The sequence below is a fragment of the Podarcis filfolensis genome (assembly GCF_964270895.1).
Source record: "Podarcis filfolensis genome assembly, chromosome: 2".
NCBI classification, from domain to species: domain Eukaryota; kingdom Metazoa; phylum Chordata; class Lepidosauria; order Squamata; family Lacertidae; genus Podarcis; species Podarcis filfolensis.
Genome location: NC_139605.1, coordinates 51,189,256 through 51,311,151, shown reverse-complemented (window position 1 = coordinate 51,311,151; position 121,896 = coordinate 51,189,256). Strand labels below are relative to the sequence as shown.

Here is a 121,896-nt window from a genome sequence, read left to right as displayed (position 1 = left end):
TTTTGTCATGTTGGAAGTTTTTCTAGTTTGGAAGACCAGAAGTATAATATTGTGAGAGTCTTCTGGGCTATTTTTGGGACAGAGGGGACGACAACACCCCTGAGCAGCCATTCCCATTTATTATTATTCTTTCCACAGTAGCTACGTTGTACAGCTCATCCCTGTTACTATGACCAGCTGTTAGCAATGAGTGGTACAGCTATGGCACAGGGATCACAGTGGTTATTGAGAGCATTCCACAGCATGTTAATGGCAGTGAACATCTATAGTGGCAGAACAGCTCCATTACTACAGATATTATTTCTCTTGTAGTTTGGTTCTTGCAACATGATGTTGAATTTCATGTGCATGGTGCTTTCTGCTCAGTGGGAGTCCCACCATCCACCCCCAGGATTTCCCTCAAGCAGAACCCACAATCCACGCATCTGCCAGGAAAGTACATCAACTAATCTGTGAAAGACTTTGCAATCTTGCTTTTTTCTTTCCACCTCTACCCCAGCCCTGTATCCTCCCCCCCCCCATTCTAGCTGCTTGTTTGTTCATCTAAATTATTTTTAGCCCTGCTTTTCATTGTTCAACAATCTCAGAGAGAGGAAAAACATTAAAATAGAAGAAAAAAACCAAATTTAATTTAGATTCAACTTAAAAAACAAAATCAGACAGTATATCAACACCACCAGCCAGGTAATGACAAAACTCTGGCAAATGCTAGGGTGAATAGCCATACATTGTTTCTTATTGTTGAAATGACTCCCTAAAAATTGGTGCCATTCACACTTGAGAGGGGAGGGCATTCTAGACATAGGACTCAGCTACATTAGTAAAGAAAAAGCATTTTATATGTGTTATAACCCTGTGACATCAGATGGCGCTGTGGAGTTTCATCTTTCGCCAACGTGATTCCTGACTTTGCGGTTTACAACGCGTTTTCCTGAAACGCGTTTTTGATGTGTCTAGATCCAGCCTTAGTGTACTTTTGCATGCCATTCTTTCCCTGATCTGGTTATTCCTGTGTCTGTTTCAGTAGCCTGTTGATCACTATTTGTTTAGTTGCTTTTAGTTGTTTTATTAGTGATAACTTTTAGTTTGCGTTATGAGTGTAGTTACTAGGATAGACCATTTGGCAGCTGCATTCTAGTTTGAAAGGAATAAGCATTTCCTGATTATTTCCTCAAATACTGCACACACCTACAGTGAGTGGATAGTGGCAGGAAAAGATATAGAATGAAGCAGGAATAGCTAACCTGTGTGCCCTCTAGGTATTGCTGGACTCCAGCCCCTATCATCCATGCTGGTTGGGTCTGAAAGGAGTTACAAACCAGCATGATCTGCCGGGCTGCAGGTTCCCCATCACATTTCTCAGCCATCTCTACTCACCACTGACCTAGCAGAAACGAAGGCCCTGCAATTTATATCCAGGCAAGTACCAAACAGTTCCAGCAGGGGATGGTTGCCTTCTTCTGGCAATAGGCAGTTTTTGCAAGCTCTGATCCACCCATAAAAACGCAGTATTCCTCTATAGCAGCAGCGTGCGACACTATCATTTCGCTCTGTCGGTTACACATGTCTGCAGCTGGCCCCGTGAGCCCAACATGCTGGCAAGTGAACACCCCTTCTGCGGTTGCTGTGGCAATGGAGAGCATAAGGCAAGGGAGGGTTCCCATGTCTCTCATCCACATAGCAACAGGCTGCCCTCACTGAAGATGGCCTGGCTTAGGGCGCACTAGACACTGGCCTCTATGCCAAATGCTCTCCCAATAAGGCAGCTGCCATTCCTCCCTTTTGCCACCTCTCCTCTCCTCCTGCTCCCACATTTCCTTTGGCACATCCATCATGGGCAAGTTATTGAGACGGTCTAAGACAGGTGGCGTGGTGCTGAAATGAGAGGAAGGTGGCACTGGCGTACGTTGGCAGAGGCTCCATAGGCAGCCTTAAGAACATGGCAGCAACCTTGGAAGTGGTGGCCCCAGCTCCCGCACCACTACAGAACTGTTTCAAGGGGCCAGTGCAGCTTTGTGGACAGAATGTCAGACTGAGAAGACGAGGCTCAAATCCCCATTCAGCTGCTGATGTCGCTGGATCACTCTGGGGCAGTCCACTGCCTAACTTAAGTCTGTGGATCCTAAATCTACTAAACAAGGGAGGAAATCCCATTGAACACAGTGGGACTCACATCCAAAGGAACACATGGAGGATTGCAGTGAGAATAACATGCGGGAACCTCCCTGCATGCGCCCACAAGGTTCTTTGAGGGAGGGAAGCAGGGAGTGATAGTAATATGATAAATAACCAGGCCCTGTTCTTTAACCGTGGCATACTGGGGTTTGTGTCTATAGAGTCCTGATACGTGGATGATCCTGCTATGCTTGATCCAGCACCATTTGTTCACAGTCGTAATGGTGAGAGCCAGTGGAAGTTGGTCCATTAGGGCGAATGGGACACCTCCCCACCAACACATCAGCCTGCCTTCAACCAGCCCCAGCTGTCTGCCTTCTTAGAACCAGGCTGCGCACACACCACACATTTAAAGCACATGACTTTCCCCAAAAGAATCCTAGGAAGCATGGTTTGCCACTCTCAAGAGCTACAGTCCCCAGCACCCTCAACCAACTACAGTTCCCAGGATACTCTGGGGGAAGTCATGCACTTTAAATGTATGATGTGCGCACAGTGTTAGGTCTCAGCGTTGCCCTTGTGGAATCCAGAAGGGAGGAGGACAAAATGTGAATTGGCCGACTATGGGCTCATTCAGACTTCTGTTTGTGCTGCAATTTCTAGGCACAGGTTTGGGACTTCCAGGCATGAGGCTGAAGAGGATTCTTTTTGTCCCACTGCTTTCCCTGGGAAAACCCGCAATTCACCGCTAAATCGTTGCAAATGTCAGTCCACAGAAAATTGTTGGGAAATGTCCACTGGGTGGTAATTATTCCAAATCAATTAAAAAGTAGGAATCTGAATCATACTCCACAGTTGCTTCCCCCCTTCCCCCCCCCAAAAAAAATTCCTTCCAGTAGCACCTTAAAGACCAACTAAGTTAGTTCTTGGTATGAGCTTTCGTGTGCATGCACACTTCTTCAGATACACTGAAACAGAAGTTGCCAGATCCTTCTATATAGTGAGAAGGTGGGGGGGTATTACTCAGAAGGGTGGTGGGAATGGGTGATTGGCAGATAGCTGTGATGAGCCTGTTGACGACTCTTAACGACTGCAATAGGTCTTACAGGAAAAAGCAAGGGGTGAGAAGGTGAAAATCCTTCCCCAAATAAGGATTCTGACTTCTCCACAACAAACATAAATTCAGTAAGTGAAGTTTTCTTCAGCATTCAGTGTTAAGAGCAGAACAAGTTTCACCTGCCCTTTTCCCCCTTGCTGTCTTGCATCTGGTTGAAAGGCCAGGTGCCCAGCCACCAGGTGGGATGGGTGGGCAAGAATCTAGCTGCTGCTGCTTCTTAGGCAAAACACTGAATAAGCCTTCTTTCCCTTTTTATTCAGTCATGTAAACAGCCGGAGGGGTGCGTGTGCATTTGCTTTGCCTAATTCAAATGTATACAAAATCCTAATCACATTACCCTCTGAGTTGACAAAGTTTGCATTTTTATTAAATCAATCATAAGTTACAAAGGAGGAAAAAATATAGAATTATATGTACAGCATTTTCAAAGACAAGCCAAAGAGGATCATGGGATAGGAGGTGGGACATTCCTTGGAGCAGCCAAAAATAAAAAGGGTTAAAAAGAGATAGCTTTTTTTTTTTTTTTTTTGCCAGCGAGTGATGCAGGGAAGTGAGAGAGATTGGGACCAGCCAGGGAACAAGGCGAAATGGACAACTGGTTAGATTGGTTTGTAGGAATAGGAAATTTTGGCTCCATTCCCCTGTGTTTTTGTGGAATCCAAATACTGGGATGCCTCAGTGCTGAATTACACCACCTGAGAATTTGACGCATTCGATGAGCATTCCCCAGCTTCGTTGCCTCTGGCCAGAACTCCTGTCAGCCCCAGCCATGATGGGAACTGTAGTTCAAAGCACCCGGAGGGCACCAGCTTGAGGAAAGGCCGCAATAAATACATGAATCTGCTTAAACTATTTAATCAGAAGTGATCAGTGCCTAAACAGGCGTAGGTAGACTACTCTATGCTACCAAATCAATGTGTAACGGAGGGCAAATCTGAGATGCTGTTGCTTCTTGAGATTGTAAAGGTACTACTACACCAAATCAACCTCAATTGTCTCCTTTTTGCAGCCTGTTTGGCTTCTTCTTCTTTTTTCCCTGACAGCTTTGGTTCAGTAAACCAGTCCCAACATAATCAGGGCTGAGTGTAGCCTGTGATTCCTGAAGGAGCACAGAGAAAGCATTGGCTATGCTGCAAAGATGTGCTTCTCAGTGACTGAGATGAGCCCCCTGCACAAGATTCCCAGGCAGTGGGGTTTGGGTGAGGCTTCCGTGCTTTTGCCCCTGCCATGTTTAGCAAATCCAGTATTATTTATTTACTCATTCATACCATTTATACCCTGCCCTTCCTCCCAAAGGAGGATTTATTTTATTGCCAAATAGCAAACAATATTATACACAAATAGGAGAAGTATATGCACATTTGTATGATTTATGCTGGTCATAGAAAAGAGCTTTCCAGGATTTGCATCGACTGCATGCAGAATTTCAATGTTTCGTTTTTGGTATGCATTTCCTCCACACAGGCCTGTGACTACTACCCTTTGCTTATCATGTGCCAACTAGTTCATGGCTACAAGCAGGGCCAGAGCCAAGTTGAGTTTTTGCTGTGTTCTTTTCATCCGTCTTCTCCAGGTCTGTTCAACAATCACCTTCCGCTTAATGCCTTATAAAGTGTTGACAGTGAATTGTGCAGTCTTTTGACAACCTGTCAATTAGCCAACAATCCGACCCACTTTGATGAAGCCACGCCAATTTGCAAACCAACTAAGAAATTAGCCATGGAATCCTTGGCTATATGGTACATTTAATCCATGGGGATAATTTTTTGGGGTGCGGTTTGGATGAATTATATGCTGTTGTGATGGCCGTCTGTTTAGGACGCAAGTGTTAAGTGCCAGACATACATGTTGGTAACTTTAACCAGAAATCACCAAGATGGGCATCTGCTTCAACCTGAGGTCTCAGGGCGCCACCTCTTGACTCTCCTGGGCATGTTCTGACTAGACAAGTGCCCTTACAATACTGATACAAAGAGAGAAGGGCTGACAAGAGAACAAAATGTGGCAGAATTTACTAAGACTGCAGTCCTATATTCACTAATGAGTGACGGAAGGGGTAGGGGCTTATTTCTGGAGCAAACATGCTAAGGATTAGACTGCAAGAGATGAGAGCAAAATTAAAAAGCACTTATTGGAGATGTCATCCCACGACAGCAAGAGATAAACCCAAAGATGAGTGGCGTGGCAAGATACTGCACATCCTGCCAGATATATATGACGGATTTCTACCATAAAGTTAAATGAGGGGAGATGTCGCCCACATACAATAAGGTGACCAGCTGGGGTTGCCAGTGCTGGAAGCTCTTACCTTGTAACAGATAGGGAATATTTATAAAGAACTGCTCTGTTTCTCAGTGAGGAAAGACTATATGCCTCTGGTCTTCCCATGGGCATCTGAGTTGGCCAATGGGTGAACATAATGTTGGGGTGGATGGGGCTCTGGTCTGATCCAGCAAATTCTTGCATACGCTGTGCCAGTTCATGCTAAATATTAGAGGGATGTCTGGTGAAAACTAATTCCCTTCAATCACTTGTAGGAGGTCAGGGGCTAAGCTGAACAGTCATGAAAACCCTATCCTGTATTCTAATCCAGCTAAAATGGAACTCACAGCCAGCTTCATATATTAGGAGAGAAGTGCTAGACAAAAAAACAAAACAAAACAAAAAAACAAAAAAACACACTGAAGAATTTCCTTTTTGGTACATTCTGTGATTTCTAGGACATGCTTCCAGTTCTATAGAAATCAGAACCCTTTTCCAGTTCTGCTCTTGGAAATGCAACCCATGAGAGATAGTAGCATAGCATGTTCTCTGTTAGGATCACCCAAGGTCTAACAAGCTCTAGCCAGTGCCACAGTTGAGATGGGACCTTTCCCAAGACCTCCAGCTCTATCAATACAGTACAAAGAATTTGAGTGGGGTTCCAATTGTCTTTAAGTAACGTGTTCTCCTTAAAAAAGAAAACATGTCAAGAAACCAGATGGAGAGAGAACCTCTTCATCTTCATTGCTGAAAGCGATCAGGAAGGTTTATGGAAGGTAAAGGATAATAACACTTTATAGCGTGGGGCAGAGATTTGTTCCACGGAGGCTTGATTGCTCTTACCCATGATAGACATATCTTTAGCCAGGTTCGGGTGGGAGCTCTGCAGAAGCACCACTTCCCTGTCTCATGGCCAGCACTGCTTTCAAGAGCTGTCTCAGTTATCCTCTCCCACATACACTTCCTTTCCTGCACATGCGGCTCCCCCCCCCTCACCTCTTTCCCCAGGTAGTCTCGCTTTGGAGCGGCCCAACCCTGATGCCATCTAACAAAGCGTGTGAGGGTTCTCCTAAGGTTTCCCCTCCCTGCCCCACCTTCCTGTTTCAGTATGGGGAGAACTTCTGCCTCTCAGCCTTCTTGCTGGCATTGGCTGTCGAGATCTTGGTCGTGTAGGTGGCAAGGCTGCCATTGTGCCCCGTGGCTGAGGAAGGCAGCGTCAAGAAGGGGACGGGTTTCAGGCCAATGAAGTTGGAGAGGGAGATGGCATAGGGGGCACCAAGCAAGGCTGGGGGAGGCGCGGCCACTGCTGTCAGCGTTGGGGCTGGCGAAGGGGTGAGGGGCTGGGAGAAAGTCATGCCGAGGTCAACGGGGGGCGTCTGGGAGGTAGATTTGGCCGTCTCTAAACTGAAGAACAAGAAGGGAGAAAGAATGAGACTAGTGCCTGCATGCACAATTTACACATACAAATGCAGCGTGTGAGGACATATACTTGGACGTATATGTGCCGTTATATGCATGTACAAGCTTGCACATGGAAAAATATGCATAGGTGTGGGCAGATATGTGCAGTTTGTATAATACATACATACAAGTATGGATATGCACACACATGCGCGCGCACACACACACAGGCAAGTGTTTGAGCTGACATGTGCAAAGGAATAGGTACACACAAAGAACGGAGCTAGTGAACAAGGTACTCTACATCGCTTTTGCTTCCAGATAATGTCTTCTCCAGAGTCCTCTCCCTCTGGGACTACATTCTTGTGGAGAACCTCCAGTATGACACACAGGGCTTGTTTAGAACTCAGAAGTGGCTATGTTAAGGATGTTATACCTTGTCATGGTCCCTATTTAAACAATCATGGAATTGCAAAGCATCCCATCCACATATCCTTCTTGGCTTTCTCAGGTCATTGACAGACCACTGTGTTTTTCTGGGGAAATGAGAACCTCTCCCACGTGAGATGCATGGGAATGTTTATCTATTAACTTGTCCCAGGAGGAAAAGAAGGGAGATGGAGGCTGTTAATTCTCCTTCAACACGCAAATGCAACAAAAGTTGAAATGAGTTCTGGGGTCATCACCACAGGGAAAACTGATTACGAAAACACTTACATGCATCCGTCAATGACGGGCTCCACACCTTGAAAGCTTGCACCCTGTAGTGGTGGTGATCCCTGAACTGTGAATGGCTATTTCCTGCTCTAAATCTTGAAGCATCCCAAATGCCAGGTCACAACAGCGACCAATGACAAATGTTGCTCTGTTAAAGTGAGGTTATCTTTTGGGCAGGACGGGAGAGTTCTCCGCTGCAACACAGCAGTTCTTCCTGCACAGAACTAAGGTCACATCCACACTTGACATTTAAAGCACTCTTATGTTACTTTTAAGCATCATGGCTTCCCCTGAAGAATTCTGGGAACTGTAGTTTGTTAAGGGTGCCGGGAGTTGTTAGGAGACTCTTAACATACCACTGTTCCCAGGATTCTTTGGGGGAAGCCATGATGCTTAAAGTGGTATAAGAGTGCTTTGCAGCTGCAAAGGGAACATTGATGCCCAACATATTGTAGGCAAGGATACTAGAAATCACGGCGGCTCCTGAGAAACTCAAGGCCTGGTTACTCTCATGTGCGTCAGAGACAGGCAGGCATTAGTGTGAAAGACAGACAACAAAGCAATGAGAACACTTTGTGGTGCTATGCTTAGCACTCCTGTCTCTTGAGCAGAGGGCTGAGTGTTTGCAAACCGGCAAATTCAGCCAAGACAGCAAGGCACTGTCGCTTGCTCTCCGCAAAGCTGTCCATCTAAGAGGCCACAGGCTTGGGCACAGCAGGAAGAAGCTGCAACGAGACGGCTGCGCAAGTGCTGCGTTACTCCCCGCTTGACCTGCCCAGCAGTCCTAATGGCTCTTACCAGGCTGTGATGAGGTACTGAGCCAAAGTGATGCTGACTGGGGTGCCGGTGATGGTCACGTGACGCTCAGCAGAGCCCTCGGTCTGGTTCCCAATCTTGATGTGTGCTCCGGACATCTGCCGGATCTCGCTGATCTTGCTGCCCTGGCGGCCAATGATGCAGCCAATGAGCTAGGAGGGGAAAGGAGGGATCAGTCTTTGGAGTGGAACCGCGCTAGAAACCTCATCGCCTAAGAACTGGACAGGACTGGACAAAGTGAACAGAGAGCGTTTACTCATTTTAGGCAACTCTTGAGTGAGGGAATGAGTGAACCTTCCCAAGCCTGACCTATAGTACACAATGGTCTGCTTGTTTATTGTTGTTCAGTATTGGATGAGTCTGAGCCAGAACCCATCAAGGCTTCAGGCTTATCTACACTTTACTTTTCCAAGCCTGAGATTTAGCCATTTTTATTCACTCTCAAGGGAGTGGAAAACACGAACTGAGCCATGTAGTTCAGGGTTCCTACCACACTGTGGCAGGAATTGGCCTATTTAAAAAATAAAACAGTCCAGATAGTTTCATGAGGCTTGTTCCATAAACAAAAACTTCAGAAAGAGCTACTTTTCCCCACGCAGGGTCGGGGGGCAGAAGTAAAGGTCAGCGTTGCCCTCCTGCCCACTCGTTTCCTGCCTTCTGAGACGCTACAACGGCCTGCTGTGTGCCCAGCAACACATGCTGGCATCTGCAGAGCAGGCCTGGTACACTGGCAGCCGGGCTGGCAAGTGGGTGGGCACAAGAAATGCTGGCACATTCCTCTCTTATCATATTCACCCCTTCTGGGCTTCAGCTTCCACAGATACACACAGAGAGAGCGAAGGACAGCTCACATGGGAGTGGTGGCGAAGAAGTCGGAGGAAGTTAACCTTTCCCACGGCTGATGCTCCTCTCTCTCAGAGGACTGTTTATCGCTGCCCCTTCTTTTCCCACCATTTATCTCTGGGCCACGATAAGCTTCACCTGCTTAATGTCTTTCCATGCCAGGCTGCTGTTAAAGCACAGGAGCATAAACACATCTGTGTACATACTAATAATCTTGGGAACTGTTCTCGGGAATCATAGCTCTGATAGTTCCCAGGATTCTCTTGGGGAAGACTTTTCCTTTAATGTGTTTTGAAGGTACAATGGCAATTGTGTGGAGGAGAGAAGGCTTGTGAGGGATGAACTTGAGACAGTAGCCCTTGATTCTGGAGTTTGTGTGAGAGTGAGGATAGATAAAACAACCTGGGACTTTGCTGAACTTATCTTCCTTTCAAGGACCATGGCTGAGCGGCAGATCACATGCTTTGATGAAACACTGAACTTTTGCAAGCTAGGCAACAGTACTGTCAGGAGGGTTCACAGCTTGCTAGGAAACTGTACTCCAAGACTGTTCCTAAATGGTCTCTCACCAAATGAGGGAGCTTCATGGAGGGTGCCCTGATGCAAAAGTTCAAGAGTTGTACAGTGGTACCTCGGGTTAAGAACTTAATTCGTTCTGGAGGTCCGTTCTTCACCTGAAACTGTTCTTAACCTGAAGCACCACTTTAGCTAATGGGGCCTCCCACTGCCACCACTGTGTGATTTATGTTCTCATTCTGAAGCAAAGTTCTTAACCCAAGGTACTATTTCTGGGTTAGCGGAGTCTGAAGGGTCTGTAACCTGAAGCATCTGTAACCTGAGGTACCACTGTAGTTTGCATGACAAGCTACACCTGGTGAAATTTCCTCTTCTACACAACAGTTGAAACTGCAAGAGCCCTGTTCCCTTTTCCAACCTAGTTTTGACTGAGAAAGAAGCCAAAGGACTCTGCAGCAAAATATTTAGGGCTGTTCTACTTTTGTTTGAATGGAATCACTCTCTGAAGATCTCCATAAAGAGTGGAATGGGTTTGGCTCTGATTATAACTTTTTGGGGCCCATGCACATATTTGCAAACCGGGGAAACTATAATGGGCACAATGCACACAACTCAACACACACCACAACCTATTCCCTTTGGCTGCGATACAAAGCTTCTTTCAAGCACCAAGTGGGATGGGGAGGACCCTGTGAGCACCAAGGAAGACCTCTGTGGACACAGGCGTAAGCTTACTAAATGTACACCGTACATTTAAAGCACACGACTACCCCCAAAATATATTTGGGAACTGTAGTTCGTAGAGGCAAACTTACATCGTTAGGAACCAGGAACTCCTGAGAGCTATTCTGAGCGTTCGTGTCCAGGGCTGAAAAGGGAGAAAAGAAGCACAACGTTACTGGGGCTGTTCTGTCCTGGCTCTTTCTTGCCTTCCTAAAAGGAGGACCACATCACAAGGCTACAGAAGAAGTGAAACCCAAAGAACCCTTTCCAGGCACCGCACGGTGCAAAGAGCAGGAGGCACGCAAACAGGACTGGACCGTTTCCCAGCTACTGCAAAGCCATCAGAAGCTCCAAGAAGAGGCTTTTGTTTTATGCCACTTTGCTTGGGTCACATTACACCGGACTAATTTTAGACTGAGGGAGACTGCCCTGCCCTCCTCCTGTCTGATGCAGACTCCCATTGGTTAATGCTGTTCTTTTAACGTAATAAGAAAAAATCCTAGGTGGAAAATCCTTGGATTACTTTTCATAATGAATTAAAAAAAAATCCTGTTGACAAGTATGGTGGGGTGAGAGAGAGAGAGAGAGAGAGAGAGAGAGAGAGAGAGAGAGAGAGAGAATGTCTACATCTTTCCCCTGGCAACCATAAGTACGTATGCATGAATCCACATTCCCTTATACGAAAAAGTACACTTGCCTTCAGACTCTTTTGTTGTTTTTGTAACCAAGAGTTCAAGATTCTCAGAAAAAAATGATAGCCACCTCCCTTATTTATGTGTGTGCACATGCCAGAGAGTGCACTCCTGTTTTTAGTTTTGTATTTATCCAGTGTTGTGCTTTAAAAAAATAAAATACAGAGCAGGGATGCAGAACATGTGACCTTCCAGATACCTTTCTTTGAAAGTCCTGCCTTCCCCATTTCTAGGGCCAATTATTCGTGCACCATGTTCTTTCCATGGAGACCTATTGCCTAAATGCAGCTGGAGCACAGGCTCACTGTTCATCTGAGTAAGCCCCTAGGGCCATAGTCTGCCACAGAGGATTGTGGGAGTTTAAGTGGCTTCATAGCTCTTTGGGGTTCCTCACCTGCTACTATGGATGGAGATTGTCCCAAGGAAGCAAATGAGACAGGCTGCCCAGAAAGCTGCTGCAACTTCGACACCTAGATGAGAGGAAGAAGTCAGTGGAATGACAGCAAGTCCTGCGTTCCCATCTACCTGCTCACATTAGGAAGTAGTTGGGTCAGCCATACACCTAGAATACAAGCGTTGGCTACTCCTGAGGTATAGTACTAACTGAGCATGTGAAATTTAATTACCGTTTATTTCCATATATAAGACACCCCCATGTATATGATGACCCCTATTTTTTTTAACCCAAAATTAAGAAATTAAGTTTAGCTTTTTTGGGGGGTGGGGGGAGGTCACTTCCGCCAATCGCTCACCCGCCTGCCCGCCACTGCCAATTGCTTGCCACAGCCACTTCCGATCGCACACCTCGCCACAGCAACCAATCACCTGCCCAATTGCCGCAGCCACAGCCAATCGCCAGCAGACCTTACTGCAGCCACCAATCACCCGCCCAATCACCGCTGCCAATCTTGCTTGCTGCTGCCATTAATCACATGTCCCCCCTCTGCATTCACTATACGTGTATAAGATGACACCAAATTTTTGCCTTTTTTTTTTTTTTTTTTAGCAAAAGGCATCATTTTATACATGGAAAAATACGGTATATGAAATGGAGTGAGTGAAAGTTACCGGCGGTGCTGCCTGCTGTCATAAATTATTGTATAGCCTTACCCAACAAGGTACTCTCCAAACATTGCTGGATTACAGCTCCCATCATCCATAGCCTAGCCATTGGCCATGCCTGTTGGGGCTGATGGGAGTTGGAGCCCAGCTATGTCTGGAAGCAAAGATCACCAGTGTCAAAGCAATGATTCTTCAACATCAATTTCGTTGGACTGGTCGTATTGTGTGGATGTCTGATTATTTTCGTCTTCTAATGGAACTACTCTATTCCGAACTTTAAAATGGTAAGCGTAATGCTGGTGGTCAACAAAAGAGTTTCAAAGACTCTCTTAAGGCAAATCCAAAAAATGTAGTATAAACACTGACAATTGGGAAACACCGGCCTGCGAGCGCTCCAATTGGAGAACAGCCTTTACCAAAGGTGTCATGAACTTTGAAGACGCTCGAATTCAGGAGCGTGCTAAGACGAAGGCACGCTTGGAAAACCCTCACTGTGATCAACTCCCGCCAAGAAACCTATGTCCCCCACTGTGGAAGGACGTGTTGATCCAGAATTGGCCTCCACTGTCACTTACGGACTCACTGTTAAAACAGTGTTCATTGAAGACAATCTTACTTGGCTACGAGTGATCGCCAAAGAAAGATGTCTGGAGGCACCAGGATTTGCCATTTGGATGCCAGGAGGGAGAGAACGGGGAGGCAGAATGGCAAGTCTGGAACTGGTAAGCAGGACAAGAAGACATGGGGAACGATGGAAGGCGAAGGCTTGAAGAAGCTGGTCCTAGCTATACATTGAACTACTTGGAAGTGTGAATTCAAAATGGAGCCTCCTTTTAGTCTTGACTTACCTCTGCTTGAGACATACTACTGTACTGTCCTTGCATGGAGAATCCCTGAAAAAAGGATGACAAAGGAGAACAGCGCTATCAAAAATGTAAGAGAATAGGCCCAGTTCCAGATTTTGGAAGGGGGCTGGGGAAACTACCCTTGCTACCTGCCAGTGCTTGCCACCACTCTGACCCTCTGGCAAAGGTAGCACTGTTAGTAGCCACCAGCCATCCACTCCCCCTTGTGCAGGCTCATGAGGCATCGCTGCCAGGTAAGAGCGCATGTTTGTGAGCACTAGGCAGCTGCCAGATTCCCCCTTGTGCTTGCCCATGAGGGTGGGCTTACCCTCACAGTGCTGGTGCTGAAATGAACCGGAAGAGGAGCCATGTGGCTCCTGGCTCATTACAGGATAAGTCAGCTCACAAGTTAGCAAGCAAGAGAGTGGGGTTGCAGGGACACTGGTGCTGCCAGGAGCTTAAGGGCCAGCAAGCGCTCAGGGAGCCAAGGCAAGGCATCAGCCCCAGGGGGCCTTGCTGCTGTAAATGATCCTTGGCAAATGCCTACTACACTGGGTGCTGGTGCCAGAACTGAGAATAAGAATGGATGGGCTTACTTGTCATTTGTATTTTGTTGATGGTAAATCTCAAAGGACTTAAATAAATAAGAAATGGGGAGCGGGGGAAGAGAAGATTGCAAGAACGTAGACTTCCTGGTAACTACTGTGCTTACTGAAATGTCAGTTTTAAGGTGAGGAAAGGACTAGGACCAGTCAGAAAGAGGCTGTAGAAATTCCACAAGCAGTTTCATCATCCTACCCAGAAACAAATGAATAAGCATTATGGGAGGAGTGAATCTCATTCATTTTGCTCACCAAAAGCTTAAAGTTAAACTTTTAGAACATGCACAAACAAAACCTTAGAAAATGATTGTAGAATAAAACATAGATGATAATTATAATCATAGAATTGTAGAGTTGGGATCCTGAGGGTCATCTGGCCCAACCCCCTGTGATGCAGGAATCTCAACACACAATTCCCCATCTAATTTGAAACCATACTGGACCCTGCTTAGCTTTGCAAATGTGCAAGCAGTTTTATTGCTGCACCACCAGGAGGACACTAGTAAATAATGAAGTCAGATGTATCTGTGCAATTCTCCCTCTTATCTTTAATATACCGTATTTTTCGCCCTATAGGACGCACCAGCCCATAGGATGCACCTAGATTTGGGGGGGGGAATAAAGGGGGGGAATTATTTCCCCACCCCAGGCGCGGGGCTGGGGCGCGAGCTTCCCCCGACCCCAGCCCCCAGAACAGGCAGCTCTCCGCAAGCCGTGGGAGCCCAGCGAGAAGTCCCGCTGGGCTCCCGCAGCTTGTGGAGAGCTCTGCGAAGCCCGCTCTGGGAGCATGCGGGGCTGGGGGAGGGGGAAGCCCGAGCTTCCCCCAACCCCAGCCCCCAGAGCGGGTCCCAGAGCGATGCCGAAGCTGCGCACAGTTTCGGCACCGCTCTGGGAGCTTGCGGGGCTGGGGGAGGGGGACGCCCGCTGCCTGCCTCCAAACCACGTCAGGAGACAGCGGGATGGCGCGCTGCGCCTCCCCGCTGTCCCCCAAGCTTGCGGGGCTGGCTGCAGGGAGAAACGGGCTTCTCCCCGCCTCCAGCCTCCAAACGACGTCGGGAGACATCGGGATGGCGCGCTGCGCCTCCCCGCTGTCCCCCGAACTTGTGGGGCTGGCGGTGGGGCTCTCCGGAAGCCTGGAGAGCGAGAGGGGTCGGTACGCACCGACCCCTCTCGCTCTCCAGGCTTCAGCGAAAGCCTGCATTCGCCCCATAGGATGCACACACATTTCCCCTTCCTTTTTGGAGGGGAAAAGGTGTGTCCTATAGGGCGAAAAATACGGTATGTGGTATTCCCAAACTCAGTGTGTTGGGTCTTCTGTTTCACTTAAATTCAGAATAGTTTATTCTATTGACCCCAAATTATGATGATTTCATCTGGCTGAAATGCAAATGAGTAATTGTTCCTCCTAATATAAAATTCAAACCAGTTATGCATCATTTCATAGTAAATGAAAGCTTAAAGTAGATTTGAAATGGGGCAGCACATTACAGATTTACACCTAATATAATCTGTTTGCTGATACCAATAAGCTTTAAGCTTATTGTCTAGTGCCATTGTGTGGGAACTGGGTCACCATCTCACTGAGATAACAATTTACAATTTATTTACGGCTATTAGCCCATAAAATATGTACAAACATAAAAACACAGGGACATAAAAACAGAAATATCCGACAACAGAAGGTGAACACCACGATGCAAGGGTGGGTCATTGAGCAGAGCCAAGTGACAGCTTGGGGCCAGGAGAGCTCCAAGGGACAGATCACAGAAAAGGAAAACTGAAGACGAACTCCGACATGCACTCTCATCATAACAGTTCGATTAGTTTTGATGTTGTTGTTGGTTTTTGGTGGTTTTTGAGTGTGAGATAACCGCATTCAGAAATCTCGCCACCTGCAGAGTTACAGAAGGATCTGTATCCTGCAAAAGCAGTGCGGCGTGTGACTCAACAGGCCTGCCAACCAAGCGCAGTAAAGCAGGACCCAGGAATTTAGCCCTGGCTATGCTATGTAGGGGACAGTTGAACATTATATGTGAAAGAGATTCAACAGTTTCCCCGTCACACACACATAGCGGAGATACCAAACCCTTGGAAAATCTGTGGTTCAGCAGGTTCGATGGAAAGACATTGAACCTTGCACGAATAAATGCATGTCGGTGTGGTACTGATGAAAGAGATGACATGTATGATGGAAGGCCAAGTGGTGGGGTTATTCCGTGATACCTGGGGGAGCAGACCCCCCCACCCCTGGCGAGGTTGTGTTGATTTTCAATGTCCGCTAATCTTTGCTCAATAAGGCTTTTGGCTGAGCGTAAGTTCATCTTTAAGGAGTCCGCTGGGGATCTCACTGAGATAAATTATTCTTATACAGTTGTCATTTTATTTTATTCAGCCAATCAACACTTTTCAGCCTCAATTTTTGGTCATCTGGTAAATAAGTTTTGATTTTTTACTGGCAGTCAATCCTCAGATGTGCTTGAGTGGCAACATTTGTTAAACCTGACTGTGTGCATCGCAGCAGGGCAGAATTTTGCAAGGATAAACAACTTTTAACAAAATAGCAGATTTTCTTTAGGCATATAGCAAAATATCCATGTTAAATCCCCACGTCCTATAAACTGGTTCACCGTAACGTAGATTCTCCTTTTTCTCTGTAAACTTTAGAAGATTCCATTGCGCTATTGTTGGTTTAAGCATACAAAAAATTAACAGCAACAACAGCAACACCTCCCCCCTCCCAGCCCACAAAACCCCCTATCAATACCAAGAGTCTGTTCAGCAGCCTCAGCTTTTGCAGCTGGAGTCAGTCAGGGCCCCGCCCTCCCAGGCCTGATGGGAAAAGGCCTGCAAGGCAGGGAGCAAGTTTCCTAGGACTCACAGCCAAGATGGTCCTTGTATATATGGTCTCTGAGGGATCTGACAGCAAGCGCTTGGTCACATGACACAGAAGAAGCCAGAAGTCAAGGTGGAAAGGTAAAATCGATACCCATTAAGTCATTCTGATACTTTCTAATCTGGCTTGATATTTGATGTGGTGGTGAATGTAGGCGTGGGGGAAACCAGTGGCTCTCCAGATGTTGTTGAACTCCAACTCTCATCGGCCTCAGCCAGCATGGCCAATGGGCAGTGAAGAAAGGCGTTGTCACAGCACAACAACATCTGGCAGGCCGCAGTCTTACCCACCCTTTGATTACAGAGTAACAAGAGAACCAAAGCCTAACGGTTCTCTCTCGTTTTAACCTCAACAGAAAAATGGTCTCCTGAGAATTTATGAGTCCCTTACCTGATTGGCTGAAAGAAGAACTGATCCCAAGGACAGGCTGGGGTGGTAGGGAATAGTGGCGCCTTTTGGTGGAGACTGAAGGAAACCAAAGGAGGAATCACTGTACCATATACACAATGCCACTTCCATCCAATCCCATCAGTATCCCCCCACCCATGACATCCTAATGGTACCCTTGCTACTTCCTGTATTTCTTTGAGTTGCAAAATAGGCACCGGCTGGGAATATCTTTAACTAACTCCTGTTTGGTATGATATGCTACGAGTAGTGCCTAGGGATGCCTGGTTCAGAGGAGAACAATAAAGGTGGCCTGCAATTTTAAAAAAAACAGTCCCATGAGGAAAAGGTTGAAGGGACTAGGTATGTTCTTTCAGTCTTTCCTCATGAGCTGGTTATGTTTATTTTGGAGAAGACTGAGAGGGGGACATGATGGCGCTCCTCAAATTCTTGGAAGGGCTGCCACACAGAAGGCAAAATCTGGTTCTCAGTTCCTCCAGAGAGCAGTACTATATCTAATAAGTTTCAGTTTCAGGAAGGGAGATTTCAGATGGAGAAACATCTTGATGGTAACAGCAGCACCAGATTTAAGTTGGTGTGGGTGGTTCCCCAGCATAGGGCGCTGAGCCAAGGGGGAACAAAATACTACTACTACTACTACTACTACTACTACTACTACTGCTACTACTAATACCTATATTTATACAGGTACCTACTAAGAAGATCTATTAAAAAGCAACTGTACCAAAATGAATAATTGTGAAAATAGGAAATATTGGGGGAGGGGGGAGTGCCAAATTTTGTCCTTGCTCAGGACACCATATTACCAAAATCTGGCCCTGATAACAGCAATTCTGCCATGGAACCAGTGACCTCGAGGGATGGTGCACCCTCCCTTTGCTGGAGATTTTCAGAGGATATTATCTGATTCTGTGATTTCACATGCATTGTGTTAAGGAGTAATGTGTGACTTCTTGACACTGGCAACAAGGAAAGGGTGATATATATTCCACTGATGGAACTAACTTTTGACAGGGCTGTCAAGATTTATTGCAGGTGCCATTCATGCGGACTGAAGCTACCATGAAACATCTAAGACAGAATTCATCTTCAGCTCTGCAAACAGTGTTCACTATGGGCCAAACTAGATCTGACATGTGCGCAGCCACTAAAGGAAAGGACTATAGCTAAGTGGCAGAGCATCTGTTCTGCATGTAGAAGGTCCCAAGTTTGATTCTCCAGGCATCTCCAGGCAGGGCCAGGAAAGATCCCAATCTGAAGTGCTGGAGAGTTGCTGGCAGCCAGTGAAGACAACAGAGCTAGATGGAGCAAAGTTCAGACTTGGTGCAAGGTAGCTTCCTATGTCCCACCTCCTTCCTTCCTTCCTTCCTTCCTTCCTTCCTTCCTTCCTTCCTCTTTCTTTCTTTCTTTCTTTCTTTCTTTCTTTCTTTCTGATTCAAAAGTAGAATGGTAGGGAAAGTATGTTTAACCCTTTCCCCATGGACACATTTTTGTGATCAAAACACCCACCCAGCTGTTCTTCTCCTTACAGGGGAAAAGATACAGGGATCCGGTACATTTTCCCCTTAGAGTAGAAAGGCAGATAGGTAGGAGGATATTGACGAGGGGAACTGCCTGCAGGTATACACCCCTGCTGCTGCTTCTTTGGTCAGATTTACAATGATATAAATGAATTATATTGGGCAATATCCAGCTGTTAAGGATTTACACTAGCAAAAGGGAACTCCCCCCCCACACCATATGCACCCCTCCCCAAATTTGCTCTGGAGGGTTGAGAAAATCAAAAGGGAATATCACTGATTTCTTCTGCTTTAAGCCAATGTGACTTATGTTTGTGACATCAGCACCCATAGCACCAATCCCCATTCTCAACTATGTCCTAACAAAGGGGGCAATGATAGCTGAGAGTGCTGATTGGTGCAATGGCAGCCGATGTCACAAAGGCAGTACTGTTCCTTACGCTAGATATGGCTGATAACCCTGGTGAGTGTCTCTGAACAAAGCCACAGTGATGGGCTCCAGCTGAAAGAGAAGTGCAGGAAAAGGAAAAGGAAGCAGGGACCCAAGATACAGAAGCATCAGATTCGTGGAAAGAAAGGTACAGCAAAACCAGCTGGGAAGGGATGCAGCCAGCTTATACGTATTATCACCAGCGGGGTGGCATTTTCTAACAATTCTCCATGCATGTTTGGAAGGAAATGTAGGACAGTCTAATTTGGAGATGTAGATACCCAGCCTAGCGGTACCACTTCTACACGATGGAAGTGAGGGTCACACATTGAAGAATGTTGTCCTTGCCTGATGAGGTGGAAGGAAAATAACCCATACCTCCAAGATGACAGCGCAAATCTGTCGCACGCATTGGATGATGGCATCTGGTACTCCAGAGACTGTCACAGCCCTCTCGGTGGAGTTGGGGAGGAGGTCTCCAGCCACTTGGACTTGTGCTCCTGTGGTCTGCATTAGGGGCCAAAAGCAAATTCTCAGTCTTTCTGGGCATTCTGATGAACCCTGCCCACCCAGAGAACAGCCAGGTCAGAAACAGCACATGGATCACTAGAAGGGAAGTATTTCAGAGTCTTCTTCTAATGGTATGATTTCCTAAGCAGAGATTAATCCACATGCAATTAAAAGAATGCATGAGACCCTCTCAAAGAAATGTTTGTAGTTTAGCTCAAAATTTTGTTTATTACTATTATTTCTTATTTATTAAATTTTTAAACCACCTCTTCTATTTCTCCTTACTGAAACTGTTTTTTTTTAAAAAACAACTCCTCAATGTCTCTCTATCCCTGCTTTCCTTAAACCTCTGCTGTTTTTTAAAACCAGTTTTCGTTTCTGTGACCCTCCATCTCTGCTTTACTCAAATTTCTGCCGCTGTTTGAGTACAGTGAGAAAGGACAGTCAGTGAAAGGGAAAAAATGGCAGTTTTAGATTTTTTCCTCTTTCATTTGTGCCTCACGAGGGGCACCAAACCCCATTAATCAGTCTCCCCTGGGTCAGTCTCCAACCCTCCACCACACACTCATTAAGAGTCCTGACAATATGTTATTAACAACCAACCAACCACATACACACACACACACCCCATCCATCCATTAAATTCTCCCTAACTGAGCAAGCCAAATGACAGCTTTGCTCTTAAAGATGCAGTAACATATATCAGCTTTGAACACACACTGCATGCTGATAGGAGATTGCAGAACAGGAGAGAGGAAAAGGCATGAAAATGTGGGAGGTCTGTGGGGAAGGGAGATTTGTAAGTAGGAAGTAGGAAAAGGGGGATGAAGGTGATAATGTTGTGTGTGTGCAAAAGCGGCTGCACAATAGGAGAACGCATAAGGTAAGGGCCAGCAAACTATGGCCCAGGGGGCCGGATGCGGCCCCCAGGCTCATAAATCTGGCCTGCGGACCCTGCTGCCCGCTTGGTCACTCCCCGCGCACTGCGGATGCCTCGCCATGTGGGGACTGACTTCCACGACGCTGGCATGGCTTCTGGGCAGGCGGCGACGCTGGTGTAGCTTCAGATTGGCTGCAGGAAGTTCCTGCAGCCAATCTGAAATCTTGCCACCCGCGGCTGAGGTAAACCTGGTGTGGCCATCGATGGAGGGGCCAGCTGGCCAGCGGTGAGTCTGGGCCGCGCCATGGGCATCATGACAGGTGTGTTGCAGGACCCCTGGCATAAGGCATGGAAATTCAGGGGGATGATCTATGTGCAAGAAAGAATTGAGAAAAGTAAGGAGGCAGGTGGAGGGGGGAAAGGAGTAAAGGTGAGAAGGAGGCAAGGAAATGGGATTGAAGAGGAAAGCATGAGCATGCAAGACTGCAGAATAGGCAGAGATGGTGGCTTCAGAACTGGGCAGAAGGTAAAAAGGGTGCTTCATATTTGCAATGTGTGGGTGGAGGAAGAAGCAGGGGGTTCCCATGGGGGTGGTTTGTGTGCAAGGGGGGGTTGCACAAAAGGAGGGGGAGGCATGGACATGGGGGTGGAGGTGCAAACAGGTGTAAAGTGGAGCTGCAGAACAGATGAGAGAAGCCCAGAAATGGGGTTGGGAAGGTGAAAAGTGAGCTTAGTAGCTGCATGGGGTGGGAAGGGGAAGCTCTAGGGAGTTAATGCAAGGGAATGGCAGCCCCGAGTTTTATAAAAAGTTCGCTCAGGTAGCTTAGGATGAGTAGCAAGTATGAAAACTAGGAAGAAAAATGGTTCAGGTACAGAAAACAAACGTAGAAAAAACAGGTGTTCTTGTCCATGGAATGGAAATGAATGAAGCAATAGGAGAAGAACTCAGATAACTGATTTCCAAAGCTTTTACCTCTCGGATCTCCTTTATTTTGGCTCCTGCTTTGCCAATGAGTGAGCCACATTGGCTGGCTGGAATGACCAGCCTCAGTGTGACAGGTGGCCTGGAGACAGTTCCTCCATTGGCAGCTCCTGTTCCCAGATCCTGAAACAAAACCAACGGGATGAGGTTCAAGATTCAATGGGTTCCTTCAGAATCACCTTTTTGGTAGTAGTGTGCATAAGACCATTCCAGATACGCCACTGCTGTTGTGACACTCAGATGGTCTGGTTCTTTTCCCCAGCATTCATAGGATCCATATGATGATATTCAGATTTTAGAAACCCTGGAACAACCAGCCTATAACATTCCACACTGATTTCCAGGCATAAAATGGCCTGATCTCCTAACCTGGGTCATGATTGGGAGCATGATTTAACTCCCCGCCCCCAACTCCTGGACTCTACATGCCAGTATCATTAAAAAGATAACTCCTACATGCAAAGATAAATATATTAGAACCCTTTCCATGTTTAGTCATAATCTTTCAATGAGGTATGTGGTTGAACATTCTCATGCATCTTGTTGCCCCATACACAAGCAGTAAAACCAATTTTTCTCCAAATCAGATTGTCCAATTGTCTTCTTTCTTGGGTGTGTATTAAGTTTATCAACTGGATCACAGAAACACTATATCTCCCAGACCATAAGAAACTAGGCTCCCTTATAGAAAGTGGGTTGCTTTCTCCTGCTATCTAGGATGTGATTGCTGTGCCAATGCCTTTTTGTTTCTCTGTGTGTGTTTTAAACTGATATGTGGAGAAAAAACATATTTCTTTTGCTACAGCATCCTCCAGTTTCATCTGTACAAGGCAATGAAACTCTGTGAGGAGGAGACTCCGCTGTGTGGAGGCAGAACTGAGTGACCACCTTACCTCTTCCAGCTTGAAAGCAATCATGGAAACAGCTCTAAAAACTGCATCAGTGGATCCTGTGATAGTGGTGATCCGTTCTGGACACGATCCCTCTGAAATTGTGATCCTGGCTGTACTCTAAGAAAGCAAACCATGAGTAATGTCATTAATAATAATTTAACATTGCTACCAAGTGCTTAGAATGCTTTGTTGATATAAGAATCCTGTAAGATGGGCTTCATATTACAGACACGCAGCTAAGAGAGAGAGAGAGGGAGGGAGAGAGAGAGAGAGAGAGAGAGATACTTGTCTCTCTAGGGAACATAGGAAGCTGTGCACACATGACCATTGAGATAGCTGTTGCACATGCACAGATACTTCACTGAATAGGTGTTCAGGGGATTAAAAGCACAGAGAAACAAATCAGGTAATTTGCACCTGGCGAAGACATCCCTGCCCCCTCTCTGGTGTGTACAGCAATGTAAAAATGTGACTTGAAATACGGGGGGGGGGGGGGAATCTCTCTGCATCTCAAGTCATTGATTTGCATCTCACCTTTGCCAGATAACAAATCTATCTAGCTCTATTGTTGACAATAGTTCGCAGTGGCTCCCTCTCCAGGGTTTCAGAGGAAAAAAGCCTTTTCCAAATCACAGTCCTCCCTGGAGAACCCCAGGAACTGAACCTGGGGTTTTCTGCATCCACAAAAAGTTATCTACCATTGAGCTATGGTATTTCCCCTCTGTAGAATAATCATGTAACTTTAAACTTCATTTGAATTTTAAAGAAATGCTGACAAACAAGGCTTGTGCAGGCTGCTCCCCTGCCTTGCGCCTCTTCACATTTCTCCGCATACTCTTCTCAATTCTCATTCAGGATACCCACTTTCCTCACAAAAAAACCTTTTTCCAGACAAAATGTCCAGAATCGTATAGGCATTCTACATCATTCCATGTTTGACCGGCAGCCAATTCCAATCTAGAATGGAATTACTTCCACACTTACTTGTTCCCGTATCCTCTTCACAGTCTCTCCTTTCTGTTGGATTAATGACAAAAAAGTTCGTCAGACTTCCGCAGCTTCACAGATGCAACAAAGAAACAGCCGCCACACACAAGAGCCTACATCAATCTTACCTTGCCTATGATACTGCCAACTTCCTGCAGAAACACAAAAGACATGAGAGGTTGAATTAAGGGAGATTTACAAATCAGCAGGAGTTTGGCAATGTCTGTATACTTTCTGCCAGAAAATGAGAAGGCAGCACTTTTCTTCTCCCCCCCCCCCCCAATGGAAAACATGGGTCATTCAGGATTTGACAGCTTAAATGAGAGGGATATCTCTCTTCCCAGACATTGGCAATCTCACGACCTTCCTTATTGGAGCCTTTACAAATAAAAAAATGTTATGGTGAATTTACATGTTAATCCAGACACCTTGGCAACATCTTCTGCTGAGTCTATTTTGTAATTCCAGCTCGAGATTCCCCACACAGAAAAGGTATTGTGTGTAGGAAAGAATCACATCCACACAATACATTTAAAGCACATGGCTTCCCCCAAAGAATCCTGGGAACTGTAGTTTACCTATAAAAGAACTACAACTCCCAGCACCCTTAACTAAATTGAAGGAAGAATTGTGTACATTAAATATATGGTGTGTATGTGACTAGTATTTCAAGACGCCCTCCTGATTTAGAAGTAGGGTAGTGGCTCACTGAGTTTGGGGACTTAGGTTTGCATCATAGCCAATGTTCCCCACCAAGGCAAACAGCAAATCTGATCCAATGAGAGGTCTGCTATGGACCCTAACGAAATCAGGATCACAACCTAATATGGGAGTCTCTGTTTACTTACCTTCCCATGCATAAGCATTCGAAGGGTGAGAGTGATGCTGAGTTCTGCTTCGTCTAGTCCATTATCTGAGCCACTCATCCTATCTGGTGATGCCATGATGTAGGAATGCATGGGTCTGCTCCTAAGGAAACCAACACCCAGGGTCTAGCAGGAGCGGAAGGCGCCAAATCTGTAGACACAGAGAGAGAAATAAAAGAGCCTCAGAAGGAACCTTGCTTGTAAATCAGCCCAGCGAGTTGGCAGGGCTGCAGTGATGAGGAAGCAGTGGTTGAGTTTCATGCAACGTCCTTTGATGCTTCTTGTCTCAGAGTCAGGGCGCCCTGGAGGATAATGATTACAACGATGAAGAGAAGCATCACATAAGGAAACACAGCAGCCTTTCCAGATGCAATTCACTGAAAACCCTTCAGAGAAACTCAGTCAAACATTATGATTTATTAATCAGATTTATATCCCAAACTCCCTCCAAAAGGAGAACATACAACGATGATATACATATGCAATCTGGGCAAAAAGGTAGGTGACATTTAAGAATATCCTGCCTCTCGACAAGTTTATTTCGATAGTCTATTTGCAGAGATCTTGGATGGTATGAAGTGGGGATCCCTGGGTGAGAGCCACAGTACCATGTCCTGCTGGACACTTGATCTCCATTTTGTTCAGATATGTGATGGAAATGACCAGCTGTGTAATCCCTCCCTCACCTCCAGTGTATTGCATGGCTGGCTGCTGTTCAAGTGAGCGAAATTCTTGAATATCATAGATACCATATATATGGGGTGGGCGGGTGAGGGGTGGAATATGAATCCCTGTGACCCACATGTGTGGGATAAATAGCAAAATAATAGGCTGGGTGCCTGGATTCAAAACACAGGGCTAAACTCACCCGCCAGCAAGAGAGAGTCCCCAGTAGTAGAACTTACACAAAAGTCAAGCAGTAGTATAGTCCTAAGAATATAGGTTGATAGACCCTTTTATCCCATCTAGTCCACTTGCAAACAGTGCTGCTCTCTTTCCACCTTTCTTACAATGAACAGACCACACCCTGTTAAGTAAGTTTAAAACACTTTACTTACAAAACATTCCAAAGGTCAGATTCATGCATTTATCCAAGCAGCAGCAAGGAGAACATAGGCAGAATACTTTTGGGTAGTAAACACAGAAATATAGCTTCAAACATGTGCTCTAAGCTTAGAGCTTGCTTAGAAACATTTTCCTTTGTCAGTTACATGGAGTGGAACGAGTGGGAACAGGAAAAGAAGGCTTCACTTTCTCATCGGAGAAGGGGGGACATAGCAGAGTCTAGGAATCCAGCTCTACTTTCTTAACCCTTTGTGCGGTAACTAGCACTTATGCGTAGTTATGTTTGACTGCAATTTCCCTACTATATCTCTCTTTTCTGAATGTTTGGTAATCTGTTCTAGAAAGGCATCAGCCATGTCTTCAGTATGGCTTTGTGGTCTATAGAAGACTCGCACAGAAAAGTTGCTGTTGTTTCCCTCTCCTACAATTTTTACCCAAATACTCTCAACCTCTCTTCCACCATCACTTGTCGCAGTCCTCAAGACTTTTGGACTGGGCTGAGGATCTTCAGCCCCTTCCCCCTGTTGTTATTAACTTTTAAAAAGTTTGGTTTTATTTACTTTGCTTACAGGGTGGCTCTCCCTCTAAAAAAATGCCTAAATGCACAACTATATCTATAAATTAGCATGTGCAAATTTGCACCATGGAATTTTAAGGATCTAGCAACACCCCCAACCCTATTTTGATATCTATTTCTTTGTAAAGGGAGAATCTTTGAATTAATGTAGCTGCCTCAGAGATTCTTTGGATCATCTGGCTTTAATTCCTGGGTTTTCTGCAGAGTCCCCTCTCAATGTTTAGACTAGTTGCTCCATTATAGGCTTTTTTGTGAATCCAAGAACTACAGCTATAAAATAGGAGCAAGATTATTAACTTTCTGCAAACGATGTGGACCAGAGGTGTTCCTCCTCCTGTGTTTTATCTTGCAACACAGAGTGGAAGCCATGTTAGCCTGTTGCAGCAAAAAATGCAATTAGTCTTACGGCACCTTGAAGGCAACTGTATTATGTCATAAGCTTTCGTGGACTCAGGCCCACTTCAGCTTGCAAGGTAACTTCAGTTCACTTGAGAGGGTTAGAAATCGCAACTGACACAGAAGGGGAATTATGACACAGTTAACGCATTTTACACGTTCAGCTGGCTCGTTCACGAAGCCTCTCAAAAGGAAGATAATACTTTATTCAAGAAAGATAATACTTTAAAATTAAAATCAACACGTTCATTACAGAATGCGAGGCCTTCTGTAGATGCACAGCTCTTTTTATCAGAACAATCTACTGCCAGCAATTTACTGTAATCCTAACTAATTCTGGGCTAGGCAATAAATATAAATAAAAGCCTGCACACACATCCTCACTGCCAAGGTGAGGCATGTAAAGGAGGGCACTCAAATGATCCAGCGCAGGCATTTAGAGACATGCCACATGCTGGATGAAAGCACAATTTGGAATTCAGATACTACTGTACTGGGCAAGTATCAGGCAAAGTCTGAAATATTCATCAAAGCTTCTGATTCTATATCTCACCTGCTATTAAAGGTACAGCCAGACCATCACTCTTGTCACAGTTTGTTTCACTTTTTCCTTTAGGGCACAGCAAAACTCAATCTGCCACAACCAACCAACCAGTCCTAGTATTTTCCCCAGGTCTCTCTCCTTGGTCCTAGTCCAACATTCTCTCCACTGTGCTATGGGCCCCTGCAGATTAGTGTTTTATTGCGGGTTTCTTCTGCAACATGTTATTGAGACAATAATACTGCATTAGTGGGTGGATTTATTCTGCTTTACAGTGGTACCTCTGTTGTGAACAGGTTGCGATTTGCTGCTTCTGCGCATGACGTCATTTTGCACATCTGTGCATGCGCAAGTGGTGAAACCCGGAAGTAACGCTTTCCAGTACTTCTGGGTCGCCACAGGACGCAACCTGAAAACGCTCAACCTGAAGCAAACATAAGGTATGACTGTAGTTTGTTCTTCAGTGCTTCCCCAATGTTACCACATTATGCTGGCCTGAGAGGCTATAGCGCAACAAATGAAGGACGAAAATAAACCAGAGCATTTAAAAATAAACCAGGCATTAAATAAAAGTTTCAGGATATCAGCAGAAGATTGCAGGATATGCATTGACTGGAAATGAAGCAATATTACAACCTCAAAGCTTTTTCCACGGTATTGAAAGCAGGGTCATGTGTCACTGCACCAAAAGCATCATGAACACAAATTATCACAAATGTACCCCCCCCCCAAAAAAAAGTCTGAACAGGCTCTACAACACACTGTAACTACATCCCATTCATTCTATTTTGGTTTGGGTCTTTTCATATTTGAGGAAGCTAGACAATAACTTTTTTGTTTCATTTTTATTTTAAAAACTTGCATTCCACCTACTTTCCAAGGAATTCAAGGCAGCTAACAAATCCAAATACCAAAAACAATATTTCAGATATAAAACAATCACTTTTTCTGAACCCAGCCATTAACATCACAAAAGTCATGGTACTAATTCGGACACAGCCAAGCACCAGGCAGAAAAATAATCAGCTGAAGGAGTTTTTTAAACAGCAACATCCTTACCACTTGCCTGAAACCAAGCAGTGAAGGGGCCTGGTGCACTTTGCCTGCCAAACTATTTGGCAGAATGGGCACCACCACACAGAAGGTCGTAGCCCAGATTGCAATCAGCCATGCCTCGTGAAGATAAAGAATCTGCATCAGAGCAGCAAATGATGAACAGAGCATGTGGTGAGGAAAAAGCTAACCATTAAGAGGTGCACTTAAAATGCCGGAGTGGGTTTGGATATAGTTTTTGTTTTATTTTTACTTAATAAGAAATTGCTGAATTATAAATATGTGTGCATATAATAATAAGTTATTGCAGCTTGCTGGAAAATTTAGTTTTTGCGACAAGGAAAATTGAGAACGGATCATGAAGTTGCTTCTAAGTAGATTTGGTTTTGGCTAAAAGAGCTCAACACACATAATTCAGTAGGTGCATGAGTACAATAATGTATATTCGCTGTCATTTAAGATATTTTAAAAAACGCTTTGATGAGGAAAGATGAGGAGCAGAGCTGCTCCACACACAATAAAAAAGCACACTGAAAATTCTGTCCCTTTAATAAGCATTTCTGTGGCAGCGATGGCGGGTGCTGGGGGGGGGGGACTCAAGAAGTAGCATGCAGGGAAAAGGAACGGGATGCAGACTGTACAAGCTCATACAATTTTCAGCAGTTGTGTGAAAAACTGCCAGTTTGGATGTGCCCAAAGTGTATTGATGACAGGTTTCCCATGTCTGCTTTTTGTGCCATGAATCTGTCACTTTGCTCAGTGGTCGCACAGCAAACCTTTGTACAGACGTCACCTTTTACCCTTTTGCTTCTGGTGGAGCAGAAGTGAGCACAGCAGCTGTCAAAGGCCTTCGCTCCCTTTCTTTGTGGAGCAGCCTCATTCAGGCTGTCAAGTGGATTCAGAGATAGGAGAACAAACTGCAGCCCCAGCAATGGAGCCTTGTCTATCCTTCAAACGTAGGAAAGGGGCAAGCATTCCAAGCTCACTTACTCAGTATTAAAACTGTTGGACAGAAACGTCCTCTGGAGCCATTATTGCAAGCTAGGAAGTTCAGCAGGCAAGACACTCTCACCTCCATCACACTGGCAACAATAACAAGTTAATGCTCAATACCCAGGGAGCAGCCAGTATTGATTGACTGTTTCAGTGAAGACATCAGGGCTCTCATGTTCCTGGAGTACCATCCAGATCAAAGAATCATTCTAGTCTTTATAAGCACTAGGAAGGATGGGGAACATCTATCCACGTCTCACAGAACGTGCTTTCAAATGAATTTTGAAGTGAACAGATTATATGTTCTTTGCATTTGCGTGTCGTCAAACCATCTGATGATGCAATGTATATTCAAGAGGAGGCATGTGAGGGTGCCTGCTGCCACATGCACCGGAAACAGCAATGCTCCCATGTGAGATACGTCCCACCACAAAATCTCAACTGAAAGTTTCCAAAACTCCTCAGCAAGGAAGCCTAAGTTATGGGGATACCATAATTTGATGGGACCAACATATTTTAAAAACCTTGTAGTTAAGGGCCAAACGAGACCAAGTTTCTTTTTGTGTGTCCCCCCAATCTCCATATACAAAGAGGGTCGGTCTTAGTTGAGCAGAAAAAGGAGAACATAGGTAGGTGCTGCTGCTGAACTTCCTTTGCTTCTGTGCCTTACTTCCCCTCAGGCCATTGCCCCTCGCTTTTCTCTGACTGCAGTTCTACGATTCCTAAGAGCAGCTCTGCCCCATCCTTGGCAGTCCTCAGAAACAATAATAATTCACTTTGCTTAAGATTAATCAACCTGAGCTTTCTGCTTCTTTCCTCATCTTGGAAACAAGACCTTTCCAAGAGACTCCTCTCCGTGCTCTGCCTGTGTTGATTTGCCTGTTGGATCTATGTTTGGTCTAGCATTGCCCTCTGCGCAACCTCCACCATGCTGCCTCAAACCCAACCTTCCTGCTAATAATGTGTGTGGCTCTCTGCGTCAGGCGCATCATCGGAGGCATCTGTGGAATGCAAACCCACACAGTGATGTGCCAGCCCATGTGCTTCCCCTCCCCCAACCAGAGTCCCTAATCACCCTCTTCTGAGGGAAGCGAGGAGACACAGAAGCAGCAGCAGCAGCGGAGGGCATGGGCTGCCCCCCTCCCCTTTTGTTTCTTCAATAACCCAAGCCAAAATGGTCTTAGGTCCCTTCTGAAAATCCATAAGGAAAACAGGCTGAAAATGCTAGTTAACCCAGTGATGAGGCGAGAAGGCGACAGCTGTGTAAATGCAGACACTGGACACCCACCCCCCTTTCTGATCTTTCTCAGCTGTCCCAGGCGGCAACTGTCCCTATCAAAGAGTCCTCAGGGGGCTTATTTAGACTCCAGCGCCTTTTATTCTTGCCTGAGAGACTGAGTGCCAGGAAAACCTGGGGCTTTGTTTGGGACAACAACAAGTTATGGCAGGCGAGACAACAGAAGAGAAGCCATCAGGCCTCTGCTTTCATTTGCTGGGCTTGGAGGGCTCCTCTTTCCTGTCAGACAAAGGCTCCAGAAAAAGACCCCTCTGAGGCAGAGAACAGAAGACCGTGTGTGTGTGTGTGTGTGTGTGTGTGTGTGTGTGTGAGAGAGAGAGAGAGAGAGAGAGAGAGAGAGAGAGAGAAAGAGAGAGAGAGAGAGAGAGAGAGAGAGAGAGAGAGAGAGAGTACCACAGACTTCAATTATGTAGTAATTATTGGTTGTGGGTATTAGGCTGTGTGCACAACAAACATATTACCAGGGGAAAACATATCAAAACACTGTACAGTGGTACCTCGGGTTAAGTACTTAATTCGTTCCGGAGGTCCATTCTTAACCTGAAACTGTTCTTAACCTGAAGCACCACTTTAGCTAATGGGGCCTCCTGCTGCTGCTGCGCCGCCAGAGCACGATTTCTGTTCTCATCCTGAAGCAAGGTTCTTAACCTGAAGCACTATTTCTGGGTTAGCAGAGTCTGTAACCTGAAGCGTATGTAACCTGAAGCATATGTAACCTGAGGTACCACTGTATTCAATTTAAAAAATGCTAGGATGCACATGGATTTTGTGGCTAACACTGTGTGCATACCTCTTTGCAAACCAGCTGTGGGGGTGCACTGGATGCAGAGTAAACAGGACTACATACACAGCCTAAGATTGGTCCTAGACACACAGGGCTTGGCTTTGCCGCTTTAATACAAAGCAAAAAGTGGGGAAGTCCCAAATATTGCAAACCAATATTTATGAAAGGACTTTTATTCTGAACCTCAGCTATTCCTTGGAAATCATACAGAAAAGGAAAGAAACAAAACCATAGGCATTCATGCAATAGCAAAAGCCATTACATTTTGCCACAAACTCCAGTTTACACGCATAGCATATACATCGTTGCCTCGTTAGTACTGAAATAAGCATTCATTTTTTAAAAAAAATCATGGAAGGAAAAAAATACGTTGTCCTGTTTATTCAGGACATTTGGTCAATTGATAACTTTTTTAAAAGTCAGGCCTCCTAGTGCTAAAGGTCAAGTGAGACAAATGTGACACTCTGATGTGTTGAGGAATAATTCAAACCCACCCTTTTAATCATTATACTTCTCAGGTATTTTCAGGTCAACTGAATATTATGGGAAACTTGTGTCTTCCTCCAGTCCCAAACCTACTTCCTGTCTCCCAGCTAGGGATATTTATGTGAAATTATGTCATCATTGCATCACTCCTGTTTTATATACAGGAGTTTTATATACAGTTTTATATACAGGAAGAGAGGTTTGTTTTTTGTATAGATACTATCATTAAAAAATTGTCGGTTTTGAGCTAATCAAAAGCATTTTGATAATTTCAATTATGATCATCAAAATATTTGTTATTGGCTCACAAACACCTAATTTTTGATGATACTTCCTGAACCTGAACCTGAACCAGAACTCTGGGTGAGATTTGTTGTTGTTTAGTCGTTTGGTCGTGTCCGACTCTTCGTGACCCCATGGACCAGAGCACACCAGGCACTCCTGTCTTCCACTGCCTCCCGTAATTTGGTTAAACACATTTTAGTAGCTTCGAGAACACTGTCCAACCATCTCGTCCTCTGTCATCCCCTTCTCCTTGTGCCCTCAATCTTTCCCAACATCAGGGTCTTTTCCAGGGAGTCTTCTCTTCTCATGAGGTGGCCAAAGTATTGGAGCCTCAGCTTCATGATCTGTCCTTCCAGTGAGCACTCAGGACTGATTTCCTTAAGAATGGATAGGTTTGATCTTCTTGCAGTCCATGGGACTCTCAAGAGTCTCCTCCAGCACCATAATTCAAAAGCATCAATTCTTCGGTGATCAGCCTTCTTTATGGTCCAGCTCTCACTTCCATACATCACTCCTGGGAAAGCCATAGCTTTAACTATACGGACCTTTGTCGGCAAGGTGATGTCTCTGCTTTTTATGATGCTGTCTAGGTTTGTCATTGCTTTTCTCCCAAGAAGCAGGTGTCTTTTAATTTCGTGACTGCTGTCACCATCTGCAGTGATCATGCAACCCAAGAAAGTAAAATCTCTCACTGCCTCCATTTCTTCCCCTTCTATTTGCCAGGAGGTGATGGGCCCAGTGGCCATGATCTTCGTTTTTTTGATGTTGAGCTTCAGACCAAGCTTTAGACTCATTCAGACTGGATGAGATAGATATATTCAAATCTATGTTTGCTGAAGGGCAGCAATATGGTAGGAAGTAGAGATACGGATAGAAATCGTTCTTGTTTTGTGCTCTGACTGAGAAGAGCAAATGTATCTCCAAACATACTGGAAACATGTTAAGATTTCTCATAACTTTCAGCATTTTGGCCTTGATTTCTAACATGTACTGTCTTCAGCTAAAGTTGCAAATTGGGCATAAGTACCATTGAATTTAATGGGACTTACTTCTGAATGCACATGCGTAGTGTTGGGCTTTATTCGGGAATTTTGCAAAGGTAGCTTTATAAATCTGAAATTATGTTCTGCTGTTTTCCCTAAGATAAACCTTTTTATGGTTTAAGATTTAACTCATTTTGCCCTGGGTTATTCTTACATCTCATGACAAATACCAAGCTGTATACTGCATGGCACTTTTGTTACCTGAAAATTACATTTCAGAGCAGAATGAATAGTGAGATTAGAAAGCTCCTGGATTAAAATAGGAAATGGTGCATCTATGCTATGGTTCTCCAAGAATAATAAAGTTGGGCGGTGCCTCAGATATCATCTAGCCTATTCCCTGACAATGCAGAAATCTACTGCTGGAGCATCCTTGATATGTGGCCACCCAACCGGCTTAGAAACCTCTAATGAAAGAAAGTCCACCACCTTCCAATATAATTTCTGCCATTGCCAAACAGCTTTTAGCACCAGGAAGTAATTACTCTTTTTAAGGCAAAACTTCTTTTCTGATCATTTGTACTTGTTAGTTCACATCCTACCGTCTGGAGTAACAGAAAACAAATTTGCTCCATCATCCGTGCAACAGCCTTTCAAGTATTTGAAGACAGCTATCATATTTTCTCTTAAATGTTTTCATCTTCAGGCTAAACATACCCAGTGCCTTCAGCCTTTCCCCATAGGACTTGGTCTCCAGATTCTCACCATCTTTGTTGCCATTGTCTCTGAACACATTCCAGTTTGTCAATATGCTGTGCAGCCCAGAACATTATCTCACATCAAAGCTGACCAAAGCAAAAAGTAATGGCGCCATTAGTTCTTGTGGAGCCAAACACTACATTTCTGTTGATAGAATTGCATTAGCTTTTTAGCGGCTACATTGCACTGCCAACTCCTGTTTTGACTTGTGGCCAACTAAAACCCCAACAATCATCTTTTTTTACACGTGCTTCTGTCTAGTTCTGGCTACCTCAAGATCATTGGATGGAAGTATGGTTTTAAACTGTAATTGCTTTTAAAATGTTTTCAACTGCAACTGCTTCTAGATGTTTTTAATTCTAATTGTTTTAAGAGTGTTTTAATCTGTTTCAGAAAGTTTTTGCTTTGTTTTTGTTTTTAAATTGTGTATCTATTTGCTGCCCTGGCCTCCTTAGCAAGGAAGGGTGTGATATAGATTCAACAAACAAGTCACGTGCCACCCATTCCATGTGCATTTGGTTTTTCCAACTGGAATGCAGAATGTTACATTTATCTCTGTTGAAATTCATCTTGTTTTGACCCAGTCAACCTGAATCCTGTTTTTATTTCTAAGGGATTAGCTACCGCTCCTAGCTTCATGTCATCTACAAAATGGATGTGTATTCCCTCTAATCCTTTGTCCATGTTATTTGTAAAGATGTTTAACAACACTGGACCCGTGACAGAACCCTGGGGTACCCCACCTGTTGCTATGATGTTTTGTTTTTTTAAACCTGTCTTGTGTGATCATTCTAGTGGCAGGCCATGTCTAACTGATTTTAACTAAAATGAAAACAAATAAACATTAGGAAGCAATTAATCTGGTGCTGAAGATTTGAATTCGTTTATTGCCTCTTCACTTATCTTGGGCTGCAACTTCCCTCTCTCTCTCATTTGGTCTATCTTTGCAAGGTTGAGCAGAGTATCGCTTGTGGGAGAAGAGAGGGCTGGGGCAAAGGAAGAGTTAATCAGTTCATTCTCCTTTGTTACCCACTAACATATCTCCATCTTCTCCATGCAGTAGATCTACCATTTCCCTCTTCTTCCTCTTGCTCTTGCTCTTAACATAGAAATAACCATCATCCCCTTTGTTATTTTCAACATCTTTCAAGCCTACACTCATTCTGAGCTTTAGCCCTTCTGACACACCTCTCCCTACAAGATCTGGACATTCATCCTTGGTGGTTTGCCTCTCCCTGCATTTTATGCACATGTCCCTTTCAAATCTAAGTGCTCCTTGAACAACCAACCTAGATTTCAAAGCTTATTTCTGCCCTTATTTCCCTGCCCCTAAGTTCACAAATTAGTTCCATTTTGCTAATTCTTCCACTGAGATTGGTTTTCTAATACATTCATTAATAGACTGTTTTCAATACTCTTTTTTTTACCTACAAGCCAATGGGCAGTGGGGCACACCCTTTGCCAAAATGGTGCCATAAACAACTGCTGCCAAATAACATTGTCTCCCCCTTTTGTCCTAACCAAATATTACTAAAAATAAATAAATTCTGCCAGCATTAGCATTCTCCTGGTAGAGAGGTTTCAGCCCTTGACCTGAAGCAAGCATTTATAGTAATTACTGTGGAATGAGGACTGTACAAATAAATCAGCATTGAAATATATATTTCTTATTCCCTGGGAACAACAAATCAGCTACTACCTATGCCACACACTGGCATGCCGCCACAGCCACGGCCTCTCGCCTGATCTACCACAGCAACATGTTTTGAGGAGAAAATTCCTCCCTTAATTTTTCCAGAGCAGGTGATCAATATAACCCCCTGCATGTGATTGAAACACAACCTCCTTAAGCATTTAATCCCACTTATACCCTGATCCTTTGTTAGTGACCACAGGGACTCGTTCAGAACTGGCTTAGTTTGGAAGTTTCTACAGCGAAGTCAATGGTGTAACAGCAGTGGGAGTCCATTTGGAATCTGGATCTATTGCTCATACAATCCTAGTAGTTATTTTTGCCCTGCCAGGGAATCCTGTTACGGCAAAGTCCACTCTGTAGATTACTGTAGGCATTTTACAGCCCCTTTCAGATTTCTGCTATAAAGCAGTAGGACTGAATTTTTGAGGTGGAACGGATGGGTGTTTCACAGGAGGAGAAGGAACCTGAGGTGTCCTGCCTTATCTCTCAAGGGATGCAGGTTGGATAAAATTTCAAAAAGGACATTAGAGAAAACTATGAAAGCACTGCTATTGAATTTTGGGGGAATGGTAATAAATAAACAGTCTTTTTTTTTTAAGGGATACATGGCAACCCCAAGACCTCCACCCTATGAAGTTCACAGTCCATGCCTCTGTAAATATCACAAATAAAAAATCCTGAACCGAAATCACCTGTGAGTTATCTGACTCCGTCCAAAATCCCAAGCCTAAGGCTACAATCCTAAACATACTTACTGACTAAGGAGTAAATCCGATTGAGCCCACTGAGATCTACTTCTGGGTAAGCATGCTTAGGATTGTGCTGCACAAATGAAAAAGTGGCCTGATTTGGCTTTCGTTTTGACGCTTAGTTGCCCTTTCGAACGACTTCTCCCACCCCTTGAAAATTAGGGCAAAGGATGGTAAACGCAGCAAGCTAGATGGGAAATCCCAGCTCTGGCTGTTGCTGGGTTCTCAGAGGACGAGGAGAGCAAAGATGATACGGATCGTATGAGCAACTGGCAGCTTGAAAAGGGAGCAGATGGCATGAGTGACAATATCTGCCAATGGAAGGGATCATCAGCCCACGCCTCTTATTAGTGCCTGATCCATTGACAGCACTTCGGCTCCCAGGGCTCAGCGCAGCTCTCCATCAAAGCACCCAGATTACTTGGCAGAGGCTTGGAAGCATGAGGAGAGGGCTATATTTTATCCAGCTGAAGAAACAAGCAGGACATACTGTGTACCCTTCCCCCAAAGCCCCCATTGAGCATACTGAAGCCTTGGGCCAGAAGCCACAAGGAACAGCTCCTGTTTACCATCATAAAGACACTAAACTCTTCTAGTTGATGTTTTTCTGCTTCACACATTACTGGTTGAGTGTTTGCAGGCGCAGGGGTCATTTCCAGACTGTTGCTATTTTCGGATGGGATTCCGTCGTGGAAATTCAGGTTGCACAATTAGAACTGATTTGGTGCTTTTGCGCAACACACATGTTACTTGCACCCCACCCAAAAAATCAGTCTTTTGTGATAGGGAATGTGATGGGGGGAAATGCATCAGAAAATATGGGATAACAATTGCTTCATGCAACATTATATTATGTCCCCGGCAAATAAATCAGAATGAATGCTCAGTAAATAGCTGACATGGTACAATCTCCCCACAAACTGTGCAAACAAATCAGGACGAATGCTTACCCAAAAAAAAAAAAGCAGTCATGGAAGACCAGTGTGATCATCCATCATATATACAGTATACCATAAAGAAATGCAATGCAATGCACACACACATTTACTCCATAAAGTATGGAGCAGCCCTTAGATATTCCTATGAGCTGATATAAAGCTAGAGTGACTAGAATATCCCCAAAGGAGTGACAGACTAGGATCCAAGCAATTCTTGCAGTATCACCAAATATTAGGGTAATTACTGTTCAGATAGTAGCAGTATGCAATGACATAGTACCATTTGTGTTACATTCACAGGAAGAATCCATAAGCACTGAATCACAAAGGGATAGGGTGCAGATTCCTATATGTTGAAGGGAGCAATACCCTTTCAGATCACCACCACCATATGGACCCTTCTTTTGAGGCCAAACACTGCAGGACTAGACATATTGAGGCCTACAGGAGATGGATGCACACATGCCACATTAATCCTAGCCCCAAAATCGAATATATCTAGCCCTCCTCCTTCATGGAGCTATACAGAAACCATACAAGACTCTACCCAATACTTGCTAGATAGGGCTGGGAGACAACTCAGTCTAAAAGCCTGCCAGTCTGTGTGGACAATACTGAGCTAAATGGAGCAATGGCCGGGCTTGGTACAAGGCAGCTTCCACTCCAAAGTCCTGCCCTGAATGTACCTCTGCCCTGTGAGAGAAAAGTGAGTGAGGTTCAAGGAGGGGAGAGGCAGAGGCTGTATCCCTTTTATTTATCAACCTCAAGTTGCTTTCAGATTGGGGTGCTGCTCATGCAGATGTTTTTCACAGCATCCGCACAACTCAATCATCATCATCAAAACGCCACCCTGTAGTTTTTAAACATTTGGTGTGTATTTTCAGTAAGTAAAAAGAGCCTATTCTATACCCATTGCCACGGCTGATGCAGAAACTTAATAGCGCATTTCGGGGGTGGGTAGTTTTTGTCACTCATGTGCATTGATATTTGCATCTCCATCTCACACCTCTACTCTGCTTCATCCTCATCTAGGGCACAAGCTGAGCATTTTGTTTCCAGCATCCCAAACAATACAGGCATGCCTATTTCCATCGCTTGCTTCATGCTGAAGGCATCTACAAATTTTACAACTGGTCCAGAGGGACTCTTCTTTCAAGATCTCCACACTGTACATGCAGGGGTTTGCCTTGGAGAATGTAGTTGCAGGATATACCAATCAGGCTTTTAAAAAGACCTCTTTGTCACTCTTCTACAAGACAGGCAAATTTACGAAATTAAATTTACACTCCACTCTTTCTCAGGGAGGCTTAAAGCATAAAAGTAAAACAAAGAGGGGTGAAACTTAAAATATTTAAAAACTGCAACTTTCACAGCCAGGTTTAAAATAGGAGCCGTTAAATTCCGCGGTGCAACAAAGGTCTGACCAAATAAATGTTTTGGTCTTCTATCTAAAAATGGCCAAAGCTGGGGCAGGGGCCTAATTCTGCCTGGGAGTTTCATACATGGGGTTCTGCCACAGAAACGCCTTGTCCAGTGTCACTGCTCTTTGCCCCCTTAGCCAATGGGACCTGCTGATCATAGCATGTAGCCGGCAGGCGTTGAAAAAGGTGTTTCGTAAAGAACTTAGTTCCCAGACCACTTAGAACTTTGCACACATGTTCTGACCACTTGAGTTGAGACAGGTAGCTCATAGACAACAAGCGCAGTGCTTTGAGGATCAGCGTGATATGAACCTCTCTCACTGCTCCAAACAACTATCAGGAAGCAGCATTCTGGGCTGGGTGCAGCTTCTGGGTCATCTTCAATGTGGCCCCATGTAATGCACATTACAGTGATCTATACAGGGTTACTCTACCATGTCTCACTCTAGAGCAAGACCCCCAGCGTATTAACCTATAAAATTATCAACTTCAAGTTTGGGGGGGGTTGCCCTTCCTGAAACATAATAAGGCAGCAAAAGATCATTTAAAAATACAGCTTCTGAGCCAATTCTACCTCTAAGCCCTATTAAGGCCTTGGGCTGAAAATGCTGAGCCCAACACTTTCTATCCATAATCCTTCAAGTAAGAGAAACCTCTGAATAAAACAGCTGTCTTCTCAAAAGCTCACACTGAGCGTTTTGTAAGAGTTATAAATGTTGGCTTTTGTAACTAATGCTGAAAGTCGAAAGGATACCAGCTCTGTCTTGTCCTGGTGCTCCCTTCTAAATGGATTCTGGAGGAAGAAAACGAAGCCCCCTTTGTAATCTGATATCTGAAGCAAGTGGTTCATTCATGTGGTTTTGTGGTAAAGAGGAGTCTGCAGCACGGCTAGACCTGATCTTGGTATACTGCAACTTCATTTGTTATTTCATTCTGCAATCCTGAGAAAACAACTCCCAGTTTCACTACATCATCCACCTTTGACTAGGGGTGCATGGGGTGTTAGGGAAGGGGTATTATGGTGGGGGACACGTTGTGCTCCTTCTGGGGTAGTTTGTCCACCTTTGGTCCCCAAACCCTGCACTCAGCTCTCACCTGTGACTCCTGGAAGCTGTCAGCTTGCGACAGCGGCCACACCCTGGGAATGGCTCCGACTGACTGGCTAAACCACGTGAGGGTATCTGACAGGTCTCAAACCCTCAGTGAGTTAGGGGCTTTCTCTGAATGTGAAGACAGGCTCCAGAAGATGAAGTGGACAAGACTAATAGTGGGTCCAACCGTCAAGAAGGTGGTATCTGCATATGCGGAAGAGGGAAGTGAGGGGCAGGTGGGGCTTGTCCACCTGGGTAGGTGGCCCATCTAGGAGAAGGAAAACTCTGGTCCTAAACCACTGCTGCCTTGAGGGATATCTTCAGGAGAAGTAAAGGCTAAGGAGTAAACTGTACACATATCCCTAAGACAGTTGGATGGCACCTTGTACGCCTCCTTCCGGCAACTCCTGCAGCCAAGCTGGTGCCAAACGTATTGCTTTCCTTTCCTTTCGACCACATCAGTGAGGTTGAGTGGGTGGTGGTGTGGCCTTGTTGACTGGACAGCCCAGGACCTCCACACATACTTCCCAGGCTGTGCCATGGGTAGGTCACTTTGGTGCTGCTAACGCAGTGGTTTGTCTCTTGAGACAGACGGATGCCAGTAACAACCACTAATGCGTATATCTATCTTCAAAGTGCCACCACACATTCAGCTAACTGTAAGGACCTTCTTTTCCATTGTACAGAAGGAGAAGCTGAAACACAGAGGTGAAACCATTGGGTGGTCTATTATCATGGCGGCAGAACCATGATTAACATTTAGCAGCATGTTACTCCCAGCCAATCCTTTGCTATTTTAAAAGACATTTTGCAGCAAAATCCTGTGCATGTGCACTCAGAAAGAAGTCCCTCTGCTTTCAGTGAGTGAGGTTATAGGATTGCAGTCTTACAAAAGCTTTCAGCCCTAAAGGGGGACTCAAACATGAATCCAGTCACCCATTGGAAGGAATTAAAAATAGAACTCTTTAGGGCTGCAGTAGCTTACCACTCTGAAAATAGATATCAGCAGCTCGACTTTTTAATTTTTCTTTTATCACATGGGAATGGCGGCTATAGATCTTTGGATTTAGTTTTATTCCCACCATGGGATAAAAAGACAATAAATCTCAAAGCACTTGGTGCCTTATGTCATCTCCTCAATAATGCATGTATGGTTCCCCCCGCCCCCCCTTGAGGTGTCTATGTTACGGATTGTATCTTAGCTTTGTACAAAGCCACTCTAAGATCTCTCCTTCCATCTCTTACAATTACATCCAGAGTGCACAAAGAATAACATAGTTTTAATAAGCCTCCAGTGGAAGCTTGCTTGCGTGGGTAGCTTTCTCATTAATCCTCCCTCAACTCACCCCCGGCTTTCGCATGAGAGGGATCTCTTACTGGAGCATAAGAACAATTCCTGGTGTGTTCCCTGAATGGTGAAGAGGAGGAGAGTGGAAGCCCTTAGAAAGATGACCTCATAGCTGCTCTGAATATTGATGCGTAGCTCCCAAACTGAATGAGCAGGGCAGAGTTGGAGGATGTGTGGACTTAAAAGGACAAAGGGGCAAATGTTTGAGGACAAACGGGGAATTTGGATAATTCAGATGGAGCTGTAAAAGCACCAGAGCAGGAGGATGATTTCCTTGGAACAGGGCTGTTACTGTAGAGAATGCCCTGCGGCCTTCCCTAAGAGAAGCCCATATGGAAGAGGCTGTTGGTCACGTGACAAAGAGGGCTGCCTGGAAAGTTTTCTCCTGAATTAGGAGGCAGAATGAAGGAAGCTGCTCTATTCCCAAAAGGCAGGGATCCTAATTAAAAATAACATTTCAGCAGTTCATCAACTGCTGTAGAAGATCTGCTGGGCAATTCTGCTTTTAAATTAAGGATACGCCTTTGGCGGAAATCATTCCTGTTAGGAAGAAGGTTTCGCTTTGCAACATGGTGGTGGAGATGATGGAGGCATCATTATATGCTTTCTCTGATGCCTGGAGAAGGCCCATTCCAGCATAAAGTGACAGGGTTATGATAAATCTATTCCTTCTGAACAGCCAGGAATAGTATTTTACCTCCATCACCTCCTTCTGGCCTTGCTTTTTATGGTCCTTCAGCTGGACAAAGGCAAAAACAACAGGCCATTTTGGCCCCACAGCTCTATTAGCTTCTCTTGCACCTTAAAACGTATCTAGGTTAGGATGACTTACACAATGATTCTTAACATGTTTACTTGGAAGTAAGCCCTGTACGCAGACTGAATATCCTTAGGACCTTAAAATTATTCTGTGGCAGAATGGCAGATGAAGGTTATAGACTATATGGGACTGGCAGAAATGACCGGCAGAATCCGAGATCAGGGAAAAGAGACGGCGGAAGAAGATTGGAAGAAATTTAAGGACTATCTTAGGAAACATTGTAAAATTATTGAAGGTTAGAACGATGTTGATTCAGAAATTAAGTGGTTATAAGCTGTAATGATTATGTGATTAAGAAAAGAAAGGTCAAAAATTATACAGAAATTAGGGGAAGGATTTGCTGAATTGAATTAATTAGAGATTGGAATACAGAAAGGGGAGGTATGAGGAGGTCGGGAAAGTAAGTTTTATGAATATAAGGGATTGAAATTATACTTGTTGTTGTATGTGTTTTGTATGGTTTGTATGTATTTTTACTGTTTTTGTTTTTTGGTTTGTTTTTTCTATTTTATATAAATTCTTAAAACCTTAATAAATATTTTATTAAAAAATATATATATTCTTCTGTGGCAGCCACATACATTCCCCCACATACAGATGGAGCAATTACAGTATTGCACCGCGAAACTTGCCCCAATAGAGCTCAGTACTGCCGCAGCAGTCATGTGCAGACCATTCCACCAAGTAAGAAAAAGCGTTCTGCATAGCCAGAGATGGAATGAGTAATTTTTGGCCGGCTGAGACAACATCCCTCGCCCTTGACTTCCCCAGGGCCTTCTTTTGTCATTATTTTTGAATATTGTACCTACGTGAGGTTCTGGTCTGTAATAAAATGCCCAGAAATGACTGGGAGGGGACTGGCATTCGGTAGAGGTTGGGAACAAAAGGATGTGCATTGTAAAGAATGAATGCAATCTGCTGCCAAACTCAGGGGCGGTCTGGGGGGCGGGCAGGTGCTGGAAATGGAGGCTGTGTCACAAATGGAATGAGCTGGGCAGAGATTCATCACCCAACACGTCCCCAGGGATCTTACCACAATAGTAAGCTGAGCTCAGAAGTAGGCCATGCCAGTTTGGAGATGCAAGGGGGTGGGGGGATGAATGGGGTACAATAGGAACAGAGGGTGGCGGGCCAGCAGGGAGAGAGAGAGAGACGCAGAAGTGTGGAGAGCCGGAACTGGGGAAAGGCGCGTTAAGTTGGCTTGAGGGCGCGCTTAGCTTCACTACTAGAAGGGTGCGGGGGGGTGCAGGGGAGGCGCATAAGATCAGGTTTGGAACGAACAAACACCTGAATTTTTAAAGGAATGCATACAGGAGAAACAAACGGCACGAGGCAGGTGCTGAAGGTCAGAAGAGAGCTGAGAAGAAGCGGCATGAGGAGGATCGCGGGGGGCAGGGGTGCCCAGTAAGTGCTTGAGGACGTTCGTAGGGTCTGGAGCTGGGAACGAAGTTTAGGGGGAGGGGGGACAAGCGTGCCCGATCTCCTCTTTGTCGTCAGCAAGGACACGCCGCTTCTTCTATCCTCGGGAGTTGCAATATATTCCCCCTTCCTCCGCTGTCCCCTCAATAACTTGTCTTCAACCGCGAGAGGCTACCGCAGGATCGCTCTCAGCCGCAGAAAACGAGCGCCAAAGTTCAGGAGAGGCCTCGGGTGTCAGATCATGCCCGCCGGGTGGGTTTACAAATTTTCGAGGTTCCGGGAAGAAATGAACTCTTCCCGGCCCAGAGGAGGCTTTGGCCACGCGGGGCTGGCGAGGCATCCCGAGGCGGCGCGCAATCTCCGAAGAGGCATCGCCAGCGCTTTCTCCTCGGCGCGCCTGCTCGGCGCTCCGCAGCAGCATCCCGTGCTCGTCGCTCCTTCGGCAAGTCGCTTTCGCGGAGGCGCACGGTCCAAATAGACAGCGGGCAAAACTTCGCCCCGCTCCCTTGCCCGGGATTCCCGCCGCTGACGGAGCGGCGCGCTCCCCCCCCCCCCATTTGCCAGCCTCGCGGCGCATCTTGCTGCAAAGTTGCTCTCGGCTTGTAGGGAATTTGGGGCGGGTGGGAAGGTGCTCTATGGAGTCCCTGACCCCCCTCCCCGTGGCGGAGAGTCCTTCAGCGACCGTCCCCGCGCAACTCCCCCAAAGTTGGGTACTGGGCCAGACCCGCGCGCGCGCTCACACGCCTCGATTTCCCCTTTTTACTTACCTTCGGGGTCTGTCCAGGGGGGTCCTTGCCGTGCCTCCTCCTAGTCCCACATTGTCACCCGGAGAAGCGTCTGTGACAACTGGGAGTGACATCAGCCCGGAACAATGAAATCAAAGGCTTGACAGGCGAGGGAGGCCGAAGCCTCGGGACTCTTTTGCCTCCCCCTGCAATCCCGCCCAGCCTCCCTCGGCCCCTCCTTTGCTCGCCGGCTCCCTCCAGGATCCAATTACAGCGGATAAAGGAGACACTAAAGGAACAATGCACACTGGGTAAGACCATCTGCCAAGGACAGGGACATTCCACGCCCCCCCCCTCCCGGCAACGCGGATCGCTCACCCTCTTTTGTATTTGGCATTCATTTCCCGGAAAGCGACCCGCCGCGGGCCCGGGCCGCCTGGGGTCCCGCCATCGAGGGCAGGGTGGAGCTGGAAGGCTGGCCTCCTCCGTTCGGTTGCACTGCCTCGTTTCACGCTGCTTAGCGCTCGCCCTCCCTTGATTTGTTTACTCGAAATCCAGGTGGCCGCCTTTGCCTGCTTGTTGTCTGCCCAGAAGCCTGCCTGATTTCTTTTGATCGTGCACTTTGGGTGGTTCAAAGATCTTGCCCCTGCTGCCCCACTCTGTGGGCTCTCTCTCAGGTCACTGGGCGCTTGCTGCGAATTAATTGTGGGCGCCGCGCAATTCTTTTAACTCAAGAGGAGGCCAATTGTTGGAAAGTGAAAGAGCCCCTGATTATCCACGGGTCACTCTCAGTGCTTTTAAACTTACGTAGTTCATTCATTGGATTTCCTCACTGATTGAGTGCACAGTTCTGAGGCTGGCGGAGACTGAAATAATTTGCAAAGAAAACCCTATGTTTCCCCCAGGGATTCGGGTTATTGCAATGAGCCTCTCCTTTCCCCAGTTCCGTTGCATCAACTTCATTAAAGCTGAGCACAATAACTTGTCATTAATGTCAGCAGAGAGGAGAAACGCCCTGGTGCATCTGCAGCAGCACAACTGGACACCTTGATTTGCCCCAACTGCAACAAGACACATCTCCCACATTGGTCTCTACAGCCACAGCAGACGCTGCAACCTTCCAACAGCTTGACCTCACCCCCAAAGGCACATTCCTTCATCTACTCCTGAGACAGACAGGTGCCAACAACATTATTATTTGGGTACTCTTGATATCTGTGTTCTATGCACACAGTATCTTCCCCCATCATGGTTCAGGAGGATTTGAGGTACTTGATTATTACGGTAACAGGGACCCTTTCTTAGCTAAATTTGTCATTGTCCAGCCAGCAGAGTGAGCCTTGTAATTCAACTACCTGTTTGCAACAGAGAATAGGAGAGGACTGAGAATTTACAATGGAAATAATGAAGTGAACTCCTTAGCATCCCATAACAGCATCCTGCTTGCCATCCTGTAGTCATGCAACTACTGTTTAAGTGTATGTGTCTAGTTTAGCTTAATATAGAGTTGTTGGTGTCAGAAAAATAAAGGCACATAGAGCTGATTCGCATGTGCAGGTTAATCACCTAGTGGCTGCAGTGTCATCATGATGACATCCATGTGTGAATGATCCATCATGGTCTTCCAAGCATCACAAGCATGTCACTCATCAGTCCCAAGCCCTATACAAGGCAAGTTGTTGGTGTTAATGTGTGTGGCTCCCATTTACTCATGCAAATAAATCTATGAGTGTGTGCGTGCATGCGCGCGCGCACACACACACACACACAGGCACTAAGGTAAAAGATAAAGGACCCCTGGATGGTTAAGTCCAGCCAAAGGTGACTATGGGATGCTGCGTTCATCTCGCTTCAGGCTGAGGGAGCCACTGTTTGTCCACAGAGAGCTTTCCGGGTCATGTGGCCATCATGACTAAACCACTACTGGTGCAACAGGACACTGTGATGGAAGCCCGAGTGCACGGAAACACCATTTACCTTCCCGCCACAGTGGTACCTATTTATCTACTTGCACTGGTACGGTTTTGGACTGCTAGGTTAGCAGAAGATGGGACAGAACAACGGGAGCTTACCCTGCTGTGCAGATTCAAACCACCGACCTTATGACCGGCAAGCCCAAGAGGCTCAGTGGTTTAGAACACAGTGCCACCCATACTGAACCTTTGCAATCTATACTACATTGTCTTATAAGAAAAGAGAAGGTACGTTGCAGAAAGGAACATTCAGAGCACCTAGGTTTACTCACTGAAGCACATCTTTCAGGGGGCAAAAGACAATACCCAAGAGGGTCAGATGCCAGTCTGACTTGGACAAAAATTATTTCTCACCCCATATACTGGAGCCAGAAAGAGGGAGTGTAAGTGCGGAAAGGAAGCTATATCTCTATGATGCCACCCAACGCACTTGAATTCTCATCTTATGGAAATACTTGATAACTGAAGTACTGTAGTTGGGTGGAAGAGAACTGCTACAAATGCAAAAGGGGAGGAAAAAAACCCCTCCCTGGCCCTATTTGTTCACAACAGAATAGAAACTGAAGCATGGGATGAAGAATGCTGTTTCTATCATCTAACAATTGCCAGCATAGCCTTGGCAGAGGAATGTGACACTCGTGTGGGATGAGAGAGAAAAGCTGCACAGTAATGTGATCTGCTGCTGCTGGCTACTCAAAGAGAGGAGTTGGGTGCAACTAACCACACAACAGGTTGTGTGTGCACTTCACCACAACTGCTTCAGAGATGGTGGGGTGGGGAGAATGAGCCTGCCATTGTACACCCCATGACTACATTTAAGGCTTAGTGCCAAGCATCTATCTGTCAGGAGCAGAAATGTGCCAGCCCCGAACCTACTGCAAGGTAGGACTGTGGATTGCGGAAGCATTGCCTTGTGTTGATGATGGAGCCAAGTCAGCGTTACACAGAAACACCCCGTGCTTGTGGACAGGGCATAGATGGATGGGTAAGTAACAGGAGCTTCTTGGAAGCTGAGAAGGAAAGGGAGAAAGTGTGGGCCTAGGGCCATGGCTAGGAGAGGCAGATTTATTAACATTCTCTCTAGCAGTCCGCTAATGGCGAGGTCAATGTGACTACTTCTGGGGCAACTCTATGGCTGTGAAGTGTGGGGAGATGGTTTGCCAGTCCCTTGATTGGCACCTAGATGGTTGTCATTCACGGGACTTCAAAATTCCTGAGCATAGGTCTGTTCCTAAAGAAAGGAAGTGTTAGCTGCTATGAGAAAATGAAAGGGAATGGCGCTCTTTTTTTGCACAATAGATACTTGTTGGGTGGCTTTTATTTCTAGTTCTATTGATTTTACGATCATGTGTGGACATCCTGATGTTTCTCACCTCAGCTTCAAAGCAATGCAGCTACCAGTGTCAGTGAAAAACAGTAAGAGGCTACTCAGCCACAGAGCTTTCCCCTTTCTAAAACTACTGCAAAGTTGACTTTTCCCTTCTCAATTTCTAGCCGCCTTGAAAATCAGGTCTACCAAAGGTATGTAACTGCCTCTCCAAACTTATTTCTTTACTTATGCATACTCCATGTTTCCTTATGAAATAAGCTCAAAAGCAGCTTACCTGCCCCCAAAAGCTACTAAAATACATAAAGCCCTGAGGAAAAAATCCACATGACTAAATACATTTTGTATAATAAAACAGATTCAGCATAAAAACGAGACGGGATTTTAACCCATGCTAAAAGCTCAGCAAAATTAAAGGGTCTTAACAGCTCACCTGAAGCTTAAACAGAGAGGCTGTGCAGTACTGGGCTCTTGTGCTGCAACAGTGATCTCAAATGGAAAGTGGGGGGAGCAAAAGCTACATTGGGGGGGGGGGCAGATGAGTAAGAGGACAGGGCTCCGGCTCCTTTAATAGTGGAGTAGAAGAGGGCATTTCAGTTGTAGTTTGTTGGAAAGGGGTGCCACCAGGAAGGTGGGAGGGGAGCCTTTCCCCAGAGGGATCTTTGCCCACAGCCCACTCAAACTGACACTAGGCTTGCCTGCTCCTCCTTTACTCTGATATTTGGCCTTCAGCCAGTCAATACTTCTGCAGCCTCAGCACAGGAAGCTGCCTTAGAATGAATCAGCCCATTTTGTCCATTTAGCTCAGTACCATCCATACTGCCTGGTAGTGGCTATCCAGGGTCTTAGATTGGGACATTCCCAACCCTATCTGAAGATGCCATGGATTGAGCCTAGGGCCTTCCCCATACACAGATGCTCTGCGTTATGGACTCAGGCCCCTTTGTTCAAACTGGATTGCAGTTGTAGCTAGCTAGGCTCCAGGCCTGACACTAAGGTGGTCACACCTAGATGAATGGCTACCAAGGCTGTGTGAACTGTGATTTGCAGGAAGGCCTCGTGTTTTGAAGTAGAATAGCAAGAATTAATTGAGCTTCTGTTCTGCTCATATTCATTTTAAAAGTTCTGTGGACAATCCAGACTGGACAAGATTTTCTTCAGACATTTTAGTCTTATTGAATGCCAGCATGAATAGTTAGAGAAAATGGATTTTTTTCTAGAAATAAGACACCCAGCTAGTATCTCTTGGCCTGAAAATGCATTGAAGGTCACGTCACCTTGGCAGATTATATTCTTGGCCAATATAGCTGTTGCTGATCCTTGAGATTTGGATATCGCCCCATAAGAGATACTTATTTCACACCAATGGTATTCCACATATGGCTCCACTCCACATTCCATTTACTTTGATGTGTTTTCGTGCCACAAAATTTCAGTAGCGAGCAACCCAACTTCACTGACATGCCAGAGCAGAGCACTCTCCCTTCCTTTGAGGTGCAGTCAATCCCAGTGCTTTAGATCCTAGCTATAGATGGAAGTTGCTGACTGTGTGGGAATCAGACTCCCGGACTTGCCAGCCCCCTGCCAGCAAATCCTCTGCCTAATAGGATAAAGTTTGGTTTTTGACAGCCATCACAGCCTTCAGCCAGTCAGGGTGCCATGTGACGATTAGAGTCCACCTCCCTACTTCTTACTGCTGGCTCCATCTGTCTGGTCTCCATCTGTGGAAAATGAGCACAAGGGAACAAGGCCAGGTGGCTCTGGAATAGCCGTGCGGCTGACTTTAACCTGTCTCCCATCTGTTCACCTTGGTCATTAATTTGGTAATCCCCTGGGCATTTAAAGAAATCCATTTGTGCTGTTACTCCAGGGGCTGGCAAGCATTTTCTCTTAAGCTGTAGAAAGCTAGAGCATCTAATTCCATCTCATGTGGATAATGGGAAGAGGCAGTGCACTGATGATACAGGAAAGGTGGCAATCAAAGGGACCATATCTCAGTGGTAGAGCACATGTTGTGCGTTGGCCAGCCAGAACGGACCATGTGAATCTAGATTGATAATGGCTTCCTCTGTGTTCTGCACCAGTTCTGCTAGGAAGACATTCCAGCACCTCCCATGATTTGCCTGATTATATTTCCTATGAATCTCTCCTTCCCTTACATTGTTAATTATGCCTGTGCATGAGCATGCCTTAGCTAGGCCGATTAGTATGTCTATCATTTCAAATCCCTATTACCCAAGGCTACACCTAATTTTGAAGACTGCTAAGGTTGGAGGACCCAAGACCAATATTGTTTATGCTATAGCCACACATTATGAAATCTGAGTAAGTGCACATTTACTAAAACTAGAAATCTTTCAATAGCCCTAAAGGAAATTAAAAAACAACAACATTATTAGTTCAGATTTTGTCTTTTCCTTACAACTAGATTCATCATAACAACTCCCAAGACAGTGCTATTTTCCAGTGTTAGGTTCAAAACCCAGCTTTTGTGTTCTAAATGGCAGACTGAGCTTTCTGGATTATAATCACAATGTGCTCCCCATGTCTATAAGCCAACCTGGAAGACTAGTTCAACTAATAGCAAACATTCTCCCCAACATTCCCACATTCTCCAAAAACCTACTCCGAACTACAGTGTCAAATGTAATTGTGGAGATAGGATGATTCACAAATGTGTGGTTGAGCTACATTAGAAAAGAATACATCAACAAAATAAGCAGATGTATAAATCAATGTTTTAATTGATTAAAAAAGGTGGTTTTTTTTACAAAATGTATCATTTGCACAGCTGATTTAATTAATTTTCTTTATCCAACTTTTATTATTGGAAGTCTGCACTCTTTGCTAACTTGACAGTCCGTTTGATTCCAAGCAAGATAAAATTGTTCAGGTATAGAGTAGCAGTGGTGAGTGATGCTTCCTCCCTCAGAGCACCCCAACTCTTCCAAGGTGCATAGCAGAGATAAGGAACATGTGGCTCTTCAGAGGTAGTTGGACTCCAACTTCCATCACCCCCTGCAAGCATGGCAAGTAGAGAAGGATGGTGGGAGTTGTAGTCCCAACATAAGGAAAGCCACAAGTTCCCCAATAATAGTGTTCAGTGCCATTGCATTTCTTCCTTCTACTATTGCAACCTTAGACAAACAATACTCTGACATATCCCATTATGTTAAACTTCTAAGAAGACTCCCAGAACCATCTAGTAATTTAATCACCAATGAGAGTGATAACCGTAGAGCACAAGGATGTTTCAAAATAGGTAGCCACATGTTCTTGCTGGGCTCAGGCAGAAGAGGTGATAGTATTTAACATATGCACATTGTTGATGAGCTGCAGTCCTATGCAGATTTCCCTGGGGGTAACTTAATGGGACTTCTGAGCAGACATGGGTACCAGATTGCACTGTTAGAAAGGGGAAGCCCTGGAGATGCTAAAGGTTTTGTCATACAAAATCATCCTCCCTAAAATCACTGAGTCAGCCTTAGCCCTGCCCTCTAATAATTGCTCACCACAAAGCAGCTGGCTGCCACTATGCACGTCAAGAATACATACTCTTGCCAACCCAAAGCAGGAAGAAACAGATTCTGACAAAGAGACGGTGTGTACACCACAGCAGTGACATAGCTAAAGGTTCTGAAATAAAGACAGATGTCCCCTGGCAAAGATATCAAGGGCAAAGATAGCTAAAAGTTCCACAGAGCAAGGCGGGCAGTCTCTAAAAAGACTGTTTGGTTGGGAAAACGTACATTGCCCCACCTTCATGACATCTGTTTCAGCTAACTCAGCATGCTGGCTTGTTGCCTTTTGTGTTCATTTAACTAAAAAGAGGGGGAAATTTCACAATCATGGGTGAGTGATGAGGAAGAGGTGGATTTCACGCCAGATCGTGAAATGGCAAATTTGCACTGAGGTGCCAACGTGCCTGTGTAACAGATCCATATTTATATATTAGGGTGACCCAATGAATCCCATGGCCAAGGGAGGGGAAATGGGTAGGTGGGTGTCATTCTGAATATGCAATTCATGGAACACGATTCTATGATTCTATTAAGCAATGAGCATGTTTTGGATGCAGCATGATCCATCTGCTAAGTATTTTAGTTCTATAATTATTGGGTAGTCCCCAAAGGACTTGGCTCCTGTTCGATTGCCGACTGAATTGCAGAAAGAGAACCCAGTACCCAGGAAGCAAACACCAGACATTTGTGGAAGCCACTGATCATTGCGGGTGGGTTGGGAGCAGGCCGGGCCAGTTTGCTCTTCACTCTATGCTCTTCAGGAAGTCTAGGAGCCCATGGTGCCACTCATCTGGCTTGTCAAGGTAACAGGCATGGCCTGCCCCTTTCATCAGCATCACCTTGTGATTAGGTAAGTTCTTCAGGTTGTTCAGGCTCACTTCCCCCAGCTGGGCGTCCTGGTCCCCATATACGATGAGTGCTGGTGTCTAAGTGTGGGAGAAGAGAAGTCAAGTGTGGTCAAGTCAACAAACAAGGAACTCCCCCTTCTTGGGTGCTTTCAACAAATATCTCAAGTGAAACACAGGTTCAAGGTTGGAAACAACTCTATGCACATATAAACTGTATTGTGCACAAGCTCAGGAACTCTGCAAAAAGCACAGTCCTCAATCGTACCCATGTAGGGTCACTTTTGTGCATGTGTTGGTGGCAGAGCTCACCACCCCAATCCTCTCCCCCACCCCGCTCCACTTAGATGTCCAATTTACCTATACTAAATGTGCAAATGTGCACATTGTGTCTGCGTGCTTCACAGTAATTGGCTTGATCTGTGCCAAACAAAAAGTTCAGGAAGGTAATATGTGCTTGCTGTCTCTTTGATCTCTGTGTTATTCAGTGTTTAAACCTTTATTAATGGTATTACTGCCAGTAGAATTATCCTTTCCTGGTTGCAGTATCTTCTCCTAGCAAGGAAAACAAACCTCTCCCACATTTTAAATAGCTCAGAATCTCTGGGGCAGAGATGTTCAGGATTCACAGAAGTACAGAGAATTCCCACTGCTGTCAAAGCTATTGTCTTACAGGGTTACCAGGGCTAAAAAAAGGTCACATTTGCAAGGGGAGATTTTTGCATTTACCAGCCACATTTGCCTGGGCAAAGGCACACCCCAGAGATTAATAGGAGGAGGAGCTTAAAATATTAAAAAGTGAGGTATTTGGATAACAGTCAGATTAAGTGCTCTGTGTTTGCAAGAGACATTACAAAGCTACACTTAGAGGTTAAGGAACGCTCAGAGATTTGCAGCAGTTACAATCTAATCCCTCTTGCTTCTAATGATGCATTTTCTCTTCTGAGTGTAGAAGCAGACTTACTTTCCTTGCTAAAAGATCACACTTACTCCATCAACCCACTAATGGGGAGAAGGCTATCACAGCAGTTCTTTTTCTCATAATGGTGAAATGATCCCTGCATCACACTATCCTTGGAGCAGTTCTTATGAGATGATAGGCAGTCATTGCAGATAGAAAAAATGAACAAGCTTCCCTGTTTGTGTTTGTAGGCCTGATTATAGGCCTGCTTTGAATCTCTGAAAGCGGTTTTGTGCCTGAGAACGAAGCAGTAGGCACTGCCCTCTAGTGATTAGCTCAGGAACCCTTTCCCTGTTGTATGCAATCGCTGATACAGACGTACCTTGGAAGTCAAACGGAATCCGCTCCGGAAGTCCATTCGACTTTCAAAATGTTCGACTTCCAAGGCGCAGCTTCTGATTGGCTGCAGGAAGCTCCTGCAGCCAATCAGAAGCCACGGAAGCTGCATCGGACGTTCTGCTTCCATAAGAACGTTCGAAAACCGGAACAATCACTTCCGGTTTTCAATCGTTCGGGAGCCAAAACATTCAGCAACTAAGCTGTTTGAATTCCAAGGTACGACTGTACTGCTGTTCTCTGTATTCCCCTCAATTATTCTTCAATGCCTTTTAATTTCCAGGTGTCAAGTCTGCACTGCAAGGCACTGGCTGAGGCCCATACCGCTGCATAGTCATTTGCCCTCTCCAGGACTATCAGCAGTGGCAAGACTAAGAAAGACGAGCTGCAGTGTGGTGTAGTGGTTAAGAGCGGTGGACTTGTAATCTGGTGAACCGGGTTCGCGTCTCCGCTCCTCCACATGCAGCTGCTGGGTGACCTTGGGCTAGACACACTTCTCTGAAGTCTCTCAGCCTCACCTCAGAGTGTTTGTTGTGGGGGAGGAAGGGAAAGGAGAATGTTAGCCGCTTTGAGACTCCTTCGGGTAGTGATAAAGCGGGATATCAAATCCAAACTCCTCCTCTTCTTCTTCTGGTCAGCAGTGCCAATTGGGCATGGACAGAGAGGGCTCTGAATAAGCAGTAGTGACAGTAGCCAGGAGATGGGCCCACCCAGTTAATTTTGGTGCCCCCCCCCCACATCTGCAGCTGAAACAAGACCTGCCCCAGTTTTAACCTCAGAATCCCCTCCCCTCTGCATGCCTAGCCGCCAGGTGGACGTACTTTGACACCGGCATATTGTGTGGCTGAGAACTTCTCTGTGCAGATGGGTGCCACTGGGATATAGGCTTTAAGCATCTCACTGTGCTGGAAGAGGAACGGAAGCGAATACATCCCGCTGAGAGACGGGCTGATCACCACTGCCTGGTCTAGCTTCAGGGCCTCGAAGACGGACTTCAAGAAATTGGCTGGTGCTGGCTCTCCGACAGGAGCTGGGGCAGTAGCCTCTTTGGAACGACCTAATCCTGGACCGCAAGAAACAAGACACTGCACGTCACACATGTTCTGTGGGAAGGATGAATCCTGATTAAATTGGGTGGAGGAACGAGTACAGGGTGGCATTTCAGTGCTAACAAAGCAATGTGGATGTTGCGGGGGGGGGGGGGAACATACCCTTGCATGCACAAGCAGCACCAATCCAGCAATGAACATTTAACTGGAAACTCCCATTATGCTCTGTTTCACATTAGGCTTGGAATTACACCAGCTTACAAACTGTGATTTGAGGGGGACTGCCAAACCAGGGTCTCAAAGAACACTTTGAGGCTGGTTTTGAAACCACAATTGTAACTAACTGTGATGTGCTACTGCTGCCATTTATTTATTTATCATCACTAGTAGTGTGCATGGTGCTTTATAGAGTCCAAGAGGTCAGGAGTCTGACCCAAAGAGCTTCCAATTTAAAATCTGAAATTGGGGAAACAGAGAGAGAGAAAGCAGGGGGTGAACAAGGAAGCCAATAGCTGGTTGTTTCAGTTATACGTGTTTAGGCTTAGCCACAGGCTCAGTTATAGTGGGAATTAGGACAGGGATGGGGTTGCTGGACTTTGGAGGTAAATACATGCTCATCCTGGATCCAGCTGCTATGTCTGAGTTCAGGTAACGCTGATAAATCACAGTTATGGCCATTGCTGAGACTTCAGAGGACTGAAGAGGATGCTGCTGCAGTATGGAGATGAAGCTCACCATTGAAAAACAAAAGCAGGTGAGCAGCCCTAAACCTTGGTTTGCCTGTTATATCCAACTAAGCCCAGGCATAGTTTAGGATATTTATCTTTGGTTATGACATCCATGGCTTGGCAAGATATCTGAACTGAGCCAAATGTGTATGATCAGAACCCAAAGGCACAAACACCTGCATGACAATTTTCACACATGTTCTTCCATATACGAGTGAGACTTAACACATTGTTAAAAAGCAAAACAAGAATGAGGGCCTGGATGTCAGCATCCAAGGTTTTTTGACCTCGAGGAAGGGCCAGGTTCTTACATTTCAAATTATAACTGCACTGGAGTCGCCCAGTACAGTGTGGAAGTGATCCCTTCACCTGTCAAGATCCAGACATACCTGGCAGGTCAACAGCCACAGCGCGGTATCCGGCTTCTCCCAACTTAGACAGAGTCTGCAGGTTTAGCCACGTCTCTGATGAGAAACGGATGCCATGAAGCAGCAAGACAGAGAACCGGGGGCTCTGCTGAGCAGGCTGGACCTGCCGGTAGAACAGCGTTTGCCCGCCCACCGTGATGGTGCTCTCGGTCAGTTGTGTGGTGGTAGCAGCCATAACTGCCAATGAGGTATTCTGGGAAGCCTGAAAATGAAAGCACCAAACAAAAAGAAGAAAATGGACAAATAAATCATGGGGTTTTTTTAAGAGGGAGGAGATGACACTACTTTATTTTCTGACCGACAAAGCTGGCACAAAATGGTGTGTGCAGAAGTGCTTACATTTAAAGTGTTTAAAGCCCTAAATGACTCAGGCCACAAATATTTGAAAGGCTGCCTCCTTCTTTGCAAGTCCCTTGGGTGCTAAAATCGGTGGAGGGAGCCCTCTTGGTTGTTCCACTGCCCTTAAAAGCTCAGGGTGCGGCAGCCAAGGAGAGGGCATTCTTTGTGGCGGCCCCTAAGTCGTGGAACCAGTGGCGTAGCGTGGGTTGTCAGCACCCGGGGCAGGGCAAGTAATTTGCCCTAACCCGTGGATTTGCGCCCCCTAACCCTAACCCCCAGATGTTGCGCCCGGTGCGACCGGCCCCCCCTGCACCCCCCACACTACGCCACTGCGTGGAACTCCCTCTCACAGAGGTGAATCTTGCATCTTCATTATACAGCTTTAGGTGAAAGCTTATCTTGGCTTTCGACACCTGAGGCAAGGGATCATTCATTAGTATTGTAAGAACTGCAGGAGGAAATGCTGGCTTTGCATCCTCTCACTGCTAAGCCTTTTCTGGTTAAAAACCACCTTCTTAATGCTTCTTTCCTCAAACTGGCCACATGTTTGCAAATGGGGGGCAATAAAATGTTGAGCCACATGTGCAGATAGGTGACAGCTGTATGTGTACTGTGACACCATTGAAAAGCATTGTGTGTAGATGGAGTGGCAGAACTTTCAGATCTGTGTTGGCCCAATTCACACATACAAATCGTCGTCTGAGTTTGCATTCACCTGAGCAAGGTTTGCAGAAGCCTGCTCACAAGACCTCATTTGTACAGTTCTTCTCCCTTCAAATCTGGGCCTATTCTAGTGTGCTCTGCAATCCAGTTAACAATCTCCTAGCTCAAGATCTGACAGTTGTGTGAATTCAGAGGAATGCCAATAGCACCCTTTTATGAGCCAATGCTGCCATTTCATCTCCTTACAAACTCAGAAAGCAAACAATGCTTTCACCATCTCACCTAGTCCAGCCCACTTCCTCTGGGGGTTCAAAGTATCCTGAGCTTGTGTGTGGAGCCAAGGGGGTAGAAAGGTGGTGTGTGTGTTTGTGTGTATGGATATAATCAAGCACACAGGAATAATGTGTAGGGAAATCAAGTGATGTGAATCGTGCTATCCTGTTTGACCCACCAGCACTTATCTTACTGCAGTGCAAATACTGTGAGAACTGGGATGTAATCTGCAGTCATATATAACTGTAAAATAATGCAAGAAGTCGGGACACCAAAGTGATTTGAGGCACTGGCAGGACTAAACTATGCAGCCCATTTTCACCATCAGTATTTATCCAGGGGACATTTTAAATAGTGATAAAGAGCACAAACACCTATGAGTATCTGTAGATCATGTTCCTCACCTGGGATTAGGGAAGTGGGCGTAGCTGCCAAGCAGCCTTAGCTTCACACACTGATTTAGTGTTTCGTCCAGATGTTATTTCCTGCCAACCTAGCAGTTCAAAAGCACATCAAAGTGCAAGTAGATAAATAGGTACCGCTCTGGCGGGAAGGTAAACGGCGTTTCCGTGCGCTACTCTGGTTCGCCAGAAGTGGCTTAGTCATGCTGGCCACATGACCCAAAAGCTGTACGCCGGCTCCCTCGGCCAGTAAAACGAGATGAGTGCCGCAACCCCAGAGTCACCTCATAATCTGGTGAACCAGGTTCGCGTCTCCGCTCCTCCACATGCAGCTGCTGGGTGACCTTGGGCCAGTCACACTTCTCTGAAGTCTCTCAGCCCCGCTCACCTCACAGAGTGTTTGTTGTGGGGGAGGAAGGGAAAGGAGAATGTTAGCTGCTTTGAGACTCCTTCGGGTAGTGATAAAGCGGGATATCAAATCCAAACTCCTCCTCCTTATTAACTCGTGTGATTATTTACACAAAGGGCATTCACATGGTACATTCAAAGAGTGTACACTCTCATCGCCCACATAGACAGATGGTTGAACTGTATAACTCAAGAAGCGCACACTTGGTTCCACAGAGACGTAACTTTTGAACAAGCCTATAGGGTGGGGGAGAATTTAAGCGGCCAGGATTTATTTTATGCAATCAAATTGTATATGACTTGCAAGCCGCTTGGGAACCCAGCAAGAAGCAAGGTGCTCTGCTCCTCAAACTCGCCCTGCCTGGGTCTTTCCTGCACTTTCTTATGAGTGCATGGCGGGGCGGGGAGAAACAACTTCTGAACTTTGCCCCGTTTCCTGGCAGCTGCAATGGAATGGCCAAGTTACCAGCTCAGAACGGAGGAAGAGCTCTTTGAGACGGCGAGGGGACAGGCAGGCAGAAAAGCGAACCCACCACCTTACCCTCAAGTTGCTCCCTTTCCGAAACAAAGACACTGGAAGCTTCAGGAATGCGCCACTGTCCGTCGTGTCCGATCGCCGAAAGAGTTGATGCTCCCCTCGACTTCCGGACCCAAAGGTACCGTCGGAAACCCGACGAAAGAGAGCAACGGGGGCGGAGACTGGAGGGGAGGGACAAAATGTGGAAATATACAGCATTTCTAAGCAAAGGTTCGCGCGAACACTAGCGACACCTAATGGACATCAGCAAACTCATATTGACAAGTAATGGCACAACAAGTGCCATCTTAGACAAGCAGCCTAAACACCGGGAGGTACGCAACACCTGGGCGTCCATGCGCCCGCGGCTGCACTGCACAGATCCAATGTTGTCCCCCTGCGTGCGCTCTCGCGCACTTTCGTCCACATATGCGCGCTTTCCGTTTAAATTTGTCTCTGTGTTTCCCACCCACTTTTGTGAGCCGTGCGTGATGGGCTATACTGGCCTTGTGTGATGTCCCCTTCTCTCAGTTAGTACAGTACTGGATACCTGAGGGCCATTAAGGGCATGCATGCAGGTGTTTTTGCACGGGGACACTTCTTCTTCCTTATAATTTATCTGGAACAGTGCAACAACAAACTCCCACCAAAGCCAGCATTTCAAGCATGCTCCAAGTAGGCAAAACGGCCAATTTAAAAAAAAAGAAATAAATAAAAGTGCAAGAGTAGTATCAAAATTTAAAACAAATGCATGTGTATGTCATGCACGGCCACTACATAGAGAGTGAGTGACCCATTGCTAGTGCAAGGAGCAGCCAAGCAGGTGCAGACACAGGCAGCTCAGATCTTACCTTTTTCTTCCTTTCTCCTTTTACCTGTAAGGGCTTTGTTTTTGCTTGCAATGCAGCTGTTTTGAATAAATGCTGTCATACATGAGACAGTTGTTGCTGGTGTTTTTAAAATACTGGGAGTGTGCCTTTGGCAGCAGCCTGTAGAAGTAGGTGCACTGCATCTTTTCCCTTAGGCTGGTGGAAACAAGATGGCTAGGCTGCGTTCAGGACTGAGGAGACAAGAAGATAATGTGAAGTACTTTGGGATTTGTTTTAAAAAGCACAAGCCCAGACAAACTTATTGGTTTAAAACATGACAGGGAGTATATGCCAGTGGTGGGAAAAGCTGACACTGAGTGGTGCCAGAGACAAATGCTCTGGATTACCTAACCCATAATAAAGACATCCATTCATTTTTACAGCCCTTTTCGGTTGTTCTGTAACTACCTAAGGGAGGGGGAACACTCTAATTAAAAAGCCAGGTACAATAAAAGGGAAATTAACAGGGAGGAAGAAACTCTCATGGGAAGTGTAAGTTCGGGAAGTGTAAATTGCCACATAAAATGAAGTCGCCCACCTGTGGTTTGAAACAATTAAAGATTTGAAGTGCTAAACTGAAATCAATTCCCCCCCTCCTTTTTTTTTAAAAAAAACCAATCAACAAGTACAATATGTTGTGGAGGTGGGGGGGGGGCGATTAACAAAATCAGCCCTCCTGGCAAACTGGGAATATCCCCTCATTCACCCAAGTTTAGGATATTCCACCATTCTTCAGCAGAGTTTCTTTTTCTATGATAAAAATGAGCTGCTCACATAAATGTGAACTAAGTTTTAATAATAAAGAAAACTAACAAAATAACACGATGAGAGAAGCTTAAGTGCTTAAGGAATGAAAGTAGGTAAGATAGGGGGAATTGGAAATGCGAGGAAATTATGTAAGGAAGATGGAAAGTCGGTTTGGGGGGGATGAAGGGGAGTTGGAGACTCAAAAGAGTTGAATTATAGGTGATGAAAAGATATGTTATAAATGTTTGGTTGAAAAATGAAAACTTAATAAATATTATCATAAAAAAGAGAGAAACTTAAATGCAACATGAGGCAAGTCTGAGGCAAGAAACAAGAAGACGCGGTTGGTCCCTCTTAACTGAACAGAACAGAGCTCACACTGCAAGAAGAGGCTGATTTGGAGCATAACACACAAGCCCCGCCCACCAGATACCAAACATTCTACCATTCAAATTAGGCCCCCGTGTTTTTCTTACACAATATGCTTCAGCATCATTTCCAAGCTTTTCTCTGAAACCAGAGAGACTAGGAACTTGGTTGTTCTCACATGGGTTTTCAATACAAACCAGTTAAAGTATAATAATATCACACCGTGCATGTGATTTGCTGCAAAAGGGTTGAAATGTGAGAAATACAATACTGTGAGAAAACAATACACTTTTTCATGCGAGTGTAATTTGTCACTGGATCCATGGAAAGCTTGGCAGATTTCAGAACACACATCAGAATGTTTGAAAGGGAAGGCAGAAATGGTGGCTCTGCAATATTTAAGTTGAAATACGGGAACAGCATGGGCAGAGGGAGGACTGAGAAGGTTGGTGGCTTGTCTAGTATCTTCTGCTTGTAAATTAGAAGGCTATTGTATCATACGTATGAGTGAATTCATGAAAAATTACCATACACATCATACATCACTGTTGGTGAATGTTTACATAATTATAGAGTTCTGTAAAACTGCATTCAACATGTTACATGAACTTTAAATGCTAAAGGTTTTCTCATTATGCTTCTATCTCCTCAAAGTGATGGAAGTATTATATAATTGAGATTTTTCTCCCTTACTAGTTTGTTTTTCCCCCTGGCAAGTTTTTTTTGTACCTTTCACAGCTAAACTACAGGTGGAAATTCAACAAATGCAAACCTGCACTGCTTCCGTTGTCAATGAACCTGGCATTCCAATCACAAATTGGAGTCTGATAGTCAATGCAAAGGAAGAGAATCATTTCAGCGACGGGGAAATGTATTTTTGTGCTTTGACTGAATGAGTCGTGTACACTTTTAATGCCTATTAATGTGTTCATTCTTGTGTTGCATAAGAAAAGCTGGTTTGTTTGTTTGTTTTTGATAACCAGGCCAAGGGATCAGACTTCAGAGATAGCATTGTAAGTTTGGGAGGGGTTAGAAAGGAGAGAGCCTGAATGAATGCAAATGTTTCTTATTTTCAACAGGCCATGTTGTGAAATACATCCTTTATTAGGGAAACTACAGGTAGATGGGGACGCGGGTGGCACTGTGGGTTAAACCACAGAGCCTAGGACTTGCCGATCAGAAGGTTGGCGGTTCGAATCCCCGCGATGGGGTGAGCTCCCGTTGCTCGGTCCCTGCTCCTGCCAACCTAGCAGTTTGAAAGCATGTCAAAGTGCAAATAGATAAATAGGCAAACGGCGTTTCTATGCGCTGCTCTGGTTCGCCAGAAGCGGCTTAGTCATGCTGGCCACATGACCCGAAAGCTGTGCGCCTGCTCCCTTGGCCAATACAGCGAGATGAGCGCCACAACCCCAGAGTCGGTCATGACTGGACCTAATGGTCAGGGGTCCCTTTACCTTTACAGGTAGATGACTTGAGACCAGAGTGAGGGTTTGGAGATGATTCATTCCTATTGACACCCACCCCTTGCCAGGGAGACTGGGCAACCTGACTGTGGATGGAGAACAGACTGCAGTTTGAGTGAACGGAAAAGAGACATCCAGAATTGAGCTTTGGGGTTTGCACACCAACAGCATTTGGGAGGGAGGGTCTGGTTCTCTTTCTCCTTCCTGAGATCTGATATGGAAGCAGCAAATTTTAGAGTAGGTTTGCTGGAGATTATCTTGATGGCTAGATAATGTATGATGTTTTTTGGGGGTGGGTGGGAGCAGATTAGTTTACACAATGGCTAAAGAACACTGTACATTTAAAGCATATTACTTCCCACCAAAGAATCCTGGGAATGCTTAAGATTATACAACCTTCTAAAATTTGTGTATAATCTTATTCTATAATTATACAATAATAATTTAACAATGTGTGGGCAAGTGATTTTGAGTGCTCCAATTTCTTCTTTCTGGATGACTTAGGCTGTTTTTTCTTGATGTCCCATTGCAAGTTAACAGAGCTTGCATACCATTTTCCAGAAACTGAAGCATCTTATAATTCCAGGGTTCTTAAATGCTGAACTTTGGAGCACACAGAACTGCCCCTCCTTGGTGTTCTTCCTGCACACCTTCTTCAGAATGACCTTAGGAGCCAATCCTCAGTGGCCAATTCACCTCCTTTCACTCTGATTAGCTTCTCAATTGCTAAAAAGCTAAAAAGCACCCCTTTATTGCTCACTGGGTTGTTTGCTGATGCTGGATGCAGGCATCCTGCTGCAGAAATAATAGCAGATCTTGAACCCCACCATCACAACTGGACCTCAGGTTGTAAGTCGCTTTTACTTCTTGCAAAAAGTACTAACGAATAAGTGCAATTATTAATAAGTCACATTTGACAGTGTCTTTGCACCCAAGGCAGATTTGGGCTGGGGGGGCACTCACTTGGAGGTTCGGATGCATGATTTGGCACAGCCCAAAGCTAGTGTGGGGTACACACACACACACACACACACACGAGTTCCTAATTTGCCATCGCGATCGGCGATCATCGTGTATTCATGAGCCGCCATGCATATGAATATGCATAAGGAAAGCAGGGGATCTCCCTCCTTCCGCAGCTGACCAGGCCCCGACCACGCCTTCTGCGTCGCTCCTGCCCGAGACGCCGCCGTAGTCCCTCCTCCGGCCGCTAGGTGTAGCCTTCCGCCTGGAGGAGAAGGGCAAGGCGAGCAGGCCGGCGGCTTCTTCTTCTGCTAGGCCCCGTGGAAGTGGGGCGGGGAGGCTTCGCCGTGGCGCCATTCGCTCCGAGCCAGCCGGGTCGAAGTGTGTCGCAGGGGGCGGGGGAGGAGGTAGGACGCAGCTGCCGCGGAGGCTGCTAAGTGAGGTACCGTCACGGGCCGGGCGGGCTGTCCTCTGGGCGGGGGGGCAGGGGAGCGCAGCGCTTGCCGGGCTCGCTGCCTGCAAAGCCCGTGGCTGGCGGAGGAGAAGCCGCCGCCGCGCGCAGGGGCGGGAGATGCGCGCGGCGCCGTTGGCGGGGGGGGGGCCCTCCCTGTAGGGGTTGGGGAGCTCGGACGTGGGGGAGACCAGCCGGCCAGACCCGCCCGGTGGGGGTAGGGAGAGAGATGTGGGGGTCAGAGTTGGCTAAAAGACTGTCCCGCCTCCTCTCTGCAAGGTTTTGCATCGAAGGAGGCGAGAAGCCGAGCTCGGTTGTTGCTAAGCGCCGCGCAAACCCTTCTTTGTTTACTTCAGGAATTTTTATTCCTTTTCGTTTTAACTCTGCAGCCTTAAACGGCAAAAAGCACACTCCTCCATGGCAAAGAACGCCCTCCCTTCTTCCCCAATTCTGCTATACTGTATTTAGTTTATTGGGATTTTGACCAGGCCCCCAAGACCATTGAAAATGTATACCTATTTGTTATCTCTGAGGGAGTTTTCCAAAAGAGGGGTGGAACAGGTGACATTTTGGGGCTCCCTGGTTTTGTTTCCTTACTTTTTAAATCTATAAGCACCTGTGGCTGCAACTACATGGGAGACTAGTTTGCTGAGTAGAACATCTGGGGGTTCTGGGATGTGGATGTTGGCGTGTATATAATAATACAATTGCGATAACAACTGACAACTCAGTTTTGCATCTGTGTTCAGCAAGTGTCCAGTTAGGGTTTCCTCATCGGAGGTGCCTGCTTTATGCTCCTTTTTGTGTCACTGAAGGAATTGGAGGAGGGGAAAAAGGGAAGGTGTGTGTGCAAGTGGGAGGTTAAAAAAAAAAAAAAGGCTTGTAAACAAGGGTGTGTCTTGCTATACTTACCCAGGCAGGAGCAGTGGGAAGCTGTGTGCTTGTCCCGGCAGGAATGGTCTCTGCTTCTTCTTGAGGTTCTTAATATTTCCTCTTTGCTGAGGGGGAATTGGTGAATGGCTGGGGCTCAGAGGCACCCAAGAGATAGTAGCGCTATGCTCCTGAAAGACTGTGGAAGAATCCGTCGGGTGCACCTCTCTTCGTCTGTGGCAAATTCGATACAAGAGCTGTTGGAGCAGATAATATCTGAGCGGGATGCTTTAGGTCAAGCCCTGGCTTCTCTCTCGGCTGGGCTGGCCAGACTGGAGAAGCACCTGGAAGAGACGGACCGTCGGGTAGAAGCTCTGGAAACAAAGGTGGTGTCCACGCAAAGCTGTGTTGTCAAACACTCCACTCTGATGAGGGAATTGGCAGTAGGGCGTCTGGTGGCCGACCGCAGGCTGGAGAGCCTAGAGAACAGAGTGCGAGCTCGGAACTTAAGGGTCACTGGTGTCCCAGCAGCTGTTGGAGATGTCAACCTCATTCCGTACCTAGAAAATCTGATGCCAGCTGCCTTGGATTTAAATGGGAAGGAGGTTCCCATCTGCATTGAAAGTGCATACCGTCTCCCAGCAAAGCATGTCCACGAGGGTAGTGGCAGTACAGTGCTAATAACTCTCTCAGATGTACGCCATCGGGAGGGGATACTGAACGCACCGTGGGCTTCCCAGACAACAAAGTTCAACGGACACAAGGTATCCTTCTTTCCTGACCTCAGCCCTGCCACGTACACCAGGCGGAAGCATTTCGTTGCACTTAGGCAACAGTTCCTGAAGGCAGGAGCTCGGGCTTACGTCTTGAGCCCTGCAAAGTTAAAGGTGGTGCACCAGGGAAAAACCTACATCTTCAAGGACAGCAAATCTGCAGCCCAGCTGTTGGATAAAATCCAACAAGGTAACTGGTGAAAGGTTATGGTGAATAAGGATAAATTGAAATCTGAGCCAGGAACCTATGGCCCTTCTTTCTTATTATTGTGAATTTCACACTAGTGTGCAGCTTTGTTTTGGCTATCTCTGTCCCTTCTTTATTTTGAGTAAAAAGTTGTTAGTAACGGATACAAAGGAATGAAAACTAGCTAAGATTTACCATCACCGCAAGCCTTGTGAGGTATGCAATATCTTGGGATAGCTTCTGTGAAAGTTGTTCATTCCTGTGAAGAAAGGTTGCAGCATTTGGGACTCTTTAGTTTAGAGAAAAGGCGAGTAAGAGGTGGCTTTATAGAAGTATGCATAGCATGGAAAAAGCGGATAGAGAAAACGTTTCCTCCCTTTTCCATAACACTAGAACTTGTGGAGATCCAGTGAAGCTGGATGTTGAAAGATTCAGGACAGATAAAAGAAAGCACTTCTTCGTGCAGTGCATAGTTAAACTACAGAAGTGGTGATGGGTACCAACTCGGATGGCTTTGAAAGAGGATTAGACAAATTCATGGAGAAGTCTAGCAGTGGCTACTTTCTATGGTGACTGTGCTGTGCCTCCACACTTTGAGGCTGTACTTCTTCTGAATACCAGTTGCTGAAAATCAGCAGCACGTTTTGAAACATCTTTGGAATCTGGGGTCCCTTCCCTCTTTTGCCTCCCTCTTATCAAGGTGTGTTCTGTCTCACAAAATGTTACTGCAATTTTCGTCATCTGTGACTGTTGGTCATTCTGGTTGGGGCTCATGGGAACAGAAACCCCCCCTCCCTGCCCACTGTTGAGTGAGCGGCACAGGACCTCTTGACCAGGGCTGGGGAACTGAGGGCCCACCAAATGTTAGATTCCTGCGCCTATTTCATTGCCCGTTGGTAATAGCATGTAATGCTATGATTAAAATGCTGTTTTACCAGAGCATATTGATATGACAGTTCACTCACTGACAGCTGGAATATTAGCTGTAACTACTAAATAGAACAAATATCAGTCTGCCTTGCCTGGAGAAAAGGCTCCTAAGAGTGTAGGATATAGTTTATGATTGAATTAGCTATTATCGTTAGAATTAAGGAAAGGGAGATTTAAGAGGCAATGCGTTTATTGAAAAAATGAGCCTTTTCAATGTCTACTGGAATGCTAAGAGTTTAGGATGATGTACAGCCTTAGGCACTTTAAGGAGAAGCATAAGGATAACTTTGTTTCCTATGGGAACATGTTTCCTATGGGAATAACAGCCTAGTGATAAACAAGCCAACGAATGAGAGTCCATTTAGAGATACCAGCTATTCCATTTGGCTGCGAAGTTTGTATTATTTGTTACATTAGGTATATTGCATTATGCTTGTTGAACATGTGTGTTGTGAGTCAGCAAAATAAATTTTGAAAAAACGGGGGATTTGGAAAAGGTATTGGGAAGAGGCAACAGAGGGACACCTAGCAGGCTCCCTCTGGAAGAGTATGAGAATGGTGGGTTGCAAATGGGGAGAGAGAAAAAAGGATTCAGTTGTCACCTTTTCACTTAACAGATCTCCTGTGCATTCATTTAAAAAAAAAAAAAATATTTATTACTTTTAAACCTTACAAAAAAGAAGAAAAAAAGAAGCAAAAGAAAGAAAATACAATACAATACAATATATAAACAATACACAACGCAACATTAACACATTAGACTAAACAAAACAAAGCAAAAACAATTTTAAAACATACATCATACCATTTCAATGCCCTATCTTTCATTCCCTCCTTTCATCGACCTCCTCTCACCTCCCTTTTTGTATTCCACTTCTGTTAATTGTTTCAGCAATTCCTTTCCATCTTTCTCTATTTTCTGTCATATAATTTTCTTAACTTGCTTTAACCTTATTTTCCATTAATACTATAATTTGTGCTTAACTCCTTATAACATTTCTACTAAAGCCATATAATTTCATTCCAACATTTTTCTAACACTCATTAATTTTACAGTATTTCTATAAATAAACTTTAAACTTTTTCCAATCTTCTTCCACCGTCTCTTCTCCCTGGTCTCGGATTCTGCCAGTCCTTTCCGTCAATTCCATATGGTCCATCAACCTGGTGATCTTCTGTCCGAGGCTCTTAACTCTTTTCCAAGTCCCTTCTGCAGATCTTCTTCATATTTATACATGCACTTTACTTTGTCTTCTGCTGATCTTGTTCTTAATTTCCTTCCTTTGATGCTGAAGAGTAGATCTCGGGGAAGCTCCGACTTAGCAATGTTTTTATTCCTTCTCGACAGGTCAGCCAAATCTCCGTAGTTAAAACTAAAATCCAAAAGATATTTCAGGACGTGTTTCAAAATCCCTCCAAATCTGAAGGTCCCCACAACTCCAATCTCCTCCTGACCCAAGTCCAGGTCCCAAAGGTCAGTACATCCCTGCATGGGGGGATCTATCCAACTTTCCTTCTCCAGTCCAAGCAGGGCTCCAATCCTCAAAATCTGACTTTCTCTAAATTCAGTCATAGAAGGCAACAACTTATATTCATCAAATTGCCTCTGTAAGGCTGGGGCTCTCTCCCTCTCCACTTGTATTACTTTAGGTTCAACAACAACAACTTTCTCCCTCGCCTTCTCCACAATTTGCCATGTCAAAGTAGATTCCTGTATCGATTCCTGAATAGTTTCTGTATAGATGTTCACTTTTTGTCCCAAATTAGTCACTTTTTGTCCCAAGTTATCAATTTTGATAGTCATCACATCCGTCTTCTTATGGAGCGGTTCCAATGAATCACTTATCTTGCATAATGCAATCACTAAGGCTTCTTCTGTCGACATTCTTACCGATCCAAGGTCAATCCCTGGTTCTCACGGTTTTTTATCTTGCAGCTGGAGATTCCCCCAGCTCAACTCTTGTAACAGTTTCAAAGGCTCCCTCTAGAGGGAAACAATTTCTATTTGTATCAATCCTTTTAAGCACGGTTCAAGCGATAAAATTAGTTTCAATTTTCAGTTACTTTTACTCCTTTTTAAACGCAGAAGGAAACAATGGAAACAATGTATTTCTCTTATTTAACTATCTGTCAACAAACGTTTTATTCACACTCAATGAACTTTCCCAAAACGTCAGACTTACTAGCAGCCCGTTTCCAGGTTCAGAGCGGTGGTAATTTAACTTTCTTCACACTCTCTCCTGCAGGCTTACGCGGTCCAAAATTTCCCCCCTCTTCTCCTGCCTCCAAGGGGGGTTTAATGATTTTAGCCGATGGAAGTTTAACCCTTTACAGAGGACTTTCCAAGACTTTAGTTTGCAGCCTCTTTGCTTCAGTCTATTTACAAAAGGGGAAGGCGGACTTCCTGTTTGAAACCTCCCCGTTTCGGTGCCAAATTAAGACGTTTAAAAATCCAATTTTCCGTTCTACTCACGGGTAGTTGTTTTAAGATCAAATTGTCCACAGGAAAAAGTCAGCGCTCTCCGGCAACAGCAATGCGGCTTCACTCCGTGAAAGAAGCAGTCAATTCGAAGCACCGCGCCACTCACCCCACGTCGCTCCGGATCCCCGAAACTGGGTTTCCCCGCGAGTAGGGGAGGCGCAAAAGGTGCCAGCCGAATCCCACGTTCACAGGCTTCTCCCGCCTGTGATTTTTAGTGGGTCCCCGCCTTCGCCGTGGCGGCCAGACCCTGATTTCCATGAAGCAAATTCCTCCCGATCAGAGGAATTCAGCCGTTGCTGGAGGCGCCAACCCGGAAGTCCCTCCTGTGCATTCATAACTGTGTGAGTCGATGCTGAATTTCTGCATTCATTAGCATAGAAATCCAGTAAACTGGGGAGTGAAAATGCATTTCTGAATTTTTTGCCAGTTGTGTGGCTGATAAAAACATGATAGGCCAGCCTTCTAGACGGACCTTGACCACTGTGCTGGGGAAGAGGCATGGTGTAATATACATTCTTTTTTATTAATGGCAGGTTGCAGGTTTTGGAGAGCTCTCAGTCAAGTTATCATTAGTCCCCTGCCTCTTAGTACAGGCCCGGCCTTCTCATTGTTTCAAGATGCTCCTGTACTTCTTTTCATTGTTACTGTGTGCTCATCTGCCATGGCGTGAGCAAGCAGGCAGTGGTTTACCCTGCCCTCTGTAGGTGAGGAGCACAAGTGCAGAGCTCTTGGTTGGGGCCCATTAAAAGTGTGGCCCTTGTGGCCCATGCCAGCCCACCTTTTTTCTTTGCCTGGTGTAAAATCAGAGGGGCAGCCCTTCTGAGTGCCAGGGCAAACAGTGAGGGAATGCCATTGTGCTCATGCCCATGTTGTGGGCTTACCAGTGGCATCTAGTTGGCCACTGCAGCAAATGGGACCCAGCAGAGCTCTTCCTGGAGGATGAACTGAAAATGTGTAGAAGCATGCTGAAGCATTAGTAGCACTTAATTGTTCCTAAGCTGCTTGGGCAATGACAACTTTTGGCCTCAGCCTACCCAGCTCCAGCAGGTATCGTAAAGACTTGGAGAATATCACTGATGCAGGGACAGACTTGAAGTAGCTAATGTTGAGCAAGATGAGTTGGGGCATCTTGGGTTCTCTGAACCTCTCAACAAAAGGACTAGGTTTCTGTGGTACAAAATCAGAAGTGGTTTTGGGGATATACGGTTCCTACACTGAACCCGGATCAAAGCACCACTACCCAGTGGGATCATTTTATTATTTATTTGGAGTATGCATGCTGTTGCAGAGAAGGCCACATGCCCAAAGAGAGGCTACTCTGGACACAGCCTCCTTAATTTTTCCTGAGCCTTTCCCCATTGTAATCCTGCAATTTCAGTTGCTGTATAGAGTTCACCTGTTTCCTTGCCCGTGTTCAAATTCTCTGATCCTAGTGGTTCTCTTCCTTCCTTTCTGTCTCAAACTCTTTCAGAAAAGATGACTATGACTTTGATCCGCAACAGGCTGGGGCTGCTGGTCTTAGGAGTCCTTGTCACCTTCGTCCTCTACCTGTTGCTGCCGGCAATCCAGCATGAGAGATTCACATCCTCGGTAGACATCCCCAAGCCACGGGCTATGGAGGAAGAAATGAATAAGGGTCAAGCCACGGGCAACATCACCATCTTGACAGGGACAGTCCTGCAAAATCCCTCTGTTTTCTTTAGAGAAGCTGTACAGGTACAGAAAGATGGGCCACCCTTCACTGAAAGGTAAGGTGTGTCCCCCCTCCCCGCCAAACTCTTGACTGTAATGAGATAAAATGGCCCTTGTCACCTTAAATAATAAACAATTTCCATGGCAGCCTGTCCATACTGACAGTTTGCAACTGCATCAGCTTAGGTTATGATTCTAGTAGTGTGTCCTCATGCAATAATCAGACTACTAGAGACAGAACAAATTTTGACAAATTGTTCTTCCTTTGATCCAGCAGTGCATTCTGTGCCTCTGCAGATACGCAAGTGCTTGTTGACTAAACCAAGATGGCTGTTGTCTAAAGCATCTTTGAATTAAAACTATCCTGGTAGCTGCACTTCTGCTGCTAAAAACGATCCTTCAGCACTTGGGAGAATAAATACATTTTGGCTTTTCAGTTACTTTTCCACTCAGAGGTGCCAAAAGATGACTGTTACGATGGTGAAGTATCCAGATCTAGACTTTACCTCTGGATCAGCTGTTTCACAGATATTTTTGTTTCTTTCCAGCAAAGTGCAGAAATGTTCGACATAGCAGTAGCCTGCTGAGTCTTGCTGATGCTGAAGTTTTCCTCCTATGTTTGTTGTTCTAACCTATTGGACTTTTCAGGTGGTAGCTTTATTGTGCAAGTCCTACTACGTTATTGCAGAAGATCCAAACACCTTTTTCCTCAGCTAGCACATTTGTTGTAAAGAATCTCATTTTCCTAGCTGTCAAGCACAATATTTCAGCACTAAAGAGATGATAGATAGATAGATGATAGATAGATACTGTATATACTCGAGTATAAGCCGACTTTTTCAGCACATTTTTTATGCTGAAAAAGCCCCCCATGGCTTATACTCGAGTGAGGTGGGTAGCAGTGGCGGAGGGATGAGCGGCCCGAAAGGAACCCTTTCTCGCTGCTGGTCCCGCCGCCGCCGCCCTTGTCAGACCCAAAGCAACTAGATAATTTTATGTAAAGCGCCAGTTCCCAAAGTTTTGTAAACTATTACCTCAGATGGGGAAATTCTTTCGCTTTCCAATATTTCACTAACAAAATCCTTGCTGTTAGTCATATAATGTAATAATTTCTCACTTTCTTTGACACGAGTTCTTATTGGTGAGCGCTGGTGACATCAATGGTGACGATCTGCAATCCTCATTCCCAATACCCACACCTATAAAATATTTTACTTTCATTTTTCTGTGTTGGAGAACCTGAGTACTGTTTACTATGCCACGGTATCTTAAATATGTGTATATCCTTTGCTGCAGTCCTGTGTTACTGTGTGAACTCTCTTCCTCATTTACATTTAATTCTAGGCTGTGTGCAGCTCACAAGCACTGGAGTGTGCATATACCCTCCCCTTCAGAAAATCTGTACTTCTTTCCCACCCCCATCCCGGCTATCATTACTTCCGTATTTGTTGTTTGTTTCTTCATTTGCAAATAGACTATACACTGTGTTTTCTTTTCCAGGTTGGCAGTGATCTTCCTGCATGGTCAGTCCTTCAATTCCAAAAAATGGGAAGAATTGGGGACACTAGCTTTACTTTCTGAGAATGGATATCGTGCAATAGCCATTGATTTGCCTGGTGAGAATAAGCTGGAGACTTACCCATGTTGGAGCTTTATGTGCTCTTGCAGTTCATCAGGGAGAAATAACATAAAAATGTGTCTATCTAATTTCATCACTGGCAATTTAGTTGACAGTGAGCAAAGGTATAAGAAAAAGCACCACTTACTGTGTTCACTTAACTACTCCCACATAACTGGGGAAGGGGTAAAGGTTTGGCATGTAAGGGTGTTAGGGGAGAGGTAGTACAGTGGTACCTCGGGTTACAAACACTTCGGATTACAAACTCTGCTAACCTGGAAGTAGTACCTCAGGTTGCAAACTTTGCCCCAGGATGAGAATGGAAATTGCGCGCCGCCAATGAGAGGCCTCATTAGCAAAAGCACACCTCAGGTTAAGAATGGTTTCGGGTTAAGAACGGACCTCCAGAATGAATTAAGTTTGTAACCCGAGGTACCACTGTACCTCATGGGGGGGACGTGTCGTGCTTCTCCTGGGGTAGTTTGTCTATCTTTGGTCCCCACCCCCTACTCAGCTCTCAGCTGAGGCTCCTAGAAGCTGTCAGCATGCAATAGCAGCCACAGCCCAGGAGCAGCTTTGACTGGCCATCTAACCAGGTGAGGGTAGCTGATGGGTCTCAAATCCTCACTGAGTTTAGGACTTGCCCTCCATACAAAGACAAGCTTTGGCGGATTGAGCAGATGAAACCAATATTGGGTCCAACAGTTAGGAAGGCAGTTTCTGCTCATGTTGTAGAGGAAGTGAGGGGCAGACTGGGCTAGTCAGTCTGGGAAGGTAGCCCTTCTTGGACAAGGAAAATTCTGGTCCTAAACTTTCTCTGTTTTGTGGGATATCTTCTAGAGAAGAAAAGGCTAAGGAGTAAATCCCTAATGGCATCTTGTGCGCCTCATTCCGGCAACTCCTGCAGCCAGGCTGGTGCCAAACATAGTGCTGTGCTGTCCTTTGGACCACATCAGTGAGGCCGAGAGGAGGGTCTTATTGTCTGGGCAGCCCAAGACCTCCACACACACACTTCCCAGGCTTGCACCCTGGGGAGGTTACTTTGGTGCTGCTAACGCAGCGGTTTGACTTCACCCTAGAGGGCAGATGGATGCCCTCTAAGCAGATGGATGCCAACAGCAACTGGTAAAGCAGTGGTGGCCAAACGTGGCCCTCTAGCTGTTTTTGGACTACTACTCCCATCAACCCTAGCTAACAGGACCAGTGGCCAGGGATGATGGAAATTGTAGTCCCAAAACAGCTGGCGGGCCAAGTTTGGCCACCACTGTGGTAAAGGGATCCTTAACTCCTTCACAACATGAATGCCACAGAAATAAAGGACCTGCCAAAATTCCTGTCCATCAATCACATGGGGGGGGGGGAGTGACTGAAGTACTGTACAAAGTCAGGCAGTTTTCTTGAGTTCCCCAGCTGTTAGACTATAACTCACATCATTCCCAGACAGCTTAGCCCAATGGCCACAAATAAGCCAGTTATACTGCTGGCTGGCAAATGGCCGCCTAGAAGATCTTCCATGAGGCCACCAGATTCCAATGATGCTTTCAGTGTTCTTTGATCTTAGGACCCTAGATACTGTTGGACTACAGCACCCATCATTTCAGGGTGCTGTGAAGTCTGTGACGAGTGAGACAAGGGGAAACTACCTACCCATCTTTCTTGGATATATTCTTCTTTGAGGCAACACTGTTCACTAGAGGGCAATGCTTGGTCCCTGCTCTGGGATTCTTTGTCATAGTTACTCATTGCCTTGGAGATATGACAGAACTAGCCTAGATAAGTTTGGCTTGCATTAGAGCACAAGGTGGCTGCTAATTAGCAGTAAGCAGTGACCTATGAGTTGAAGGTGCTTTTTACTTAGTTGTGTAAATTTTAGATCGCTGCACCTTCTCCAAAGGAAGCCAGAAGTAATTGCTAGTAAGTTCAGGTTGAAAATTAGTTGGTTTAGCAGGAAAGCCATGTAGTTATCTCTCCTTGAATGTTCAGCTTCCTTGAGTCTTCATTTCATAGGAGCTAAACTCAGCTCTGCATTTTGCAGCAAACCTCAGTGCTAGTGGAGTGATTTCTCCCCCCACCCCCACCCCACACACTTAATGCTGGTGCAGGTTCTTTAAATGACAATGATGCTTAGCATTCATAATCACTGCATTTTTGAGAGAAGGAATCAAATATGTTGGTAATTCCTACAATAGCACTGTAAGGTAATTCAATAATATTGCTCCCATAATACTGTGACTTGCAGGAGACCACCTTATAGATTACTTGGTTGATTTGAAATGGGAGGCGCTTGGCTCATGGCTCACCCTTTTAACCACTAAGTAACTAAAGAAACCACCACTGGCAAAGATCAATTAACTCTGTCTCTGCAACCTTCCTAAGATTGGACAGAGGAAAACCATCCTGTTGAGGAAAGAACCTAGATCTGTGTGCTTAACAAAGTGACGACAGTGGCCTGAACTTGTGCAAGGCGTAGTTTTCTTCACTTTGGGCAATGGGGATCGGTTGGTAAAGTCAGTAGCTGGAATCAGTCTCATGTTTTTCCACCAGTGCATGTTGATTGTTGCCTGTGTGTGTCCTGGCTGTCTAATTACCCCCGTTCCTTCTGTTTCTCAACAGGCTATGGGGAGTCCCCAAGCTCCAGCACTGTTGAGACAGCACAAGGCCGTGTTGCTTTCCTGCAGCAAGTCTTCAAGGAGTTGGGACTCCAGCAGCCGGTTTTGATAAGCTCTTCCATGAGTGGTCGCTATTCTATTCCCTTCCTTCTGGCTAGTGGGGAGCAGCTGAAGGGCTTTGTGCCCATTGCACCTGTAGGCACCAAGGACTTCACTACTCAGCAGTATCAGCAGGTCAAGGTAAGAGAGAGGGAGCTGTGTCGTGGTGTCCCTTCTAACGTTGTGGCCTGGAGCTCATTTGATAAAGATATCATGGGGGCAAGCCATAGCATACGATTCTAGCGGTGGAGCAGAAAAAGTGAATGTCAGCCTAGTCTTCGTTCACAAGTGCATCTCTCATGCTTTGAAGGGAACCTGTGTAAAACCAATAATGTGTACACACAGCAGGTACAGAATTTGGCATAACACCTGGCATCCCAGGGAAGTTGACCTTCATTGTTTAGAAGGAAGCTTTAGGCCTGCTTGACTTTTTTTGCGGGGGGGGGGGGGAATGGAATACATACTGGATTAAGGATAAGAAATTTCAGGAAAATAACAGAGTTCAGTAACTTTGAACAGCTTCCAGGCTTTTCTGCCTCCTTGGGTTTTAGTTAACCATTTTTACTCAAAGTAGATCCATTGAAATCAATGCTTATGACTAAATTTATTATTTTTAAAGGTTCTACTCTGAGTTAAAGTTAGTTTAATACAGCCTCTTGTCTCTGTTCCTAGTTAGTCATCTTTCCCACCATTCCATTCTGTCTCTGCCTTTTGCTGCCTCAGTATTAACTCTTCTGTAAAGTGGTACCTCGGGTTAAGAACTTAATTCGTTCCGGAGGTCTGCTCTTAACCTGAAACTGTTTTTAACCTGAAGCACCACTTTAGCTAATGGGGCCTCCCGCTGCTGCAGCACCACCGGAGCACAATTTCTGTTCTCATCCTGAAGCAAAGTTCTTAACCCGAGGTAATATTTCTGGGTTAGCGGAGTCTGTAACCTGAAGCGTTTGTAACCTGAAGTGTATGTAACCCAAGGTACCACTGTATATGGAAATAGTTTCTCTAGGTATGGAAATGCATGCTCTCTTGTTTCATCTGCCTGATTCTGGGTGCAACGCTTCTGCAGAGCAGAAGGTGCACAGGACTCCACCCAGATTACAATGAGAACAGGATTCTTCTCTCAGTTGCACTGGCCTACCTACTCCTTACAGCAAGAGGCAGCCACTGTGGTTCCCATCGGGTGTTGCAGACAACATTCCTGACCACTGGCCGTGCTGACTGGAGCTTATGGGAGATGTCGTCCACAGCATCTGGAGGGCACCTCATTTGCTACTCTTGTACATCTTTCTTCTGTGCCAACACGTTTTGTACATTTAGTCCCTTTAGTCAGTTACAAAATAAAGCCTTTTACAAAACAAGTCGCTCCTCACATGAGCGTGCAGTCATGTAAGTTTGTAATAATGTATTCCTTCGGGAGATACTTGGTTCCCAACATCCTCTTCTGCCTGAAGGTCTCTAGGTAGACTTTCTGCTTTGCATCTTGGCAACAGGCACACTTGTTGAATCAGATTTATTTGGTGTACATTGAAATGCATAATTAGGAAGGAGATGTGGAGCTTTGCAAAAGTGAAGTGATGATGAGTGTTGCCAGGCATAGCAATCACCCTGGCTTCATAATCACAAAAGAAAGAAGCTGGTGGAAATAAGCCAATCATCAGCTTGGTAGTAAGTTTGAGATTGGGATTTACAATTGCAGATGTACTATTTCCCCTCGATTCTCACCTGACGAGAAGTAATAATAATAATGATAATAATAATAATTTATTATTTATACCCCATCCATCTGACTGGGTTTCCATAAAGCAGCAGCTCATACAATATTCCAGTCATTTGGCCATTGTGTTAGTCCAGATGATGTGTACAGCATAGTATGTAGCTGACCATATGGGACAGTAGTGCATCAAACACTGGCTGTCCTATCTCAAGTAACTCACATATATATATATATATATATATATATATATATATATATATATATTTGCACCTTTCCATATCTGAATATTGTATGAGCTGCTGCTTTATGGAAACCCAGTCAGATGGATGGGGTATAAATAATAAATTATTATTATTATTATTATTCTCGTCAGGTGAGAATCGAGGGGGAATAGTACATCTGCAATTGTAAATCCCAATCTCAAAACTTCCTACCAAGCTGATGATTGGCCCCTATAACCTTTACACTTTCAGCTAAAATGTATATTATAAGGGTGCATAGCCTTATAGTTGTTTTCAATCTGTTGCTTTTTAATGTTCTGATTTATGTGTGCTTTTGTATGTCATCTTGAGCACTTGCTTTGGCTGGAAAGGAAGCCCAGAAATGTTACAAATACATTTCCAGCAGAGCTTTCAAAGAAGCACCAAGTGCCCATACATAAAAGTATGGCATTTCTTCATCCGCAGTGCTCCAGGGATTGTACTTTCCATGCTCACTTCCACCAGGCCCTTTGGAACATTACTGACGTGTTAATGTTTTGATCTTTCTAGATTCCAACGTTGGTTATCTATGGAGAGCGTGATACTGGCTTGGGCACTCAGTCTCTTCAGAGCCTTCAACAGATTCCCAAATCCAGAGTTGTCATGCTCCTTGGAGCTGGCCATGCCTGTTACCTTGATAAGCCTCAGGAGTTCCACAAAGCACTCCTGAACTTCCTCGGTGAGCTGAAGTGATTGTGGTACTCTGTATATCTGCCCTGCCCGTCTCTTCCTGGGAAAGAATTAAGACTGAACCTTTGCCATGTTGCTGGGGTGCTGTGTGTTTGAATCTGTTTCTCCATATTTAAAAGGGCTGTAGGACTTGCTGACTGTTGACAGGGAATTGCTTCTCCCTGCTTGCTCTTGAGGCTGCTTTTGTTACGACTGCTCCAGGCTTGACTGTCTGAATCCTGCAGAAATATTGGAACAAGGCTATATGGAGCAGAGTGACACCGTTTTCAAGCTATTTGTTGTGACTGTGCCTGGAGAACTTGATCTACACATCGCTGTCAGCCTCTTGCCCCATTTTTAAGAACTGATCCCTCTGGACAATGATGCAACTTCAGCACCAGTTTCTTCTTTCAGGAGCGCAAGCAGCCCATGTTACATCGAGGCCGCACTTCTCCATCATCAGCTGACTACTTCAACTGGTGTGTACACTCCTGCTTTAAGGATTGAGTGTTTTCTACGTGTATGTTGTTTTACTGCTCTCCTCTTTCTTGGAAGGGATCTCCTCAAACTTGCCCATCGGTGGAAGGCAACTAAGTGGGCTGCCGTGCTGAATTGTGGCACCCCAATAAGATGAAGAGAGTGTGTGTCCTTGTTTGGAAGATCTGAACAGGAACAAACCACAGAAAACACTAATATATATGAAATTGGCCAGGAGGCCTTTGAGGGACTTGGGGAAATTCTTTTTCTTTCTTTTTTTCCTTATTTTCTTTTCTTTTCTTTTCTTTTATTTGGAAAAAGCACTATGTTTAAATGTCTGTTCCATTTAACTTTTGGTGATAATTGTGATGCCTTGGGAACCCAGCTGTAACAAGTTGGCTGGTTGTGGGTGATTTTGTTTTGTTAGTGTTACATAGATGATCACCCAAGAAAGAGGAGGTGCGGGATAGAGGGGAAATGATGCTACAAGGTTTTCAGGGAATGTAGCCCATATGTCAGGGTTGTGGCTGATTGCTTCTATTTGGTGTCATAAGCTGTTTAGGGATACTTTTTTTTAGTGTTGCACAACTGCTAAGGGTCAATAAATAATTTGTACAGATCTTGTTGGGTGTATGTGTACACACACATGGTAGGTAGAGACTGGGTGGAGCAGGAAAGTCATACCTTGGGTTGCGAACGTGATCTGTGCAGGAGGCATGTTCGCAACCCGCAGCGCTACATCTGCGCACGCGTGTGACGCAATTTGGCGCTTCTGCGCATGACATTTTGTGTTTCTGTGCATGCGCGAGCACCAAAACCCAGAAGTAACCTGTTCTGGTACTTCCGGGTTTGGCGCAGTCCACAACCTGAAAACGTGCAACTTGGCAGCGTTTGCAACCTGAGGTATGACTGTACATGCTTATTTACTAGTTGTCGTAGAAGATTGAAATTTCCCCTATACATTCCTGTGTGTTGGGGTCAGCTTACTCTCTGCTCATCCATGTGAGCAAATGTAGCTTGATCTATTCTTAGCTGATAACAGGATCCCTCCCCCTCCAACTCAGAGGATGCTCAACCTCTGAAGACTTTTCCAAATTAAGACTAAGAGGCCTCGCTGTTGCCAAAGACTTCAAAGCACCTACTACAAAGGAGCCACTGCCTTTGGCTTTATGATGCCTCACAAATTAAAAGCCCGATAACAGCTCTTGGGCATGTTTGTGATACTACTACAACACAACACCCCAACTTCACATGCCTTTTTAAAGCAACATCCCACCTCAAGTATTGTAAACTTGCACTAAACGTTAATAAATTCCCCTTAAAATATGTTCAGGTGATTGCCATCCTAATTCCTTTGCACACCGAACTGTTCAGGTTGAATTTATTTTAACTGCTGAGATGAATGAAATAAAAGGTTCTCGTTTGAGATCAAAGCAATTTAGTTGCCTACTAAGGCATCTGTGAGTAGAATATCCTCAGTGGGGTCTGAGAGTTTTGTGGATGACGTGTCACGGTGCAGACTGAGTGGTTTGAAAGCTAACAGTACAAAGTAGTAGGTAGCTGTTCTTTATAGAGCAAAGGATAGATCTGTCTGGTGAGTTTCTGCTTTGAAAACTAAATTCCATTGCTGAGCCCCTGCGAAGTAGGGACACTACAGAGATAGTTCTTGCTAACTTTCAGGTCTAAGTGCTGGTGTTAGTTTAGCATGGTGCCTATCCTATCCTAGTTCTTTAAGAGCCAGTGGCCTATCTTTGGGTCTCTCATTCATCTAGCACCTTCATGCGTTTCCAGCTGACTCCTACTCACCTTTTATGGGTGACTATTTCTGGTTGTGGTACAAGTACTCATACTTGAAAAGAGATACTGATGGAGTGAATGTGCTGCACATTAGTATTGGATCTGCCTCACAGCCTCACTGGAAGTGGTGTGCTCTTTGGGGGATGGTGAAATTATAATTTACTGTGAGTAAAATGGACTATTACTTAATGGCTCTAGGACTTCTTATTTGCAAAATGACATGGATGGGAATTGTCTTCTGCTCTTTGGCTCTTACTCATAGAGACAGCCTAGAACTGGATAGAATGCCAAGATTCAAAGGAGCAAGGAGGGGGGCAGGGTTAAATGGCACCAGATGCTCAAGATAATTATTAAAATGCTAGTTAGGCAACAGTGCACAGGATACAAAGTCCAACACTTCATTTTCTTTCCTGCACATTTGATAACTATTTTACCAAGCGAGATTCCAGTTAGGAACATGGAATGCTAGGAGCAAAATAATAGAGAGAGTGCCTACTTTGGATATTACATGACAATATGTTTGCTGTATAAAATCAGTGCTTTTAAATGATGGTGTGTATTTGACAACATACAATGGATGCAAACTAGCCAGTTACAGCTCATTGCCATGACATGTGTCTACTTCATGCTTTTCTGTGTTTACTGCTGCAAGCACAATAAAATCTGGAGCCGGAAGCACATCCCAGTGGATATGCAGTATGAATACACATGCTGACCAGCTCCACTGGCCAATTGTGTATCTCCTGCACACATGCAAATTTGTATATCTGCTGCAAAAATATGAATTGGTCCTTATAAATAGCCCAAGAGTAAATGTACCCCTTTCTACCTCCCTTTTAAGCTTCATTTTATAACTTAATTTTTTTAGAAACTTAGGACACAGCCCTTTCATAAATGGGGAGATTTCTGTAATAAATGACGTTCCTAGGATTCTTTGGAGAAGCCTCAACAGTTCACTGTTATAAAACCAACAAATACATTTCAAGAATAGTTCTAAAAGTGATTAGCATCCAATCTAGTTTTCAGAGTAATTCTCTTCTACTCTCAAGCTTTAAGCCATTCCTCCTACTTTGAGTTGTTGGCCAGGAGTAATATAAGAGCTAAAATCCAGATGATATTTCCAGGGAAGGATTCTCACTCAGAAGTGGGGTTGTTGGTAGAGAAGGCTCCAACATGCTCCTTGAAACAGAGTCCTCAGCCAGTCTGCTGCTGCAGCTCTTCGTCATTCACCTAGATGGAATTCACCTAGATGGAAAATGCTTCAGGCTGCCCCCTGGATCTTCTGAGTAAGTATCCTAAGTGAACTGCACACCTACAAAAGGCAGCAACAAAGCCTTGCTGGAGGAAGGGGGTGGCTAGTCCTGAGAGTCCCAAACAGTGTTACAGGATTCCTGCCCCTGGCTCTCAGGAACCCTAAATAGGAGCACTCCCATTAGGAGCTGGGGATATGTACTATTATAGTTTACTGACTTGACTGGAATGGTCATCACATTGATAGATCAAGTATTTTCACTATGCAGATGGTTTGCATATATAGTCATATCTCGGGTTAAATTTGCTTCAAGTTGAGCATGTTCGAGTTGCGCTCCGTGGGTTTCGGCACTTGCGCATGCGCAGACGCTCAAAATGACGTCACGCGCATGTGCAGAAGCGCCGTCGCTAGATGCCTTTAGCTCTAGATGCGAATGGGGCTCCGGAACGGATCCCGTTCGTATCTAGAGGTACCACTGTACTAACATTGATTTTAGTCAGCCATGTAAGGAACCAACTGAAACTCTTAACTTTTAACAACTGCTTTCATAAATTGGGATAGAAGCTTAGTGTTACTTAGGTAACTTTTGCCATCCTGCCTATGTCAGGTTCAATAATATGCAGAGACTTCAATGCCTGCAAATGGGACATGAGCCCATATTCTCTTTGTGATTAACATACGGAACAAACATCTCTGTTATTTTGGCAACCAACAAAAGTTGGAAAGAGATGGCCCTGCCTAAAACTATTTTATACTTGTTATAGTCCTCTGCTTTGCATTGCCACTTCCTCCTCTTCAGGGCATTGCTCTTAACTAGTTCAGCATGTAACAAAGAGGAGCTGCTGGAGATAAACTTATTCAGCAGCTTACAATAGTGCAATGTGTAAAAATGAAATAGGAGTAATTGCTCAAGAGAGCGTTGACCCTGAGCAGGGAAGATAATGGTGGTGTATTTGAATCTGAATGACAATAAGCCTTGAGTAAGGTTTTTAACATTTGAGGTGTTACTCTTCTCAATGGAAATCTGATAGAAGATAATACTACACATAAAAGGAGCACGTTGACCCTCAGAGGAATGAAAAACATAGTGTCACATTGCATACAACCTGGCTATTGAATCTGTAAATGGCTAGTTAAGAGCTAGTTAAGTGGGATCACCATTTTTATTCAGGCTTCTGAAAGAACTGTATATGCTTGCAATCAGTGGGAAACACCTGCCTTTTCTACACTTAGTAGCTTGCAGTGCCGGCATAGATGTGCTACATAGGATGGGTGAGAATCTATTTCTTTATCAACAGATAAAATGCTATCTTTGTTCTTGCTATGCCTGCTGCACCCAGCACTAAAAATCGTATGCTCTGTGGATATGCGATATTTGTCAGATTGGATTTGCTACATATTCTTTGTTCTACCTGGTGTTTCAAGCACCCTGAACAACATGAAATGAATGAGAATTGCAAGTAGCTGTACCCTTCCAGAGAAATAGAACTTTTAAGAGGCCTGCGCAGACCCACCCACCCAATGGAAGTGGAAGTTGGGCGCTGTGTGAACATGACTCTTTAGAACAAACACTCAGTCTTGCACACAGCGAGTATGGGATGACACTTAAAATTCAGAGCATGGCACAGCAAGTGCTGCAGTACTGAGTGAGGACAGTGACCTCAAGAGGTTCTGGGAAACACAACATGCAACCATAATGAATTTGGGAAGCTGCCTGAGAACTTAGGGTAATAGGATATGCACTGTCATAGCTATAGTGCCATCAAAGGACTTCGGCTGTGCAACACTCATTTGAAGATCTACTGAAGATCTGCAAGGACCTCTGCCCTTCCTGGCTGATTAAAGCCATGGTGTGGAAAGTCAGTTCCCGGGTATTACAAATGCATCATTGCATGAAGTGGTGGGGCCAACCATGCTTAAAGAGGCAGTGTTGCAGCCACTGCTTTAAAAGTCATCCTGGAGCTGGTGTTGTGTGATGACTACTAGCCAGTTTCCAAAAACCTTTCTGAGGGGAAGGTGGTGGCAGAGCAACCACTAGTGTTGCCGGATGAAACTGGTTATCTAGATCAACTTAAATCTGAGTTTAGATCTGGTTTCGGGACTGCGTAGGCCTTGCTCACCCCAATGGATGATCTGTAGTAGGAGGGGGACAGGAAGTACAACCTTCTCAGTAGCTTTTGATACCATTGACAATGGTATCCTCTGATTGCGGGATGTGTATCGGAGGCACTGTTCTACAGTGGTTCTATTCCTACCTGCACAGTCGAGTGCAGACAGTACCATTTGGAGAGTGCTCTTCAGCTCCCTGACACCTGTGCTACGGTATTCCACAAGGCACTGTGTTGTCCCCAGGACTGCTTAACATCTATTTGAAGCTGTTAGAAGTGGTCATTAACAATTTTGGAGCACAGTGCCATAGGGATGCTGATGACATGCAGCTCTCTTTGTCCATAACATCTGAATCAGGAGAGGCTGTGCAAGCCCTGGACCAGTGCCTTAATGCAGTGGTGGACTGGATGAGGGCCCTGAGAAGACATAGGCTATATGGGGAGGTAGTTCCTATGTCCAGAAGATAGGCCAGCTGTCTGTTCTGGATGGGGTTGCATCCCCCCCCCAAAGGAGCAGGTGTATATCTTGGAGGTACTCATAGATACATTCAAGTGACCTCTGTGGCTAGGAGTGCATTTTGCCAGTTTCATCTGGTACACCAGCTGCAGCCATATAAGAAACACGAGAACATGAGAAAATCCAGACTGAGGGAGAGGAAAGTGTGGAAAGGAAGTGTTTTAGAGAAAAACGTTATATGGACAACCCATAATTAATGAAGGTATAGGAAACTTAACTATCCATGTTAAACAACAGTATGGATGAGCCCATAGTCTAGGCACCAATATTCCCTTCCTGCTGATTATCTCTATGGTACGGGCAATGGTTGAAAGAACAAGGAGTACAGGAGGGCTTGCAGATTAACTGGGGTAACTGAAAGGAAGATGTGTCTAGTGCAGACATTTTGGCCATTTTAAGTGCACCAATCTCTGCTTCACAAAGTTCAATTTATAAATAATTTAGGAGAGAGAGTTGAAGTGTCACAAGGAATTACATCTCAAAGGGTTATGTACTGTGAAAACCATTATGCATTAAATATATGCAGTAGGAGTTTATTGTGGGTTGTTGTGCTCAATAAGGAAAAGTAGGCTTTCCACCTGCCTTCCAGGGACATAAGAATTGCATCTGGAAATGTATGCAGCAATGCTTTTCTTTTTGTGAAGTGTTACTAGTGTAAAATTGGCTATACACAGATGAGAAGGTGGTTGATGGTAGTGGCTAAAAATGTGAGCTGTGAGCCAGGAAGTTCTCAATTAAAATGTAGCATCAACCATGAGTTGGCTAGATTTTATTACATTTGGCAAGCCAGTTAATAGCCCCTCAACCTTCATTTGCAATCAGGCAAAGTATGCTCTGAAGGAGGCGGATTTGGACAAGAAAGAGGTTTAAGGGGACCAGTGTGACTGCTTAAAGTCCCTTAATGATCAGTGACCACCCACACCTTTTTAAAGGGGAAATTACAGATAAAACGTTTGGAAAAGCTATGAAATAGCTGAAGATAATGGTTTATTTTTAAGCCACCATCCTCTGTCCCAGCAAGGATGATGTTATCTAGGTCTCTGTGTGCAAAGCAACAAAGAACCCAGTTTGAATCTGACTGAGAGCCTAATACAAAGGACACGTAGTCATGTATGCCTACTGTCTCCACACCATTGAAACCCCCCCCCCCAATCATGGGAACTGTAGTTTATCGCTCACAGAGCTATAGTTCACAGCACCCTTAACAAAAACTATTCAGGAGAAAAAGCAGCACAGCCCCCTTCTGGAATGGAGTTTTGTATCAGTTTTTGTGTGTGTGTTGAAAACTGCTACTTCCTGGCTGCTTAACTCCAAAAGTTCTGTTTATTGCAAACAACACCTTCAGGGGCAAATAGAAGTGGATGCTTTTCAGTAGAAAACCAGAGCCTGGGGCTGCTGCTACCTCAACATAACTAGTTATGTTTATTTAAACATATGTCACAGGTAGCTTGGATTGCGACAGAAAGGAGAGTTGTAGTTTAGAGCTCTGGAAGGTACCGTTTGGGGATGCTCTTTGGGTAGTAATGTAAGAGCATGACTGGCTGGGGCAACCCAGCCAGATAGGCAGGTTATAAATAATAAAATTATTATTATTGTTTAGTAAGACTATTATGCTATCTGCCTTCACCCATCATTAGCTTGCTAATGAACTCACATGTGACAAAAATGCTGTAGGTTTCCAGTGATTTCTCTTTCCAAAGAAATCCAAGTTCAGGTGAGTGCTGCCCTTGGAAATACTTGCCACTTGGTGCCAGACAATACTAATTTATAGGCATCTGTAAGGTTTTACAACAAAGGTAACATGTGAAGCACTTTGAATGCTCTGAAGTACTAGACAACATGCTAAGCATTAATTTCAGGATAATGGCTTAATTTCATTATCACTACACCACTCGTCTGACCCTGCGTTTCTGAGCCTTAATTTTAAACTCCATATTTCTACATATTACTAATCAAAGTACATATTAAAAACTCAATACTGTATAGGATATTCAGTAAACAGGCTGAGAGCCATGGCAGGTGAAGTGTGTATAAAAATATGCCGCTGTGTTGGTATTCTGCCTCCTGGTTAAGCCTAAGCTTGAACCCTGCCCCTTTTCTTTTTGGAAGGGCAGGAGTTCAATACAGCATAAAGAAAGTGATTAACTGAAACTTCTACATATTTATGCAGAAGTAAGTCCCGCTGGCTTTTAACAGAACTTACTTCCCCCAAAGGACTTGTGCCCTTAGTCACGAGCTAGAAATTTTCTCAGCAAAAGTTATCCAAAAGTCTGGTGGGAGTAATCCAATATCCTTTCTTCTGCACCAGGGGCGCATTTTAGGAGCCCTCAGATTGTAGGGAATTTTCTGAAAAGGACAATAGATTGATGGGCTCCCAAAGATTCACAGGAGCCAAATCAAATTAGGGGACCAGGGTCCCCAAAGTTAATGGAGAATACCTTTCAAATAGTGTTTGTGAATCGCGTCATGTGATCGATTCTGCGGGGCGGGGCTTACCTGCCCCTCCCCTCCAATATTGTATTCAAGTTGGCACCTTTGCAAAAACTTTCGGTGGGAGTTAACTTACTTTCCCCTGCCCCAATATTTTCCACCGGGGCACCCACCCATTATGTCGATTAATACCCTCACCTACCTCACAGGGCTGTGGCAAAAAATTGCAAGGCGATGTATATGGAGCGTTTGAAGGCGCTCTCAAAAAGGGGCTGAGGCGACTTAAGAGTTTGGAGTTTCTTAGCTGGGCTGCGAGTTTCCGCAGGCGGCTCGCGCTGTCAGCCTATAGCCAGCCAGCTCAAGAGAAGAGCCAGCGCTGGGGAGCAGGAAGTGCTCCCTGTGGAAGGGCCCTGGACGTGCCCAAGCCTGCCGTTTAAAACCTGGCCTTTGCGCGCGCTCTCTCTCTCTCTGGTTGGCAACCAGGATTTATTCACTCGGGCCTGGGCGACGGGAAAGGGGTGTTAAACCCCGGAACTTGGCGCCAAGGCCAGCCCTGAAGGCGAGAGGACAGGCGGGACCCCGCTGCAAAGGTGCATTGGCGCGCTCGGCTCTCCCCTCCCTCCCTCCGCAGTAACCCTAACCAGCTCCCTCCCTCCCAGGAAGTCCTGAACCAGAGGCGTCTTCTGCCTCTTTCCGAAATCTCCCCCCCCCCCCGGCCACGTGCGCCGGAGCCCCCTCCTCCCACTCGCCCGGCTTGGGACGGAGGCAAGGCGGCCCGGCTGCCCCCCGTGGGATTGGCCCCGCCTGAGGCCGGCGGGCGGGCTGGAGGCAGGACTGTCCCCGCGCCCAGCCTTCCTCCGCCGCCGCTGCTGCCGCGAGTGCAGCAGAGCCCGGCAGCAGGAGGAGGGCTGGAGGCAGGCAGTGGCTTCTGCGGCGACCGGAGAGGTGGGTGAGCGGGGCAGGGCGGGACCCGGGGAGGCTGCCCGAGAAGGTCCCCTTTGGGCGGCCCGGGCGCGGCAGCGGCAGCGCCTGGCACCGACGGCCCTTGCGCCTGCAGGGAGGAGGGAGAGAGGTTCCTGCGGAACTACTTGTTTACTTAGCAGCCGGGGCTGGAAGGCGCGTCCTGAGGGGGCTGGGGAGGGACGAGCTGGCTCGGCGCCCCTCGGACGCCCCAGCTCCTAACCGCTATCCCCATAAACGCGCCTTGCTCTTCTCCACGTTCAGCTCCGCTATAGGACGACCCCCCTCTTCGGTATCGACTGCGGCTTCCCAGTCCCGCTGCCTGCGTTGTGTGGCCGGCCTTTCCCCCTGTCAAGTGCAGCCTTGCTTCCACAAACGCGTTCTCTTCTCCCCTGCCCTCAAATGCTTCATTTAAAAAAGAAACGAGAAAGGAAAGCCGCAGCATTTCCCAGCACTCATCATACACTGTCATGCCCCAAACTTCCCTTGGCCAAATCTGCCTCTGCTCGTTTTCTAAAAGTTTCCCTCTAGATGCCCGGTGCCTTAATAACTTGCTGTCCCCCAACGCCTTGTGCTTGTTTAACACGAATTTAGCTTTGCAAAGCAAGTCCACCGAAGTTACAACCTCTCTCGAACTTTTTTGCTCGCCTACTGTACCTGCCTATGCCTGCCTATTTGAAGCGCCTGGTTGCACTGGCTGTGGTAGATAAGCGACTCTTACAAGCCTTCCTTCTTGCCACACAGATATTGCCACACAGCAGTGTATTGTGGACTCAGTGCTGCTGATACATTCAGGTTTTTTTGGTGTGTTTTAAAAAAATGGATAGCATCAATGCTGTCCACATGAAACTGCCATCCCATGTTATTTTCCTGACTAATCAACTATGATGTGTGGATGTTATGAAATATTTCCATGCTTGAGCAGCACCTTCTTCACAAGAAAGTGCTGGGCAGAAGTGTCTGCAGTCTTTCTTCCCATACCTTTTCTTTCAAAACAAAACAAAATAAACGCCCCTAAAAAACCCTACTTCCCATACTTGCTCTTGCCCACTTAATACTCCCTCTCCCAATTCTACGCTCACCAGTTTCCTTAACACCTAATCACAAGAAATTTCTCCTGTGCTATTAATTTTATCTACCTCCCTTCTATTCTAGTCACTACCATGATGTCTAAAAACCCCCAATATTGAGTCTTCAATATCCTACAGCATTATTGTCTTATTAAAAGGAGAGCACAAACTCTGGACCTTTATATCATAGAGTTCCCTCAGTACGGGTCTTGAACCCAGTGCTTTTTTTTCTTTAAAAAATGTTTAGTGGTACTCTCATTTTCCTACTCGTATTGAAATACTGCCCCTCAATGGGGCCAAACTTAGATTCACAAAATGTTTCGGGGTATGCATACCCCTGCATCCCCCCAGAAAAAAGCACTGCTTGAACCCATCTGTTAGGAGCAGCTACACATTGATAATGCAAGTTGTACCTATTTACAGCTGTCTGACTGGCAGTAATTCAATGGATGCAGCTTTCTTCACACCTGTAGGGCATGGCTATCTATACCTGTGGAGTTTCTGTGGTGAATGCGGGACACAGCAGGGGGTGTGTGGAGGTGGCAACGCTACTCCCAACTTGTAGGTCAGTTTCGCAGCCTTCTGTGTTTCCAGCACCTTTTGCTAAGCTGCCTGTTTGAATGCTTCCATGTAGGTGTTAAGAGAACACATCATCCGTTACTCTTGCCATTACTGTACAGTCATTTCTCGTTTCCAGCAAAAGTTGCCTTGTGCTCTAGCCCAAGAGCTCTATACTAGACACAATACCCAGAAGAAGCTGTTGTAGAAAGTGCACATGGCCATGCTCGTTTTCAGATTAAACCTTGTGACCTTCATAGTAGTAGGTGTAATTGAGTTGAAAGAAAGCCTTGATTGGGATTTTTCCCCCCACTTGGGTGCAATGATGATTTCCCTCAAGTGCTGAGCTCAGCTTTCATAGCTTTGGATGTGTTTTTTTTTTTTGAACCATTACAATTTTGGGAGCGAATCCATTTCGGGGAAGTTTTTAAATTACCAGTCAATTATTGGTGCCATCTGGCAATTTCCTCCTGTTGCTGCAGCCTCAGGAAAGCGAGAGAAGGCACAGCAGGAATTAAATGTGGTTATACAAGTTAGTACCTGTAGCAGCGCAATTCCACTCTGAACAGTAAATAAGGGAGAATGATATTCTTGCTCTTGCTCTCTGCATTTCCTATGTATTCACTTCTTAATTTCACAGAGGACTCTAATATCCTGTGTCCAGAAGGCTAACATGCTACCAGAGAAAGACCCTAAAAGGCAAGGGGAGAAGGACCCCCAAGAAGATCCATCAGTCACCCTCTTCCGGGAATATCTGAGAATCAAGACTGTCCAGCCAGACCCTGATTATGGTACGGAGGGTGTTTTCTTTTTCCTCCTTCATTTTAAAAAGGCGAAGTTCTGCTGCTGTCTACTTGACTGGTGTCACTGCTGGAGCTTTGCAGAAACATTACATAATCAGCAACCAATGGGAGTCCATTCGGAGGCTAGTTACTTTAGCAGCTGGAGGTAATGTTCCTGCATCATTTGCCAGAGTGAACAAAACAAATTGATTTCTAGAGTTCATTTGAAATGGTTTTATCTCACCTGTTCTGGCTAAGATGCACTGAATGCATTTGCAACATACAGCATAATTTAAACAGGAAAAACCATCTAGTTGGAATTATGCATCCCTGGATATATTTACATAGACCTATGATTATCTGTGCTGTGATCATTCGGTCCATATGAATTATTCTGAGTACAGCTTGTAAGTATCTATCTAGCACCACCACCCCATGTTTCATATGTATTATTTTCATTATTTAGCCTTTATAATCACATGGATAAGCCTGACTTCCATTTCCCCTCAGCACTTAAACTGTGCTATAAAGAGTGAGGGGAAATATCTTTCCTCTCACTTTATAACATGCATTTCATTGCTTTCTTTTTTAAAACAACATCCCATCAGAGTTTGCCAGGACCTGATTGGTCTGCTTCTATGCCACTGTTTCTCTGGGAAGCTCAGAACAACATTTTAGCCTTATTAAACACACACACACACACACACACACACACACACACACACAAACACACCTGTGACCAGGGATATTTTTGGGACAATTTTTATTAAATTGTTAATTAAAATATCCAGATAAGATATGTAAAATTGACAACAAAATTAACCGTTATAATACAATCCAGAACATTTGCCATCTTTTCAATGCATCATTGCATTTTCTACTTCAGAGTCAGAACATTTCTCTAGCCTCCTTTTCTAACTCAATCAAATCATAACATAAAAATACTTTCAGACAGGGTATCTTGCAAAAATGGTAACATGTCCCATGACATTTTCCCGTGGTTTGGTTTGCTGCCCATAGAAGACTAGAATGTAAAGAAAGTGGTTATGCTACAACCCTTTCCGCTGACAAAAAGTTTTATTTGTGCAAGCAACATTTTTATATGCTGTAATGTTCAGCCATGTTAGCCTGCCACCATCTTCAGTCTGAGTGATTCAGACCAGACACAAACTTACTATTTCTGAACTAGGTCAGTAAAATTTCCTGAGGATTAGATGCACAAAATTCCTTACTACGCTGAAGAACCAGCATAACTTGGTTGGAGACATGCTCAACATTAGGAAAATAGGGAAGCCACAGCTGATATGGAGTAGGCCGATGAAAACACAATTCAACACAGTTAAATAAGGTGACAGACAGCCCTGTACTCACTTCTGTGAGAGTAAGTCCCACTGAGCCCAATGGGGCCTGTTTCAGAGTGGAAGGATATACATAGGATTGAACTATTAACCACTTAACAGGTTTATGCATGAGTCTCTCTTTGTTGGATTATAGCCTTCTGCCAAAATCCAGAGAACAATTTTAGAAGAACACAAGGTCTTGAATGCACCCAGTCGGACTTGTGCCCTTTCCCCCTTTGAACAGCAAATCACCATACTGTAGCACAAACAACTTTTGACACTTTCTTGAGTTTCGGAAATACTTGGCTGGAACTTTTGAAAGCTACTACTGGAGAAATGCACATCAAAAATCCCAGTGGTCCTCAATAGGCAGAGGAGCAGAAGAAACTTGCTAGACCAGAATGGAATGTTTCATAAAATGCAAGTCACATGGAAGCTCCAGTTTCAGGATGTGTGTGTGTGTGTGTATGTGTATGTGTGTTTGTTTAAAATTTCTGTTCCTTGCATGATTCAGTCTATTCCTCAAAAGATTCAAGTCACATTTCCAACCCATGTACGTTGTTTCAGCAGACTTAATCTTCCTACCTTCACCTTCCTAACCATGATTCCTTCCCAGTGCAGATGAGCACAGTATAGGCCAGGGATGAGGAACCTGTGACCCTCCCAGAGATTTTTTTGACTCCAGCTCACATCAGCCCCAGCCAGCAAGGGATGTGGGAGTTGTAATATCTTAATGACCCTAGTTTCCCCACTATTGATATAGAGTGCAAGTTGTGCCTCAGAGGACATCAGATAGGGATGTGATATCCGTTTCTCTTCCTCCACCCCCACTCATGCCTGGTGGACAAATCCCTACATACGGCTTTTTGAGTTGCCATTTGAAAGAAATAATGTGTTCCATAGGCTGTCAGATCAGAAAGTAATTTGGAAGGGTTTAATGGTGATATTTTGCACCCAAAGCTACTCAGAAGTGTGAAACAGCAGATGTTAATAGCTTATCTAAGAAACACTTTGCTGCTTTTCGAACTTTGGTGCTGAGTGAAGTCCACATTCCAGAGCTTACTTCAGACAAGTATTGCCCCTCTGTTATCCTGAAGTATTAATGAGTCACAAAGTGAGGGGATTTAAGCCTTGTTTTCATGGCAACAGGAGTAAATCTGTATGCACTGAGCAAGCTGGAAGAGAATTTTTTGTCTGTCGTATACATTGGCTCTCATCCACTTTGTTCAGGCAGACATTGAGTTGCAGTCATGTGAACCCTTGTCCTCAGTGTACTCAGCCTAAAGTTGGCAAAGTTAGCCTTTCTAAGTCACCTTGTAACTTAGGCTCCTGTTCCCATATCACATAGTTTGAAGTAAGGCCACTGAAGCCAGCAGGACTACAGTGGTACCTCTGGTTACAAACTTAATACTTAATTCCTTCCGGAGGTCCGTTCTTAACCTGAAACCGTTCTTAACCTGAGGTACCACTTTAGCTAATGGGGCCTGCCGTGCCGCCGCTGCACGATTTCTGTTCTCATCCTGAGGTAAAATTCTTAACCTGAAGTACTACTTCCGGGTTAGCGGAGTCTGTAACCCGAAATGTTTGTAACCCAAGGTGTTTGTAACCTGAGGTACCACTGTACTCTGGAATGAGTGGCTTAAAGGCTACAGTCCTAGCCTGCCTGGTGCATCTGAATTGCATTACATTGGCCTTTTTGAGCTAGGGTCAAAATTCATATGAGAAGTGAGATTGTGTATTTTAATTGAAAATACATTGTATTTCCACCCATTGCATGTCCACCTACTGCATGGTGGCCATTGGAAAGTTGTTGAAAAGAAAGCCTCTGCATGGTAGCCCCCTTGCCACCCAAGAGCTGGCCGTATGTACCTGCCACATGCTTGCAGCGTGTGCTGGATATACCAGAGGGAGAAATGGCTCTTGTGTAATGCACACTGAAAATCAAATCCCAGGCATGGCAGAGGGTACACATGACAGGATTGCTATGGGCAACCTCATTCAGCCTTTTGTTCACACTGTCACCAACTGTGTGCCTGGCTGGTCCTGTGAATAGTCTAAAGAAAACTGGCCAAGTCATTTTGGAAAAAAATAAAACAAAAAAAATATGATTTTATTATTACGAACCTGCACTGGATTACTATTTGCATTTTACTTATGTCAACTTGCTTCAGTTCAAGCAAAGCAGTGGCTTACTGCTCCACCGCTTTGCCAGAAAGAACACTTATAAGAACTTTTGTAACTAAGAATTATTGTCTTAGCATGCAATCCACCCCCCCCCCCATCTGCTGCATGTGGTGATGGCAGGGGCGGGGGGGATTGTATAGATCATTGTTCAAAACAGCTCTTTTGGCCTTTAGCCTGGCCTGGGATCCACTTGATTAGGCATAGGCAAACTCCGGCCATCCAGATGTTTGGGACTACAATTCCCATCATCCCTGACCACTGGTCCTGTTACCTAGGGATGATGGGAATTGTAGTCCCAAACATCTGGAGGGCCGGAGTTTGCCTATGCCTGCACTAGATCCTGAGCTACCCACCCACTGCCATCACTTGGTGGCATTAGACTTCAACTGCTGCCTGGCTGGGGTTAGGATTGCTCTTGCGAGTTTGCCTTTTTCCTCCTCCTTAGCAATTCATTTTCCTTCCGTTTTGTGTATTTTAAATTATAAACCTGAGGGTAGGGTCCATCTTATTACAGGCTGTTGTAAGCTGGTCTAGGAGCCTTTTTCAGCCGAAGAATATACTGAAAAATACTTTAGGTAAAATGTCACAATCCTATTTAGCTGTATAGGATATGCAGCCTGGGATGCATCCCACTTTGTGAATGTTAGTGGGAGAAAGAAAAGTGCAAGAGAGCCATAATTAGCTGTTGTGCGTTTTTCACTTACAGAAGCAGGAGAAGCCCATTTAAGTGTTGCTTGTGAAAAAGTCTCAGTGGAGAAAGTCTTGGCTTGGGTCCATGAAGAGGGCATCACCTGATGAAACCATTAGGTTCTTACTGGACTATCATTGTTGCACACTTTTGAGCTAGGCAGAATGAAACTGTATGAATTGTTTCCTGTGTCCAAGGAGAGAAGGGCAATAAGAGGACTGCGCCAGAAAACTCCAGCACAAAGCGTTTGCAGGGAGAAAAGATTTGTTGTTGAAATCCCCCCCACCCTCCCCTGTTTTGCTGGAGGGGCCCTGCAGGGAGAAGAATCCATCAAAGGGGACTTAATAAGGTCTGTTTCCTGTTTGCTTGGCCAAGTAAACTCCTGAGAGGAACCGCAGAATGAAAGCGAAAAATTTTTACCCCCCTCCGTTTGTTTTGCCCTACTGGGTCAAGGAGGCCCACATAGAAGGTTCTGAAATAGAGAGGAGCTGCCAGAAGGAGAGGGCTAGGTTTGCAAAAAAAACAAAAAAACCCACTTAACGCTCTCTGGACACAATCAGTAGTATGCAGTGGACCCTGTAGTCCTTGCAGAAATTGTACTTTTAATCTACAAGGAAAATAAGGCAACGCTGCTCCACGCAGGCCTACCATCTTTAGAAAGCTTTAACTTCTCCTCATGCCTTGGCTGGTCCCTGTCAAACTGGCTAGTCAACTGGGTGGGGGGCAGGGAGAATGAATGGATATAAAGTGTGCAATGGGAAGCATTGGAAATTAGCAGCACAGACAAGACTTGAGAACCTTTCCAAATTAAATGACAAAATATGTCAAAATAATCCTCAGAGCAATATTCAGGCAGAAGAATAGCGGAAGGGGAGGACAAGACAGGCCTTTTCTTTACTTGACACACTGGACTTCAGAGAGAAAAAATGAAAAGGTGCAAGTTGCTCTTGTTGTTTCCCCCTTGCCCAGCTGTGTCCATCTGCAAAAACCTGTGTGGAGTGAGAGATCAGCCTCTGTCCTGAAGCCTCATCTTCTGCCAATTTCAGGGTTGCATTATTGCCACTGCAATATAAGAGAGCCTTCCATATAAGCAAATGCTGGAATGACACCCAAAAATTCTACGCTTTTTTCGGAAATATTCCTTGTACATAGAAATATTAGAGTGATGGGAGAGCATTCCAGCGTGTTACCAGAAGGCAAAACAGGGGTTCACAATTTTGGACAAGAAAAAGGAGAATAACTATGATACAGCTGGCAGAGTGCTGGATGGACTTCAGAGAACCAGTGTGGCGCCATATTTACCAGATGATTTTATGTTTTTGGCTATGTGTCTTTCCGAATACCTCTTTATACATCTCTTTACCCTACCTTTTGACATGAGGTGTATGTTGTAACCCACCTTGGGGAGAAGAGCAAGTAATAAATAAGAATATAACACAGTAATGCTTTGCTATAATTTGAAACGTTCAATGGAAAATACTTAAGACAAAGAACTGCTTTAGCTAATATGAAACAGAGGGTTCAAACAAGAGGCCTTTGCGACATTTTGCAAAGAAACATGTAAAAGCCAGGGTATGCAAACAAGATGTGTTCCCAAAAATATTTTAAAACCTTGTCCGATGCTTCAACTCCATTTGCTGTCCACCTCTGGGGAAAAGTTCTACTGCTCATACTGCATTGGGTACAATGGATGTGCAGCTTTTTGTAGAGGCTACACTGATGATTTGAGTAAGTTTTATTGAATTGCTTCATGTTGTATGCTGCCTTGGTAATTTATGGTTTTATGTATTTATTATTGCATTTCTATGTTGCCTTTCCTCCAAGGAGCTTGAGGTGGTGTGCATGTTTCTTCTTCCTCCCCATTTTATCCTTACAGCAACCCTGTGAGGTAGACTAGGCTGAGAGTGAGTGATTGGCGAAAGGTCACCCAGTGAGCTTCATGGCTAAGTGAGGATTTGAACCCTGGTCTCCCAATCTCGGTCCAACACTCTAACTACTATACCTCACTGGCTGTCTCTTAAGGCCATTTCATAAATGCTTTTAGTAAATGCATACGTAAAATAAATGTCATTGACCGAAAGGTGGTTAAAGCGATGTATTTCATTGATATGTGGTTTTTACAGCTGCTTCTCCTCTCTCCTTCCAGACACAGCAGTGAAATTCTTGGAGAGAATAGGCTCTGAACTTGGCCTACAGTGTCAGAAAGTGGAGGTAATTAATGAGAAAGCCATTGCCCCGTCTCAGTTCTGTCAGGATGTCTGATCACCCATCTCCAATTTACTGTTACGTAGTCTCTCAAAGCTTATGACTTGGTAAAGGAGGTGCCATTAATCTCCTGGCATACAGGAAGCTTTGGGCTAAAGTAAATGGTTCCTGGCTCTCAAGAACATTGTTCTGTTTGTTCATTTAAAGTACTTCTAGGTCTCCCTTGACCAAGACACATTCCAGAGCTAGGTACAACGAGCATGAATAAAACTATTCATACCAGATGCAAAAACAACAAAACATCAGTATTAATAATGAGCTAGCAAAATAAGAGGCGTAAATAAAACTGTAAAACTATACTGCCTAAAGAATTATAACGCAGAGCTCTAGTTACACCACCACAGACTCAAATTTGATATCACAACGGTACATGTCTTTTAAATTCCGTCTCATCTGCTTATTCTCCTAATCTCTGCAAGAGGGATATTTCTTAACATTCTTGGGTTGTTGTCAGTGTCAAACTGCCATCTGTTTTAAGTACCAGGAATAAGAAGATGGCGTTGGATTCACATGAGCAAAGTGTCCACAAAGCTCCTGTTAGTCATGGGTGAAATGTAGACCACAATTTTAGATTCCGTAGTTGGAATCGCTGCATTAAGTTTACAACCCCTTATTATTTCCTTGTGGCCACAGAAATGTGCTCTTTAACGCTTCTCCAGAGAAGACTTATTATTGACGGTTTGGGCCTGAGATACAGATAATCAGTCAATCCTAGTAGTGAAAGAATGTTGGCATTCCTTATTTGTTAATCGTGTAAATCCTCTCTGCTGCTGGTGATAATGTTTTACACAAATGATCACCGGTTCTATTACAATACTGGTGTCCAATACCAGCACCTAGTACGGAGGCTGGAGTTAGAGCCGCTAATTAATGACCTCAAAATAGTGCCTAGCAGAGGTTCCAAAGAGACTGAGGGCCATATTCTCCTAATGAGTCCTGCCAATGCAAGGATTTCCACTTACACAATGGGACTCCCCCCCCTTCCCTCCCTGGGTGTGCCCTGAACCCTCCCCCAAATCTTTTCCAAAGGGTTGGGGGAACCCCTAGAACAGATTTAGGGAGTGTGCAGGGGGGGAAACATTCTGTTGTACAAAGAGAAATCCAGAGTCCCTAATGCTTCTGAATATCAGTTGCTGGAAACCACAGGAAGCTCTTGTGCTTGGGTCCTGCTTGCAGGTTTCTCACAGGCATCTGGTTGGCCACTGTGAGAGCAGGATGCTAGACTAGATGCTAGACAAAGGAGGCCATGGGGAAGAAGAATTGAAGATCAAGGGAGGACTTGGGATGGAGCCAAATGGTTTTTTTGGCGGGGAAGAGGGAGGAATTCAGGCTCTTCAGGACCACACGTGTTGGCCTGACTTGAAGGGTGAAATAGAAGCATAATAAATAAATGGTTTCATAGGCAGTCTTGAACAAGTTTTGATTAATTATGCCCCCTTGATTTGTGTGGTTCAAGGTAGTGGTGGTGAGGAATGTCTTCAGATTTATTCTCAGGCAACCTTCTGATTAAGCCATGCTGCGGGAAGCATTCTGATAATGCTGGTGCTCATATTGGCTGTTTTATAATTTGTTGCAGCCCTCGTGCAGCCTATAATCTCTTCGTGAGCTGGCTATCCCATTAATCTCTTATTACCATGTTCTCAGGCTATTCTTGAACAGATCCAGCCTGACCTTTCCTGCATTAGGGCCTGTATTTAGACTGATTATTGTTACAAATTAATGCCATGCAAAAACGAAAACTTTTTTTTTAAAAAAAGGAGTGATTTGTGTTCTTTTCTCTACGTATAGTTAAAGGCTAATTCTCCCCAAAAATTTTAAAATTTAAATGGGTCAGTTTCAAATATTGGAGTTTGCCTCTACCTCAGTCTTTATCATAATAGTCAAGGGTACTTTAAAACGACTAGCAACCATAAGCCTATATGAATTTCCCAGAGTCCTATATCTGTTCTAGACTCCGTCCAGTGATCTCTGGAACTTCTCTGTGTTGGAAAGTACTGCATTTTATTATGCCTTTGGAGGACTGCAGGTATGGACCTGGATCCTCAGAAGCAGATTGGGGCTGCCTGATTTCGCCATAAGGAGACACTGTGTTTGCCTGAATTCCGAGGCTTATTTTGATTCAGCCTGCGGCACTGTATCTCACACCTGTTTCTTTAACTCACAATGAACAGGGTTGTATCCAATGCCGGTCCTACTTAGAGTAGTTCCGTTGATGTTAATGGACCTGAATGGCTCGGATTTATTAATTCCAGTTCTACTCTGAGTAGAACTTGGTTGGAATACAACCCACACTATGCTCAGCCTTGCAAACAAGTCTACAGAAACTACTCACCTATAATGCTTCCCTCGCTACCCATTTGCCCCACAAGTGGCAGTTTTAAAACGTTTTTACTGCCTCGTCACCTCACGGTGATGCTTATTTTCCCACAAGTGGCTACTGCAGAAACCTGAATTGAGACAAAGCAACCTTAAGGCTCCAGTGCGCTTATTGTCCGTTGGATTCTCCCTTAATTTAATGGAACAATTTGCAGAGAAGAAAATAAGACCCTATGGAAACTCAAAAATGACTATAAAGTCCAAGCCACCATAAGGTAGAAGAGTGTGAGCCAGAACAGGGTGCTTCTCTCATCATCATCATCACCATCCATCAGCCCCTCTTGCTGCCTCTCTGGATTGGACAGAAAAACCATTTTCAAGTACTTGGGAACCATCTGCGGAGCTTTTTGTCCGTACTGATCTAGTGACAGGATGAGCAACCCACTTGGTGTTCTGTTGCAGGTCTGCCCTGGCCGTGTGATCACCATCCTGACCTGGAAAGGCACAAACCCGCATCTCCGCTCCATACTGCTGAATTCTCATACAGACGTTGTGCCGGTGTTTGAGGTTAGAAAGGGATTCAGATCTCTGCATCTTGCATGTGATGTTGCTGTTCAGAAAGGGTGTTGGTGGTACAGATGTGCCCCCTCCGTCAGAATGCTTTGAAAGACCCAGGGAAGCGTGATAATCCTTGCTTGCTTCTTGTTTTGAATATATAGAGGACACAGGTTACGGTGCTTATATTGGTGTGATGCATTTTCATTCACATCAACACCTGTGTCATCCTGGGGGATTAGTAATACATACCGTAGAGTTCACATGTTCTAGGAGGGCAACAGTTGAGGGATGAGATGCAATATATCTTTGAGTAAGCCCTATAATTTAAACTCAAGGAAACTCTGCCCTCTTCGTTATTCTAGTCCCCAGCTTTATACCAGCAGAGTGCCACCTACAGAGAGAAGTAAAGAGCTGCAGGCATTTAGATGGTTTCTTTAATACAGTGAAATATTCCTGTTTGCCTTTGTTATATGGAAACGATTTGGCCCAAAGATAGTACTTGAGTGTCTGACATAATATTTGCGAGTCTTTCCAGACAGGAGTTGAGGAATCAAAGATCTCATATATTTGCTCCTAATATTCAAACTACATAGGATTTCCCCTGTGCTGTAATAGGATGTCACATTTTCAGTACCTCATGTCCTCCCATCACTCCCATCTTCCTGAGGTGCTCTATGCTGTTTTCCTTCCCACAGGAATATTGGCGCTATGATCCGTTTTCAGCCTTCAAGGATTCTGAGGGGAACATCTATGCACGTGGAGCCCAAGATATGAAATGTGTTTCTATCCAGTAAGTCCATCCATGGTGGAGGAAAGGACACATGACTGAGAAGATTATCTCATCCTATCGTAGTTCACGTAGATTGATCATTTCAGTTAGTGCACTTTAGTGAGTGCAGAAGTCGGTGGAAAACTTAATCCTGATTGGCCAATGTGCCTTGGGTTAAATGGTAATGGGTTCAGTGCCCCAATGGTAAACAAGAATAGATAGACTGCTAATACACACAAATGCTGCCTGAATAGTATGTGGGTGGTTAAATCCTGCAAGTAGCAAAGTTTTGTATAACTTTTGTAGCCATTTTGTTTTTATTTTATTACATTATGTGCTGCTTAATTACATCGTAAGCAGTATACAAGTAACTCAACACGATAAAAATAAAAATAATCTAAAACCATAAAATCAGAATTCAGTTAAAATACCTGCTTGAATAAAAAGAGTCTTCAGTAGTTATCGGAAGTCCAACAGGGAGGGGAACAACCTGTCTGATCTCAACTGGAAGGAAGTTCCATAAAATTAAGCTCACAGTACTGACGCATGGGCATAGCCAGGATATTTGCTGCGGGGGGAGGGGGGCAGGACTGACGTGATTGGTCAGTTAGTTAAGTATTTCTATTGTTTTACTTGATGGGGGGGGGAGAAGCTGCCCCCCTGCCCCCTCCTTGGCTATGCCCATGTACTGAATGCACAGATTCTGGTAGATACAAACTGTGCATCCGAGTCATGGGGTATCCCTGATGGTGACTCCCTCAAAGACATCAGTGGTCGGACACGAATCTATGGAACCAGGCAGTCCTTGAGGTATCCTGGATCCAGGTTGTAAAGGCCTTGTAAATTAATATAAGAACCTTGAACCTCTCCCAGTAGCATATAGCCAGTCGGTGCAAGCTTTTGAGCATTGGAGGTGTGTTGGGTGATAGTCCGTCTGCATCAACACTTTAGCTGCAGCATTTTGCAGTAGCTGGAACTTCCAGAAAAGGCTCAAGAGTAGCCCCACGTAGAGCATATTACCAATGCATGAATTACCGTGGCCAAACTATGAGAATGGCCATAGCTGGCGGACTAGCTGTAGCTGGTAAAAGGCATTCATAGCCACCAAGGCTATCTGAGCCTCCAGCAATAAAGGCATAACCAGGAGCACCCCCAAATTCTTATTAATGTGTGGTTAATACAAATTACTTGTCTTGCCCTGCCCTGTATGGTATATCTTAGAAGTCAATGGACTCTGATCCAGGCTTCAGCTAGCTTCCAGTTGCCACCCCCCAAAAACCCACCCTCCCTTTCCCTCCTTTATCATTCCTGCACCTGTGCATGATCCTGACTGGGTGTAGACCAAGCATCTCTGGGTTGTCCCAGGGGTATCATCAGCCACTAAATAAGGCTCCTTTCCTTCCAGGTACATAGAGGCCATCCGGAAACTGAAAGCCGAAGGGAGACAGTTCCCGCGTACTGTTCATATGAGTTTTGTCCCAGGTGAGTTAACCAAGGGCTTATTCTTTCCCATTTACTTGTATTTCTTGCCCCTAATAGTTTCCCCTCCTTCTATATTTCTCTCAACCCTTTTGAATGAACTTTAAAAGGCCCAGCCCTCCTCTTTCCTTAGATCTCCCTCCCAAAAGACAGTTGAAGTAGTGGTAGTAGTAGTAGTAATAATAATAATAATAATACAATTTTATTTATACCCCGCCCTCCCCAGCCAATACCGGGCTCAGGGCGGCTAGTAGAAGTTCATGTCCCTCCCCTCTCAGCTTGTAAATTACACCAGGCAAGTCAACCCAACTTTTTAATCCCTGCCATACAAACCTTCACTGTATTGACTGTCCTCAATCCCCTCTCAATAACCAGACTCACCCAAAACAAAAGAAAATAAGTCACCCCCATCTCCTTTGGTGGTTGTCTGTTTAAGAGATGCTATAGGAGGTGGCTGAGGGGAACCAGAATTTAATATCTGGTAGTGGCGGCGGCTGTTCCTCCTCCACTGCGGGAGGCTGTATGCCTCTGAATACCAGTTGCTGGGGATCACAAGTGGGGAGAGCACTGTTGCACTCAAGTCTTGCTTGCAGACTTCCCAGAGGCCTCTGGTTGGCCATTGTGAGAATAATGTAAGTGGGCCTGTAGCCTGATCCAGCTGGGCTTTTCTTTATGTGGTCTTTATAGCTGCCCCAAACAAGGTTTTGCTTGTAGATCCTTTAATAGACAGCCATTCTTGTTCCATCCTTGGAACACTAGAGGGCACCTGCAGAGGATGCATGTACAAGGATCACATGTACATGTACAGAGGATGCATGTACCAAGGATTTTGGGCCTGACTGGATGTAAATGGAAAGTCTGTGTTCTCTCCTTATGCCCTTTTTGTGGTTAAAAGCAATCATGATGCCTCTCAATTTGGGTTGAGACCATGCCACTGGAGGGGTGGGTGTTTAACCCTTTCCCTTCACACTACTTCCACGACTTAATCACTCCCCACATCCCCACAAACTGCTGCTATAAACTGCAATATAGGTTCATGTCCCCCTCCCTTCTCTGCAACATATAACCACATAGGTTTAATTCAATAAAAATACATCTGAGGGGATCCAAGCACCGTTCTCCCATGGCATGTTTCTTCTGGCCCTCTGTTGCAGCCCAGGTAACCAGATACTGATACCTGCTATTTCTGCAGCCTTTTCAGTATTAGTACAGTCTGCAGTTTTCTGGCTCTCCTGAGCAGACTGACTGGCTCCTGCTACACAGCAGGAAACAATTTGAACATCACAAATCTCTGTCATTGGTAAGGTGGATCATCACTGTGAGCTGAATCTCCACAAGTGAAATCTCTCCAGGTTCCCATAGGGAACTGTGAGTTGCCATAAGCTCTTGGGCCCGTTTTGACTCTCAAGTGCAGAGAGAGATGTGGTTGGTCTCTGGAGAATGAAAGCAAAGGTGTTTAAGTGGCGAATGGTGATTCACTTACCTTGTCTCTTTTCCCTCTCTTGCAGATGAAGAGATCGGGGGCCACAAGGGGATGGAAATGTTTGTGAAGCGTCCTGAGTTTGCAACGCTTAATGTTGGCTTTGCCTTGGATGAAGGTGAGGCTCCCATCAGGGAAGCTATTTTGGACTTGAGTGTATGAGGGAACCAGTCCGTACATTTTGCTTTACCCTTGCTTCAGTTTATCCTTGGTGATTACCTGGGCATACTTCGTCTTTCATTGCCAGAGAGATAGAGAGAGGGAGAGAAAAATGAGATTCTGTTAGGTCACAGGCTTACTGTCAAAAAGGGGCATACAGTGGTGAAGATTCTTTGTTTTACTGGTGCAAGGCGAATGATGAACTCACTTGCATGAGATTAATGAATTCTCAGCCACTTTGCTGACGGTCTGTTTCCTGGTCAAAAGGCACTTCAGAAAGCCTACTGTGTCTTCTAGCTAAATGTGTTGTTTGCTAATTCCATTCTCTCTCTTCCCGCAGGCCTGGCAAACCCAACAGACACTTTCACTGTATTCTATGGCGAAAAATGTCCGTGGTGTGAGTACAATCCCTGATTCCTTCTATGTTTGTGTGTTTGGATTTTTGTCTCTGTGGTTCCCTCATGGCTACTTCTGGTCTTACGTGATGTTTGCTTGCATTTTCAGTACAGATCTGGGGAGAGATAATGTCTTTTGAAAGAAAGAATTGTTGAGCCTCTTTCACAGGGAAGTCACGAATTCTTCTGAGTAGTTTCTGGAGTTTTGCCATACCCATGTCTTCACTGTAAAATAGTCACACATGTTAAACCTTCCTAGAGCTTTCGGGGCTTTATGGAGGAGCCAGAGCAGATAATGAGACCAGCATCCTGTTGAAATTGGTTTGGGACTTCATAATTCTTAGCCACAGCTGTTTTTCACTTTCGCATTAGATTCGAATCTGTGGATTTTTAGTCACAGTTAACATCACTGGAATCAACTTGGAATTTTAAGCCTCCTTCCTCGAGTGGTTTTTTAAACCTTGGGATTTTCAGTAAGGGCTTGTAACTTGTGAATTCGGATAATTTTGCAGTGAATGTCTGAAAGTCGGCATTCACATGTGAGTGTTAACAGATCGTATAAGTGTGATTGCCAGCATTCCCTGCCTTATATCTGTAAAAAGGAGTGGGGATTCATATCAAGGTAACAGGATATCCACCATTTGTTGGATATACGAATGGTAACATTGCCATAAAGCTGATTTACTATAGTTTGCTGCGTTTATTCCCCTTCCTAGATGGCTTTGCCTCACATTTTCTCCCCTTCACCCATGCTTGCTTTCTGGCTCCCTCTCTTTGGGATACTGCCACAGTCCAATGTCTCATCTGCTGCCTTACTGCCATCTCCCTTGCTCTTCCTCAATATATTCCTATGGTGCTCTAGCCCATCCCTGTTGCCCTCTTAGTACGATGCCCACAAATGGAAAGAGTTTTATTGTTCATCCATTGATGCAGACAACTGCTAGAGATAATGGAGGAAAATCTTATAGGGTCTACTCCACAAATAGTAAAAAAAATCCTACTTTCCCACCACCAAGCATATCCACTCAGTATTACGCAATAGAGCATTTCTGAATAGTGAGGGGCTTTTTACAATTTGGAAACAATTTTTTTCTTGTACCTACTTTTGACATGGATTCAGGTTATATGGAAACTAGGACAGAGGTATGCACCCTACCCTTCCTACTCCATTTGTAGGAATACCAGGGGTCAGCAAACTTTTTCAGCAGGTGGCCGGTCCACTGTCCCTCAGACCTTGTGGGGGGCCGGACTATATTTTGAAAAAAAATAATGAACGAATTTCTATGCCCCACAAATAACCCAGAGATGCATTTTAAATAAAAGGGCACATTCTACTCATGTAAAAACACGCTGATTCCCAGACCGTCTGCGGGCTGGATTGAGAAGGTGATTGGGCTGGATCCGGCCCCCGGGCCTTAGTTTGCCTACCCATGGAATAATCTTTCTGCTTGTTCTTTGAAAATTCACTGTAACGCAAAACGTTGCACTACAGTTTGCATGCAGTTTTGTTTTCGTTTGTTTGGGCACACTACGTTTTAAAAATGGGGCTCTTAAAGTATAGACTATGCCATTTCCCCATATAAGTTGAAAAACAGTGTATGCAATATGGATGCAAATGATGTGTGCAGCTAGGTTGCAGGGGCTTTTGCAGCAACAATTCCTGCTGCTGAAGAAACAAGCCCCCTATTCAACTGCAGAATCTGTTTCGCTCGTCAGCCGTGGGGGTCTGTGCAACACTCCAATACTATTCTCTCTTCTTTGTGCATGTTGATCCTTTGGATCATGGCACGCTTCCTCTAAAAGATGTGTTGAATGTGGTTCTCACTTACTGTAGGAGTTGGGCATCAAGGTGTTGCTTTGACTACCTTGCTTACCATTCATGTTTTGTGCTTCCTCTGAATACTTTGCAGGGATTAAAGTGAAGGTAGAAGGGAACCCAGGACATGGATCCAGATTCATTGAGAACACAGCTGCTGAAAAGATGGTAAGAGATTAGGAATAGGGGCGAAGTGGCGTGGGAGGCGAGGCTGCTTTTGTTTGGCAGGGAACAGAATTGTTTGCTTAGATCTAAAAGCAATGCCTTCAGCCATCCAAGCTGAGGTCTGTTTTCATAGACCTTTCTTTACACAAGCCTTTGAGCCTGGTGCCATCCAGCTGCTGGGCCACCTTGAAAAACATTTGCTCATTAGAATATGCATCTATGTTTCCATATTGTTGCATTGACTTTTCTGCTTTCTTGCCCATAGCACAGAGTGATTACTTCCTTCCTGGAGTTTAGAGAACGTGAGAAACAAAGGTGAGGAAAAAAGGAGCCCCTATGGGAAGCCTGACTGCGTTGGGAAGGGGTGCATCTCCTGACCTTCTCTATGGCTCACTTTTGTTTGCTATTTATTTGGCGACCATTTCTAATGTGCAAAGGCCTTTCAGTCCTTAAGTTTGTCCTTGTAACTGAGATAGAGCCCTCCCTTAGGACTGATGCTAGCATTATTCATTGGGCCACATTGATGCGTGACTCGTTGCCATCTGCGTGGGTTGAGCAGCACATTCAGGTTGTCATAGAGCCCTTGAGCAGCAGCCCTGCTGGGCAAAGGCAGAGAAGCTTTATAGCATGGAGGGGACTGACCCATGGCCCTCCAGATGTTGTTGGACTACAACTTCCACCAGCTCCAGCCAGGATAGCCAGTGGTGAGGGATGGTGGGAGTTGTAGGCCAACTACATCTGGAGGGACTCAGGTCCCCTATCCCAGCATCAGTGGCACTCGTTGTTCCTGAGGCAAGAGGCTTGCAGTGGAACATGTCTATGTTTCCCAGACCACTTGTAAGCTGCTGTATGAGTCACCGCTTCTTATGGGTGGGAATATTAGCTGCTCTGATGATTGAAAATACTCATTGTTCCTGCCAGTACTTGGAACAGTGATTTTAGCCTCCTGTTTCTTCACCCTGGGGACTTAGGGAGCAATTAAGTGCAGAGTTTCAAAGATGTGGGGTGAAAGTCTTTCTCCCTTGTTTCTTGCAGGTTGAAATCAGAGAAGCACCTTACCTTGGGTGACGTCACTTCCCTCAACCTGACCATGCTCAATGGGGGCATCTCCTTCAATGTGGTCCCTTCTGAGATGTCTGCTGCCTTTGACATCCGCATCCCTCCCACAGTAGATTTAAAGGTACAGTATCTGGCTACTGACAGAAAGGAAGGAGGTAGGGGAATGGCGACTAATTTTCCGGCTGTGGGGTATTGCCTGGAATATGCTTACTGGGAAATGGCTGGGGAGTGTATGCTTATTCTTCCTGGACTGTGTCACCTAGAGCTCTCGTTCCTAGGCTTCTTACATTAAAATTGTTTGAGACATCCTGTAAAATATGAAATGTTATAAATTTTGTTGTCTTGCACTGGTTATCATTGATCACATGAAAGCACCTTGCAACTCTTCCTGGTTATGATTAGGAGAATTGAAGGGGCTGATTTCTTTGTCTGTAAGGTACCTCCAAGAGCCCTGCTGACTCTCCCATTCCACTTTCCCTCCTTGCCCTGAAGGATCATCTCCAGTTGCAGGACCCGCCTTCAGAGGCTGCAAGAGAGGAAGGAGCCAGTTGGGGAAGCAGTTGAGGGAAGCCTCTGAGGTTTGGCATGGTTCTAAGCCAGCATGGAGCCTTGGATCAGTGGTTAAGCTTAAGGAGCATTTGATTTTTTTATATTTGTGGGGGTAAGAATGGCAGGAAGGAGTGCAGAGGATTCTGGGATGAGTTAGGAGGACTGTGGGATAAATTGAAATCAGAATCATTCTGAGATCAACTAACCCCTTCTACACCCAGCTGATCACTCTGCGGGAGAGAACCCTCTCCAGATACTGTTTCATCAGGAGGTCCTTTCTGTACAATGTACATTGCCTTTAGTGTGGCAGTACTTACCCCTTGGCCTCCTTTCTGCTACGTACAGATCAGAGAGATTCTATTTTTCCAGCACCTATTGAAGACTGTGCTTTCTTAAACAAGCCTTATAAGTTGGGGTTTTTTAAAAAAAATAATAATCCAGTCTGTTATCTGTTATTACATCTGAAATGACTTTTATATGTTTTTACTGTTGATGTTTTTATTGTTAAACAGATTCAAGATGTTTCACAGGAAGCAATTCCTGGATGAAATAAATAACCATGTTGCTTTGTTTCTGCTCTGCAGGCATTTGAGGAGCAGCTCACAGCCTGGTGCCGGGCGGCTGGGGAAGGTGTTAGCTATGAGTTCCACCAGGTAACTGTGGAGACAAGGGAATATTCCAGCAGCCTGTTGCCACCCCCTTAGATCTAGACGCATAGCTCAGTTCCTGGCTTATGGCTACATGGCCGCCTGTGCTGCTGCGGCTGCTGCCGCCACCTCTCTCTCTCTCCCTCTCTCCTCCATCTCCCTCTTGGGCCTCTCCTCTCTCAATATGGCTGCCCTTCTGTTCTGCCTTGTCTCCCTCAACCTCTCGCACTCCTGCTGCCGCTTCTGCCGAGCCCTTGCCACAAGTCTCCTGCACTGTAGGTGCCCTGTTGCCTCCTCCAAGCTTCACCCTCTACCCTTTTCTTTGGGCTAGAAATACACGGATCAGTCGGTGACCTCCACAGAGGAATCTGACCCCTGGTGGAAGGCGTTCAGTGGCACCTGCAGGGACATGTGAGTAAGACGCCTCATTCCCCCCATTCTTACACTCACTCTTCTGAAGACTCCTGCGGAGGCTGGTGGCTGTTTTCACCTGCCGGACGCAGAAGGAACTGTAAACACGACATCATTTTGGAGGGAGGGATATGTGAGGGGGGAAACCTAACATTCAAGGCATTCAGAAAAAGACTCCCCTAGGGATCAGTATGGAGAACAGGAGAGTGGCCCAGTTATCCTCACCCTTCCCAACGTCTCCCATTCTGTTCATCCGAGGTCCCCTGTGCTCCATTTTTAAAAATTCTCACCATCTGAATCCCGCCTTCAGGCAGCTTGGAGCCTCCTTGGCAGGAGAAAGAAAAGCCTAGCTTAGCAATGGGAGCTCCCCTGTCATAGTATCTCTGTCTTTGTCAGGAACATGAAGCTGCAATGTGAGATCTTCCCTGCTGCCACAGACAGCCGCTATATCAGAGCGGTGAGTGCAAGTGCATATCCTGTGTGCATTTATCTTGTCAGTTGATTTCTTCCAGTACTTTGGTTGAGCTTCTCCTGTCTCCTCTTCCCCCTCCTCCTCCCACTGTGTTGCAGGCAGGACACCCGGCTATCGGCTTCTCCCCAATGAACCGCACCCCTGTGCTGTTGCATGACCACAACGAGTTCCTGAATGAGCAGGTCTTCCTTCGTGGGATTGAGATCTACGCCCATCTCATCTCTGCACTGGCCAGTGTCCTTCCCCTGCAAGCAGAGGCCTGAATAGGGGCAGGCAGAGCAGAAGGCAGCAGTCCGAGGGAGAGAGAAACCAAAGAAAGAGAGAAAGAGAAGCTGAAAACCTGCATTGCTTCCTATTTTGAGATGGGACCCTGCTAGAGGGGACGTAGGCCTTAGATGTTTTGATTGAGGGCTAGGGCTTGCTGAGATCACACCCAAAGCAGACTCTTGCATTCCAGCATCCCTGAGTGATACACAAGGGGGGGGGGCAAAGCATGTTGGAAGCAGAAATGTACACTTACACCAGTACATATAAAGTGGGGCTCTGTAGGCGTCGGCAACTGTTTCTCTGCTCCTTACCAAAGCACTTACAGTCAAGACCCTTGTTTGCACAGTTCCTGCATCAGGTCCCAGAGCTCCAGCTCTTTATCATCACCAGCTACCCATGTTGCGTTTTAAAGGATAATCCTCACGCACCAGGTTTGTAGGACTGAGGTTCTCACCACTGAGGTTTCTTGGGTTTTGTGGCAGAACGTTATTGCCTTGTCACTGGCTCTTTCACCGCCTTCTCCCCTTAACACCAATGCTGCACCCTTCTGCCATGCGATTCCCTTCTCCACATACCAAACCCAAGGCCAAAGCAACTGGAAAAGCAGGGTAAGTCCTAAGCTGCTGGATTAATCGAGCTCCCCCTGGTTCCTTCTTCCCTTTTGCGGGTTGATGCTCTTGACACCTAGTTGGTTTTCTCTGCTACAAGGCATGTCTAGTTCTCAAAGATCCAGCAATCTCAAATTTCAGTGGGAGTCCAGGCACCATGGAAAAGCCTCTGTTTTACCTCCATTATATGCTGTATGGTGTTGGGCAAATCTACACACTCTGTGCCCCTCACTCGTAGCGGGGCATGAAATGTTGCCATGGGCACTTTGCCACATGAGATCTTCCTACAGAACTTGGTGAAGATGAAGGAAAAGGCAGGTTTGCTGAGGGAGATAGTAATTAATATTGCCTTACTTGGAACCTGCCTTCCCCACACATCAAAGTAGGATTGACGTGGGGATGGGTGTCTCTGGATATTCACTCTTTGGGACTTAACAGCAGAGGTGCTGGCTGCAGCATGGTGCCTTAATTTTCTGTTGAACTGTAACGAGTTACTGCTGACACTTGCCATTCCCATGCAGGTAAGAGTTGGGTGAACAAGATTCAGCCATATAGGACAGCCATCTCCTCCCCGCCCCAGAACGCTCCAAGGGAACAACACTACTTTATGATGCTTTTAGCAAAACTTGCCCTTGCTTGAAAAGATCGTTTTTCACATTATGCTACAATATAATTCCTCATCCTCAGGTTTACATGATATTTGATAACATCATCTGGAATTGCCAGCAAATTCCCTAGAAACTATACTCACAGTTGCTGACATTGTAGATCAACATGTACTTAAGTAATGAGGAATACCTGCCCCTTCATCTCACTGTTATCCGCATGCGGCTTGAGCAATAGATTGGATAATGGCATGATGCTTTAATTTGACATATGTCCTTGGTAGTATCAGTATAATATCATCCACTGAAGTATAATGAGGAAGAAAATGGGGTTCACTTTGTTTTGTATCCCAAAATGCCCTGATGCCAGAGTAGGCCTATAAATCAGCATACTTTTTAAAAACCTAAAGCAAAAAACCCCCCCGCAAGATGCTTGGTTTACAACTCAACCCTAAGCATGTTTGGTAATAACTCCCACTGTTTTCAGTGAGGCTTACTCTTTGGTAAGTGTTCACAAGACTGCTGCCATGGACAAAGAGTTGAATGGCTACCTTTATGAATGGCAATATGAGAAGCTAATGAATGACTACAAGGGAGAGGGGTACATAATGTAAATATTGTGATACAATCCTCCTCTTGGCAAGTGTACATTTGCATCAGTAAACCTATGTTTATAGAGCTGCCTTGATATTCATCCCCATAACATCACCTCTTTATGGAGGTATATTGCCCCTCCTCTCAAATAAGTTTAGTGAAGAAGAAGGAAAAAACAGCAAGTGGTTGTTTGAATCCCAAAGGGGTGTTGCCTCTGGGATCCAAGGTGCCACACCCCATCCCAAGTAAATGTATTTGACAATTTTAAGCACTGCTTAAAGCCTTAATAGTGGCACAGACTGCATAGTCAGCAATGCCTGCATTGCACAGGAGGAGGAGCCTTCCACACCTGCAATGTTGTTTTTGCTCTCATTTGAGAAAGAGGTACAGCCCCCTCAGTCATCCTGGGAAAAGTGCAGGGAGGTGTAGCTCCCTGCATTGCACAAGCTGCTTCCTCTGGTGGGGAAAAGGAGGTGCTGCTTGCAAGATGGACCATCCCTGCACTCCTCCCTCTCTTAGGTTAGCAAGCAAGGTATATGGAACCTGGAAGTACAGCATATATAGTATGTCACATTGAATAATGCTTCACTTGAAAGTGTGCAATCAACCAGTAAGTTCTCCTCTGCAAGTGCCATTAAACTTCCTGGTGGTTTGTGCTGATTGTGTCTACATCTCCCTATCACCTCGTAAGCACACCTTTTCACAGGTAGAAACCCTAAATGTGCATAGCTTCCACCAAAAGATGCATATCTCAGCATATATATATTTTTATTCACATTGAGAAGATTAAGTACTGCAGGCCAACAAAAAAATGTAAAGGTGTGTAAGGCATGAATATGGAGATAATGAACATGATCATTGAATGCTGAGAGTTGTTCTACATTCCCCTGCGGATTATGTCTAAGGGCTTATTTGTTTGGGGTTTTGAGGATTTGACACCTGGCCCTCTGTAGTCTTAAATTATCTAATCTGCTTGCTGGCTAAATGAAAATAATAACAAGCTTGTTCCGATTTAGAAACGTTAGAAAACTTCAAATTTGCTTACAATGCTCCATGTCAAAAGGCCAGAAATATACAAACATGATTTTAAAACAAAAATAGGATGAAGGTATTAAAATATATTCAGATTTCAAAAACTCAAAATGTGTTCAGTTTTGTTGATGTGATAAAATGTTCCTTGAGGAGGATGTGGGACCATAACTTCTTTGTTTTCCACCAGATGGCGCCCTACACCTGACTATCCTCTGGCAAAGGCTGATTCCCACTTTACAGGGCACTATCTGCATTGTAGTGTTTGCTGCAATTTGGTGCAGAAAGGGGCAATGCAAATCCCTAAGTACTTGGCTGCTGGCTGCTGCTGTTTTATCCATTTCTTTTTGGTTTCAGGAATCACGTTGGCAAACATGCTCAAAGAAGAGAGTTTTTAGAGTACGTCACAAGTTTCAAAGCACAGATAGCATTTATCCAGCAATTTTGAATGAATATGAAATGACTGAACTGATTAGTAGTGTGCTTACTAATTAAGGAGGAGGTTGAGGAAGAAAGGGATGCACCCATGGCAGTTATAAAGCCCTTCTCTGTGCTGCAAATATGTAAGGGGTGTTGGGGAAGGCCAGAGGATGATCTGCTATGCTTCCCACTTTTCTGCTGAGAAGCCCATGCAGGGAGGCATATGCCTGCTGGACTAGAGGACTGATTTGGTTATTCCTGTGTTTGCAAAACAAACAAGCAGAAAACCCTAACAGCGTGTCCTTGAATGGACATCAGTGGCCCACAAATGGATGGGGGGGGGAGGAAATACCTTTCATCTGAAATGTTCACATTGTGAGATAGTCATGACATAAAAGAGTGTGCTGAATTGGTAACAAAAATTGGTTCCAAAAAAAGAAAAAAGCTGCCAGTGGCTGGTTTCAGTGTGAAATGTACATTGCAGAGTATGCCCTGTGTTCTGCCGCATCTGTATTATGAACCTGGAAAGGGATGTGAAGGTTGGCAGAAGCATTAAGCGCTGGTCCCTCTAAAGCAAACTGGAAAGAACTTCAGCAAAGATGTCGCAAGACTGAAAGAAGCAGGCAGTGGACGTTTCACATTGGTCACTTTGGTAGCAGTGGGGAGAATCCAACTACGATTATATCAGGGGGGTGGAATACTTCTCGCTATACACGTACAATATTCTTGAGATCTGAATTAGTTGAAAACACTTGGAGGAAAGGGGAAAGATCCTGGAATAACTGTGGTCAGCTTGTGGGAAACATCCACTCAATTTGCTGCAGCTGTCAAAAAAGCAAAACCAAATGTTGGGAGACCACTAGGGAGGGCTTGGTGGAGAACCACAGTGCTCTTGTGCTGTTGCTCTGCGCTCTGTTACAGTTCCTCTGATCTACGCATCTGGTACTGGCTAAAGAAACAACTGTGTCTTAGGGAGACGGCTGGTTTAACTCGGTAATGGTGTTCTTGTATATTCATTTGAATCTGCTTCTCCGTACACTGTACAGGTAGACAGGGCATGCTCAGAACCCAATAATATCTGCTGGGGGATGTTGTTCCAAGAATATGAAACAGGTGTGATCAAAGCCTCCTGGAATAGACACAGCCCAGTCACATCTGGGATTTGACCTGGATCAAGTTGGGCCCCAAAGCTTGTATGTCACGCTGGACATTTTCTCCCGCCGGATAAATCAAGCCAGGTGTGGAGTGGCATAATTCTGACTTGCACTCCTTACGCCACAGTGCAAACATCCACATGGTGCTATGAGATGTTTGGGGAAGGGCATCACATGGGAACAGCATGGTTTCCCTCTTTGGAGGGAAAGTTGTTTCCACAACAGCCTGTTGAGGTTGCGTGCAAATATTTGCAGAAGCCCCCTTACTCTGCCGCCCTGCTGTCTCCTCTCCACTCAAAACACAACAGCAAGCGGAATAACTTAAAGGCAGCCGTCAAAATTGAAATCAGATGAAATGCAAAAATATTATGCTTTGGGTCTGAACTTTCCCTCTCCTCACAAATGAGATCCACGTCTCCCAAGGCAGGGGCTCTCTCTTGGGGGCCCCAAACCTGCTCAACCTGATAGAAAATGATGAGTGAGCAATTGTGATGACAGGCACAATGGGTTGAGATGGATTAGCAGTGGGGCAGGTCTCAATAGTTCAGTTCAGTTTCTTGAAGTCAAGATCTTAACCCCTTAAGGAGATGGCACAGGGTCTATCTCCAGTCTGTTTCTTCTTATGCCAAAGATGCAGTTGGCCAATAACTAATCCCATTGCCTGATTATTGCTGGGTCTTAGGAGGCAAAATGAGAGATTTCCAGGGGGAATTTGCCAGAACTCAATTCAAGCACCTCTCAGGTGGGAGCCATTGCCATTCTAAGAGAAGGAGGCATTCATGGTGAGTTCCGGCACCTCTTTTCCCAGAAAAATAGCACTGGAGATGAGGATTCTGGATTAGTCCTGTCTCAAAAGAAGCCTATCCTAGCTGAAAAGTTTAGTGTTTCGGCTTCCTTTTTTCACATTGGCAAATCTGTTATGGAATATTAATATAGAAGAATGCTATAATTTTAAGTTGAGCCAGCGGGATTTGCAATTCTTAGGGCCAAAAGCAATCATTAATTTGATTAATAGATTTATATTTCGTGACATAATGGTATCCAGTGAATAGAGGGGTTTATTGCATTACAAAGCATCTATTAACATTTCTTAATCCAGGCAATGTGCTGAAGTTGGTGTGACAAAAAGAAATTATTTATCCATATTACTGACAAAGGAAATTATTTTCATTCAATAGTTTAAAAATGGCACCTGTGTTTGGAGTTCCTGGGAACTCGATAAAAAAGGATACAGCCATATTTACTAGGGAATAAGGGACCTTGGGACTGACTTCTGTGCAAACAAGCATAGGATCATATTGCATATGATTAGTTAAAAGCAAGATAGTTTACCAACTTAAAACACCACCATTTTGTCTTTCTCAGATTAAAGATGTTCATTTGCATTTGTTATACATATTAGTTCCAGGCATGGCAGGAGGAGGGTACCAGATGTACTTATGGAAGCATGCATGGGAGTGGGGACTGAATCCAGCTCAGTCTCTACAGCCCACTTTTGACATGTGAATGAGGCTGCCTACCTGTCGTATCACCTGGTGTCATACGAGGTCAGGTGATACTTCCTCTGCAACCCTGGTTTGAATCCAAGCTGTGTCTGCAAAGATTCCTGCTGAACGTTGGCCTTGCATTTACTGATTGATTGATTTAGCACCAAATACAAGCTCTGCTATCAAGAGGGATTGACTCCACTGGTGAACTTGGCTTGGGAGCCTCCAGCTGGAGCTGATCCCAGTGGGATTTGCAGTTGGAGTTGGATTTAAGCAGCACTAAATGAAGCCTCGTTGCCAAAGGAGCAATTGATGCACCTGTGCAGTCCCAGTGGTTCCTTGGCAGATGCAGCTTTACCTCTCCTGAACGTGATTAGTCAGATCATGTCAGGTAAGTGAGAGGTGGGTGTGGCCAGCTGAAAATAGCTGCACGGCATGCATAGAGTGGTGGCTTACAAGCTTCAATGGTAATCTACTTAACCTGTTCCTTCCCACCTATCCTGCTTCTCAACTAGTTGTTGGCTCTTCTCCAAGCATGCCTGGCTAGCTGACTCCTAAGGAGCCCAAAGAAACACAGAAATGTGTCTGTTTTTCAAGACAACAGGGCAGTATTCAAGCCCTGTGGGTTGGGAGCAAACATTCTCCCATTGGCCCTGAAATTAATGAGTTTTTTTAGCCATGAAAAGCAAGAGAAGTTTTTGAAAATACAACATTAACTACAATGCCTCTAGCTTCTCCTGTTTCATTTGGTGACCAGTGCTACAATAATAAACAACTTTTTGAATTGCAGCAAGTAATTTATGGTGACTGCATGGACGCTAAGGAAGTCAGGCCCTTACACCTTTAATAGTTTGTAAAAGTGGAAATTTCAGCTGGTGCAGTGTTTCTTCCCCCACTCCTTGCATGAAAAAATTCCCTCTTCTATGCAGTGATTAAAAGTACAAGGACCCTTTTCATCTGGTCTACCTAGCGGCAGTGGCGTAGCATGGGTTGTCAGCACCCGGGGCAAGGCAAGTAATTTGCGCCCCCTAACCCGTGGATTTGCGCCCCCTAACCCGTGGATTTGCGCCCCCTAACCCGTGGATTTGCCCTAACCCCAGATGTTGCGCCCGGTGCGGCCGGCCCCCCCTGCACCCCCCACGCTACGCCACTGCCTAGCGGTGATGGCTGAGCCCTTTTTCATCCCCACCTCACTTCCAGAAGTGTATGTGAAAATGGAAGGTAATCTCACATTACATTTAATACTAAATGCCTCATTGTTGCATATGAGGATTTGTTTGTTTATACTGCTGTTCTGTGCTCTCTTGCCTCATTATAGTGTTACGACTCATCCCTGTTCCTTCGCTGTACTTAACCACAGACCGCTCTGTTTAAGCTTCCCTGTAGTGAATATAAGCCTCACTGATTGACCAGTTCAGACCTTATTTCTTCAGCCTTTTGAAATAAGGCCTCTGGGCAATAATTCTGAATGCAAGAGCTTCTAGTGTGGCTTAGCCATCTCTTTGGTATATATTTTGCATATTAGCTTGTTTTTGGATCACAGTTGAGTATAAGGCTGATGATTGGGAGCAGGAAACATTTTGAAATATTTTATTGATTCAGCAGGGAAGAGAAACCTGAAGAAAGTTGGGGGTAGGAACCAGCTGGCTGCCAGATGACTTTACCACCAAAGCCACAGGGCCCTGCCTCTGGAATTGCTAGCCAAATAAACCTCTGGCTTAGAGCGTTGGTGATTAGCTAGGCCTAGCATTGAGAAAGAGTTGTTGAGCAGTGAAAAGGGCATTCACCAAGAATAACAATTTACCAACTGGGAAGCTAACCTCTCCCAGCTAAAACTAACCGTGAGGGATTCCATGCTGTGAAGGTGGCAACTAGATTAACCGTGTAGATAATGGTTGTGTGTAGTTAAGCAACTGTAGCTCATCTCTGTGAACTGAATGAGTTTGCTCTCTCTGTACATGGAAGATAAGCTATTGTGCCTGTTATGTACTGAAGTTCTCACCCTGGGCCAGCAGGGGGATACTGTAGATAGTTCAGGTCCACATATGCAAATAAGGGATCGAAAGTGACGTTCAGTGATTGGATAGTTACAGAAAGTTGTTACAGTTATGTTGTACTGGAGCTCTATATAAGCAGGCTGGCTAAACCCTTCAGTTCAGTTCTGTTCTGACCTGTTAATAAACAAGAGCTGTTTGGAGAATAGCTGTGTCGTCTGATATGTTCACCCACAACTTAACAGTGCCTTTTGTAAATGATGATGCCTAATGTGGAAAAAGTGAACACAATTAACAAAGATGTAGTAAGAAATTTAAGCAGCCTCTGTCCAAGGCGTTAACATCCCAGTTACTGCTCTCCAACAGTACCATCTAGCTGGTTCAAGAGGCCAGGGCCGGCCCAAGACATTTTGGCAATTGAAGTGAACCACCAAATGGTGTCCCCCCCCCCGCAAGTGAATAAGGGTTGAGTGAAGATCTACGTCAGAAATAAGGAGTGGGGAATAAAGATCTACTGTACATTAGGATGTGCTGCCCCTGTGGATCCTGCCGCCTGAGGCAGTGGCCTTACTTGGCCTCATGGGTGGGCTGGCCTGCAAGAGGCCATACCCTTCCTACTTGCTCCATGTCCCACTGCAGTACATTGCTGCTCCTTTCCACCACCTGAGTTCTGACTGATCTGGCTGCTGGATTTGAATGAGGAGTCTGACTGACTGACGAGAGCAGGTAAGTGGTTGTTCTGGCAGTAGTGTACAGAGATTATAGCCTATTAGAATCTCCCATGCTTTACATGGAGAGATTCCAAGTTCAGTTCTTTGACATCTCCAGTTGATCTTTCGTAGTAGGGACTCTGAAATTGACACATGAGGTCACACAATGGATTGTACTGAAGTGGTAGCCTGCAAGTGGGAGATATGCAGTTGATGATCCCCTACATATGAAGGGGTGGGAATATCTTCAAGTAGAAAATTAGCTCAACAGGGAGAAGGTTGAGCTAAAGCTTTATTCATTACTGTGCTAGTTTTCTACTTGCACTGAATTTCTGTACACAAGAGAGCATTCAAAAACTAATTCCCCTCCTTGCAGTCTGAAGTGGTACAGTCCACTCTACCACTTCAGGATTTTAGCACCTCATTCTGTTGCATGTTAAGATCCAGACTACATCACAGCTGACCTTAAAGTTGCCTGCAAATCTATCAGTGCAAAACTTGAGGTGAAAACAAATGGGAAAGGAATTTCCAAAGATAGAGTAGATGAAAGAGCAGCTTTAAAAAAAATGGGGTCAAACAGGCAGTGTTAAGTGTGAAACCTAACAGTGATAGTCCCCATAGCTTGCTTCAAGTGGGAATGGTAGATTATCCACTTTGTGACCATAACATTCACTACATGCATGATGTTCTAATGAAGAAACAAAGACCTTTTGTGTCAGCGTCCCCTACCTAAAGAGCTTTGTAAAGACTATGTTAAGTTGCCATGTTAGTCAGGCCTGTTCCAAACAAAACACCAACCAGTCTTCGTTTCAGTAAAACCCAGAGCTTAATGGGATCAGAGAGAATGGAACAAGGCCTTTGATGCTAAGGAGAGTCTTTGTGTTGACCTTTGCTTCTTGGCACAGAATGGAAGCATCTATCTGAAGTACCGCAGGCTTACAACTCCCATGTCTTGAACTTCCAAGAAATATAAGGCATTGCCATAGAGGTTACATAAAGAGTACTTGGGGAAGAGTTGACTAATCCTGGGATACTGTGGAAGAATGACTGAAAATGACAGCTTTCAATTCCAAGAGGGAAGCTGCCTTTTATTGAACTTAAGAATGGATCAGACTGAAATGCATCTTGTCCAGCATTCTGCTTTTGATAGTCAACAGCTTCTGGGAGTTCACAAGTAAGGCCTTATCACAATGGCCTTCTGCATCATCTGGTATTCTGAGGTAAACTGCCCCTAGGTGGGCTACTATAGTGGACATCTAGTAAGACAGCTTGATGGATTAAGAGTTAAAAACCAATGGCTTGGCATGAAAGAGAAGATAGTACCTTCCCTCAGGACTAGATTTTTTGCTGACAGATCTGTGGAATGAAATTCTACAGCTACTCAGAAAGAGACTGAGCAGTGGTATCTGAGGAGCAAGTTTCCTGATCTCCACACAAATGTCCCAACTTTATTCTGGAGGAATGTTCAGTAGCATTCAGCTCCTTCATCCTTAGATAATGGGGGAAAGATCAAGAGCCAGGGGTGGTGGGGAGAGGTGAGGAAGTGAAGGTTATCTCGGGCGAACACGACACTTTTGAACCACCAGCTATGTAGAGTTAATCTGGCTGCAACCGTCCTAGGCTAGATTCCAGTCAGAAACAAACAAAAATAATATAGCTCCCTATATAATAACAAAGCCTGACTTGCGAATAGTGGGTTTTTATTATTCCCTGGCAAACTTCAGCTTTTGATTCAGTGACATTCCTATCACTGAACTACACCAGTCCTCTCTGACTGATGCCTAACTCCAAAACCCCTTTCCCTTTAAAAGCCTCAGCTCGAACCTTGGTCACTGGTTCTTAGTGGAGCAGAAAATTCTGCCCTGGCATCTGCTTCCCACTTTCATCTCCTTTCTCCGAGGAAGCCACTGAATGGGGAACAAGTGGATGTGGGTGAGGGAGATCTGACCTGAGGCGTGTGTGGCGGCAAAGGCATTTTGAGCAAGCTCAACGTGCCTGGAACAATAAGGCCATTGGTAGTATTGCTTGGTTTGGGGGGGGGGTGTCTCTGGATCACTGAGTGGCAATTTTAGGCTTCGTTGGTGGGTGAGGAATGTTAATGGAAAGGGCGGGAGCCTCTGCACATGGTCAATCGCCTTCCCTCCTTGAAGGAGCTGAAGCTCTCTCATTGCAACCAGAAACTGACCCTTTCTCTGCTTGTGCCTTCAGACAGTGAGAGGAAACGAGGCACCTCCTTGACAAACAAAGCTTTGCTTTCATAGCTGTGACCTCCCTTTCTCCCTCAGTTCAGTGCTGAGGTGTGACTGCTTGCCACACTATTCTGCCAACACAGTACAGACTTAAAACTGCAATTCCCTCCCTCCCTCCTTTCTAATCTACACAACTTTTCTGGTGCCTTTCAGTTATGATCAGCAGCTGCTGCCCCTGCTCTGTCATCTGCTGGCTTGGCCAATCTGTAGTGTCTTCAGGATGTAGCCTTCCTTGCTGTGTAACTGGCTCTTGCCCATCTCAATCTTTTCTTAATAGTTTGTGCAGTGATGACAGATTTGTTAACACGTGAGGACCCCAAGAGTTTACATATATATCCTGAGGGTTTGCACATCCTGAGAGTTTACACACACATATATATTACCCACTTTATTCCTCCCACAAGAAGTGAAGACTTGGATTTGTGAAACAGACATCACACTTTAAAATGCCACAGACAGAGCTTTCGTATCACTTGGGTGACCTGAATCCAAGCCCAATACTTCTCAGCTGAGGCAGGTCACATGTTCAGTTGCAAGTCACAAGTCACGAAATAACAAGAGACATCCGTGCAGGTGCAAAGCTGCCCTTTATCTGCCTCAAGTAACTTGCTCTGTCAATAGATGTGGCTGGTATGTATAAGCTCATAATTCCTTTGCCATTTTAAGGTGGTGAGATTTTTCATATTCAGTCCTGTAGGATTTGTAGATGCTATCTAGGGCTATAGGTATGAACTTGAGGCTCAGGTTCTTGATGGATATTAGGACATTTTTAAAGTGAGCGAGACTAATCGGAGTTTAAAATTTCATTTTGCACCCTGAGAGATAACAGTTGTGCTTTCTTACAATGCATTAAGTGGAACATTGTTCACAGTGCTTAGTGAATATGCAGGCATTGTGCTCTTTGCAATAATCTGCACCTCAAAGACCTACCAGAAATAGAATCATGCAGACACTGCTGAAGAGAATCTTCTTGAGAACAGCCAAGCAGCAGCATAAGGAAGATGATAATGGTGGAACCTAAGCATCACTGTGCGTGGTCTCCCAACAAGGTACATGGCTACCTTTGGCTGGATTTGGTTGCACAGAAGCTGGTCAGAATTTAGAATTCCACAACACTTCATTTGGCAGCCGATTATACAACAATATTGCTCTTCTATCCTAGGGCATAAGGAGAGTGCAGAGTTTTCACTACCTCTAAAAGCCATGAGGATAAACGGACCACTTCTATGCCAAAGCATCAGTCAAGCATCACTAGGGAGTGACAACAACCCTTCCGTTTTATGGTTTTTTTCAACAGGGGGTTGGAAGCTGCCACCATACTTTTGCACAGCGTGGCCCTGGCACAGTGGCATCCATCTTTAGGGTCCTGGGTGACAGCATCCTTGGTCTGGACTGTAACAAATAGCATCTCTGCTGTTTGACTGACTCCTTGCCCCTGCAGAGCGCATCCCATTAAATCTAACAGTAGGGACCATGGCGCTCCCGCAGAGGAGATATGCGCTCAGACAATAGAGCCAATGTGTGCTGCTTAATGAAAGCATCTGACTCCAATTACAGCTCCCTTGGATTTGCATTTCTGCTTAATTGAGGAAGTGAGAGTGAAGCTGGCATGACTCCTTGCAAACTTCAGCAGCCTTTTATCTGACTATAATGTGTGTTTAATTAGCCGGCAATGAGTTGGCTACAGTTATCCCCAGAAGGACTTAATGAAGTCATCTCCCAAGATGCATTGCCACTCCGTAGGGTCTCTGGGAATAAGTCCCAGGGTAGGTGATGGAGCACACACGATGCCCATCCTTAGGAGCTGGGGACAAGAGTCCTGGGAAAGTATGGGTGGCTGGTGCATGAGTTTTGCACAGGAAAAGGATAAGGCCTGCACATTTGAAGTTCAGCTTCTAAAACAAAGAAATGTGAAAGTCTGGTTTGTTTCATGCTGCATATAGACTCACAACATATATAGTTACTTATCTTCATGCCTGGTAATGTGCTCATGATCAGTTAGCACTTTGTACTCTGTATGCACAAAAGCAGAAGGCAGGCCAAGACTCTCCTGGCTTTAACTGGTGTCTCACTTTATTCCAACATGAGGCGGTATTCAACTAAAAAAAAAGTGTGAGTGGAGTGACTTTATTTTGCACTATGGGTCTTTCTCCTCTCTCCTTCCCCTGAGCCTGACCTCAGCAAAGTGCCACTTACTGGTAACATTGAGTACAACCCAATATAACTCCTCATAATATAAACTGCATAAATGTATGAATGTAACTCAGATGTTACATTAGAAGCATAAAGAGGAAGTACAAATCACCAGCTCATCTTCTCTTTGCCTTTCATGATATTTTGCTGCCTGAGGCAGAGCATCAAATGGTGCTCCTTCCCAAGTCAAAGGAGCTTTGGACCCAAGTTATTTTGGTACCTGAGGCAGAAAATTCCATAAGCATCTTGATTGTGGGCTGTAAAAAAAGCAATCTTAATTAATTAAGTAACTAGCAGTTTGCTGCATTTTCCTGACCGCAAATCAGCTGCCTAAGGCAGCTGCCTCCCTCTGCCTAATGTACTGCCCAACTTGTACTATTCATGTAATGTTTGCTGTGGGGTTTTTTGTTGCTAGAATGGCTTCTAGCTAGTACTGCTCTGCTGCAGTAACTGTCTTTCTGAGATCTAAGACAGGTAGCCAAAGTGGAGCTGTAGTATAGCAAACGATAAATTCTGTCTCCAGTTATTATGGGTTAGAGCTAAGATTCTACATGATAGCTGATTCTTTTAGTTGCTTTACTTCCCTATGCCTATTGTTATCTACTACTACAAAGTGAGTAATCTTGCCTTAAATAAGAACTTAACAGGTGCCCTCCAGATGTTTTGTATGATAACCTCATCAGTTCCCCTCAGCATGGCCAACAGAGACATTGGGAGTTGTATCCCGAAACATCTGGAGGGAACCACTTTGGTTACCCATGATTTAAGAAGTAGGAAATTAAATTGTTGTTGTTGTTGTTATTTCCTTGCTGGTGTGGGGTGACCTGTACTGATTCTTCTTCCTCCAGGCCTAATCCACTTGTCCCCTTGGGATCGGTCTGTTGCCAAGTAAACTGTTGCCCAATCTCAAGTCTAAAAAATGAATCGTTTCAGGCTATAAGTTGAGATAGTCATGCTTTGCTTATCTATAGCAGCACTCAGAAGGCCTGGCTCTGGGTCATGTCCAGACATTTTACACCCTACTGTAGTCTTCTGCCCCCGCTGCACTTATAGGGTCTTATCGCACTCTTCATAAATACCTTGAGGGGAACCATATCTCCAAAAGCAAGACCTGCTGCGCTTGATGGTTTCCTCCTGTGTGCTTATCTTTTGGTAGGCTCCTGTGATCCCAGCTCAAAGGGATACAAACCAGGGAAAAGACCAAAGGGCCTTCCTAAGAACCCCACTTCAAAGTCTCATCAGATTTGGGACTTTCTGCTGCTGCAGGGAGATTATGAACTGCAGTTGTTCCTGATGCACTAGGCACATCTGGCTCTTTTACCCTTTCCCCATGCCCAAGGTCATAAGAAGTGCCAAAGCATTTGGCCTGTGTGACCACCTTCTAGTGCACTAGACAGTCAAGGGGCATCTCACTTGCACTTTTCTGAGATGGCCTACTCTCTTCCAAAAGCATTCGATAATTGGAAAAGTGTTATCAGCTGTTGCCAATAACGTTTCAGATTTCCCCCTGAAAACGTATTTTTGCTTATTGAAAACAACCCTATGAAATTAACTAAACCAAGAACTTTCATTGTAATAACCCATTTTATTTTAAATTAATGTGTTGTTTGTCCTACAGACAAAGCTGACGTGGTGGACGTTCTGAATTGTAGGGGCTAGTCAATGTGGTTCTTTCCAGATATTGTTGAACTCCAAGTTCCATTGACCTCAACCAGCATAGCTAATGATCAGGGATGATAGCAGTTGGAGTCCAACAACTTATGGGATACACCACATTGACAACCCCGGGGTAGGCAAAATTAGGATCTTTTTCTCGGACTGGAACTTCTGCCTCAAATAATCCATG

At 45.0% G+C, this 121,896-nt stretch overlaps 4 protein-coding genes and 2 long non-coding RNA genes across 11 annotated transcripts; 4 read left to right on the top strand and 2 right to left on the bottom strand.

Moving 5' to 3' along the window:
• Positions 1 to 3,573: 3,573 nt before the first annotated feature.
• Positions 3,574 to 44,505, bottom strand: PCBP4 (poly(rC) binding protein 4). 2 transcript variants are annotated; one of them, XM_083603503.1, is made up of 13 exons: positions 43,885 to 44,505; positions 24,063 to 24,231; positions 23,343 to 23,366; positions 23,212 to 23,244; positions 22,228 to 22,344; positions 21,326 to 21,457; positions 19,341 to 19,469; positions 16,995 to 17,069; positions 13,113 to 13,157; positions 11,597 to 11,672; positions 10,603 to 10,655; positions 8,411 to 8,580; positions 3,574 to 6,898 (listed from the first exon to the last, which is right to left on the bottom strand). In XM_083603503.1, the coding sequence occupies exons 2-13, from the start codon at positions 24,171 to 24,173 to the stop codon at positions 6,598 to 6,600; spliced, it is 1,266 nt and encodes a 421-aa protein (XP_083459629.1). In that variant the 5' UTR covers positions 24,174 to 24,231; positions 43,885 to 44,505; the 3' UTR covers positions 3,574 to 6,597. The 2 variants fall into 2 exon arrangements, with proteins under 2 accessions (XP_083459629.1, XP_083459628.1); XM_083603502.1 differs by lacking the exon at positions 43,885 to 44,505 and adding an exon at positions 43,549 to 43,856.
• On the top strand, positions 18,848 to 35,683 carry LOC310757861. Of its 2 annotated transcripts, none has more exons than XR_014545506.1 (4): positions 18,848 to 19,110; positions 22,150 to 22,363; positions 24,535 to 24,578; positions 35,595 to 35,683. It is a non-coding gene; the product is annotated as an uncharacterized lncRNA (long non-coding RNA). The 2 variants fall into 2 exon arrangements; XR_014545507.1 differs by lacking the exon at positions 35,595 to 35,683 and adding an exon at positions 31,305 to 31,420 and having other exon boundaries at positions 18,849 to 19,110.
• Positions 43,746 to 45,050, top strand: LOC310757898. Of its 2 annotated transcripts, none has more exons than XR_014545552.1 (2): positions 43,746 to 43,817; positions 44,508 to 45,050. It is a non-coding gene; the product is annotated as an uncharacterized lncRNA (long non-coding RNA). The 2 variants fall into 2 exon arrangements; XR_014545553.1 differs by having other exon boundaries at positions 43,750 to 43,817; positions 44,505 to 45,050.
• A 4,480-nt stretch (positions 45,051 to 49,530) lies between these two features.
• LOC310757825 (putative protein-lysine deacylase ABHD14B) lies at positions 49,531 to 58,343 on the bottom strand. 2 transcript variants are annotated; one of them, XM_083603560.1, is made up of 5 exons: positions 58,127 to 58,343; positions 57,300 to 57,457; positions 54,636 to 54,876; positions 53,291 to 53,532; positions 49,531 to 51,253 (listed from the first exon to the last, which is right to left on the bottom strand). In XM_083603560.1, the coding sequence occupies exons 1-5, from the start codon at positions 58,203 to 58,205 to the stop codon at positions 51,071 to 51,073; spliced, it is 903 nt and encodes a 300-aa protein (XP_083459686.1). In that variant the 5' UTR covers positions 58,206 to 58,343; the 3' UTR covers positions 49,531 to 51,070. The 2 variants fall into 2 exon arrangements, with proteins under 2 accessions (XP_083459686.1, XP_083459687.1); XM_083603561.1 differs by lacking the exon at positions 58,127 to 58,343 and adding an exon at positions 56,354 to 56,442 and having other exon boundaries at positions 57,300 to 57,369.
• Positions 58,344 to 61,811: 3,468 nt separating this feature from the next.
• LOC310757765 (uncharacterized protein) lies at positions 61,812 to 77,134 on the top strand. The gene is made up of 5 exons (XM_083603431.1): positions 61,812 to 63,970; positions 68,851 to 69,127; positions 70,572 to 70,687; positions 73,303 to 73,538; positions 75,879 to 77,134. Exons 1-5 carry the CDS (start codon positions 63,154 to 63,156, stop codon positions 76,059 to 76,061), a joined length of 1,629 nt encoding a protein of 542 aa, XP_083459557.1. The 5' UTR covers positions 61,812 to 63,153; the 3' UTR covers positions 76,062 to 77,134.
• Positions 77,135 to 84,947: 7,813 nt separating this feature from the next.
• ACY1 (aminoacylase 1) lies at positions 84,948 to 109,957 on the top strand. 2 transcript variants are annotated; one of them, XM_083603501.1, is made up of 15 exons: positions 84,948 to 85,208; positions 87,847 to 87,997; positions 94,347 to 94,411; positions 97,244 to 97,348; positions 98,035 to 98,129; positions 99,514 to 99,590; positions 101,096 to 101,185; positions 101,567 to 101,623; positions 103,532 to 103,605; positions 103,868 to 103,917; positions 104,638 to 104,782; positions 105,795 to 105,863; positions 106,189 to 106,268; positions 106,665 to 106,725; positions 106,839 to 109,957. In XM_083603501.1, the coding sequence occupies exons 2-15, from the start codon at positions 87,880 to 87,882 to the stop codon at positions 107,001 to 107,003; spliced, it is 1,251 nt and encodes a 416-aa protein (XP_083459627.1). In that variant the 5' UTR covers positions 84,948 to 85,208; positions 87,847 to 87,879; the 3' UTR covers positions 107,004 to 109,957. The 2 variants fall into 2 exon arrangements, with proteins under 2 accessions (XP_083459627.1, XP_083459626.1); XM_083603500.1 differs by lacking the exon at positions 84,948 to 85,208 and adding an exon at positions 85,256 to 85,563.
• The last annotated feature ends 11,939 nt before the right edge of the window (positions 109,958 to 121,896 follow it).

What these genes read in the sequence shown, in the direction of transcription:
- LOC310757765 (XM_083603431.1), top strand. Translation starts at nt 63,154, where the DNA reads ATGGCTGGGGCTCAGAGGCACCCAAGAGATAGTAGCGCTATGCTCCTG. An exon ending in GTTGGATAAAATCCAACAAG is followed by an intron (nt 63,971 to 68,850) that starts GTAACTGGTGAA and finishes AAACTCTTTCAG; the next exon opens with AAAAGATGACTATGACTTTG. An exon ending in AATAGCCATTGATTTGCCTG is followed by an intron (nt 70,688 to 73,302) that starts GTGAGAATAAGC and finishes GTTTCTCAACAG; the next exon opens with GCTATGGGGAGTCCCCAAGC.
- PCBP4 (XM_083603503.1), bottom strand. Translation starts at nt 24,173, where the DNA reads ATGCATTCCTACATCATGGCATCACCAGATAGGATGAGTGGCTCAGAT. An exon ending in TTGCTTTCAAGCTGGAAGAG is followed by an intron (nt 21,458 to 22,227) that starts GTAAGGTGGTCA and finishes GTTTTGTTTCAG; the next exon opens with GATCTGGGAACAGGAGCTGC. An exon ending in TTCTTCTTTCAGCCAATCAG is followed by an intron (nt 13,158 to 16,994) that starts GTAAGGGACTCA and finishes TCCTTTTTTCAG; the next exon opens with GGATTCTCCATGCAAGGACA.
- ACY1 (XM_083603501.1), top strand. Translation starts at nt 87,880, where the DNA reads ATGCTACCAGAGAAAGACCCTAAAAGGCAAGGGGAGAAGGACCCCCAA. An exon ending in ACGTTGTGCCGGTGTTTGAG is followed by an intron (nt 97,349 to 98,034) that starts GTTAGAAAGGGA and finishes TCCTTCCCACAG; the next exon opens with GAATATTGGCGCTATGATCC. An exon ending in CTCCCACAGTAGATTTAAAG is followed by an intron (nt 104,783 to 105,794) that starts GTACAGTATCTG and finishes TCTGCTCTGCAG; the next exon opens with GCATTTGAGGAGCAGCTCAC.
- LOC310757825 (XM_083603560.1), bottom strand. Translation starts at nt 58,205, where the DNA reads ATGACAGCATTTATTCAAAACAGCTGCATTGCAAGCAAAAACAAAGCC. An exon ending in AAGGAGAAAGGAAGAAAAAG is followed by an intron (nt 57,458 to 58,126) that starts GTAAGATCTGAG and finishes CCTCCCCTCCAG; the next exon opens with TCTCCGCCCCCGTTGCTCTC. An exon ending in GGAAAGGGAGCAACTTGAGG is followed by an intron (nt 54,877 to 57,299) that starts GTAAGGTGGTGG and finishes TTTCATTTTCAG; the next exon opens with GCTTCCCAGAATACCTCATT.